The 132,470-nt window shown below is 44.4% G+C and overlaps 3 protein-coding genes and 1 pseudogene across 5 annotated transcripts; 3 read left to right on the top strand and 1 right to left on the bottom strand.

Annotated features, from left to right (window-relative positions):
• The first annotated feature begins 18,053 nt into the window (after window positions 1-18,053).
• Window positions 18,054-38,486, top strand: LOC106568175 (nuclear pore complex protein Nup155-like; annotated as a pseudogene). Its single transcript, XR_014380188.1, has 33 exons — window positions 18,054-19,291; window positions 19,486-19,623; window positions 19,925-20,047; window positions 20,116-20,187; window positions 20,296-20,388; window positions 20,588-20,851; window positions 20,956-21,029; window positions 21,190-21,281; window positions 21,533-21,630; window positions 21,714-21,881; window positions 24,025-24,125; window positions 27,019-27,189; window positions 27,333-27,443; window positions 27,537-27,717; window positions 27,902-27,967; window positions 28,361-28,490; window positions 30,935-30,992; window positions 31,073-31,188; window positions 31,323-31,429; window positions 31,598-31,731; window positions 31,997-32,188; window positions 32,352-32,490; window positions 33,755-33,882; window positions 34,012-34,165; window positions 34,311-34,415; window positions 34,569-34,723; window positions 35,003-35,131; window positions 35,257-35,370; window positions 35,450-35,570; window positions 35,892-36,002; window positions 36,287-36,423; window positions 36,897-37,003; window positions 37,170-38,486. The product of XR_014380188.1 is annotated as a nuclear pore complex protein Nup155-like (transcript).
• A 584-nt stretch (window positions 38,487-39,070) lies between these two features.
• On the bottom strand, window positions 39,071-41,163 carry LOC106568259 (neuropeptide Y receptor type 1-like). The gene has a single exon (XM_045692745.2). The coding sequence runs from the start codon at window positions 40,917-40,919 to the stop codon at window positions 39,720-39,722; it is 1,200 nt and encodes a 399-aa protein (XP_045548701.2). The 5' UTR covers window positions 40,920-41,163; the 3' UTR covers window positions 39,071-39,719.
• Window positions 41,164-41,435: 272 nt separating this feature from the next.
• Window positions 41,436-77,149, top strand: LOC106568176 (palmitoyltransferase ZDHHC8B). Of its 2 annotated transcripts, none has more exons than XM_014138276.3 (10): window positions 41,436-41,796; window positions 65,072-65,193; window positions 70,249-70,406; window positions 71,914-72,086; window positions 72,260-72,362; window positions 72,506-72,597; window positions 72,702-72,834; window positions 72,964-73,078; window positions 73,368-73,486; window positions 73,630-77,149. In XM_014138276.3, the coding sequence occupies exons 1-10, from the start codon at window positions 41,693-41,695 to the stop codon at window positions 74,731-74,733; spliced, it is 2,223 nt and encodes a 740-aa protein (XP_013993751.1). In that variant the 5' UTR covers window positions 41,436-41,692; the 3' UTR covers window positions 74,734-77,149. The 2 variants fall into 2 exon arrangements, with proteins under 2 accessions (XP_013993751.1, XP_013993750.1); XM_014138275.3 differs by having other exon boundaries at window positions 72,260-72,395.
• An 11,452-nt stretch (window positions 77,150-88,601) lies between these two features.
• On the top strand, window positions 88,602-124,274 carry LOC106568245 (splicing regulator ARVCF). Its single transcript, XM_014138417.3, has 17 exons — window positions 88,602-89,184; window positions 94,165-94,341; window positions 102,810-103,420; window positions 104,429-104,907; window positions 105,038-105,221; window positions 105,513-105,630; window positions 105,811-105,979; window positions 111,460-111,477; window positions 113,395-113,466; window positions 120,523-120,650; window positions 120,911-121,061; window positions 121,165-121,357; window positions 121,489-121,600; window positions 121,749-121,836; window positions 122,730-122,782; window positions 123,335-123,453; window positions 123,592-124,274. The coding sequence occupies exons 1-16, from the start codon at window positions 89,164-89,166 to the stop codon at window positions 123,425-123,427; spliced, it is 2,667 nt and encodes an 888-aa protein (XP_013993892.1). The 5' UTR covers window positions 88,602-89,163; the 3' UTR covers window positions 123,428-123,453; window positions 123,592-124,274.
• The last annotated feature ends 8,196 nt before the right edge of the window (window positions 124,275-132,470 follow it).

The raw sequence follows: 132,470 nt of genomic DNA, 5'->3' as shown, positions 1-132,470 counted from the left end.
TTGCCTAAGAACACAGCCATGAATAAAGAATGGTACCAACACAACCTCCGAAAGCAACTTCTCCCAACCATCCAGGAATAGTTTGGTGACGAACAATGCCTTTTCCAGCATGATGGAGCACCTTGCCATAAGGCAAAAGTGATAACTAAGTGGCTCGGGGAACAAAACATTTATATTTTGGGTCCACGGCCAGGAAACTCCCCAGACCTTAATCCCATTGAGAACTTGTGGTCAATCCTCAAGAAGCGGATGGACAAACAAAATCCCACACATTCTGACAAACTCCAGGCATTGATTATGCAAGAATGGGCTGCCATCAGTCAGGATGTGGCCCAGAAGTTAATTGGCAGCATGCCAGGCCGGATTGCAGAGGTCTTGAAAAAGAAGGGTCAACACTGCAAATATTGACTGCATCAACTTCATGTAATTGTCAATAAAAGCCTTTGACACTTATTTACATTTTAGTCATTTAGCAGACGCTCTTATCCAGAGCGACTTACAGTAGTGAATGCATACATTTCATTTCATACATTTTTTTATTTTAGATTTTTTTTTTGTACTGGCCCCCTGTGGGAATCGAACCCACAACCCTGGCGTTGCACACACCATGCTGGCGTTGCAAACATCATGCTCTACCAACTGAGCCACAGTTGGAATGAAATGCTTGTAATTATACTTCAGTATTCCATAGTAACATCTGACAAAAATATCTAAAGAGACTGAAGCAGCAGATTTTGTGAAAATGAATATTTGCGTCATTCTCAAAACTTTTGGCCACGACTGTATAATGATGAGATAGTCTCCGCCTTAACAATGGCAGTCGTCCCAAAGGTGGGAAGGCAGACGAGACGGTCTGCTTATTGCTGTATTCCCACGCGGACCCTCTTGCCACAGAACAATGAGCCAGATGTTTCACCGGATGTATAAATATGAGGCATCTGGTTGGCATTTCCACTCACCACCAAATAAGATGAGAGGAAGCACAGTGGGAGAAGTTGAGTGAGATGGATTTTGGCTGACATTATGTTGTTTTCTCATCAATGAAACATTTGATCTTAATACAATTTTCTGTTCACAAAATTAGAATCTGTACGTACAGAGTGGACTACGTTTTACCAAAGTTTCCAAAAAATCGCATTGTTTAAAATGCGTGCAAGGGTGAATTGCATTATTGAACACGTACACGTCACATAGTAGGCGTTCCCTAACGGAAATATTCAAATACATGCTAGAATGCGCCAATAGGATCTCGCTAGCTTGTGTTTGGCTCTGCCCACTTCCTTGCTTGTTCTGCCCACTATGATTCATTTGCTCCGATTGGAAACGGCTGTGGTCCATCTTGTGTTTGTTAAAAATCTTTGCTCCTCGCTTCGCCTCTTTCACGAGCTGTACATTATTTACCATGTCCAAAAGTATAGCTAAGACTCTGTCCCCACTTAGTGGACAGAAATTGACATTACAGTGTCAGTGATGCGACTGAAAACTAAAATACTATTCGGAGTCGTGTTGGTCTGTGGAAAGAAAGATTAGGCAGATTTTTAAAACATCGGGTAAAGAGCGTGGTGGAAATTCGCCTCTAACGGGTAGACAGTTCGCCAGTTTGTAGTAATAAAAACCGGAAATTAGTTACCTTTGCTTCGTTCAGCCATTTCTATGGGGGGAAATGAATGGGGAAACAACACTGAGGTATAGGAAAACAATCGGGTTTTGGGATAAACGCCGGAAATAAGGTTTGACAGGTTTAGGATCATTTATACGTTGTGTTCTTTGAGATAACATAAGTCAGTTAACATGAACTCTATGAATATCTGTGTGTGTATATATATATATATATATAAAAAGCGAGTATCAATAGTAGGGAACGTTATTCAATACATCTCATTAGTTACCAAGCTAGCTAACATATACAGCAATTAACCCGCGTTTTTAGCTAGCTTACCAACAGGTGCTAGTGTCTTGCAGTTAGGTAGTTAGCTAGTAGGTTAACTGGTCCATTGTTTTCACAAGCTAGCCACCACACGAACTTCTATCACTTCCAACCGACGTATTTTGATAAACAGAAAAGTTGTGTTAGTTAACTAACGTTACTGAATCACAGCAGACAGTCCGTAGAGACGGGTTTGGACCAACCCTAGTGTGTACTTGTAATATGGATATCTTCAAAGTTGAGTAAACATCCCTAGATAACTGGGTCTGGCCACTGTCTGTGTTTGCCATGGAATCAGCCTAGCCAATCAAATCGAACTTTATTTGTCACATAAAGCACTACAGCCCCGTCAATGTTAATGGGGCCTGTTCGCCCCGCCTTTTCCTGAAGTCAAAGATCAGCTCCTTAGTCTTGCTCACATTGAGTGAGAGGTTGTTGTCCTGGCACCACAAGGCCAGTTCTCTGACCACCTCCCGATAGGCCGTCTCATTGTTGTCGGTGATCAGGCCTACCGCTGTTGTGTCATAACCAAACTTAATGATGGTGTTGGAGTCGTGTTTAGCCTCGCAGTCGAGGGTGAATTTTATTTTATTTCACCTTTATTTAACCAGGTAGGCTAGTTGGGAACAAGTTCTCATTTGCAACTGCGACCTGGCCAAGATAAAGCAAAGCAGTTCGACACACACACAACAACAGAGTTACACATGGAATAAACAAACATACAATCAATAATACAGTAGGAAAATCTATATACAGCATGTGCGAATTAGGTAGGATAAGAGAGGTAAGGCAATAAATAGGCCATGGTGGCAAAGTAATTACAATATAGCAATTAAACACTGGAATGGTAGGATGTGCAGAGGATGAATGTGCAAGTTGAGATACTGGGGTGCAAAGGAGCAAGATAAATAAATACAGTATGCGGATGAGGTAGATTGGATGGGCTATTTACAGATGAGCTATGTACAGTGATCTGTGAGCTGCTCTGACAGCTGGTGCTTAAAGCTAGTGAGGGAGGTAAGAGTCTCCAGCTTCAGAGATGAGAGGTGAACAGGGAATGCAGGAGGGGACTAAGTACACACCCCTGAGGGGCCCCAGTGTTAAGGATCAACGTGGCAGATGTGTTATTGCCTACTCTTACCACCTGGGTGCGGCCCGTCAGGAAGTCCAAGATCCAGTTGCGGAGGGAGGTGTTTAGTCCTTAGATTAGTGATGCGCTTCGTGGGCACTATGGTGTTGAACGCTAAGCTGTAGTCAATGAACAGCATTCTCACATAGGTGTGCGTTTTTGTCCAGGTGAGAAAGTGCAGTGTGGAGTGCGATTGAGATTGCGTTATCTGTTGGGGCGGTATGCGAATTGGAGTGGGTCTTGGGTGTCTGGGAGGATGCTGTTGATGTGCGCCATGACCAGCCTTTCAAAGCACTTCATGGCTACCGACTTGAGTGCCACAGGGCGATATTCATTTAGGCAGATTACCTTCGCTTCCTTGGGCACAGGGACTATGGTGGTCTGCTTGAAACGTGGGTATTACATACTCGGTCAGGAGAGGTTGAAAATGTCAGTGAAGACACTTGACAGTTGGTCGGCGCTTGCTTTGAGTACACGTCTTGGTAATCCGTCTGGCCCGGCAGGGTTTGAATGTTGACCTGTTTTAAAGGTTTTGTTCACATCGGATACTGAGAGTGTTATCACACAGTCATCCAGAACAGCTGGTGCTCTCGTGCATGCTTCAGTGTTGCTTGCCTTGCAGCGAGCATAAAAGGCATTTAGCTTGTCTGGTAGGCCTGCGTCTGGGTTTCCCTTTGTAGTCCATAATAGTTTTCAAGCCCTGCCACATCCGACGAACGTCAGAGCCGGTGTAGTAGCATTCAATTTTAATCCTGTATTGACGCATTGCTTTTTTGATTGTTCGTCTAAGGGCATTGCAGGATTACTTATAAGCGTCTGGATTAGTCTCCCGCTCCTTGAAAGCGGCAGCTCTAGCCTTTAGCTCGATGCGGATGTTCCCTGTAATCCCTGGCTTCTGGTTGGGATATGTACGTACAGTCACTGTGGGGACGACGCCATCGATGCACTTATTGATGAAGCTAATGATTGAGGTGGTGTATTCCTCAATGCCATTGGATGAATCCCGGAACATTTTCCAGTCTGTGCTAGCAAAACAGTCCTGTAGTGTAGCATCTGTGTCATCTGACCACTTCCGTATTGTTCGATCACTGGTACTTCCTGCTTTAGTTTTTGCTTGTATGCAGGAATCGGGAGGATAGAATTATGGTCAGATTTGCCAGATGGAGGGCGGTGGAGAGCTTTGTATGCATCTCTGTGTGTGGAGTAAAGGTGGTCTAGGATTTCTTTCCCCCCCCCCCTGGTTGCACATGTGACATGCTGGGAAAAAAATTGGTAAAACTGATTTAAGTTTGCCTGCATTAAAGTCCTTGGCCACTAGGAGCGCCGCTTCTCAGTGAGCATTTTCTTCTTTGCTTATGGCCTTATAGAGTTGGTTGAGAGCGATCTTAGTGCCAGCTTCACTTTGTGGTGGTAAATAGACGGCTACGAGTAATACAGATGAGAACTCTCTTGGTATATAGTGTGGTCTACAGCTTATCATAAGTTACTCTACCTCAGGTGAGCAATACTTCGAGACTTTTTTAATATTAGACATCGCGCACCAGCTGTTATTGACAAAAAGACACACACTCCCACCCCTCGTCTTACCAGAGGTAGTGTCTCTGTTCTGCCGGTGCATGAAAAATCCCGCTAGCTCTATATTGTCCGTATCTTCGTTCAGCCACATCTCGGTAAAACATAAGATGTTAGTTTTTAATGTCCCGTTGGTAGGATAATCTTAATCGTAGGTCATCAATTTTATTTTCCAATGATTGCACATTAGCAAGAAGAATGGGAGGCAATGGGAGTTTACTCGCTCGCCTCCGGATTCTCAGAAGGGTGCCCGATCTGTGGCCTCTTTCCCGGCGTCTTTTCTCCATGCAAAAGGCGTGGATCTGGGCCTGTTCCAGTGAAAGCAGGATATCCTTCTCGTCGGACTCGTTAAAGGAAAAGGTTTCTTCCAGTCCGCAGTGAGTAATCGCTTTTCTGATGTCCAGAAGTTATTTTCGGTCATGAGATGGTAGCAGCAACATTATGTACACAATAAGTAAAAAAATAAGTTACACAAACGCAAAAAAAATAGCACAATTGGTTGGGAGAATGTAAAACGTCAGCCATTTTCTTCTGCAACATTTTTTTCACACCAATGTTCCTTTACATAGAGTTCCCTCAAAGTTCTAGAATGGGGTGAAAATGGCAGCTATTGTAGTCAGGGAGAAATCCAAACCAGTTTAATTGCAATGAATGGCAGTAGAGCCTGATGTGATGCATTTCCTGTTTTACTTTTATTTTCATGCTTAAGTAAAGGTATGAGATGAATCAGAAATTGTGTAATATAATTATTGTCAACCTAAAATACTGTCATAAAATTAGTTTACACAGGTTTTATAAACATTTTCTATATATATAGCCTCTCAAATATGTAAACAGACCATAAATGTTTGTTTTCTTGGAAATTTATGAATATGATACAATATCAGTTCTTCTCAGTCCTATCAACTATTTTCTGCCAGAGTTTATTTATATTTTTTATTTAACCTTTTATTTATCTAGGCAAGTCAGTTAAGAACAAATTCTTATTTACAATGATTGCCAAACCATAACCCGGATGACGCTGGGCCAATTGTGCGCCGCCCTAAGGGACTCCCAATCACAGCTGGTTGTGATACAGCCTGGAATTGAACCAGGGTCTGTAGTAATGCCTCTAGCACTGAGATGTAGTGTCTTAGACCGCTGCCCCACTTGGGAGCAGTGTATGGCTGTGGGTTGACTGCATTGTTTGTATGGAATGTTGGCGTATTGGTAGCTATTAAAAATATCGCCTTGTCAGACCGTTACGTTGTTCCAGTTGGCTGGTACGCGTTATTATACTGAACAAAAATGTAAACCCAACATGCAACAATTTCAAATATTTTACTGAGTTTATATAAGAAAGTTTCAAATAATGAGATCAGTCAATTGAAATCAATTCATTAGGCCCTAATCTATGGATTTCAATTGACTGGGAATACAGATGCGCATCTGTTAGTCACAGGTGAAAAATGTAAAGTAGGGGCGTGGATCAGAAAACCAATCTGGTTTGACCACCATTTGCCTCATGCAGCGCTTCACATCTCCTTTGCAGAGAGTTGATCAGGCTGTTGATTGTGGAATGTTGTCCCACTCTTCTAAAATGCCTGTGCTAAATTGCTGGATATTGGCGGGAACTGGAACATGCTGTTGTACACGGAGATCCCGAGCATCCCAAAAATGCTCAATGGGTGACATGTCCGAGTATGCAGGCCTTGGAAGAAAGGGAAAGGTATTTAACTCAACCCCACTGACTCAGGGGTGCTGCCTTAATCGACAACCGCGTCATCTGCGTCCGGGGAACAGTGGGTTAACCGCCTTGCTCAGGGGAACTGGGACATTTTCAGCTTCCAGGAATTGTGTACAGATCCTTGCGAAATGGGGTCCTGCATTATCATGCTGAAACATGAGGCTTTTATTAAATTTTATTTAACCAGCCATTTGCAAATGTGCCCTGGGAACAAGACAGAAAATACAATTATGCACAATTTAATACACATTAAATAAATAGCAAATATTATATACGCAATAAACCATCAAACAAAACGAACACATTTATAAATATAAAAATCCCTAGCCTTTCTCCTAAACTGACCCAGAGACCACAATGCATCTGAATGAAACATTACTTGGAGATTATTCCACATGAGGTGTCTGGTAGGAAAAGGCAGATTTACCCAACTCTGTGGATACACGTGGAGTCTCCAGCATTAACCAAACCTGTGACCTAGTGTTGTAATCCCAGTTTCTATATTTCAACAGTGATGTTAAGTAAATTGTTAGTTTATTGAGTAAGGCTTTATAAACAGAATAATGAAGTGACCTATGTGTTTTTAGTGAGGTTAAACCAACTTTGTTAAACTATGCAGTGGTGAGTGTCAGATGTTATAAAACGAAGTGCGCTTTGATAAATCGGCCCAAGGTCTTCAAAACTAGGAGCTGAATTCATGTATATAATATCTCCATAATTCAGTCTACATGTATTCCTGTTTATAGATCTGTTTTCTACTATAGAAGAAGCCCAACTGAATTCTTAATTTCTTGACTAACTCGTCAACATGCTTTTCAAAAGACAGCTTTTCATCAATCTAGATGCCCAGATGTTTATAGGCGGAGACACAATCAATGGGGGCACCATCTAATGTACTTATGCACAAATCATCAGTTACATTATTACATGATTTGGAAAATAACATGTACTTGGTGATGGCGGCGGATGAAGGGCACGACAATGGGCTTCAGGATCTCGTCACGGTATTTCTGTGCATTCATTTACCATCAATAAAATACAATTGCGTTAATTGAAACCGGGATTCATCCGTGAAGAGCACACTTCTCCAGCGTGCCAGTGGCCATCGAAGGTGAGCGTTTTCCCACTGAAGTCGGTTACGACACCGAACTGCAGTCAGGTCAAGACCCTGGTGAGGACAACGAGCACGCAGATGAGCTTCCCTGAGACGGTCTCTCATAGTTTGTGCAGAAATTCTTCGATTGTGCAAACCCACAGTTTTATCAGCTGTCCAGGTGGCTTTTCTCAGACAATCTCGCAGGTGAAGAAGCTGGATGTGGAGGTCCTGGGCTGGCATGGTTACACGTGGTCTGCATTTGTGAGGCCGGTTCGACATACTCCCAAGTTCTCTAAAACAAGCTTATCTTAGAGAAATTAACATTACAATTATCTGGCAAAAGCTCTACTTCCAGCGCCGACAAAGATGGCTGCCTCGCTTCGCGTTCCTAGGAAACTATGCAGTATTTTGCTTTGTTTTGTGTTATTTCTTACATTGTTACCCCAGGTAATCTTAGGTTTTACTACATACAGTCGGGAGGAACTATTGGATATAAGAGCAACGTCAACTCACCAACATTACGACCAGGAATACGACTTTCCCGAAGCGGATCCTCTGTTTGGCCCGCCACCCAGGACAATGGATCGGATCCCAGCCGGCGAGCCAAAACAACAGAACCGCAGAAGGAGCGGTCTTCTGGTCAGGCTCCGTAGACGGGCACATCGCGCACCGCTCACGAACATACTACTCGCCAATGTCCAGTCTCTTGACAACAAGGTAGACAAAATCCAAGCAAGGTTAGCATTCCAGAGAGACATCCGAGACTGTAACGTTCTTTGTTTCACAGAAACATGGCTCACTCGAGACACGCTGAGTCGGTACAGCCACCTGGTTTCTTCACGCATCGCGCCGACAGAAACAAGCATCTCTCTGGTAAGGAGGAGGGTGGAGGTGTATGCCTTATAATTAACGAGACGTGGTGTGATCATAACAACATACAGGAACTCAAGTCATTTTGTTCACCTGACTTAGAATTCCTCACTATCAAATGCCGACCACATTATCTACCAAGAGAATTCTCTTCGATTATAATCACAACCGTGTATATCCCCCCCCCCACCCCCCAAGCAGATACATCGACGGCCCTGAAAGAACTTCATTGGACTCTATGTAAACTGGAAACCACATATCCTGAGGCTGCATTTATTGTAGCCGGGGATTTTAACAAGGCTAATCTGAAAACAAGGCTCCCCAAATTCTATCAGCATATCAGTTGTGCTACCAGGGCAGGTAAAACCCTGGATCATTGTTATTCTAACTTCCGCGACGCATATAAGGCCCTCCCCCGCCCTCCCTTTGGAAAAGCTGACCACGACTCCATTTTGTTGCTCCCAGCCTATAGACAGAAGCTAAAACAGGAAGCTCCCGCCCTCAGGTCTGTTCAACGCTGGTCCGACCAATCGGATTCCACGCTTCAAGATTGCTTCGATCACGTGGACTGGGATATGTTCCGCATTGCTGTGAACAACAACATTGACGAATACGCTGACTCAGTGTGCGAGTTCATTAATAAGTGCATCGGTGATGTCGTACCAACAGCGTCTATTAAAACATTCCCCAACCAGAAACCGTGGATTGATGGCAGCATTCGCACAAAACTGAAAGCACGAACCACTGCTTTTAATCAGGGCAAAGTGACCGGAAACATGACCAAATATAAACAGTGTAGCTATTCCCTCCGCAAGGCAATCAAACAAGCTAAGCGTCAGTACAGAGACAAAGTGGAGTCGCAATTCAACGGCTCAGACACGAGAGGTATGTGGCAGGGTCTACAGTCAATCACGGACTACAAAAGAAAAATCAGCCCCGTCGCGGATCACGGTGCCTTGCTCCCAGACAGACTAAACACGTTTTTTTTGCTCGCTTTGAGGACAATACAGTGCCACTAACACGGCCCGCTACCAAAACCTGCGGGCTCTCCTTCACTGCAGCCAACGTGAGTAAAACATTTAAACGTGTTAACCCTCGCAAGGCTGCAGGCCCAGACGGCATCCCCAGCCACATCCTCAGAGCATGCGCAGACCAGCTGGCTGGTGTGTTTACAGACATATTCAATCAATCCTTATCCCAGTCTGCTGTCCCCACATGCTTCAAGAGGGCCACCATTGTTCCTGTTCCCAAGAAAGCTAAGGTAACTGAGCTAAATGACTACCGCCCTGTAGCACTCACTTCCGTCATCATGAAGTGCTTTGAGACTAGTCAAGGACTATATCACCTCCACCCTATCTGACACCCTAGACCCACTCCAATTTGCTTACCGACCCAATAGGTCCACAGACGACGCAATCGCCATCACACTGCACACTGCCCTAACCCATCTGGACAAGAGGAATACCTATGTAAGAATGCTGTTTATCGATTACAGCTCAGCATTTAACACCATAGTACCCTCCAAACTCGTCATTAAGCTCGAGACCCTGGGTCTCGACCCCACCCTGTGCAACTGGGTCCTGGACTTCCTGACGGGCCGCCCCCAGGTGGTGAGGGTAGGTAACATCTCCACCTCGCTGATCCTCAACACTGGGGCACCACAAGGGTGCGTTCTCAGCCCTCTTCTGTACTCCCTGTTCACCCACGACTGCGTGGCCATGCACGCATCCAACTCAATCATCAAGTTTGCAGACAACACTACAGTGGTAGGCTTGATTACCAACAACGACAAGACGGCCTACAGGGAGGAGGTGAGGGCCCTCGGAGTGGGGTGTCAGGAAAATAACCTCGCACTCAATGTCAACAAAACAAAAGATGATCGTGGACTTCAGGAAACAGCAGAGGGAGCAGCCCCCTATCTACATTGACGGGACAGTAGTGGAGAGTTAAGTTCCTCGGCGTACACATCACGGACAAACTGAAATGGTCCACCCACACAGACAGCGTGGTGAAGAAGGCGCAGCAGCGGCACAAACTTTTACAGATGCACAATCGCAAGCATCCTGTCGGGCTGTATCACCGCCTGGTACGGCAACTGCTCCGCCCATAACCGGAAGGCTCTCCAGAGGGTGGTGCGGTCTGCACAACGCATCACCGGGTGCAAACTACCTGCCCTCCAGGACACCTACACCACCCGATGTCACAGGAAGGCCAAAAAGATCAAGGACAGCAACCACCCGAGCCACTGCCTGTTCACCCCGCTAACATCCAGAAGGCGAGGTCAGTACAGGTGCATCAAAGCTGGAACCGAGAGACTGAAAAACAGCTTATATCTCAAGGCCATCAGACTGTTAAACAGCCATCACTAACATTGAGTGGCTGCTGCCAACATACTGGCTCAACTCAAGCCACTTTAATAATGGGAAAATTGATATTATCAATTTATTACTTGCCACTTTATATTATTTATATTAGATAATGTTTCCATAACCTACATTATTCATCTCATATGTATATACTGTACTCCATACCATCTACTACATCTTGCCTATGCCATTCGGCCATCACTCATTTATATATTTTTATGTACATATTCGTATTCATTCCTTTACACTTGTGTGAACAAGGTAGTTGTTGTGGAATTGGTAGATTACTTGTTAGATATTACTGAATGGTCAGAACTAGAAGCACAAGCATTTCGCTACACTTGCATTAACACCTGCTAACCATGTGTATGTGACAAATAAAATTTGATTTGATTTAGTGGACATTCCTGCAGGTATCATGCAAATTGCAAGCTCCTTCAACTTGACATCTCTGGCATTGTGTTGTGACAAAACTATACATTTTATTGTCCCCAGCACACTGCACCTGTGTAATGATCATACTGTTTAATTAGCTTCATGATATGCCACACCTGTCAGGTGGATGGATTATCTTGGCAAAAGAGAAACGCTAACTAAAAGGGATGCAGATATTTAAAAAAAAAAATTGTTGAAAAATCAGCTTTTTGTACATATTGAACATTTCTGGAATTGTGTGTTTATTTTATTTTTGTAGCAAAAGCAATTGCTTTTGCATGTAAAAACACAATTGTACTCATTACTCCAATGCTTAAAGGGACACTTCAGAATTTTGGCAATGAGGCTCTTTATCTAGTTCCCCAGAGTCAGATCAATTTGTGGATAAAATTAGTCTCCGCGTGCAGTTTGAAGGAAGTTGCTAACTAGCATTAGCGCAATGCTAGAAGATACCATAGACTTCCAGTAATTGCACTAACACTAGTTGGCATTGGCTCACAAAACTACCTCTTCCATCATACTGGACACCGAGACATACAAATGATATACTCAAGTTCATCTGACTCATTGCCAAAATGCTGAAGTATCCCTTTAATTATGTCACTTTTGTTTTGAGCCAACTTCACATTGGCCTTTGAACAGGGAAGGCAGCCTGGTTCCAATACGAATGCAATCAACTCTCACCTGGTGCAAAACAAGCATACCCGATTAATCGAATCCCATCATTGATCGGTACCGATGCATCAAGTCTGGAACCAACAGAACTCTGAGCAGCTTCAGTCCCCAAGCCATAAGAGTTAAATAGTTAACCTCTATGGGCTAGCCACCTACTCAACAGCCAGTGTAATCCCGTGGCGCGATATTCAAATACCTTAGAAATGCTATTACTTCAATTTCTCAAACATATGACTATTTTACACCATTTTAAAGACAAGACTCTCGTTAATCTAACCACACTGTCCGATTTCAAAAAGGCTTTACAACGAAAGCAAAACATTAGATTATGTCAGAGTACCCAGCCAGAAATAATCAGACACCCATTTTTCAAGCTAGCATATAATGTCACATAAACCCAAACCACAGCTAAATGCAGCACTAACCTTTGATGATCTTCATCAGATGACAACCCTAGGACATTATGTTATACAATACATGCATGTTTTGTTCAATCAAGTTCGTATTTATATCAAAAACCAGCTTTTTAAATTAGCATGTGACTAGCATTCCCACCGAACACTTCCGGTGAATTTACTAAATTACTCACGATAAACATTCACAAAAAACATAATTATTTTAAGAATTATAGATACAGAACTCCTTTATGCACTCGCTATGTCCGATTTTAAAATAGCTTTTTGGTGAAAGCACATTTTGCAATATTCTGAGTAGATAGCCCGGCCATCACAGGCTAGCTATTTTGACACCCACCAAGTGTGGTACTCACCAAACTCCGATTTACTATTAGAAAAGTTTGATTACCTTTGCTGTTCTTCGTCAGAATGCTCTCCCAGGACTTCTACTTCAATAACAAATGTTGGTTTGGTTCAAAATAATCCATAGTTATATCCAAATAGCGGCGTTTTGTTCGTGCGTTCAAGACACTATCCGAAGGGTAAAGAAGGGTGACACGTTTCGTGACACAAAATTTCTAAATATTCCATTACCGTACTTCGAAGCATGTCAACCGCTGTTTAAAATCAATTTTTATGCTATTTTTCTCGTAAAAAAGCGATAATATTCCGACCGGGAGTCGTTGTTTTCGTTCAATGAGAGAGAAAGTAAACATGGTGTCGGCTCGTGCACGCGCCTCCAGTCTCATTGTCCTCAGATCAACCACTATCCAAATGCGCTAATGTTTTTCAGCCAGGGCCTGCAAAGCCACCATTCATCGTTCTGGCGCCTTCTGAGAGCCTATGGGAGCGTTAGAAAATGTCACGTTATGCCAGAGATCCCCTGTTTTGGTTAGAGATGATCAAGAAGGCCATGAAATGGTCAGAGAGAGCGCTTCCTGTTTGGAATCTTCTCAGGTTTTGGCCTGCCAAATGAGTTCTGTTATACTCACAGACACCATTCAAACAGTTTTAGAAACTTTAGGGTGTTTTCTATCCAAATTATATTTTCTATCCAAATTATATGCATATTCTAGTTACTGGGCAGGAGTAGTAACCAGATTAAATCGGGTACGTTTTTTTATCCGGCCGTGCAAATACTGCCCCCTATCCCCAACAGGTTAACCAATAGTTAACCCAGGCTATTTAGCAATCTGCATTTACCCTTTTTTTTGCACTACTTTTGATTCATCACATACGCTGCTGTTACTGTTTATCTATCCTGTTGCCTAGTCACTTTATCCCTACCTATATGTACGTATCTATCTTAATTATCTTGTATCCCTGCATATAGCCAAGTTATCGCTACTCATTGTGTTCCTTGTGTTATTTTTTTTCTCTAAATTGTTGGGAAGGGCTGTACGTAAGCATTTCACTGTTAGCTTACACCTGTTTTGCGAAGCATGTGACAAATAGGGATGTGAATCTTTTCCCTTTCAAGACAATTCGATACGTGTCTACTAGGTAGAAGGGATGCAATACAGGAACGATATGCTTTAGTTTGAAGCTATTCGGTTTGATTAAATAACTAATTGATACGATTTGATGCATTAACATTTTGTTGCATAAATGAATTCATTTTCCATTCTAAATTATAATCTGCTGCTTATGGAGCTGGGCCTCTGAGGTGACTTGTGTGTAAATGTATGTCTATGATGTACAGTTGAAGTCGGTAGTTTACATACACTTAGGTTGGAGTCATTAAAACTTGTTTTTCTACCACTTCACAAATTTCTTGTTAACAAACTATAATTTTGGCAAATCGGTTAGGACATCTACTTTGTGCATGACAAGTAATTCTTCCAACAATTGTTTACAGACAGATTATTTCACTTATAACTCACTGTATCACAATTCCAGTGGGTCAGAAGTTTACATACATTAAGTTGACTGTGCCTTTTAAACAGCTTGGAAAATTCCAGAAAATGATGTCATGGCTTTAGAAGCTTCTGATAGGCTAATTGACATAAGTCAATTGGAGGTGTACCTGTGGATGTATTTCAAGGCCTACCTTCAAACTCAGTGCCTCTTTGCTTGACATCATGGGAAAATCAAAAGAAATCAGCCAAGGCCTCATAGAAAAAATGTTGACCTCCACAAGTCTCGTTCATCCTTGGGAGAAATTTCCAAATGCCTGAAGGTACCATGTTCATCTGTACAAACAATAGCACACAAGTACAAACACCATGGGACTACGCAGCCATCATACCACTCAGGAAGGAGACTTGTTCTGTCTCCTAGAGATGCACGTACTTTGGTGCGAAAAGTGCAAATCAATCCCAGAACAACAGCAAAGGACCTTGTGAAGATGCTGGAGGAAACGGGTACAAAAGTATCTATATCCACAGTAAAACGAGTCCTATATCGACATAACCTGAAAGACCGCTCTGCAAGGAAGAAGCCACTGCAAAACCGCCATAAAAAAGCGAGACTACGGTTTGCAACTGCACATGGGGACAAAGATCGTACTTTTTGGAGAAATGTCCTCTGCTCTGATGAACTGTTTGGTCATAATGACCATCGTTATGTTTGGAGGAAAAAGGGGTGTATGTAGGCACCTGAGCTGAGCCATAAGGGAGACTAGGCATCTACTGCCATCAAATTTAGGGGTAGGGGCACTTTTGTCCTCCCACTTTGGTTCTGAAATCACCATCGCCCACTAATAAACTTGTCATTTTTGCAGATTTAAGTGTTTGAGCAATATTTATCGTTTATAAATTAGGTATTGGATAGACAATGAATTTAGAACTTTGGATTTCAGCCCATCTCCAAGTCGACTGGCTTTGACTGTTTGGAAGTTTTAATTTTGATCTTCTCCTTTCGTGTCGACCATGGAGTGTGCAAAAGTGATTTACTGTTCACGTTATACATGGTAAAGTTGACAATTTCATATTTAAAAATGACCATTATACACTGATTTGTTTAAAGCATAACTACCTAAACTATTTCCGTTGGTGAACCTCAACAATCAAAATAAAATCTATTGTATTCCCTATTCAGCAGGTATAGCCAGATGAGAATTTAGCATTTTAATTATGCAGACGTGCAAGGTCTACCTCACATTGGTCAGCGCCCGCGAAGCTGTGCCCAGCGTCTGGTTTGACTAGGCTACTCATACAATCATTTCACAGCACTGGCTTACCTACTCCCTTACCAAAATGGCTGACCTTTTTATAATGTCCATTCTAATTCTATGGTCCCTACTGTCTTTCAGCTGTCATATACAGTGCATTCGGAAAGTATAAGACTTCTACATTTTGTTACATTACAGCCTTATTCAAAAATGTATTAAATGTTTTCGCTCATCAATCTACGCACAATACCCCATAATAACAAAGCAAAAACAGGTCTTTAGAAACTTTTGCAAATTTATTTAAAAAAAATGGATGCCTTATTTACGTAAGTATTCAGACCCTTTGCTATGAGTCTTGAAATTGAGCTTAGGGGCATCCTGTTTCCATTAATCATCCTTGATGTTTCTACAACTTGATTGGACTCCACCTGTGGTAATTTCAATTGATTGGACATGATTTGGAAAGGCACACCTGTCTAATATTTGGTCCCACAGTTGACAGTGCATGTCTGAGCAAAAACTAAGCCATGAGGTTGATGGAATTGTCTGTTGAGGCACAGATCTGGGGAAGGGTACCAACAAATTTCTGCAGCATTGAAGGTTCCCAAGAACACAGTGGCTTGCTTATGACTATGCTGTGGATGCCATTTATGAAATAAAAATGTGGTTGGATTTTAGCCACAGGTACCATGGTGTCACAGTATGTATGATGGCGCCAGAGGGGATGGCTTCTGTTTTATTGGCTCTTAACCAACCGTGCTATTTTATTTTTTTAATTCTGTATTGTTTAACTTATTTTGTACATGATGTTGCTGCTACTGTCTCATATGACCGAAAAGAGCTTCTGGACATCAGAACAGTGATTACTCACCTCGAAATGGATGAAGAATCTTTGAGTCGGACGGGAAGGATATACTCCAAACATCTCAACAGACCCTCATCCCCGTCATTCGCTGGAGAAAGAGATTGGGGTTCCTTGTGAGGATCAGGTGACGAGTGGCTAATCTGCCTTTGCCATCAGTACTGTTGGCTAATGTTCAATCACTGGAAAATAAATGGGATGAACTGAAAACACGTATATCCTACCAACAGGACATTAACTGTAATATCTAATGTTTCACAGAGTTGTGGCTGAACGACTACATTAATAACATACAGCTGGTGGGTTATACACTATCGGCAGGATGGAACAGCAGCCTCTGGTAAGACACGGGGCAAGGGCCTATACATATTTGTAAACAATAGCTGGTGCACGATATCTAAGGAAGTCTCGAGGTTCTGCTCGCCTGAGGTAGAGTATCTCATGATAAGCTCTAGACCCCACTGTCTACCTAGAGTTTTCATCTGTATTTTTTTGTAGCTGTCTACATACCACCACACTAAAATCGCACTCAATGAGCTGTATACTGCCATAAGCAAACAGGAAAACACTCATCCAGAGGCGGCGCTCCTAGTGGCCGTGGACTTTAATGCAGGGAAACTTAAATCAGTTACCTAATTGGTTGCACATTTAACATGCTGATAGAGGGGAAAGAAACTAGGCCACCTTTACTCCACACACAGAGACGCATTCAAAGCTCGCCCTCCATTTGGCAAATCTGACCATAATTCTCCTCCTGATTACAATCAAAAATTAAAGCAGGAAGCATCAGTGACTCAGTCTAAAAAAGTGGCCAGATGAAGCAGATGCTAAACTACAGGACTGTTTTGCAACACAGACTGGAATATGTTCTGGGATTCTTCTGGTGGCATTGAGGAGTACACCACATCAGTCACTGGCTTCATCAATAAGTGCATCGATGACGTCGTCCACACAGTGACTGTATGTACATACCCCAACCAGAAGCCATGGATTCCAGGCAACATTTTCACAGAGCTAAAGGGTAGAGCTGTGCTTTCAAGGAGCTGTAACCCGGAAGCTTATAAGAAATCTCGCTATGCCCTGCAACGAACCATCAAACAGGCAAAGCGTCAGTACAGGACTAAGATTGAATCGTACTACACTGGCGCCGACGCTCGTCGGATGTGGCAGGGCTTGCAAACTATTAGACTACAAAGGGAAGCACAGCCGAGAGCTGCCCAGTGACACGAGCCTAAAAGACGAGCAAAATCACTTCTATGCTCGCTTCGAGGCAAGTAACACTGAAACATGCATGAGAGCACCAGCTGTTCCGGAAGACAGTGATCACGCTCGCCACAGCCGATGTGAGTAAGACCTTTAAACAGGTCAACATTCACAAGGCCGCAGGGCCAGACAGATTACCAGGACGTGTACTCTGAGCTTTCGCTGACCAACTGGCAAGTGTCTTCACTGACATTTTCAACCTCTTCCTGTCTGAGTCTGTAATACCAACATAGTCCCTGTGCCTAAACACTAAGGTAACCTGCCTAAATGACTGCTACCTACCCGTAGCACTCACATCTTTAGCCATGAAGTGTTTTGAAAGGCTAGTCATGGCTCACATCAACACCATTATCCCAGAAACCCTAGAGCTACTCCAATTTGCATACCGCACGCACCAACAGATCCACAGATGATGCAATCTCTATTGCACTCCACACTGCCCTTTCACACCTGGACAAAAGGAACACGTATGTGAGAATGCTATTCATTGACTACAGCTCAGCGTTCAACACCATAGTGCCCTCAAATCGAATCACTAAGCTAAGGACCATGGGACTAAATGCCTCCCTCTGCAACTGGATCCTGGACTTCCTGACAGGCTGCCCCCAGGTGGTAAGGGTAGGTAACAACATCTGCCACGCTGATCCTCAACAGGGGTGCGTGCTCAGTCCCCTCCTGTATTCCCTGTTCACTCATGACTGCACGGCCAGGCACGACTCCAACACCGTGGAAGGCCTGATCACCGACAATGACGAGACAGCCTATAGGGAGGCGGTCAGAGACCTGACTGTGTGGTGCCAGGATAACAACCTCTCCCTCAACGTGATCAAAACAAAGATGATTGTGGACTACTGGAAAAGGAGGACCGAGCACGCCCCTCCTTCTCATCGGCGGGGCTGTAGTGGAGCAGGTTGAGAGCTTCAAGTTCCTTGGTGTCCACATCACCAACAAAATGGTCCAAGCACACCAAGACAGTCGTGAAGAGGGCACGACAAAACCTATTCCCCCGCAGGAAACTGAAAAGATTTGGCATGGGTCCTTAGATCCTCAAAAGGTTCTACAGCTGCACCATCGAGCATCCTGTCGGGTTGCATCACTGCCTGGTATGGCAACCTTGCTGCCTCCGACCGCAATGCACTACAGAAAGTAGTGCGTACGGCCCAATACAGGACCTCTATACCAGGCGGTGTCAGAGGAAGACCCTAAAAATTGTCAGACTCCAGTCACCCAAGTCAGACTGTTCTCTCTGCTACCGCACGGCAAGCAGTACCGGAGCGCCAAGTCTAGGTCCAAGAGGCTTCTAAACAGCATCTACCCCCAAACTATAAGACTCCTGAACATCTAATGAAATGGCTACCCAGATTATTTGCGTTGCCCCCCCCCCTCTCCACGCTGCTGCTGCTACTCTGTTATTGTCGATGCATATTCACTTGAATCACTCTACCTGTATGTATGCATTACCTCGACACCGGTGCCCCCACACATTGACTCTGTACCTGTACCCCCTGCATATAGCCCCACAATTATTATTTACTGCTGCTCTTTAATTATTTGTTCTTTCTATTTTTTATATATATATTTTCTTAACTGATTAAGGGCTTGTAAGTATGCATTTCACTAAGGTCTACACCTGTTTGTATTCGGCGTATGTGACATTTGATTTGAAATATTCTTTCCATCTTCTCAGGTGAATCTCATCAGTCGCTCAGTGTCAGATGCCGTCCGCCTTAGGACCCAGCAGTCCTGCTGCTGCCCTTGCCGACGCGCTGGAGAGCTCTGGTCGGATCATAGACCGACACCTTCAGGAAGACCGCTGCTTCCCTGACCTCTCAGAGCTTCTTAAGTGATCAATGGTGATCAATGGTCAAGTGATCAATGGTGCAAGTTTGTATGTTGTCCACGTTTGTCAAATCGATTTCTCACAGGTCATTCTAGCCATAATACTTGGCTGTAGCCTTACTGTGTCTAGGGAGACTCTAGCTACGTTTCGGCGCTTACATCACTTTCCAAATTGTGCTAAGGTGATTTTATTTTTTCTCTCCCCCTTTGTGTTGCAGACATGCCATCTTTGTCTGGGGGGTTAGACATGGACTACCCTCTTCAGGAACCTGGGCTGCTCAGTGTGCCAAACCTCCCTGAGCTCAGTGCAGTCCGCAGGGTTCCCCTACCACCTGAGCTGGTGGAGCAATTCAGCCGTATCCTTTTCAGAGAATACACAGAGGGAGCTGTGTCTAGGGAAAGATCTCAATTGCATACTCCTTGCGTCCTCTCTCCTCCTCAAAACCTATTGGACTAGAAAGCCAGAGGTTCCTATCCTCTGAACTTCTCTAATGGGTTTTGAGAATGGGGCGAGGACGCGATGAGTATGCAATTGAGATTCTCCCTAGGTCTCACCAGTTGAACTCAGAAGTGCCGGTGGAGGGTTATATGAACTGTCTATGTAAAACTACCTACCACTTCAGAAAAGTTGCCTAGCCCTTAACCTCCCCCTAACAGATATGCAGTGCAATTGTATGATGGGAGTTTTTCCTGAAATCTGTCGGGCGTGGCTCACCATTGACAACGATATCTTCATGTGGAATTATGAGGATGGGTGAGTACCAAGCACTCTTAAATAAAGTCACTTTATGCAGTAGCAGAAAACATGGACCCATTTTCACTCTCTCTGTCTCTTGTCTGTGCTACAGGGGGGGATGTTGCATATTTTGACGGCCTCAGTGAAACCATCCTGTCCGTGGGGCTGGTCAAACCTAAAGCAGGTCAAATTGCAGAACTCTTACCTGAGCTGTGTTTCCTGTATTCAAAGTCACAACAGCTTTGTAGGTGTTTGGCTTAACTTAACCCACAGGATAAATATTTTCCTGCAGGGATTTTCCAGCCACACATCCACTTCCTGTTGGTCTTAGCCACTCCTGTGGATGTGGTGATCCTGGGGCTCAGCTTCCCTAAAGCTCAGGCAGGTGAGTAATGATGACCCTTATACCTGAACCACACACACTAGACACAATACAATACCCCTGGTGTCATCAATTCAGCAACAGTTATGAAATTGGTTGATTTGGTTTATATTGACATGGTTGTGTTGTTGGTATTAGTATTGACCCACCATGGGCTACTTCAGAAATGTCTCATCTAATCTCTTTCCTCTCCCTCTGTCAGTGTTGAATGACAGCATGTCTGGAGGGATACAGTTGCTCCCAGACCCGCTGTACTCCATCCCCACAGACAACACCTACCACCTGGCCATCACCTCCACTGATCTGGGACGCATCTTCCTGGCAGGGAAAGATGGCTGCCTATATGAGGTAGCCTACCAGGCCGAGGCAGGCTGGTTCAGCCAACGCTGCAGGAAAATTAACCACTCCAAAAGCAGCCTGTCCTTCCTCGTCCCCTCTCTGCTCCAGTTCTCCTTCTCTGAGGATGGTAAGGATAGTTTTCAGGCTCCTTGTGGAGTTGGAATGTTCTTGTGTTACGCTCTAGTTCTTAAATTAAATTTCACATCACATTTCTATCTTTGTGCTCCACAGACCCGGTAGTGCAGATTGCCATTGACAACTCCCGTAACACTCTCTTCACCCGCTCAGAGAAGGGGGTTCTACAGGTATATAACCCATAAGAGTTTAACAATTTGAATGGTAGCACTGTAGTAAATATCCATATGTGTATTTGCAGAATGACATTGCATTGGTTAGAACTTTGTCAGACATTTGAAAAGGTTCTTCTGAATAGGACCTTGAGTTTAAAGCTGCTGCGTGTTCCAGGTGTATGACCTGGGTGCAGATGGGCAGGGTCTGAGCCGTGTGGCGGCCATGTCACAGAGCTCCATCGCGGCTGCAGCAGGAAACATTGCCAGGTCGGTCTGCAACTCCTCACCTCTGGATAATATCCAGAGGGCTAGTGAATGGTCAATCAATAAAATGTACTTCAAGCCCTTTTTACATCAGCCAATGTCAAAGTGCTATACAGAAACCCAGCCTAAAACCCCAAACGGCAAGCAATGCAGATGTAGAAGGACGGTGGCTAGGCAAAACTCCCATGTCAAACGTTATCACTGCTTAAGAACAGGTCAAATGAATCTATTTGTTATTTTATATCTCTCTATAGGACCATTGATCGCTCTGTGTTTAAACCCATCATATAGATCTCTGTGATAGACAGATTTGAGTCCTCCGACTGCCACCTGCTGGCTGTCACTCACACAGGTAAGGAGACGGACTGACATTGTAGACACTTATCCTGTAATGAAAACAAAGACCTTACTCTAGCTCTCTATCTGTGCTTCTAGGAGTGCGTCTCTACTTCAGCACTACTCCCTTTGCCCCACCGCATGCCAAGCACCCAGCGGCACGCCCTAGTCTGCTAGCTCTGGTCCATGTCCGCCTGACTCCAGGCTTCTCTGCCTCCTCCACCCTGCAGAAACCTGCTAAGGTCCACAAGGCTCTGTACATCAAAGGTAAAGCCACTGAAGTCTGTATGCTATCCTGCAGTGGAGGCTGGTGGGAGGAGCTATAGGAGGACAGGTTCATTGTAATGGCTGGAATGGAATAAATGGAATGGTATCAAACATATGGAAACCACACGTTTCAATCAGTTCTATTAATTCCATTCCAGCCATTTACAATGAGCCCATCCTCCTATAGCTCCTCCCACGAGCCTCCAATGCTATCCGTTTATAATTGGTTCTCGAGCATCGCCCTAGTTAAAGGGTCAATCTGCAGTTGCTATGTAATTTTTTTTAACTTAAATGTATAATATACCCATTTGATTTTTGAAAAATATAACCTACAGTGGATTCGGAATGTATTCAGACACCTTGACTTTTTCCACATTTTGTTAAGTTACAGCCTTATTCTAAAAAATATTATTTTTAATCTCATAAATCTACACAAAATACCCCATAATGACAACACGAAAAGGTTTTATTTTGCCAATGTATTTAAAATAAAAAACATACCTTATTTACAAAAGTATTCAGACCCTTAGCTATGAGACTCGAAATTGAGCTCAGGTGCATCCTGTTTCCATTGATCATCCTTGATGTTTCTACAACTTGATTGGAGTCCACCTGTGGTAAATTCAATTGATTGGACATGATTTGGAAAGGCACCACCTGTCTATATAAGATCCCACAATTGACAATGCATGTCAGAGCAAAAACCAAGCAATGAAGTCGAAGGAATTGTCTGTAGAGCTCCGACACAACAGGATTGTGTCAAAGCACAGGTCTGGGGAAGTGTACCAAAACACGGTAGCCGCCATCATTCTTAAATGGAAGCTGTTTGGAACCACCAATACTCTTCCTTGAGCTGGCTGCCCGGCCAAATTGGGGGTGAAGGGCCTTGGTCATAGAGGTGACCAAGAACCCGATGATCACTCTGACAGAGCTCTGGAGTTCCTCTGTAGAGATGGTTGTGCTTCTGGAAGGTTCTCTCATCTCTGCAGCACTCCACCAATCAGGCCTTTATGGTAGTGGCCAGACGGAAGCCACTTCTCAGTAAAAGGATCGACAGCCCGCTTGGAGTTTGCCAAGAGGCACCTAAAGGACTCAGACCATGAGAAACAAGATTTTCTGGTCTGATGAAACCAAGATTGAACTCTATGGCCTGAATGCCAAGCATTATGTCTGGAGGAAACCTAGCACCATCCCAAGCATGGTGGTGGCAGCATCATGCTGTGGGGGTGTTTTTCAGCGGCAGGGACTGGGAGACTAGTCAGGATCGAGGGAAAGATGAACAGAGAGATCCTTGATGAAAACCTGCTCCAGAGCGCTTAGTACCTCAGACTGGGGCGACGGTTCACCTTCCAACAGGATAATGAGCCCGAGTACACAGCCAAGACAATGCAGGAGTGGCTTCTGGACAAATCTCCCAATGTCCTTGAGTGGCCCAGCCTGAGCCCAGACTTGAATCCAATCGAACATCTCTGGAGTGACCTGAAAATAGCTGTGCAGCGATGCTCCCCATCCAACCTGACAGAGCTCGAGAGGATCCTCAGAGAAGAATGGGAGAAACTCCCCAAATACAGGTGTGCCACAGTTGTAGTGTCATACCCAAGAGGACTCGAGGCTGTAAGCACTGCCAAAGGTGCTTCAACAAAGTACTGAGTAAAGGGTTTGAGTACTTTTTTTAAATTTTTAATATGTTTCCAAGAATGTCTAAACCTGTTTTTGCTTTGTCATTATGGTGTATTGTGTGTAGATTGAGGGGGGGCCATTTTAATCAGTTTTAGAATAAGGCTGTAACATAACAAAATGTGGATAAAGTAAAGGGATCTGAATACTTTCCGAATGCACTGTATAAATGCCCCATGAACTTAGTTCAACTGTTGTACCCCATCAGAACCCAAAATATATAAGGTTGTTTTTCTCCGCTGTTTGTTAACAAACACTGTGTAGCCTCAAAACATGCGTAAAACTATAATTGTAATATTATGGATGGTCAGTCCTTGCATCCTTAGCTCTGTCTATACATTTCTCCAAGCCCATCCCTCAGAATTTTACCAAAACGGAGACAGGGTGGCTGCTTTGTTAGTGATTCAATAGCGGATTGCCCCTTTTTAAAGGTTTACTTGTGTCTCTCTGGTGTTGATCCCTACAGGAGTTCTCCTGATGGCAGCTTCTGAGACTGAGGACAGTGACATCCTGTGGTGTATCAACCACGACTCCTTCCCCTTTAAGAAACCCCTGATGGAGGCACAGGTGGGAACTGACAGTTACACGGAACCCAAACCTACACCAAACGTGATCACGACACGCAGGTTAAAATATCAAAACAAACTCTGAACCAATGACATTAATTTGGGGACAGGTCGAAAAGCTTTAAACATGTATGGCAATTTAGCTAGTTAGCTTGCTAATTAGTCCTATTTAGCTAGCTTGCTGTTGCTAGCTAATTTGTCCTGGGATATAAACATTGAGTTGTTATTTTACCTGAAATGCACAAGGTCCTCTACTCCGACAATTAATCCACACATAAAACGGCCAACCGAATCATTTCTCCTCCTTCCAAGCTTTTTCATCTTTGAACTTATATGTTGATTGGCATCTAAACATTCATAGTATTACCACGACGTCCGGCAAAACAGTTCCGTCTTTCAATCACCCATGTGGGTATAGCCAATGAGGAGATGGCACGTGGGTACCTGCTTCTATAAACCAATGAGGAGATGGGAGAGGCAGGACTTTCAGCGCGATCTGCGTCAGAAATAGAAAGGAGTTCTATTTTAGCCCTTGCAGACGCGCGCGAGCAGTGTGGGTGCAATAATTGAATAACATGGATTTCAAAATGTATTTTGCGACGCTCTCGCACGCGACGTGTTCGGTCTGGTCAGCATGTTAGGGTCATAGTAAGAAGTATTACACCAGATCCACACACACTTTGATGTCCTGTCAAAACCGAGTTTACTTTGCGATTAGGGTTGCAAAGGTTCGTAAACTTTCCGGTAAATTTCCATGGGAAGTTAAGCCCGGGAATTTTACTTAAATTAATCAAAAAAGTCAGCTTATAACAGTGAACCTTTTTTGTGGGATACGCATAAGGCAATTCTAGGTCTTGTGGCATATTTTGGTTAAACTATCCCCAATTCAATGGAATTGCAACCCTCTGCATGCACAGTGCAGTCTTCCATCACATGTACAGCTGATTCTCAAGATCTTGCGCACTAATGAGATGCTATTGAGCCCACACTACTACACTGTCTGAGCCAAGGACTGCATGCTTTCTGGTAAGTTTTGATTACAATACTGGGTGGGGTGAATATATTTTATATGACATGATTTTTGTTAACTAGTAAATAGTAGCCTACAGCAAAGTCTAACTTATCAACAATTTCTGCTAGTTAGGTTTCGCTACCATGTGGGTTTTAGCTTGCTTGAGTCTGCTAACTGAGGGATGTTAGTATGCATGTTTCATTTTAAAACATTTATCTTACCAAGGAGTTGTTTAATCTAACTGCTTAACTATTTATCTGTACATGGAATTGTATTTATTTATCTTTTTACAAAAAAAATTCTAATCTTTACAGGAAAGTGCTACGAGCACTATCTGATGTGTGGAGACATTTCACTGCAGCTAATGTAGGAGGAAAAGCTGTGTACATTTGCAAATACTGTGCCAAATCATATGTGAAGAATGCAACAAAGATGCAGAATGATCTGGCCAAGTGCATAACGTTCCCTCAGCACTCACAACGAGCAACCTGACAAAAGTCCCACTACTTCTATTCGAGGTGAAAATGATGAATCAGACACCTTATTGATAGCAACAGCTCATGGTCCTCCTGGTATCAGAAGTTTGTTGACTCAATGGAGGAACGTAGTCAGAGATGCTGATGAATGTCTTGCTCGAGCTGTGTATGCAACTGGTTCACCTCTGATGCTCACAGGCAATGTGTATTGGAAGAGATTTCTGAACGTTCTTCGCCGAGCATAACCCCTCTTACCAGACATGCTTTATCTACTCATTTGCTGGATGCAAAGTTCAAGTGAAGGTCAAGCAAATCATAGAGAAAGCGGACTGTATTGCAATCAGCTCTGATGGGTGGTCAAATGTTTGTGGGCAAGGAATAATTAACTACATCTCCACCCCTCAACCAGTATTCTACAAGAGCACAGACACAATGGACAACAGACACAACGTCTCTACATTGCAGATGAGCTGAAGGCCGTCATCAATGACCTTTGATCACAGAAGGTATTTGCACTGGTGACAGACAATGCTGTGAACATGAAGGCTGCTTGGTCTAAAGTGGAGGGCTCCTACCCTCACATCACACCCATTGGCTGTGCTGCTCATGCATTGAATCTGCTCCTCAAGGACATCATGGCACTGAAAACAATGGATACACTCTACAAGAGAGCCAAGGAAATGGTTAGGTATGTGAAGGGTCATCAAGTTATAGGAGAAATCTACCTCACTAAGCAAAGTGAAGAATAAGAGCACCACATTGAATCTGCCCAGCAACACCCGTTGGTGTGGTGTTGTCATCATGTTTGACAGTCTCCTGGAGGGGAAGGAGTCTCTCCAAGAAATGGCCATACCACAGTCTGCCGACATGGCTTTTTGAGCCTGCCAACGAGCCATCCTCAACAAGGTTGGAAAGTGACGATGAGGCTTCAGAGTCTGATGTTCAAGAGGTGGACATTGAGAAGACAACCAAAGATTTATTTTCTAGACTATCATTTTACAGATGTATGTTGAAAACATTTTTGGGAGATGCGTGGATCATTCGATATTCCCTTTTGTTGTTCAGTGAAATCATCCCATGTGAAGAGTCAACTCATTTAATTAAAGTTAAATTCATAACTAAATTGTTTATTTCTATTGGAAGAATTGCAAGTGATTAAATCATGTCTACTTATGGTAAGGTAAAAGTTTGTTTCTGTCTCCATATGGTAAATATATCCAATGCAAAAATCTACGTTTTAAATGGTATTAATTTGCATATATTTCCGTTAATTCCCATATATTCCCACGGAAAGTTTCCACCTCTGAACCCTATTTGCAACACATATGCTATGATTTTGATAATTTTTTGCATTTTGACTTAAAAAAAAATATTGTAGCGCATATTGTCGGTGTATTTAATTTCAGATGATGTCCAATGTAGATGGCCACTCCTGGGCGCTATGTGCCATCGAGGAGGAGAAAGCACCTAAAATCTCTACCCCCCTGAATAAGGATCAGGTTCCCCTCACTGACACTCCTGTCGTGGTGCAGCAACACAATGTCCCTCCACAGAAGTTTGTCCTTCTCTCTGCCAAGGTACAGTCAAGATTTTACAGCTTAGTTTGTACCATGTGAATGGCATTGTAAATTCACAGTCGATGAAACTTGTTCAGTCCTGTCTGTAATTTTGTGAACAAAGGCAAAAATCTATAAACTTGTTGTTAATCATGGTCTTCCAGGGAAGTCACATCTTCCACAAGTTGCGGCCGGTGGACCAGCTGCGCCGCCTACTGGTGAGCGGTACTGGTGGAGAGAGTGAAGAAGTCGAACGCTTCTTCAAACTGCACAGGGTATGAATCTCATTACTCAATGTCTTGTTAGTACAAGTACCCCTACACACACTGTCTTTATTTCTCTGTTTATTGATCGAATCCTCTCCTCAGGAGGAGCAGGCGTGTGCCACTGCTCTGATTCTGTCCTGTTCCAGTGCTGCCTGCGACAGAGAGGTGTCACAGTGGGCCACCAGAGCCTTCTTTAGGTATGGAGGAGAGGCTCAGATGAGGTTCCACTCGGCTCATTCTGCTCCTAGCAGTGTTGGAGCGCTGTTCGGCTCTCCTGTACCAGGTGAGGGGCATCTGAGGAAGGATTTCTGCTTGTAGCACTTTAGCATTATATGAATTCCCATTGGCATGTTAAAACAAATGGCAATAATGTCGTAGTGGAAATCCCTTGTGTAAGTTGTACAGATTTGAATGAGAAGTTGTCTGTCTGCATCACTTGTCTGACTCCCTGCCTGTTGTTCTTATAGGATCCCATATGTCTGTTGGTAGCAGCCCCATTCCTAACCCTAGTTTCCTAGCTACACCGGCTCCAGGTACACTACCCTCATTTCCCTCCATATGATTGCCGAGTGCCTTGCAGTCAATGGAATGGTATCAACCACTTGGAAACCACATTTATTGTGTTTGATACCATTCCATTGACTCTATTCCAAGCATTATTCCTCCCCTCAGCAGCCTCCACTGACACATTCACCCACTGAATATTGGCAACATTGAGTGAATTACTTAAACATTTGAGTGTTTTGTGTGTGTGTGTGTGTGTGTGTGTGTGTGTGTGTGTGTGTGTGTGTGTGTGTGTGTGTGTGTGTGTGTGTGTGTGTGTGTGTGTGTGTGTGTGTGTGTGTGTGTGTGTGTGTGTGTGTGTGTGTGTGTGTGTGTGTGTGTGTGTGTGTGTGTGTGTGGGGCCATTGACAACAATATCTCAGGTATGATGCCCCAGAGTGTGTCTACGCCCTATGTACCAGCCATGCCCATCGCTGGCTTGTCCTCTGGGCCAGAGGTGGTCTTCTCAGGGAAGCACAACGGCATCAGTGTCTACTTCACACGCATACTGGGGTGAGTCACCTCACCTGGACAATGTACGGTACTCAGGCCTCACTTCCATACTGGGGTGAGTCACCTCACCTGGACAATGTACTGTACAGTACTCAGGTCTCACCTCCATACTGGGGTGAGTCACCTCACCTGGACAATGTACGGTACTCAGGCCTCACTTCCATACTGGGGTGAGTCACCTCACCTGGACAATGTACGGTACTCAGGCCTCAGTTCCATACTGGGGTGAGTCACCTCACCTGGACAATGTACTGTACAGTACTCAGGTCTCACCTCCATACTGGGGTGAGTCACCTCACCTGGACAATGTACGGTACTCAGGCCTCACTTCCATACTGGGGTGAGTCACCTCAGCTGGACAATACGGTACTCAGGCCTCACTTCCATACTGGGGTGAGTCACCTCACCTGGACAATGTACGGTACTCAGGCCTCACTTCCATACTGCGGTGAGTCACCTCAGCTGGACAACGTACTGTACGGTACTCAGGCCTCACTTCCATCCTGGGGTGAGTCACCTCAGCTGGAAAACGTACTGTACAGTACTCAGGTCTCACCTCCATACTGTGGTGAGTCACCTCAGCTGGACAACGTACTGTACAGTACTCAGGCCTCACTTCCATACTGCGGTGAGTCACCTCAGCTGGACAATGTACGGTACTCAGGCCTCACTTCCATGCTGGGGTGAGTCACCTCACCTGGACAATGTACGGTACTCAGGCCTCACTTCCATACTGGGGTGAGTCACCTCAGCTGGACAATGTACGGTACTCAGGCCTCACTTCCATCCTGGGGTGAGTCACCTCAGCTGGACAACGTACTGTACAGTACTCAGGTCTCACCTCCATACTGTAGTGAGTCACCTCAGCTGGACAACGTACTGTACAGTACTCAGGCCTCACTTCCATACTGCGGTGAGTCACTTCAGCTGGACAATGTACGGTACTCAGGCCTCACTTCCATACTGGGGTGAGTCACCTCACCTGGACAATGTACGGTACTCAGGCCTCACTTCCATACTGCGGTGAGTCACCTCAGCTGGACAACGTACTGTACGGTACTCAGGCCTCACTTCCATCCTGGGGTGAGTCACCTCAGCTGGAAAACGTACTGTACAGTACTCAGGTCTCACCTCCATACTGTGGTGAGTCACCTCAGCTGGACAACGTACTGTACAGTACTCAGGCCTCACTTCCATACTGCGGTGAGTCACCTCAGCTGGACAATGTACGGTACTCAGGCCTCACTTCCATGCTGGGGTGAGTCACCTCACCTGGACAATGTACGGTACTCAGGCCTCACTTCCATACTGGGGTGAGTCACCTCAGCTGGACAATGTACGGTACTCAGGCCTCACTTCCATCCTGGGGTGAGTCACCTCAGCTGGACAACGTACTGTACAGTACTCAGGTCTCACCTCCATACTGTAGTGAGTCACCTCAGCTGGACAACGTACTGTACAGTACTCAGGCCTCACTTCCATACTGCGGTGAGTCACTTCAGCTGGACAATGTACGGTACTCAGGCCTCACTTCCATACTGGGGTGAGTCACCTCACCTGGACAATGTATGGTACTCAGGCCACACTTCCATACTGGGGTGAGTCACCTCACCTGGACAATGTACGGTACTCAGGCCTCACTTCCATACTGGGGTGAGTCACCTCAGCTGGACAACGTACTGTACAGTACTCAGGCCTCACTTCCATACTGCGGTGAGTCACCTCAGCTGGACAATGTACGGTACTCAGGCCTCACTTCCATACTGGGGTGAGTCACCTCACCTGGACAATGTACGGTACTCAGGCCTCACTTCCATACTGGGGTGAGTCACCTCACCTGGACAATGTACGGTACTCAGGCCTCACTTCCATACTGGGGTGAGTCACCTCACCTGGACAATGTACGGTACTCAGGCCTCACTTCCATACTGGGGTGAGTCACCTCACCTGGACAATGTACGGTACTCAGGCCTCACTTCCATACTGGGGTGAGTCACCTCACCTGGACAATGTACGGTACTCAGGCCTCACTTCCATACTGGGGTGAGTCACCTCACCTGGACAATGTACGGTACTCAGGCCTCACCTCCATACTGGGGTGAGTCACCTCACCTGGACAATGTACGGTACTCAGGTCTCACCTCCATACTGGGGAAATACAATTTTCTGGCATGTTTAAAGGGATAGTTCACCCAAATTACAAAATGATATGTTGGTGTCCTTACCCTGTAAGCGGTCTTTGGACAAGGTATGACATCAATCCATGCTTTGGTTTATTAGCATTTGTGGCACAAATCCTATACAAGTCAAGTTACTGATATTATCATTTTTATTTGGGTGAACTATCCCTTTACCTTTTGTACTGGACTCAGAAACATTAATGTGTCACTTATGTCATGGCTTGAGTCACTTGACTAAGTTAACTTATCATTATTGATTAACAGTAATATCTGGGACGGGAGTCTTGCTGTTGAGAAGATCGTCATTAAAGGAAATCAGACTGTGAGTATTACATAAACAGCAAATTAGTCCTCCTTTGCAAGTTAATTTGAGGATGATGAGGGTCAATCTCTCTCTCCCAGTTGGCGAGCACAGCCAGCTCATCTGATCTGGAGTCAGTTCTTCTGGAGCTCCGTGGTCTGAAGGATTTCCTGGATAAGAACTCCCAGTTCAGCCCCTCGTCTCTGGGTGCAGCCAGGTAAGACAGACCCTTGGGCCCTGCGTCTCCCCGTGGCCAAGCCCTGGGCTGGCTACTTTATGGGAAATATAGCTACACTTCTATGGTCATCGGGTGAAATAAATACGGTTTGAATGACATCTTATGCTCTACAGTTTTAGCTCACCAGCCAATCTGCAGCAGCGGCTGCTAGGTTTCATGCGGCCTGATGGAGGAGCCAGTTCTCAGCAAGTTCAGCAGGAACTCCAGAGGAAGTACCACAGTAAGTAATGTGTGGGTGTTAAAGGTAACTGCCATCCACATCAAGGAGCAACCAGAATTACAGCAGGGTCTGAGTATAATCATAACACTATTAAGAACACACTGTTCTTGAATTATTTTGTGGTCTCTGACTGTCTAATCCTTATTTCTATCCTCTCCCCGTCCCCAGCCGAGGCTCAGGTCTATGAGAAGATGTCCCTGCAGGGTATCCAGCAGCTGGTGCATCGCTACTGTCAGACCCTGGCCCTGTGGAAGCTGCTGTGTGACCACCAGTTCAGCCTCATTGTCTCTGAACTACCCAAGGTAAGTTCCAGGTCCATGACTTCACTGGGGACTGGTTTCCCAGACACAGATGAACCCTAGTCCATTCTCCATTGGGATTGATTTTTAATCTAGGACCAGGTTTAATCTGTGCCCGGGGAAACCAGCGCTGGATATTCAGGATGTGCAGGAATACATTGTGCTGTAAATCACTGACTGATTCATCCCATTGTTTAATCATCCAAGTATTTTGTCAAGATGTCTCTCTTGTATCCTGTTTGTAACCCCTCTGTGCCTTGCGTTCTAGGAGTTCCAGGACCAGATGAAGGGGGTGAGTTTTAAGGACGTGGTGATCCGGGGTCTGGAGCTGACTGGAGCCCTGATCACAGCCCTTATCAACATCTTCATCAAAGACTCTGCCTCTGTAGATGCCATAAGCACCCACCTCAGAGACATCTGCCCCCTACTGTACAGCAGTGATGACAGCATCTGCTCAAAGGTAGAGTATACTCACACCCAGTTGTTTTATTTATCTATATGACAGGGATGATGTGCAACAGACATTGCATCAGATTTTAGTCCGTGGGCAGACTTTGGTAGCATCCACTGCCCTCGTTTCTCCCTGTATAACAGTACCTGAGAACTGAATGTCTCCCTCCCAGGCTAATGAGTTGCTGCAGGGCTCCAGACAGATCCAGACTAGGACAGATAAGGAGAGAACACTGAGAGAGTCACTACAGCTCTACCAGCTGATCAGCCATCACACAGACCTGCCACTGGTCTGCTCCCAGTACAGACAGGGTAAGGCTGCCATCACACTGGCCCGGAGCCAGTAAAAACATGTCGGGCCAGTGGATCTCGTCAGTCACTGGCCCGATCAGGCCAGTAAATTCTCAGTGCATTTTTGCGATCCAGTTCAACATTTACCTGCTCTGTTGCAGTCTACTATTGAAGACTACATGCGGAAAAGTCATGCTATTTCTATTTGAGCAATATGATTGGCTGTTCATTCAAGCACCATCACGCTCCCACGAGTCAACTTCTCGAGCCGTACATGAGTTGATGCCATCAATCTACTCGCTCAGCTTATTTATTTTAGTTAAGGAAAGGTATTTACAAAAGTAAACCTTCAATAGTGAACATGCTACTGTTGCTAGTCTTCAAATGAAAGTTTTTCCTAGCCACTGTGCTTCTACACCTGCATTGCTTGCTGTTCGGGGTTTTAGGCTGGGTTTCTGTACAGCACTTTGAGATATCAGCTGATGTAAGAAGGGCTATATAAATACATTTGATTTGATCTAGCATTTGTCTCAGCTAGCCTACTGTAGCTAGGTTTATCTCTTTTGGAACACAGTTGTTTTAAGGGGCAGTGTCCTAATTATTAAAAAAATATTCTCGAAATGACACTTCAGAAACAAATTAATGCAATTCTAAAGAATAGACTAATGACTTGCATTGCAAAATTATATTACACAGCTTTTTATACATATAATAACTAAAAGCCTTTTTTATACATATAATAACTAAATGTAGCCAATAATAGCTGCATATGGAGAGAAAGCATGCCAATATAGAGACCCTGCATGACCCCAATGCATTTAGAAACTACACCATGTCCGGGCCAGTAGAAATGATTTTTGGTCCAGTATGAACGGACCAGTAAGAAAATAAGATGAAGGAAAATTGTAATGATTTTTCATCTCCATAGTCGTAATCTCCAGGACCACCCAAACATGTGAAAACGGCGTGTTTCTATGTTTTGTAGTCAAAAAGATAGAAGATAAGTGTTTCCAATGACATCATCAACCAATTAGTAGACAATGCCTACACACCATTGGATAAAATCACATGATGCACCCTGTCATTGGAAATACTTATCTTCCTCACTTTTTCCCCCCCCACAAACACAGAAATATGCCATTTTCACATATGTTGACATTGTGCTGGGCTGGAGATGAACATAAATTTGGAACTTAGAAATTTCCCTTTAACATTGCACCCTGTAAATATTACTCTTAATGCTTACTGTGTGGATGGATGCTAACAATGTTTCTCTCCCTCTCAGTGCGTTTCTATGAGGGAGTGCTGGAGCTGTGCCTGACTGCAGCGGATAAGAAGGAGCCTGGGACCTCACTTCTATAAGAACGGAGAGCCAGAGGAGGATCAGGCTGGAGCACTGGCCTTCCAGGAGAGGTGACCTACTACCTGTTCACATTGAATATGAAATACTGTGGTAATAGATATCTGCTAAGGGATGTCCGGGCCCTTTATTTTCTCCTTTGTGCTGACATCGACTGACCACCCCCTCCTCTCCTCCTATAGGTTGTCATGTTATAAGTGTATCACAGACACCATGCAGGAGCTGGTGAACCAAAGTAAAGCTGCACCTCAGTCTCCCAGCGTCCCTAAGCAGCCAAGACCTCCTGTCATGACCTCTGACCCTAACATGCTGAGCAACGAGGACGCCACTGCCCACGTGAGTGCTGCTGGGAGGAGACTTGCCCCCAATGGCAATAGCAAGATTTTGTTTACTTTTTATTTTTTTATGTGAATGTGTTAGTTCCAAGATTTTGGCCTCAATTCATGAATAAGCTGATCATGATGTTCTTTCTCCCTGGTAGTTTGAGCAGATTATTGGTCTGGCCCAGAGGTCACAGGATGAACTCTTCCACATAGCCCTCTACAACTGGCTTATACAGGCTGGCCTCACCGACAAGCTTCTGGAGGTAAGAACCTTCTGGCATTGTCCCGCAGTCACAGCCTGAGATGCCTAGTTCTGGAATTTTTCTGTGGATAAGTGTATGCATTTAACTGATCTTTCCTTGTGTGGCCTGGTGGTTTAATATTATCCTCACACTCGGTCTGTGTGGTCTATCCAGGTGAACTCTCCTTACCTGGAGGGACACTTGATGCACATGATCAAACAGGAGCAGAGTAAGGTGCGGAACATGGACCTGCTGTGGAGATATTATGAGAAGAGCCGCAGCTTTGGGAAGGCAGCTCGCGTCCTGACCAGGCTTGCGGACATGCTCAGGTAAAAGGCCTAACAGGCTACGAGTCTTTATACATGATGGGCCATTTGCACACAATGGTCCTGTGTTGCTCAGTTGGTAGAGCACGGTGCTAACAAGGCTACGGATCGATTCCCTCTGGGGACACCCATTAAAAAAAACATGTAGACACTCCTTTGGATAAGTGTCGGCTAAATGGCTTTTATTTTTATCCTCTCCAACAGTCATGAAAATGTCCTCATTCTTGTTGATTCTGAGAAATGTTAAATGTGAGTATAAATGTGTTGGTTCTGTTTGTTCAGTACTGAGATCTCTCTGAAGCAGAGGCTGGAGTACATCTCCAGGGCCATCCTGTCAGCCAAGAGCTCCTCCTGCATCTCTGCCCAGGGAGCTGAAGGGGAGTTCCTGCACCAACTGGAGTTAAGATGGAGGTACGGGGAGCTCTAAACTTCAAATAACTATTCACGAATTTATTAGGTTTTTAGATTTTTCACCCTTTTACCAGCTTAGATTATTTTTTTTAAAACTCAAGCTGATATGGTTTCATCCCTCCCAGGTGGTCCGTATTCAGGTCCAGATCCAGGATACTCTGAGCAGACAGTACTCCCAGCATCCCTCTGTACAGGGAGCTGTGTCACAACTGGATTCAGAGCTTATGGACATCACCAAGGTAACAGTGCATGAATATCTAACATTATCCTTGACTCTAATTGTTTTTTAAAGACTCTATCCTTTGTCCTCCAATCTAGCTGTATGGGGAGTTTGCGGATCACTTCCGGTTGTCTGAATGCAAGCTGGCCATCATCCACTGTGCGGGTCACTCTGACCCCATCCTGGTGCACTCTCTGTGGCAGGAGGTCATGGAGAAAGGTGTGTACAGACAAATACACATGGTAGCACCTGATGTCATCCCACTCGTTTGTCTCTGACGCTTTGGTCTTTTAGAACTTTCTATTGCATTCTGAACTATTTCTTAAAGGGACAATTCAGGATTTTGGCATCGTGGATACCATTTTTATGTCTATGCGTGCCGTTTGAAGGAAGTTGCTAACTAGCATTAGTGCAATTGCAGAATGCTAGCTGTTCCTGTAAACCATAAAAATGGTATCCATGGGATGATCTAACTATGGGGAAGTAGATAAAGGGCTTCCATTTCCAAATACCCAAAATTACTTTTTCTATTTCTTCCAGAGCTGGGTGACAGTGTGGCCATGAGTCCAGCTGACAGAATGAGAGCTCTGAGTCTCAAACTGGTGTCTCTTGGAAAGATCAATGCTGGAACACCCAGATACTTCCCTCTAGGTAAAACCCCAGGTCTACTTTCCATCCATTTACCCCATGATTTCTCTACAGAGTTTCCTGTATGTAAAACATCCCCACTTAGTGTAATTACATTAGCAATTCATGAAGTCAACATGCATAGTATGTCTCTAAGGTGTGTCTCTGTAAGGACTGGAAGTGTAATCTGTGTTTTGCCTAATTGTCCACCAACGCTGTGGCCTGTCGTAGCTTGTCTACCATTGAACTACAGAGATCTGTTGCATGTGCACATTGTTTAATGTCGCTATTCTGTCTTGTGCATCCAGAATTCCTGGTGAAGTTTTTGGAACAGGATGTGTGTCGTCTGAACTGGGACGTGGGCTTCGTCACGTTCACCATGCAGGAGATAGGCTTACAGCTGCCCCGTCTGCTGGAGGTCTACGACCAACTCTTCAAGACACGGGTATATCTCTCAATTCAATTTCATAAACTTTATTCATCCCTGAAGGGCAATTACAGCTGGCAGGCATAGGATAAGAACAGTGGCGTAGCGCAGTTTTGCGGGGTACCCCGCAAGGTCCGAGCACGGCTCCGTCCAATTATTTTATTTATTGGATTATTTTGTTGCCTTGGGGCAGAGATTTCTTTTTTTTGTTGCTATTTCATAGCTAATTTCCTGCTATCCTACACATTTTGCCACGAGGCTGAGGGTAATTTCCTGTAATAAAAAATAAATAAAATCAGGGCTTATGACGTGTTCATGTGCTACCCCCCCCCCCCCCCCCCGTTGATATGAATAGATAAAGATACCCTTAATAATAAAGGGTTATTATGAATTTCAGATTTTGCACCTGTTTAACGTGAGTATTAATTAATAAGGAATGGCGCTGTACACTTAATACTGAATGTCTCCAACTCTGGCTGTGTGTATCCCAGGATCCGTGTTGGCAGCGTCTAAAGAAGCCTCTCCACCTGGTAGAGTGTATCCATGTGCTGCTGTCAGGATACGTGGAAGATCCCAGCAAAGTACCAGCATATGACCGGTAACTAACCCACCACCAAGTGTGTTAACCTTTTCTCCTGTCTCCATTATAAATGCTCCTTATTTGGAAACATATCAACCTGTTTACTTAGTAATGAGAATGTCATTGTTTGTGAAATGTATCTAATATGCACTGTCTTACTCATATTTCTCTCTGTCCCTTTCAGACGGCGGTTCACTAATGTGTGTCTGGATAACATCTGTGGTTACCTGGTGGAGCTGCAGTCCCTGAGTCCCAACTCTGCCCTGCAGCTCGCCATCGGCAACTTCAAGGCCCTGCAGGCCAAGCTGGAGAAAGTTCACTAAGGTCTCCAGGGGTCACGGGAGGATCCTCAATTAAAGGGACAGATTGAGACACTACTACTTTTGGAGTGCTAAATACAGAGACCTCAAGATTGATAGAGGTTTACAGTTGTGAATAACATGATTTGAACGATTCCCTTCCTCTCTTTGTATATCTTCTGTTGTGGCTGATTTCTGATAGTGGAGTGACATTGAGAACAGTTTGGTCTCTGACTGCAGTTACATCTCAAAGGATTAACACCCCCACATTTCTCATGAAGAGGGGGGTATTGACCAGCTCACTACACCCCTATCTTCAGATGTTTTACATCCTGTTTTTAACTTAGTTTATAAGTATAGTATGAATTTTGTTTTGTGAACAATAAACTTAGAAGTTAAGAGGTTAGGACAACCACTTATTGGTGGCTGAGGGAATTGTATTGGTCTCACAAAAATGTATGTTGGGAAAACAACATGAACTGTTGTTCAGACACTGAATGAGAGCACAATACTTTACAGGGATGGGATCTTCATTTAAATCCACATCATGGAGTTACTGTTCTTATGTGGGTAAAATATTGAATGTACGTATGTTGAGGAGAAATGCACTTACATGATTGCTCTCAGATGGCTTGGTCATTTTGTTTGAACTTAAATCCATATGCTGATGTCTTTCCCGCTACATGCCAGGATTAAGTCATAAAAATTTCCGTTTGTTACATGGACATTGTGATTTGGGGACGCTGTCTTAATCACTCCACTCATTTAAGCCCCTTTTTATTTCTCCCCCCCCAGTTTAGATGTCAAGAAGACTTTAAGCTGATTGGTACAGACAAACCCAAATACAATCAACCTCTCTGTAATACAAAGGGGAATATTTGTACTCCAAATATTACGCTCGGAAGGCCTTCTCTTCTGCCAAAGGTTTAACAACAATGACAACTAAACCCTTCTTTTACATGTTTTGTTTGTTTTTTCTAAATGACCAGACACCTTGAACAGTCTGTTTGCTTTTTGCTAACTAGTTAAGTAGCATTTGAGTGTTTGTCTGATTATGTATCTTGAACTCAACTGAGATTTCGTGGTTATGCCAGAAGTCCTTGATCCATGCCTTGTATAAGGGTGCTGTTCAAATAGCTTTAGTCTGACAACTTAGGCATGCAATTTTACATAAATTGAATCATTAAAATGTGTCAAGTTTCTTTGGTTGAAAGTTTTTTGTTATTATTATTATTATTTTTTTTTAAAGTATGATAACCTGTTCAGTATAATAAAAAATACACTTTTTGCACAAGTGAATCTTCAGAGATCCATTTATGGTAACTGTAGTGATTTCACTGCAGGACCAACATCATAGCACTCAACATCATAGTTGTCAATTAACAAAGTTCCCCAGCTTAAAGGTTCATACTTTGTGTCCCTGCTGTTTTTGTTGACATAATTACCCTTAATGGAGGATAATTGTACCTCAGGGCTGGTAGCTGTCACTGCAACGTAGTAATTATTGCTGGATGTTTTTCTCCCAAGTACTCAGGCACGGGCCTTTGATTTTAATTTGCTGGAAACAAAATAATTAAAGTAGCTTCTGCTCCAGAGATGCAGAATTGATTTCCCAACCTCATGAAGCACTTAAATTAAACTCGAAGTTGAAATGCTTGTTAACAAAAACTTTATAGTGTGTAATATCTATAGTGTATTTTATGTAGCTTACATTCTGCAGGGTTGACAACATTAACATCCTTGTGATTCAGTCACCATTGACAAAAATAGGTTTTATTGTCACATCAGATAGGTACAGTGAAATGTTTTATAGGGTTGTGTCTTGCTCAATGGCACACTGACAGATTTTTCACGTTGTCGGTTCAGATATTCAAACCAATGACCTGGGCCAACGCTCTAACTACTAGGCTACCTGCCACCCTAGTTGTATCTTTCAGAGAGTAGTTAGAGTTCGTTGATATTCACCTAGATGTGATAGTATATACATCAAAGATGGTGGATAAATAATATAGTTCACTAAGGCCGTTTACCATTGAAAAGAATGGTCAAGGTTCCTGTCTGCGTAAGTGGGCATTCCCTGTCACGTGAGCATGCTTCCTCGTTCCTTCATGATCACTGGCATGCTCAATCGAGAGAGGGAACAGCCAGCTCTTATCTACTTATAGGGTGTGTTCGTCTACCCAGGCGCTGCCGGCCACCCCTCCGCTGGGCAGGGGCAATAAGTAGACCAGAGCAGCCCCGCCATGACCAGAAAAAAATGGTATATACTGCCTGTTTGTTTACAGTAGTATAATTACACTAATGAAATCATGGTGATAAGCCAATCGAATTTAAATGTATTTTCAGACAACACAGATGTCCTAAAGAGCAGCAGTTCTACGTAGCAGTTGGTCTGGGTTGATGCCAGTAAATTAGCAATGTGTGTATAATCATATCTACCTTCTGCAGGAGCAAGACAGTTTCTTTACTCCATAGAGGAAGATGTAAGGTATGATGCAGGTGTAAGAGGATGCGATGTAGCTGGCCACCTCCACCACTACGGAGGACGTGTGGATGTTGCTGGATATCCTCAGTAAGAGGTGGGTCACCCAGCACACCACAAACACAGTGGCCACAGCCACCACGCTCTTGGCTGCCCTCACCTGAGTGCCTGAGCCTGGGCTGAGCTTAGCTGGAGGCTGGGAGGTCCTCTGGAGATCGGGTGAAGCTCTGACTCTGCAGTCACCAACCTCAGCCTGGTAGAGGGGGGAACTGATTGAGCTGTGTACAACAGAGGGTCCTGCACAAGGTAGGACAGAGCAGGAGACACCAGGCAGGTTGGGGCGGATGTCTGAAATCCTCTGGTTTCTACAACTCTGAGGGAAATCTGGAGAAGCAACTATTGGTAAATCTGCCTCTTTATCAGATGTCTTGATGCCTGTTTCATCATATTTCTCTGAGACATCCATCTTCTCCCGCTTGTTAGGTAGAGCCTTATCTGTCCCCTTGTGATGGTCAGAAGTCAGGCCCTTGATACGCATCTGGTTCCTTAGCAGAGTGATCACAATCTGGATGCTGGAGAACACTATACCAGCGATGGGGAGGGCGTTAGCGAGGGTCAGATACAAAGTCTCATAGGTCCGCCTTGCAGTTTGGGAGGGAAATACTTCTATACAGTCCTTGTGGCTCTCATTCCCACTGTCCACCTGGACAAAGAAGAAGTGTGGAACACTGAAGACCCCAGCCACTGTCCAGCTGCCAGCCAGGAGATAGGCTACGAGACGGAGGCTATCCAGCTGGACCGGAGCTCCTCCACGTTTCAGAGAGCCCACCAGCTTCTGGTACCAGAACACACTAATAAACAAGGTGGAGAAGATACTGCTGGTCTCCGACAGGTCCGAGCAGAACCGGAACACACCGCAGTAGGCTTCCCCCAGGAACCAGCGGCCAGCAAAGTCAGCCATGGTATCGGGGAGGTCCACCAGGTAGTTGGTGATGAGGTTGGAGACGGCCAGGTTGATGAAGAGGAGCTCGTTGGTGCGGAGATGGGACTTAGGTCCAGGGAGAGAGCGGAGACCCAGCCAGTTGTTCCCCAGGATCCCTACTAGGCACATCAGCCCTCGTATTAAGGCTTCGATCCAATCCTTTGCATCCATCACACCTGAGGCATCTATGTCTGAGCCTTATTTGATGGCTCAACATGTATAACGGGATGTTATTGTCATGCTTCTTGTCCAACCCAACAACAAGTCCTTAGAGACTCAACCTCACATTTGCTATACATTTCTTGTCTTCAGTACTTGGAAAACACAATAGGCTCACTGTATCCCAATACAGAAGAGAAAAACGTAACTGAACTTGGATCAGTGTAAAGGAGTAACCTGACCACCATATACTTTACCAGGGTGTGAATAGCCTATGTTTAGGTTGTTAACAGTCAATTATGTACAAATGTGTAATATTCTATCTCTGACTATAGTGCAACATTATTGTCCATTTCTAATGACACCAATGCATTTCCATGGTAAAGCAAATTACATTTTTTAATCAAGAGTATGGCTATGAAATTAAATAATTGTTGTATTTTTTTGGTTAGAATACAGCACAACGTGGTCTAGCCTGCTATAGTGTCGTTTACGTCATTCATTCTTTACCCCCGGCGAAAAGCCCACAAACAGAGCCTTGACCAGCACGAAACGTGGCTTCGCTAAGTTTTTCGGGACCAGTCGGGACGGTGGGATTTCCAAGACGGTCACAGTTCATTGGACTTTTTCACCATGCATTCGTTTGCGTTTGATCCATCAAAAACCAGGACAGAGATCAGGACAGAGAAGAGTGGGAATACGTCGTATCGTGGATCATTATTTTATCTTGGTGCAATCGTTTTGTTAGAATAAACTGCTGATGTTTGTGGAAAGTAGGCTACAGAATGCCCACCAGCGGCGATGAGAGAATTAAAGCCAGCGCGTTTATTCCAGTGTCCACCGCTGCCGTACTCCTCGTTGGGTCCACCACTTTATTCTTCGTATTTACGTAAGTTGACCACTATGCCTCCTTCAGGAAAAGTAGTTAATAACAGACACTAATGTAGGCCTACCCTTTCGAAACTACAGTATACTATTCCATACATGAAGTGGTCTGGAGATTTAAAGAGAATTCAATGGATAAGGCAATGAGCATGCACGTTTACTCCAAACTAGCTTTCTCCAGTGAAATATTGTGATAAAATAGGTTATGTTGCTCACGCACTATGCAAACTAGTATAAACATTTTAAGGCGCGTCCACATTCGGAATTTAGAACATTCCCCAGTGTTTTTGTAGCGTTCAATCGGACAGAAGTGTAACGATGACACAATTTTTGGGGGTGAGAAAAAGCTATTTAGTAAAAAGACCCCCCAAAATGTTCTGGTGTAATTTTATTTGCATATCAATATGCAATATTATTCATAAAACAGTTCAACAATACTGTACCCAAAGCTGGCCATTAGTAGTTACCAGTGGTGGAAAAATTACCCATTTGTCATACTTGAATAAAAGTAAAGATACCTTAATAGAAAATGACTCAAGACTGAAAGTCACCCAGTAAAATACTACTTGAGTAAAAGTCTAAAAGTATTTGGTTTTAAATATACCTAAATATCAAAAGAAAATGTAATTGGTAAAATATACATAAGTATCAAAGTAAAAGTATATATAATTTCTAATTCTTTATATTAAGCAAACCTGACGGCACTATTTTCTTGTTTTTTATTTGTTTAGTATAACCATGGGCACACTCCAACACTCAGACATAATTTACCAAAGAGTCATTTGTGTTTAGTGCGTCAGCCAGATCAAAGGCAGTAGGGATGACCAGGGAGGGATGTTCTCTTGATAAGTGCGTGAATTGGACCATTTTCTTGTACTGCTAACATTCAAAGTGTAACTTTTGGGGGTCAGGGAAAATGTATGGAGTAAAAAGTACATAATTTTTTTAGGAATGTAGTGAAGTAAAGGTACACTACTTGACCAAAAATATGTGGACACCTGCTCGTCGAACATCTCATTCCAAAATCATGGGCATTAATATGGAGTTGGTGTCCTCTTTGCTGCTATAACTGCCTCCACTCTTCTGGGAAGGCTTTCCACTAGATGTGGGAACTTTGCTGCAGCCACAAGCACATTAGTGAGGTCAGGCACTAATTTTAGGCGATTAGGCCTGGCTCGCAGTCGGCGTTCCAATTCGCCCCAAAGATGTTCGATGAGGTTGAGGTCAGGGCTCTGTGCAGGCCAGTCAAGTTCTTCCATGCCGATTTCGATAAACCATTTCTGTATGGACCTCGCTTTGTGCACAGAGCATTGTTATGCTGAAAAAGGAAAGGGCCTTCCACAAACTGTTGCCACAAAGTTGGAAGCACAGAATCGTCTAGAATGCCAGTGTGTCATTTAGCGTTAAGATTTCCCTTCACTGGCAATGTTCTGGCATCCACCAAACCCAGATTCATCGTCGGACTGCCAGATGGTGAAGCGTGATTCGTCACTCCAGAGAACACGTTTCCACTGCTCCAGAGTCCAATGGCAGCGAGCTTTACACCACTCCAGCCGATGCTTGGCATTGCGCATGGTGATCTAAGGTTGTGTTCGGCTGCTCAGCCATGGAAACCCATTTCATGAAGCTCCCGACCGAAACAGTTCTTGTGCTGACGTTGCTTCCAGAGGCAGTTTGGAACTCGGTAGTGAGTGTTGCAACTGAGGACAGACGATTTTTACGCGCTACACACTTCAGCAGTCGGCGGTCCCGTTCTGTGTGCTTGTGTGGCCTACCATTTCGCGGCTGAGCTGTTGTTGCTCCTAGATGTTTCCACTTCACACTTCACAGCACTTACAGTTGACCGGGGCAGCTCAAGCAGGGCAGTAATTTGACGAACTGAATGGTTGGAAAGGTGACATCCTATGACAGTGCCACGTTGAAAGTCACTGCGCTCTTCAGTAAGGCCATTGTACTGCCAATGTTTGTCTAAGGAGATTGCATGGCGGTGTGCTCGATTTTATACACCTGTCAGCAACAGGTGTGGCTGAAGCAGAAACATGCATTTGTATATATAGCGTATAAATTGTCCAAAATATAAATTGTAAAGTACAAGAACCCCCCAAAAAAGACTTAAGTAGTACTTTAAAGTATTTCTACTCAAGTATTTTACGCCAGTGGTAGTTACATTTCATTGCCTAATATCATGTTGATCCTCTTAATCTGAGCTACTGTAGGCTATTTGATGGTATGTTGGTATGGGGACTGTGTTAAGAGTCTATTTAACCGTTAGGCCTGTCTCAAGCCGTTTTCTACTTAGGCTAAACTCAAACGTTCGGATGATGATGTGGCTCAGTGGTTGATTTAATAACTGGGTCCTGATCCGGAAACATAAATATCATGACCCCAAACACACCTCTCAGAGCTGTAGCCTTCACCAGCATGCCCCAAGTGATGTCACAATTTATTCCTAAATCCCTTTATCTTCTTCCAGAGTGCAATGATGCTGAGAACTTAGAGTCAGGTATATTTCCTAGAAGTCAGACTGGGTCAGTTTAGAGCAAAACAGGTTCCCGAATGAAACCCTTGTATTCTCAAAACTACCTTTTAGTAATGTGAGGATCACTGCCAACATTATCCCCTAGATTGCTAGTAGAGCCTTGGTGAGTAGACCTAATACCATAACAGCTGTTAACTAAGTCCACTGACCCCTGACCCCTGTAGCCAGATATGTCTAAGTTTCCTCTGTTGTTTTTCAAGCAAAGTTTCAATTGGGTCTTCTAGCACAGTGGTATTCAAAAATGTTCAGCGGGGACCCCATTTGTTTCACAATAATATCTGTGATTCCTACTCCACCACAAATCTAATGACACAAGCTCAAAATCAATACATTTAGATTTTCACATCAACAAATAACCTTCAATTCATTACACTTTCATCAAAAGAAAAAAGAAAACAAAAGTCTATATACAGTGAGTGCAAATGAGGTAAGTTAAGGCAATAAGGTGAATGCACCAATTTGTAAGTCGCTCTGGATAAGAGCGTCTGCTAAATGACGTAAATGTAAAAATGTAAATCTCTCTTATCAAAATAAAGGGAACCAATAACTACATTTACTCAATAAAAAACATTTGTGTATTGTCCTATAAAATAAACTGTACTCTTAATGTTTGGTTCCCCCCCAAAAGTATTATTAACCCCGCAACCCCAACTTTGAATACCAGTGCTCTAGCATATGTGAAGTTTCGGATTAGGATCACGATTTTCTGGTCGATGCCCTTTGATTCCCCCATCTGTGGAACTAGTGTTGAAACTAAGGGTCCTGAATCTTGGAATCTCGCAAGAGGAGTAGAGACCGTTGTCTTCTTTCTGGTCAAATCAAATCTTATTTGTCACATGCTTTGTAAACTTTGTACACAACAGGTGTTGTTTCACTAACAGTGAAATGCTTATTATGTGTCGTTTTCCAACATTGCAGAGTAGAAATAGTGACACAAGGAATAAATACACAGTGAAAAATGAATAACAATAACGAGTAAAAATAACATGGCTATATACAGGGAGTACCAGTACTGAGGCGATCTGTGTAGGGGTACGAGGTAATTGAGGTACCTACACTCTTAGAAAAAAGTTTCAAAAGGGTTCTTCCGTTGTCCTTCCGTTGTCCTCACACTTTTTGGTTCCATGTACAACCCTTCTGTGTTCCATGTAGATCCCTCTGTGAAAAGGGGTCTACCTGGAACCCAAAGGGTTCTACCTGGAACCAAAAAGGGTTATTCAAAGGGTTATCCTATGGGGACAGACAGCCAATGAACCATTTTAGGTTCTAGATAGCTCGTTTTTTTGTAAGAGTATATGTACATGTAGGTATGGGTAAAGTGACTAGGCAACAGGATCGATAATAAATAGTAGCAGCAGCGGTGAGTGTGAAAGTGTTTGTGTGAGTGGTTGGCATCAGTATGCTGCTGCTGTATATGGGTGGCACTCTTCTGGGCAGAAACTGGTTGAATCAACATTGTTTCTACTTCATAAAAAAATTATTAAAATCAATTTGATGACGTTGAATCAACATGGATAACTGATTGGATTTGCTAAAAGTCATCAACGTAAGGGAATTTCATATTTTTTCCACATAACTTAAATCCAATGACAGGGTGCAATTTTTTTATTTATTTTTTATTTAACCTTTATTTAATCAGGTAGGCTGGTTGAGAACAAGTTCTCATTTGCAACTGCGACCTGGCCAAGATAAAGCATAGCAATTAGACACATACAACAACACAGAGTTACACATGGAATAAACAAACATACAGTCAATAATACAGTAGAACAAAAGAAAACAAAAAGTCTATATACAGTGAGTGCAAATGAGGTAAGTTAAGGCAATAAATAGGCCATGGTGGCGAAGTAATTACAATATAGCAATTAAACACTGGAATGGTAGATGTGCAGAAGATGAATGTGCAAGTAGAGATACTGGGGTGCAAAGGAGCAAGATAAATAAATACAGTATGGGGATGAGGTAGGTAGATAGATGGGCTGTTTACAGATGGGCTATGTACAGGTGCAGTGAACTGTGAGCTGCTTTGACAGCTGGTGCTTAAAGCTAGTGAGGGAGATATGAGTCTCCAGCTTCAGATATTTTTGCAGTTCGTTCCAGTCATTGGCAGCAGAGAACTGGAAAGAAAGACGACCAAAGGAGGAATTGGCTTTGGGGGTGACCAGTGAGATATACCTGCTGGAGCGTGTGCTACGAGTGGGTGCTGCTATGGTGACCAGTGAGCTGAGATAAGGCGGGGCTTTACCTAGCAGAGACTTGTAGATAACCTGTAGCCAGTGGGTTTGGCGACGAGTATGAAGCGAGGGCCAACCAACGAGAGCGTACAGGTCGCAATGGTGGGTAGTGTATGGGGCTTTGGTGACAAAACGGATGGCACTGTGATAGACTGCATCCAATTTGTTGAGTAGAGTGTTGGAGGCTATTTTATAGATGACATCACCGAAGTCGAGGACCGGTAGGATGGTCAGTTTTACGAGGGTATGTTTGGCAGCATGAGTGAAGGATGCTTTGTTGCGATATAGGAAGCCGATTCTAGATTTAATTTTGGATTGGAGATGCTTAATGTGAGTCTGGAAGGAGAGTTTACAGTCTAACCAGACACCCAGGTATTTGTAGTTGTCCACGTATTCTAAGTCAGAGCCGTCCAGAGTAGTGATGCTGGACGGGCGAGCAGGTGCGGGCAGTGATCGATTGAATAGCATGCTTTTAGTTTTACTTGCATTTAAGAGCAGTTGGAGGCCACGGAAGGAGAGTTGTATGGCATTGAAGCTCGTCTGGAGGTTAGTGAACCTCTCTGGGGTATGTGGGACGCTAGCATCCCACCTGCGGGAGACACTGCCAACAGCCAGTGAAATAGCAGGGTGCCAAATAAAAAATAAAAAAAATCTCATAATTCAAATTTTTCAAACATACAACTATTATATCTCATTTTAAAGATACTTCTCGTTAATCCAAACACATTGTCCGATTTCAAAAAGGCTTTACGGCGAAAGCATAACATTAGAATATGTTAGGACAGCGCCGAGACAAGAAAAACCACACAGCCATTTTCCAAGCAAGGAGAGGCGTCACAAAAACCAGAAATACAGCTAAAATGAATCACTAACCTTTGATGATCTTCATCAGATGGCACTCATAAGACTTCATGTTACACAATACATGTATGTTTTGCTCGATAAAGTTCATATTTATGTCCAAAAACCCAATTTTACATTGGCGTGTAATGTTCAGAAATGTTTTGCCTCCCAAAACTTCTGGTGAATGAGCACATCAATTTACAGAAATACTCATCATAAACGTTGATAAAATATTAAACTGTTATTCAAAGAATTATAGATACACTTCTCCTTAATGCAACCGCTGTGTCAGATTTCAAAAAAACTTTACAGCGAAAGCACACTTTGCAATAATCTGAGTACAGCGTTCAGACACGAAACCAAACCCGCCATTTTGTGGAGTCAACAAAACTCAGAAATAATATTAGAAATATTCACTTACCTTTGATGATCTTCATCAGAATGCACTCCCAGGAATCCCAGGTCCACAATAAATGTTTGTTTTGTTCGATAAAGTCCATCATTTATGTCCAAATACCTCCTTTTGTTCGCGCGTTCAGTCCACTACTCCAAATGCAGGAAGTGCGCGCAAATGTCACGACGAAAAGTAAAAAAAAGTTAGATTTACGTTCGTGAAATATGTCAAACGATGTATAGCATCAATCTTTAGGACGTTTTTAACATAAATCTTCAGTAATATTCCAACCGGACAATTCCAATGTCTTCAGAAAAGAAAGGGAACACAGCTAACTCTCACGTGAGCGTGCGCCTCTGAGTTCATGTCATTTTCTTACTCATCAAATTCTAGGCCCTCTTGTTCGCTCCATATTCACAGTAGAAGCATGAAACAACGTTCTAAAGACTGTTGACATCTAGTGGAAGCCTTAGGACGTGCAAAATTAACCCTAAGTCACTGTATACTGAATAGGGAATCACTTGAAAAACTACAACCCTCAGATTTCCACACTTCCTGTTTGGATTTTTCTCAGGTTTTTGCATGCCATATGAGTTCTATTATACTCACAGACATCATTCAAACAGTTTTAGAAACTGCAGAGTGCTTTCTATCCAAATCTACTAATAATATGCATATCCTACCTTCTGAGCCTGAGTAGCAGGCAGTTTAATTTGGGCACGCCTTTCATTCGCACGTCAAAATACTGCCCCCTACCCTAGAGAAGTTAACACAGTGTCCAAAGAGGGGCCAGAAGTGTACAGAATGGTGTTGTCTCCATAGAGGTGGATCAGAGAATCACCAGCAGCAAGAGCAACATCATTGATTTAAACAGAGAAGAGAGTCGGCCGAAGAATTGAAACCTGTGGCACACCCATAGAGACTGCCAGAGGTCCGGACAACAGGCCCTCCGATTTGACACACTGAACTCTATCAGAGAAGTAGTTGGTAAACCAGGCGAGGCAATCATTTGAGAAACGAAGGCTGTCGAGTCTGCCAATAAGAATGTGGTGATTGACAGAGTCGAAAGCCTTGGCCAGGTCGATGAATACGGCTGCACAGTAATGTTTCTTATCGATGGCGGTTATGATGTCGTTTAGGACCTTGAGCGTGGCTGAGGTGCACCCATGACCACCTCTGAAACCAGATTGCATAGCGGAGAAGGTACGGTGGGATTCGAAATGGTCGGTAATCTGTTTGTTAACTTGGCTTTCGAAGACCTTAGAAAGACAGGGTAGGATAGATATAGGTCTGTAGAAGTTTGGGTCTAGAGTGTCACCCCCTTTGAAGAGGGGGATGACCGCGGCAGCTTTCCAATCTTTGGGAATCTCAGACGATACGAAAGAGAGGTTGAACAGGCTAGTAATAGGGGTTGCAAAAATTTTGGCAGATCATTTTAGAAAGATTGTTTTGCCCGGCTGATTTGTATGGGTCCAGATTTTGCAGCTCTTTCAGAACATCAGCTATCTGGATTTGGAGGAGAAATGGTGGGGGCTTTGGCGGGTTGCTGTGGAGGGTGCCGGGCAGTTGACCGGGGTAGGGGTAGCCAGGTGGAAAGCATGGCCAGCCGTAGAGAAATGCTTATTGAAATTCTCAATTATAGAGGATTTATCGGTGGTAGCAGTGTTTCCTAGCTTCAGAGCAGTGGGCAGCTGGGAGGAGGTGCTCTTATTCTCCATGGACTTTACAGTGTCCCAGAACTCTTTTGAGTTAGTACTACAGGATGCACATTTCTGTTTGAAAAAGCTAGCCTTAGCTTTCCTAACTGCCTGTGTATATTTGTTCCTAACTTCCCTGAAAAGTTGCATATCACGGGGGCTATTCGACGCTAATGCAGAACGCCACAGGATGTTTTTGTGCTGGTCAAGGGCAGACAGGTCTGGAGTGAACCAAGGACTATATCTATTCCTAGTTCAACATTTTTGAGTGGGGCATGCTTATTTAACCTGTTAGGGCTAGGGGGCAGTATTGACACGGCTGGATAAAAAACATACCCGATTTAATCTGGTTACCACTCCTACCCAGTAACTAGAATATGCATATACTTATTACATATGGATAGAAAACACCCTACATTTTCTAAAACTGTTTGAATGGTGTCTGTGAGTATAACAGAACTCAAATGGCAGGTCAAAACCTGAGAGATTCCTTTACAGGAAGTGGCCTGTCTGACCATTTCTTGAACTTCTTTTCCATCTCTATCATTTACTAAGGATCTCTGCTCTAACGTGACACTTCCCACGTCGTCCATAGGCGCTCAGAGCCCGGGAAAAAACAGAATGTCGTCATCCCAGCCCCAGGCTGAAACACATTATCGCCTTTCTCAAGTGGCCGATCAAGGGACACTGGGCTTATGCGCATGACCCGACTGCCCCCGCCTTTGGGATTTTTTCCTCTGTTTGCCAAAAAGGAGATTCCCTGTCGGAATATTATCGCTTTTCTACGAGAAAAATGGCGTAAAAATTGATTTTAAACAGCGGTTGACATGCTTCGAAGTACGGTAATGGAATATTTAGAATTTTATTGTCACGAATTGCGCCATGCGCGCGACACTTCTTTACTATTTCGGATAGTGTCTGGAACGCACGAACAAAACGCCGCTATTCGGATATAACGATGGATTATTTTGGACCAAACCAACATTTGTTATTGAAGTAGCAGTCCTGGGTGTGCATTCTGACGAAGACAACAAAAGGTAATCAAACTTTTATAATAGTAAATATGATTATGGTGAGTGCTAAACTTGCCGGGTGTCTAAATAGCGAGCCCGTGATGCCTGGGCTATGTACTTAGAATATTGCAAAATGTGCTTTCACCAAAAAGCTATTTTAAAATCGGACATATCGAGTGCATAGTCTGTATCTATAATTCTTAAAATAATTGTTATGCTTTTTGTGAACGTTTATCGTGAGTAATTTAGTAAAATGTTAGCGAATTCCCCGGAAGTTTGCGGGGGGTATGCTAGTTCTGAACGTCACATGCTAATGTAAAAAGCTGGTTTTTGATATAAATATGAACTTGATTGAACAAAACATGCATGTATTGTATAACATAATGTCCTAGGGTTGTCATCTGATGAAGATCATCAAAGGTGAGTGCTGCATTTAGCTGTCTTCTGGGTTTTGGTGACATTATATGCTGGCTTGAAAAATGGGTGTCTGATTATTTCTGGCTTGGTACTCTGCTGACATAATCTAATGTTTTGCTTTCGTTGTAAAGCCTTTTTGAAATCGGACAGTGTGGTTAGATTAACGAGAGTCTTGTCTTTAAATAGCTGTAAAATAGTCATATGTTTGAGAAATTGAAGTAATAGGATTTTTAAGGTTTTGAAAATCGCGCCACAGGCTGCCAGTGGCTGTTAAGATGGTGAGGAAGGCACTTTTAAAGAATAGCGAGGCATCATCTACTGATGGGATGAGGTCAATGTCATTCCAGGATACCCCGGCCAGGTCGACTAGAAAGGCCTGCTCGCAGAAGTGTTTTAGGGAGCGTTTGACAGTGATGAGGGGTGTTCGTTTGGTCGCAGACCCATTACGGATGCAGGAAATGAGGCAGTGATCGCTGAGATCTTGATTGAAAACAGCAGAGGTGTATTTGGAGGGCGAGTTAGTTAGGATGACATCTATGAGGGTGCCCGTGTTTACGAATTTGGGGTTGTACCTGGTAGGTTCATTGATAATTTGTGTGAGATTGAGGGCATCAAGCTTAGATTGTAGGATGTCTGGGGTGTTAAGCATGTCCCAGTTTAGGTCACCTAGTAGCACAAGCTCAGAAGATAGATGGGAGCAATCAATTCACATATGGTATCGAGGGCACAGCTGGGGGCAGAGGGAGGTCTATAGCAATAGTGAGAGACATGTTTCTGGAAAGGTGCATTTTTAGAAGTAGAAGCTCGAATTGTTTGGGTACAGACTTGGATAGTAATACAGAACTCTGCTGGCTATCTTTGCAGTAGATTGCAACACCGCCCCCTTTGGCAGTTCTGTCTTAGTGGAAAATGTTGTAGTTAGCGATGGAGATTTCAGGGTTTTTGGTGGTTTTCCTAAGCCAGGATTCAGACACGGCTAAGACATCCATGTTGGCAGAGTGTGCTAAAGCAGTGAGTAAAACAATCTTAGGGAGTAGGCTTCTAATGTTAACATGCATGAAACCAAGGCTTTTACAGTTACAGAAGTAAACACATGAGAGCACCTGGGGAGTGGGAGTGGAGCTAGGCACTGCAGGACCTGGATTAACCTCCACATCACCAGAGGAAGAGAGGAGAAGTAGGATAAGGGTACGGCTAAAGGCTATTCGAACTGGCCGTCTAGCACGTTCGGATCAGAGAGTAAAAGGAGCAGGTTTCTGGGCACGATAGCATAGATTCAAGGCATAGTGTGCAGACAAAGGTAAGGTAGGATGTGAGTACATTGGAGGTAAACCTAGGTGTTGAGTAATGATGAGAGAGATATAGTCTCTAGAGATGTTTAAACCAGGTGATGTCATCGCATATGTAGGAGGTGGAACAACATGGTTGGTTAAGACATATTGAGCAGGGCTAGAGGCTCTACAGTGAAATAAGAGTAATCACTAACCAGGACAGTAATGGACGAGGCATGTTGATATTAGAGAGAGGCATGCCTAGCCAAGTGAACATATGGGTCCAGTGAGTGGTTGGGCTGACTGGGGACACGGCGATTCAGACAGTTAGCAGGCCGATGCTAACAAGCTAACAGTTAGTAGGCCGGGGCTAAACAAGCTAGCAGTTAGCAGACCGGGGCTGGCAAGCTAGCAGTTAGCAGACCGGGTTAGCAAGCAAGCAGTTGGCAGACCGGGGCTAGCAGTTAGCAGCCCGGGGCAGGCAAGCTAGCAGTTAGCAGACCGGGGCAAGCAAACTAGCAGTTAACAGACCAGGGCTAGCAAGTTAGCCTTTGGGGGAGGTCGCGATGGGGATAAGTCTGTTTTTACCTCTTCGTGCGGTGACATCGATAGACCAGTCGTGGAATTAGTAGGGTTCCAAGTAGCTCTAGGTAGCTAGTAGGCCGCGGTTAGCAGAATGGGCCTTCAGCGGACTTTGCGCCTGAGGGGCCTGTTGGAATCCTCGGGCAGATTATGTCAATATTCCAGTCGTAGATGATCGGCGGGGTTCCGTGCCTCGTACCGGCAGTAGAAGGGGTCTGGATATTGTTGTCCAGGAGTGGGCTTCGGTGGTAGCACAGGAGCCCTGGCTGGGCTAGCTTCAGGCTAATTGGTGCTTGCTCTGGGATGGAAACGCTAGCCAGGAGTAGTCACCCGGGATTGCGGTTAGCTAGTTGCGAAGATCCAGATGAAAATGTTCAGAGTTTGCAGTAGGAATCCGGGGATATGGGGGGAAAAAATAAAAAAATAATAATAGGTCCGTTATGCTCTTGTTTGAGTCACATTGATGGAACTAGCTTTCCGAGCTAAAGGTTAGCTGATGACCGCTAGCAATGGTTTGCTGACTGATAGCTGGTAGGTAGTTAGCTGGCTAGCTTCAGTTGAGAGATTCCAGATCCGAAGTAAATAGAAATACTTTAGAAAAAAAAAACAGATCCAAGCCACATTGGGTGAGGCGGGTTGCAGGAGAGTATTTAGAAGTTGAGGTTTAGGAAAATATTTTAAAAAGATATGCGAAGAAAAATATGTAAAAGATATATACAAGACACATTGAAATCACCTTAGTTGACAACTCAATTAAATGTAAATGAAAAGCGGTGCGCTGCCTTAATCGACATCTATGTCATTGTCGCCCGGGAGCAGTTGTTTGGGGTTAACTGCCTTGCTCAAGGTTTTTTCCAACTTGCCGGCTTGGGATTCGAACTAGTGACCTTTCGGTTACTGGCCGGCCCAATGCTCTTAAACGCTAGGGCTACTGCACTGTGGTTATTATTGCAGATTTCTCTGAAGATTGAAGATCACCAACAAGAGAGAATATAACTTTCTGAAAACGTTCCCAGTAAGAGATTTCACTATAATAAAGCATAGTGCTACTCACTGCCACAGTCATACTCTGGACCTAGTTTTGTCCCATGGAATAAATGTTGTGGATCTAAATGTTTTTCCTCATAATCCTGGACTATCGGACCACCATTTTATTACGTTTGCAATTGCAACAAATAATCTGCTCAGACCCCAACCAAGGAGCATTAAAAGTCGTGCTATAAATTCTCAGACAACCCAAAGATTCCTTGATGCCCTTCCAGACTGCCTCTGCCTACCCAAGGACGTCAGAGGACAAAAATCAGTTAACCACCTAACCGAGGAACTCAATTTAACCTTGCGCAATACCCTAGATGCAGTTGCACCCCTAAAAACTAAAAACATCTGTCATAAGAAACTAGCTCCCTGGTATACAGAAAATACACGAGCTCTGAAGCAAGCTTCCAGAAAATTGGAACGGAAATGGCGCCACACCAAACTGGAAGTCTTCCGACTAGCTTGGAAAGACAGTACCGTGCAGTATCGAAGAGCCCTTACTGCTGCTCGATCATCCTATTTTCCAACTTAATTGAGGAAAATAAGAACAATCCGAAATTTCTTTTTGATACTGTCGCAAAGCTAACTAAAAAGCAGCCTTCGCAAATGGAGGATGGCTTTCACTTCAGCAGTAATAAATTTATGAACTTCTTTGAGGAAAAGATCATGATCATTAGAAAGCAAATTACAGACTCCTCTTTAAATCTGGGTATTCCTCCAAAGCTCCATTGTCCTGAGTCTGCACAACTCTGCCAGGACCTAGGATCAAGGGAGATACTAAAGTGTTTTAGTACTATATCTCTTGACGCAATGATGAAAATAATCATGGCCTCCAAACCCTCAAGCTGCATACTGGACCCTATTCCAACTAAACTACTGAAAGAGCTGCTTCCTGTGCTTGGCCCTCCTATGTTGAACATAATAAACGGCTCTCTATCCACCGGATGTGTACCAAGCTCACTAAAAGTGGCAGTAATAAAGCCTCTCTTGAAAAAGCCGAATCTTGATCCAGAAATTATAAAAAACTATCGGCCTATATCGAATCTTCCATTCCTCTCCAAAATTTTAGAAAAAGCTGTTGCACAGCAACTGACTGCCTTCCTGAAGACAAACAATGTATACGAAACGCTTCAGTCTGGTTTTAGACCCCATCATAACACTGAGACTGCACTTGTGAAGGTGGTAAATGACCTTTTAATGACGTCAGACCGAGGCTCTGCATCTGTCCTCGTGCTCCTAGATCTTAGTGCCGCTTTTGATACCATCGATCACCACATTCTTTTGGAGAGATTGGAAACCCAAATTGGTCTACATGGACAAGTTCTGGCCTGGTTTAGATCTTATCTGTCGGAAAGATATCAGTTTGTCTCTGTGAATGGTTTGTCCTCTGACAAATCAATTGTAAATTTCGGTGTTCCTCAAGGTTCCGTTTTAGGACCACTATTGTTTTCACTATATATTTTACCTCTTGGGGATGTCATTCGAAAACATAATGTTAAATTTCACTGCTATGCAGACGACACACAGCTGTACATTTCAATGAAACATGGTGAAGCCCCAAAATTGCCCTCGCTAGAAGCCTGTGTTTCAGACATAAAGAAGTGGATGGCTGCAAACTTTCTACTTTTAAACTCGGACAAAACAGAGATGCTTGTTCTAGGTCCCAAGAAACAAAGAGATCTTCTGTTGAATCTGACAATTAATCTGGATGGTTGTACAGTCGTCTCAAATAAAACTGTGAAGGACCTCGGCGTTACTCTGGACCCTGATCTCTCTTTTGAAGAACATATCAAGACTGTTTCAAGGACAGCTTTTTTCCATCTACGTAACATTGCAAAAATCAGAAATTTTCTGTCCAAAAATGACGCAGAAAAATTAATCCATGCTTTTGTTACTTCTAGGCTGGACTACTGCAATGCTCTACTTTCCGGCTACCCGGATAAAGCACTAAATAAACTTCAGTTAGTGCTAAATACGGCTGCTAGAATCCTGACTAGAACCAAAAAATTTGATCATATTACTCCAGTGTTAGCCTCCCTACACTGGCTTCCTGTTAAGGCAAGGGCTGATTTCAAGGGTTTACTGCTAACCTACAAAGCATTACATGGGCTTGCTCCTACCTATCTTTCCGATTTGGTCCTGCCGTACATACCTACACGTACGCTACGGTCACAAGACGCAGGCCTCCTAATTGTCCCTAGAATTTCTAAGCAAACGGCTGGAGGTAGGGCTTTCTCCTATAGAGCTCCATTTTTATGGAATGGTCTGCCTACCAATGTGAGAGACGCAGACTCAGTCTCAACCTTTAAGTCTTTACTGAAGACTTATCTCTTCAGTAGGTCCTATGATTAAGTATAGTCTGGCCCAGGAGTGTGAAGGTGAACGGAAAGGCTGGAGCAACGAACCGCCCTTGCTGTCTCTGCCTTGCCGGTTCCCCTCTTTCCACTGGGATTCTCTGCCTCTAACCCTTTTACAGAGGCTGAGTCACTGGCCTACTGGTGTTCTTCCATGCCGTCCATGGGAGGGGTGCGTCACTTGAGTGGGTTGAGTCACTGACGTGGTCTTCCTGTCTGGGTTGGCGCCCCCCCCCCCCCCTTGGGTTGTGCCATGGCGGAGATCGTTGTGGGCTATACTCGGCCTTGTCTTAGGACGGTAAGTTGGTGGTTGGAGACATCCCTCTAGTGGTGTGGGGGCTGTGCTTTGGCAAAGTGGGTGGGGTTATATCCTGCCTGTTTGGCCCTGTCCGGGGGTATCATCGGATGGGGCCACAGTGTCTTCTGATCCCTCCTGTCTCAGCCTCCAGTATTTATGCTGCAGTAGTTTATGTGTCGGGGGGCTAGGGTCAGTCTGTTACATCTGGAGTATTTCTCTTGTCTTATCCGGTGTCCTGTGTGTATTTAAATATGCTCTCTCTAATTCTCTCTTTCTCTCTTTCTGTCTTTCTCTCGGAGGACCTGAGCCCTAGGACCATGCCTCAGGACTACCTGGTATGATGACTCCTTGCTGTCCCCAGTCCACCTGGCCGTGCTGCTGCTCCAGTTTCAACTGTTCTGCCTGCGGCTATGGAACCCTGACCTGTTCACCGGACGTGCTTGTTGCACCCTCGACAACTACTATGATTATTATTATTTGACCATGCTGGTCATTTATGAACATTTTAACATTTTAACATTTTGACCATGTTCTGTTATAATATCCACCCTGCACAGCCAGAAGAGGACTGGCCACCCCTCATAGCCTGGTTCCTCTCTAGGTTTCTTCCTAGGTTTTTGGCCTTTCTAGGGAGTTTTTCCTAGGGAGTTTTTCCTAGCCACCGTGCTTCTTTCACATGCTTTGCTTGCTGTTTGGGGTTTTAGGCTGGGTTTCTGTACAGCACTTTGAGAATATCAGCTGATGTACGAAGGGCTATATAAAAATAAATTTGATTTGATTTGATTTAGTGTCTACAGAAAGTGTTCAGACCCATTCACTTTTTCCACATTTTGTTACGTTACAGCCTTATTCTGAAATGGATATAAAACAATCCTCAGCAATCTACACACAATACCCCATAATGACAAAGTGAAAACAGGGTTTTAGAAATGTTTGCAAATGTATTAAAAATAAAAAACAAAAATACCTTATTTACATAAGTATTCAGACCCTTTGCAATGAGAGTCCACCTGAGGTAAATTCAATTGATTGGACATGATTTGGAAAGGCACACACCTGTCTATATAAGGTCCCACAGTTGACAGTGCATGTCAGAGCAAAAACCAAGCCATGAGGTTGAAGGAATTGTCCGTAAAGCTCAGAGACAGGCTTGTGTCGATGCACAGATCTGGTGAAGGGTACAAAAAAAAGTCGGTATTGCGGTATTGAAGGTCCCCAAGAATACAGTGGCCTCCATCATTCTTAAATGAATGAAGTTCGGAACCACCAAGACTCTTCCTAGAGCTGGCCGCCCGGCCAAACTGAGCAATCGGGGGAGAAGGGCCTTGGTCATGGAGGTGACCAAGAACCCGATGGTCACTCTGACAGACCTCTGGAGTTCCTCTGTAGAGATGGGAGAACCTTTCAGAAGGACAACCATCTCTGCAGCACTCCATCAATCAGGCCTTTATGGAGGTGTGTCCAGACGGAAGCCACTCATCAGTAAAAGGCATGTGACAGCCCACTTGCTGTTATGTGCCCAAAAGGCACCTAAGGACTCTCAGACTATGAGAAACAAGGTTCTCTGGTTTGATGAAACCAAGATTGAACTCTTTGGCCTGAATGCCAAGTGTCACGTCTGGAGGAAACCTGGCACCATCCCTACGGTGAAGCATGGTGGTGGCAGGGTCATGCTGTGGGGATGTTTTTCAGTGGCAGGGACTGTGAGACTAGTCAGGATTGAGGCAAAGAAGAACAGAGCAAAGTACAGAGAGATCCTTGATGAAAACCTGCTCCAGATTGCATCATACCCAAGAAGACTCAAGGCTATAATCGCTGCCAAAGGTGCTTCAACAAAGTACTGAGAAAAGAGTCTGAATACTTATGTAAATGTGATATACCCGTTTTTATTTTTTATAAATTAGCAAACATTTCTTAAAACCTGTTTCTGCTTTGTCATTATCGGGTATTGTGAGTAGATAGATGATGGAAAAAACGATTTAATAAATTTTAGAAGAAGGCTGTAACCTAACAACATTTGGAAAAAGTCAAGGAGTCTGAATACTTTCCGAAGGCACTGTATGTCTGAATTGTCTATTCCATGAACAGCCATTCCTCATAGATAAGGTCATGACAGAGCGGTCCAGCCCAATCACACAAGCTCTTTGTTTTCCCTTTCACTCAGGAAGCAGTGGAGGCCCGTTTCATCAACACTTTGCAGGAAGCACATTTATTTACTTGGACATGACCCCAGATCTTTGGGAACCACCCTTTGCTGTAAATTATATAATTATTTGGCAGCAGCAGAAGAAATGGAATCTGGAGGGACATCTTTTCCCATGACATCATATGTAGGCCTACATTACTGTTAGACAGGCCTTTACCGAGAGAAGGACTGGTCAATCTGTGTCCATCTGTCTGTCTGCTCTGTCAGCAGGGACAGTGTCTTTGTTCCTTTAAAAGCAGGGATGGACAGATGACAGCTCCTGCCGGTGTCTCGACCAAATACAAGCCCACCTTAGTACCACTGAGGAAAAGGGACCTTGGTTGTCTCCAGTCATAAAATCAACCTTGGTTCAGCCAAGGGGTGGGGAGGTGGAGGTGGGGGTGGGGGTGCATTTGGGCACCTCGGGGTTTGTGGTATTTGGCTAATATACCACGACTAAGGGCTGTATCCAGGCACTCCGCGTTGCGTCGTCATAAGAACAGCCCTTAGCCGTAGTATATTGGCCATATACCACACCCCCCTCTGGCCTTATTGCTTAATTACTCCGCGCGAGATGGACATTTGACTTCTGCTTTTATCCTATTCACAAAAGACATACAAAGGCCAAAGGGCCTTGGATAAAGCTACAGAATGTCATTTTGTATGTTTGATTGTTGGTGCAGTAGAATGAATGTAGTTTTTTTATAAAGATATATTTTTTTATAAAGCTACATTCATTGGGCATTCAAGCATCACTAAACACTTATTGTTTTTGGTACTAAGGGTAGAACCACAAGCAAGCAAAGATTCTTACAAATGGTAACGTCAAGGGTGTTTCCTAGTAACAATTTGTCAGTTCATCTCAACATTTGATGTAGCTGAGATGTTGCAAAGTTCTGTACGTAGAAGCCTTCTTGACCTTTCATTCTGAGTTAATTATGGGACCATGTGCAGAGGGGAGGAGGTCAGATGTGATACACACCCGTAGTGGGTCAGATATTTATAGAATAACACTCCTCTCTATCCCTTTCCCACATACACATCGATCCCTACACATGCAACACTATTATATGTAATAGAAATATATCGTTGATATTCAAGCCGTAGTTTTTATAGTTCAATGAAGTAGTCTCTCCAAACCGTCTTATAACAGTGTTATGTGTTCATTCAGTGTAATCAATTGTGGCTAAAGCCAAGTCATAAAGTACCTTCCATAGGTCTGATGATCATACAGTGGGGGAAAAAAGTATTTGATCCCCTGCTTATTTTGTACGTTTGCCTACTGACAAAGAAAGGATCAGTCTATAATTTTAATGGTAGGTTTATTTGAACAGTGAGAGACAGAATAACAACAAAAATATCAAGAAAAACGCATGTCAAAAATGTTATAGATTGATTTGCATTTTAAATAGGAAATAAGTATTTGAGGGAAATAAGTATTTGACCCCCTCTCAATCAGAAATATTTCTGGCTCCCAGGTGTCTTTTATACAGGTAACGAGCTGAGATTAGGAGCACACTCTTAAAGGGAGTGCTCCTAACCGCAGCTTGTTACCGCAGCTTGGTAACACACTACGCCGTGAAGGACTGAAATCCTGCAGCGCCCGCAAGGTCCCCCTGCTCAAGAGTACATATACATGCCCGTCTGAAGTTTGCCAATGAACATCTGAATGACTTAGAGGACAACCTGTGAAAGTGTTGTGATCAGATGAGACCAAAATGGAGCTCTATGACATCAACTCAACCCGCCGTGTTTGGAGGAGGAGGAATGCTGCCTATGACCCCAAGAACACCATCTCCACCATCAAACATGGAGGTGGAAACATTATGCTTTGGGGGTGTTTTTCTGCTAAGGGGACAGGACAAGTTCACCGCATCAAAGGGACGATGGACCGGGCCATGTACCGTCAAATCTTGGGTGAGAACCTCCTTCCCTCAGTCAGGGCATTGAAAATGGGTCGTGGATGGGTATTCCAGCATGACAATGACCCAAAACACACGGCCAAGGCAACAAAGGAGTGGCTCAAGAAGAAGCACCTTAAGGTCCTGGAGTGGCCTAGCCAGTCTCCAGACCTTAATCCTATAGAAAATCTGTGGCGGGAGCTGAAGGTTCGAGTTGCCAAACGTCAGCCTCGAAACCTTAATGACTTGGAGAAGATCTGCGAAGAGGAGTGGGACAAAATCCCTCCTGAGATGTGCGGAAACCTGGTGGCCAACTACAAGAAACGTCTGACCTCTGTGATTGCCAACAAGGGTTTTGCTACCAAGTACTAAGTCATGTTTTGCAGAGGGGTCAAATACCTATTTCCCTCATTAAAATGCAAATCATTTTATAACATTTTTGACATGCGTTTTTCTGGATTTTTTTGTTGTTATTCTGTCTCTCACTGTTCAAATAAACCTACTATTAAAATTATAGACTAATCATTTCTTTGTAAGTGGGCAAACGTACAAAATCAGCAGGGGATCAAATACTTTTTTCCCTCACTGTATCTAATTCAACATGTCTAACATCCATGAGATGTTCAAGGAGTTGTAGTTGTGAGAATCTCTAATGCTCTCCTCTGCTTGCTGCTTGACCGATGCAACAGTGGTGGTGTTGACTAGCTGACCAACAGCTGGGCTCTTCTCAGGCATGGCAGTGTGCAGATTGGACAGTCTCAGCAGCAGTTTACCCTTCTGGATGATTTAATACAGCTCTGCTGTCTGTTTCATTAGGCGCAGGGCAGGGGCTTGTCTACCCGCCTGGCCACACTGCAGCGTGAGGAACTCTCCATCTGCAGTTGCTCCAGATGGTCACAAACCAATGATGGTCCAGGCAGCAGGGCCACTCATGCAAAGGCTTCCACAGGAATAATCCCTTTGATAAGAAAACAATCAGTCGCAGGCCGACCCTCCGCACTCATCCCAAATGAGTTCGACTGATTTCTACTTATTTGGAACGCAACATCATTATCTTCCATACTGTGCTCATTTAGTATTTTTAGGTCATGTATCCATTATTTGACAGATGGGTGAAGGGGTAGGGGAATCGACCAGATAAATCATTTGTTTTAAAAAGATGAACAGTGCCAGTATACATATTCCTAATTGCCTTTTTGGCTCCTTGTTTTCCCCACTACCCATTGGTCTTACTGGTATAGGAGGACGGTGAAAGTGGTATGCAGGCACATGAACACCACTCTAGACTGACTGGGCTTGATCCCTACTATTTAGTGCTGCACAGCTGGCAGCTACCCCTGAATCTGCCAACTTAATCCACATTTCCTATTTATACTGTAGGGTGGCTAGATTTGCAAGTGCAATATACTGTAGATATACTGGGACAAGTACAGTATACTGTAGATATACTGGGACAAGTACAGTATGGACTCTGTGTAGTACAAGGGTGCAGTATAATGCACATATCCATGTAATCTAGCACTGTTATGACAATTTAAGTACATCTCAAACATGACCACATTTAGTGAAATGTTTCTTCAGCGAAGATATAGATATAAATCCCCTCCTCCAGCTTTGGGAACCTACTGTTCTGTTCCCCTCATTAATCTGGCTTACTCAGTAGTACAATTAGGTGTTAATCTGTTTCAATTGAAGGCCCAGTGCAGTCAAAAACATCTATATTTATTTCCACACTATGAGGTTGGAATAATACTGTTAAATTGTGAAAATTATGATAATGCCTTTTTAGTGTAAGAGCTGTTTGCAAAGACCGACTAAAATGTCAGCCTGTTTTGGTGGAATGGAGTTTTGGCCTGCCTGGTGCCATCAGAGTTCCAAACATCTCTGCCAATAACGTCTAGTTTTCCATTTTCCCCTACCCACTCAGACCACTCCTAGACAGTCCTAGCTAAATTCTTGCTTGAGAAATTTCTCTTTGCTAAAAGGCTCTTTTTTTATTATTTTTTTAACTTTTTAAAATTTTTGACTATTTTAATTGAAAACAATTACAGTAAGGTACTTAGTTGCTACCCAGAGATAATTTGATATTGAGATAAAAACTGCTGCGTTGGGCCTTTAAGTAAATCCTTATAGAGGAGCATTACTCTGACAGAACTTCAGACACAGCTGTTTTTCCAGTACATAACTATACTGTACTTGCATTTGAAGGCTGTTTGTCTTTAAAGGCAGGCTTGTCTGTTGCAGCTGTATAGCTGATGGAGTATGTATGGTTTATTTTATTCTATATGCATGGAATGGGGTCTTTTGGGCTGTGTGGGCTGATGTGTGCTGCTGACCGCTGACAGCAGGTTCTGTGTGTTTGGCGTCTGATGCGAGGATGCCACCATTGTGGGCTGGCAGAGTGGTCTGTAATCCAGAGTCCCTAATCCTGGGATTATTGGGATTGCAGCTGGCATTGAATTACCAGGCATTCCTTCCGGGGTAACCACCCTTCCCCCACACTCTCATCCTAACTGGGGCTGTTCTGTAGGGGTTGGGTTTTTAGAAATGTTTGCAAATATATTTGCTATGAGACTCGAAATTGAGCTCAGGTGCATCCTGTTTCCATTGATCATCCTTGAGATCTTTCTACAACTTGATTGGAGTCCACCTGTGGTAAATTCCATTGATTGGACATGATTTGGAAAGGCACACACCTGTCTATATAAGGTCCCACAGTTGATAGTGCATGTCAGAGCAAAAATCCGGCCAGGAGGTCGAAGAACACAGTGGCCGCCATCGTTCTTAAATGGAAAAAGTTTGGACCCAGCAAGACTCTTCCTAGAGCTGGCTGACCGGCCAAACTGAGCAAGGGCCAAGAACCCGATGATCACTCTGAGAGAGCTCCAGAGTTCCTCTTTGGAGATGGGAGAACCTTCCAGAAGGACAACCATTTCTGCAGCACTCCATCAATCAGGCCTTTATGGTAGAGTGGCCAGACGGAAACCAATCCTCAGAAAAAGGCACATGACAGCCCATTTGGAGTTTGCCAAAAGGCACCTAAAGGACTCTCAGACCATGAGAAACAAGACTCTGCTCTGATGAAACCAAGATTGAACTCTGTAATGTGAATGTCAAGCATCACGTCTGGAGGAAACCAGGCATTACTCATCACCTGGCCAATATCATCCCTATAGTGAAGCATGGTGGTGGCAGCATCATGCTGTGGGGATGTTTTTCAGCAGCAGAGACTGGAAGACTAGTCCGGATTGAGGGAAAGATGAATGGAACAAAGTACAGAGTCATACCCAATAAGACTCGAGGCTGTAATCGCTGTCAAAGTTGCTTCAACAAAGTACTGAGTAAAGGGTCTGAATACTTATGTAATTGTGATATTTATTTTTATAAATTTGCAAAAATGTCTAAAAACCTGTTTTTGCTTTGTCATTATGGAGTATTGTGTGTAGATTGATGAGGGGTGAAAACTATTTAATCAATTTTAGAATAAGGATTTAATGTAACAAAATCTGGAAAAAGGGAAGGGGTCTGAATATTTTCCGAATGCATTGTACATGTTCTGCCCTCGTCACATCCTGACCCTTGACATTTTCAGCTTTGGGTCATGTGGGGTGGAGGAGCTGTCCAGTTTCTGTTTTCACACTGATCACGGTCCTGTCACTGTTACAGTCATGGTCATTAATACACAGTCTGCACTTCAATGGCATACCACACTACTGCTGTTGTTATTGTCCCTAAAAATAAAATACCCACAGGAAGGAGATGATAATACCAGTTGTGATAATGTAAGAGGCCCAACGTTTTTCAAGTGAAGATAAAATCTTTACAGCAGCATGGCTTTGAACTCAATTCCACTGTACAATACATTCAGTCTTAAAATGCAAATAATGCATAGGTTAGTCATGCTGAAATGTAATCATTATACTGTAATTCACTGTGCCTTTTATCTGTGTCTCCTTCAGGAACCCTGATTAATGTACAGAGCCTCTATTTAATCTCACACTATAGATATATAATCATGGAATCCTCTCAGCAAATCTAATTCTCTAGTTTTAAACATATTTGCTTTATGGCAGTGCAAACGCCATGAAGTTCGACATCAGACTGAATTTGGCATTGCCGAGTTCAGAAACTGTTGTATGTTTTGGACAGTAAAACAATACACATTTATTCAATTACATTTTCCTGCTGAGGCAACCAAATATTTATGATAATGACTGTTGATTGATTCTTACACTGAGCCAGAGAGCTATAGATTTATGCCCCTTTGAACACATTCAACCTAGGTATATTACTGGGTGTGTGCTGTGTGTATACTGTGAGTGTAATGTGGGTATACTGTGAGTGTAATGTGGGTATACTGTGAGTGTAATGTGTGTATACTGTGAGTGTACAGTGAGTGTAATGTGTGTGTACTGTGAGTGTAATGTGTGTTTACTGTGAGTGTAATGTGTGTATACTGTGAGTGTAATGTGTGTGTATTGTGAGTCCACTGAACTGCATCTTGTCTCTGTTCCAGGTGCCCGTGGCTGGCAGTGACTGTGTCAATCTACGTACCACCATGCAGTGCCATCCTGTTCTTCCTTGTCTTGGCCAACTTCACCATGGCAACCTTTATGGATGCAGGCGTTCTCCCCATGGGTGAATAACTACTATACTATGCACAAATCTATTCAGTACTGTACATTACAGTTGGTGGGCATGTAGTTGTTCAAATGTATTGAATTATTGTCTACTAGTTATAACATACTAGCTAGTGCATTGGATTTATTCTTGAATAGAATGATAAGCTACGCCAGATGTACACTACCGTTCAAAAGTTTAGGGTCACATAGAAATGTCCTTGTTGTTGAAAGGAAAGCACATTTTCTGTCCGTTAAAATAACATCATATTGATCAGAAATACAGTGTAGACATTATTAATGTTGTAAATGACTATTGTAGCTGGAAACGGAAGATTCTTTATGGAATATCTACATAGGCGTACCGAGGCCCATTATCAGCAACCATCACTCCTGTGTTCCAATGGCATGTTGTGTTAGCTAATCCAAGTTTATCATTTTAAAAGGCTAATTCATCATTAGAAAACCCTTTTGCAATTATGTTAACACAGCCGAAAACTGTTGTTCTGATTAAAGAAGCAATAAAACTGGCCCTCTTTAGACAAGTTGAGTATCTGGAGCATCATGCCTTGAATCTATGCTATCGTGCCCAGAAACCTGCTCCTTTTACTCTCTGTTCCGAACGTGCTAGACGGCCAGTTCGAATAGCCTTTAGCAGTACCCTTATCCTACTTCTCCTCTGTTCCTCTGTGGATGTAGAGGTTAATCCAGGTCCTGCAGTGCCTAGCTCCACTCCCACTCCCCAGGTGCTCTCATTTGTTGACTTCTGTAACTGTAAAAGCCTTGGTTTCATGCATGTTAACATTAGAAGCCTACTCCCTAATATTGTTTTACTCACTGCTTTAGCACACTCTGCCAACCCGGATGTTTTAGCTGTGTCTGAATTCTGGCTTAGGAAAACCACCAAAAACCCTGAAATCTCCATCGCTAACTATAACATTTTCCGCCAAGATAGAACTGCCAAAGGTGTTGCAATCTATTCCAAAGATAGCCAGCAGAGTTCTGTATTACTATCCAAGTCTGTACCCAAACAATTCGATCTTCTACTTCTAAAAATGCACCTTTCCAGAAACATGTCTCTCACTGTTGCCGCTTGCTATAGACCTCCCTCTGCCCCCAGCTGTACTCTCGACACCATATGTGAATTGATTGCCCCCATCTATCTTCTGAGCTCGTGCTACTAGGTGACCTAAACTGGGACATGCTTAACACCCCGGCCATCCTACAATCTAAGCTTGATGCCCTCAATCTCACACAAATTATCAATGAACCTACCAGGTACAACCCCAAATCCATAAACACAGGCACCCTCATAGATATCATCCTAACTAACTCGCCCTCCAAATACACCTCTGCTGTTGTCAATCAAGATCTCAGCGATCACTGCCTCATTTCCTGCATCCGTAATGGGTCTGCGACCAAACGAACACCCCTCATCACTGTCAAACGCTCCCTAAAACACTTATGCGAGCAGGCCTTTCTAATCGACCTTGCCAGGGTATCCTGGAATGACATTGACCTCATCCCATTAGTAGATGATGCCTGGCTATTCTTTAAAAGTGCCTTCCTCACCATCTTAAATAAGCATGCCCCATTAAAAAAAAATTGAACTAGGAATAGATATAGTCCTTGGTTCACTCCAGACCTGTCTGCCCTTGACCAGCACAAAAAATCCTTTGGCGTTCTGCATTAGCATCGAATAGCCCCCGTGATATGCAACTTTTCAGGGAAGTTAGGAACAAATATACACAGGCAGTTAGGAAAGCTAAGGCTAGCTTTTTCAAACAGAAATTTGCATCCTGTAGTACTAACTCAAAAGAGTTCTGGGACACTGTAAAGTCCATGGAGAATAAGAGCACCTCCTCCCAGCTGCCCACTGCTCTGAAGCTAGGAAACACTGCTACCACCGATAAATCCTCTATAATTGAGAATTTCAATAAGCATTTCTCTACGGCTGGCCATGCTTTCCACCTGGCTACCCCTACCCCGGTCAACTGCCCGGCACCCTCCACAGCAACCCGCCAAAGCCCCCACCATTTCTCCTTCACCCAAATCCCGATAGCTGATGTTCTGAAAGAGCTGCAAAATCTGGACCCCTACAAATTAGCCGGGTTAGACAATCTGGACCCTCTCTTTCTAAAATTATCTGCCGAAATCTTTGCAACCCCTATTACTAGCCTGTTCAACCTCTCTTTCGTATCGTCTGAGATTCCCAAAGATTGGAAAGCTGCCGCAGTCATCCCCCTCTTCAAAGGGGGTGACACTCTAGACCCAAATTTCTACAGACCTATATCTATCCTACCCTGTCTTTCTAAGGTCTTCGAAAGCCAAGTTAACAAACAGATTACCGACCATTTCGAATCCCACCGTACCTTCTCCGCTATGCAATCTGGTTTCAGAGCTGGTCATGGGTGCACCTCAGCCACACTCAAGGTCCCAAATGACATCATAACCGCCATCGATAAGAGACATTACTGTGCAGCCGTATTCATCGACCTGGCCAAGGCTTTCAACTCTGTTAATCACCACATTCTTATTGGCAGACTCGACAGCCTTTGTTTCTCAAATGATTGCCTCGCCTGGTTTACCAACTTCTTCTCTGATAGAGTTCAGTGTGTCAAATCGGAGGGCCTGTTGTCCGGACCTCTGGCAGTCTCTATGGGGGTGCCACAGGGTTCAATTCTCGGGCCGACTCTCTTCTCTGTATACATCAATGATGTCGCTCTTGCTGCTGGTGATTCTCTGATCCACCTCTACGCAGATGACACCATTCTGTATACTTCTGGCCCCTCTTTGGACACTGTGTTAACTAACCTCCAGACGAGCTTCAATGCCATACAACTCTCCTTGTTTGGCCTCCAACTGCTCTTAAACGCAAGTAAAACTAAATGCATGCTATTCAATCGATCACTGCCCGCACCTGCTCGCCCGTCCAGCATCACTACTCTGGACGGCTCTGACTTAGAATATGTGGACAACTACAAATACCTAGGTGTCTGGTTCGACTCTAAACTTTCCTTCCAGACTCACATTAAGCATCTCCAATCCAAAATAAAATCTAGAATCGGCTTCCTATTTCGCAACAAAGCATCCTTCGCTCATGCTGCCAAACATACACTCGCAAAACTGACCATCCTACCGATCCTCGACTTCGGTAATGTCATCTATAAAATAGCCTCCAACACTCTACTCAACAAATTGGATGCAGTCTATCACAGTGCCGTCCGTTTTGTCACCAAAGCCCCATTCACTACCCACCACTGCGACCTGTACGCTCTCGTTGGTTGGCCCTCGCTTCATACTCATCGCCAAACCCACTGGCTACAGGTTATCTACAAGTCTCTGCTAGGTAAAGCCCCGCCTTATCTCAGCTCACTGGTCACCATAGCAGCACCCACTCGTAGCACACGCTCCAGCAGGTATATCTCACTGGTCACCCCCAAAGCCAATTCCTCCTTTGGTCGTCTTTCTTTCCAGTTCTCTGCTGCCAATGACTGGAACGAACTGCAAAAATCTATGAAGCTGGAGACTCATATCTCCCTCACTAGCTTTAAGCACCAGCTGTCAAAGCAGCTCACAGATCACTGCACCTGTACATAGCCCATCTGTAAACAGCCCATCTATCTACCTACCTCATCCCCATACTGTATTTATTTATTTATCTTGCTCCTTTGCACCCCAGTATCTCTACTTGCACATTCATCTTCTGCACATCTACCATTCCAGTTTTTAATTGCTATATTGTAATTACTTCGCCACCATGGCCTATTTATTGCCTTAACTCCCTTATATTACCTCATTTGCACTCAATGTATATAGACTTTTTGTTTTCTTTTGTTCTACTGTATTATTGACTGTATGTTTTGTTTATTCCATGTGTAACTCTGTGTTGTTGTATGTGTCGAATTGCTATGCTTTATCTTGGCCAGGTTGCAGTTGCAAATGAGAACTTGTTCTCAACTAGCCTACCTGGTTAAATAAAGGTGAAATAAAAAATAAAATAAGCATTTGTGGGTTCGATTACAGGCTCAAAATGGCCAGAAACAAAGCCCTTTCTTCTGAAACTCGTCAGTCTATTCTTGTTCTGAGAAATTAAGGCTATTCCATTTAAGAAATTGCCAAGGAACAGAAGATCTTGTACAACGCTGTTTACTACTCCCTTCACAGAACAGCGCAAACTGTCTCTAACCAGAATAGAAAGGGGAGTGGGAGGCCCCGTTGCACAACTGAGCAAGAGGACAAATACATTAGAGTGTCTAGTTTGAGAAACAGATGCCTCACAAGGCCTCAACTGGCAGGATTCATTAATTAGTACCTGCAAAACACCAGTCTCAACGTCAACAGTGAAGAGGCGACTCCGGAATGCTGGCCTTGTAGGCAGAGTTCCTCTGTCCAGTGTCTGTGTTCTTTTTCCCATCTTAATCTTTTATTTTAATTGGCAAGTCTGAGATATTGCTTTTTCACTGTTGACCTTGAGACTGGTGTTTTGCGGATACTATTTAATTAATCTGCCAGTTGAGGACATATGAGGCGTCTGTTTCTCAAACTAGACACTCTAATGTACTTCTTCCCCCTCTCTGGCCATTTTGAGTCTGTAATCGAACCCGAGAAATGCTGATGCTCCAGATACTCAACTAGTCTAAAGAGGGACAGTTTTATTGCTTCTTTAATCAGAACAACAGTTTTCAGCTGTGCTAACATAATTGCAAAAGGGTTTTCTAATGATCAATGAGCCTTTTAAAATGATAAACTTGGATTAGCTAACACGACATGCCATTGGAACACAGGATTGATGGTTGCTGATAATGGGCCTCTGTACGCCTATGTAGATATTCCATAAAAAAATGATCAGTTTCCAGCTACAATAGTCATTTACAAAATTAACAATGTCTACACTGTATTTCTGATCAATTTGATGTTATTTTAATGGACAGAAAATGTGCTTTTCTTTGAAAAACAAGAACATTTCTATGTGACCCCAAACTTTTGAATGGTAGTGTATGTCTAGTGTTACCCCACTCCCAGTGTTGTGCCATTGATCTGTAGTTCATGTTGAGCTGTGTTTGTGTTTTAGCTAATGAGGACGAGGACAAGGACGATGACCTCCGCGCTCCGCTCTACAAGAATGTGGACGTGAAGGGTGTCCAGGTCAGGCTGAAGTGGTGTGCCTCTTGCCACTTCTACAGACCTCCACGATGCTCCCACTGCAGTGTCTGTGACCACTGTGTAGAGGTGAGAGGGAGGAGAGAGTGAGGTGAGAGAGGGAGAGGGAAGGAGGAGAAAGGGAGAGAGGGTTAGAAAGCGATAAAGGGAGAGAGGGAGGAAAGGGAGACGGAACAAGCAAGGGGTGGTGGAGAGGGGGAGGACGGGGTGGTAGGGAGAGGGAGGAAGGCGTGGTGGGGAGGGGGAGGAAAGGGTGGTGCAGAGGGGGAAGAAGAGGTGGTGGGGAGGGGATGGAAGGGGTGGTGGGGAGGGGGAGGAAGGGGTGGTGGGGAGGAAGGGAAGGAAGGGGTGGTGGAGAGGGGGAAGAAGGGGTGGAGGAGAGGGGGAAGAAGGGGTGGAGGAGAGGGGGAGGAAGGGGTGGTGGAGAGGGGGAAGAAGGGGTGGAGGAGAGGGGGAGGAAGGGGTGGTAGGGAGAGGGAGGAAGGGGTGGTGGGGAAGGGATGGAAGGGGTGGTGGAGAGGGGGTGGTAGGGAGAGGGAGGAAGGGGTGGTAGGGAGAGGGAGGAAGGGGTGGTAGGGAGGAAAGGGGAGGACGGGGTGGTGGAGAGGGGGAGGAAGAGGTGGTGGGGAGGGGATGGAAGGGGTGGTGGGGAGGGGTAGGAAGGGGTGGTGCAGAGGGGGAAGAAGGGGTGGTGCAGAGGGGGAGGGAGGGGTGGTAGGGAAGGGGTGGTGGGGAGGGGATGGAAGGGGTGGTGGGGAGGAAGGGGAGGAAGGGGTGGAGGAGAGGGGGAAGAAGGGGTGGAGGAGAGGGGGAGGAAGGGGTGGAGGAGAGGGGGAGGAAGAGGTGGTGGAGAGGGGGAAGAAGGGGTGGAGGAGAGGGGGAGGAAGGGGTGGTGGGGAGGAAGGTTGGGGGAGAAGGGTAGGGAGGGGTGGAGGAGAGGGGGAGGAAGAGGTGGTGGAGAGGGGGAAGAAGGGGTGGAGGAGAGGGGGAGGAAGGGGTGGTGGGGAGGAAGGTTGGGGGAGAAGGGTAGGGAGGGGTGGAGGAGAGGGTGATGAGGGAGGGTGGAGGGAGGGGAGGGAGGGAGGGTGTGCTGTAGTTGTTGAGGGGGAGGGTGGGTCTGAGTAGGGTCAATAGTGTGTGTGGCTGTAGGGTAATGGTGGATGGGGGAGAGAGAATGATGGAGGGATAGAGGGGGAGGGGTGAGAGAGAGAGGGATCACATTAATCAGGTTAATCCCTTTCCACCAATCCTTTATTGTCCCTGGAGCGGAGAGAGATATTTAAAAAGGGTTGGGACAATCTGTGTGTGTACACTGAGGTTTATTAAGACAGCTAAGTGCATATCAACATTTGTATGATATTTGACTTCTGATGGTAATGTTTTTTCATTGTCCAATCATTATCAATACCATGTGTAAGTGGCTAGCTAGACCACTCCAGAATACTGTTTGTAGCATGGATACACAATGTTGGACAGAGTCATGTAAAGTAGGCTGCTACAATATGTTGTCATAATTCTCAGAGGGATTGAATGTTTTATCTAATGTTGTATTCCATTGTGTGATAATCGCATGCAGGACTTTGACCACCACTGTCCTTGGGTGAACAACTGTATCGGGAGGCGGAACTACCGCTACTTCTTCCTGTTTCTGCTGTCACTCACGATGCACATGGTGGGCGTGTTCTCCGGTGGCCTGCTCTACATTCTACACCATCAGGAAGACCTGTGGAAGCTGCACTGTACTGTCACGTATCCTTACTTACACACACTCTGTGTGTGTGTGTGTGTGTGTGTGTGTGTGTGTGTGTGTGTGTGTGTGTGTGTGTGTGTGTGTTCATACAGTATGTGCAGTATGATCATGGTCATTCATTTGTAAAGCTTCCTAAAGAGAGCTGTTGAGTCTCCTTTACTGCTGTGTCCAGCTTGGTGGTGATGAGTGTATCAGGCCTGTTCTTCATTCCTGTCCTGGGCCTCACAGGGTTCCACCTCTATCTGGTGTCTAGGGGCAGAACCACCAACGAACAGGTCAAACAAACCTTGGGCTGTACTTCATTCCATGTAACTCATGCTTTTAAATGACTAGATAAAAGGTTTCTGTACTATATAATGGGGTGACTCTAGGTTGAGTCCTCACTTTAATTATGAAATTGTTGGTTACTTTTTCACAGGTTACTGGGAAGTTTCAAGGAGGGCTCAACCCTTTCACTCAAGGTTGCTGTGGCAACTTGGAGTATCTCATATGTAGTCCCATCTCTCCAAAGTAAGAAACATTTCACGTTTAATGTAAACATGTACAGTATAATATATTGTAAAGGCCCCTAAATTGGAGCTCATTAACTCATCTATTTGCTTGGACCATACCAGGTATACAGCGAGGCCCATTAGGAAATCAACAGTTCGCATCATGCCTCCTTTCCTGAGACCAGAGACTGACAGACAGATCCCAATTATTAGGGTCAGGGATAACGGCGTCCAGTGTCATGATCTCCAAAGTAAAGTAAGTCTGTCCACTCCAAATACCCTCAGTAGGGAAGATCCCCTATTCACACACACACACAGCATCGTTATTAGACTTCATCAGCAGATCAGATATAATTAACTATATTTCCTTCTCTTCCGCTCTCAGCGCCCGTCCGCTGACGGTATGGACGAGCCAGATATTAAACGTCTGAACACCCCACCCTCGCTGCACCCCAAACCAGATCCCAACCTGCTGAAGAGCCACCTAGCAACCCTAGAGGGTAGGGTCACGTTACTAATCTAACAACCAAGCATACAGTACCTGTATTATAGATGACTTGAGGAAATGATCATGAAGAAACTTGAAACAGTCCAGAAACCCCTCAAACGGTCATCCACTGCTCTCAACACTCCATCATGGTGGTGACATTATTCCATGTACCATGAAAGGCTTGTGTTAGATTCCACATACATTACTGTCTCTCTCTGAACTAGTTCAGTACCACTAGATATGATGGTCATTTATTTCACATTTTGGTGAATATTAATCCTCCTTCCTCTGTGTTTCAGTTCCAGAGAGTAGTCTTCATCCCAAACCATTGATCTCTCCCCCTGGGCAGATCCTGCAGCAGCTCAGGCCAGCACCGCAGTCCCCCACCAAGCCAACACCCCCCTTATCTGTCCAACAGGTCAGTCATATCATTCGCAATAATGACATCAGATACACTGTGCATTTCTTGGACTGTGTTTGGAGCCGTTTTCACAGATCATGGTTGTGTTTTGTGGTTTGAGAGCTCTCTGACGGTCTGTTATATGTTGTGGTTGTGTCTAGGTGGCACCAGAGCAACAGGGGGGCAGCAGCAGAGGTCATTACTTGTCATCAGAACCCATCCTGGCCAGAGTGGACCAGCAGCTAGCCTTCCAGTCGGGTCCCATGTCCGCTCCGCACCAGCTAAACTCTCTTACCCTTAACTCCCGCTTCCTCACCCATAAACACGCCTATGGACATGGAAACAAGCTGCCGGCCTTGCACTCAGAGGGTCTGATCTCCCACCAGGCGTCTCCAGGCAGGTTCCCCCCTCACAACCCCCTGTCCAGCCACAGCAGCATCTCCTACAGCAACCTGGTGAACCCAGGTGACCCTAACTACCTGCCCCAGCGAGGGGGACCGCCACTTCACTACCACCCCCACTTTTTGACCCTGGGCCCTGATGGCAATGTGCTGCAGGGGTCCCCTTCACATGCCTACAGCCCCGTGTTCATGGGGGTCAGCAGACAATCTCCCCAGACAAGGGACACCTTACCCAGGGACCCCTCTCTACGGGACCTCACCCCTCAGGCCCTGATGCACAGGGACCTCTCCCCACAGACCTTGATCCATCGGGAGGCCTCTCCGGTCCGCTACGATAACCTCTCCAAGACCATTATGGCCTCCATCAAGGAGCGGCGGGAGATGGAGGCGAAGGACAGGATGCTGCGGATGCAGGCCAGGTCCCAGGCCCTGTATGGCTGCCCAGACATGGGGGTCTACGACATCCCCAGCAGACGCAGCCTCCCTGCAGACAGCATGCGCCCCCCAGGTTCCCGCGCCCCCACCCCGCCCTCATACGGCTCTAGGGAGTTCATGATGAGCACTGGTATTTTAGGGTACGGAGGTACGAGGTCGCCCCTCTCCAGCGCCTCATCATCCTCTCTGACCCGAGCCCCCAGGACTTCCAGCTCCCCCCTGCAGAGCAGCAGTAGCCTACAGAGTAAGGGTCGTTCCCCCTCCCCATCTTACCTCCCCCCAGACAGGCAGGCCAAGCCCTCACCCTCCTCCTCCACCCTGCCCCACACCCCCTCCTCTTCCTCTGCCCCATACGTCCCCCCAAAACGCCCCTCACTCATATGCGCCATGGAGGGCAAGGACTCAGCACCCCTGGCTTTCTCCAAATAGGAAACATTAAGTCTTCCTGAGGGTGTATGCAGCCAGTCAGCCACACCACTCTGCAGTGTTAGCCTGTATAGCCACAACTTCCCAGCACGGTGTAAGTGTGTGGGAGGGTGTGGGAGTCGAGAGGACATCAAAATGCAGTTATGGGAATAATTTTGTACAGATATTTATACTTGGTCATCTTGTTAGACAAGGGTGTGTTTTGAATAAAGACTGAGTGTTAACCAACACCATATGCAGATATCTGATTCTCAGGACAGTGGCCAATTGGCAGACAGTTGTGCCTCATGTAGTCAAAGGAACCAATAAGCTCAACTAGAACAGAGGAAATGTACAGAATACTTATCTTTGATTGTTGATATACAGTACCAGTCAAAAGTTTGGACACACCTACTCATTCAAGGGTTTTTCTTTATTTTGACTATTTTCTACATTGTAGAATACTATTGAAGACATCGAAACTATGAAATAACATATATGCAATCATGTAGTAACCAAAAAAGTGTTAAACAAATATATTTTATATTTGAGATTCTTCAAAGTAGCCACCCTTTGCCTTTATGAGAGCTATGCACACTCCTGGCATTCTCTCAACCAGCTTCATGAGGTAGTCACCTGTAATGCATTTCAATTAACAGTTGTGCCTTGTTAAAAGTTAATTTGTGGAATTTCTTTCCTTCATAATGTGTTTGAGCCAATCAGTTGTGTTGTGACAAGGTAGGGGTGGTATACGGAAGATATTTGGTAAAATACCAAGTCCATATTATGGCAAGAACAGCTCAAATAAGCAAAGAGAAATGACAGTCCATCATTACTTTAAGACATGAAGGTCAGTCAATCCGGAACATTTCAAGAACTTTGAAAGTTCAGTCGCAAAAACCATCAAGCGCTATTGTCACGCCCTGACCTGAGAGAGACGTTTTTCTCTGTTTGGTTAGGTCAGGGTGTGATATGGGGTGGGCATTCTATGTCATTGTATTTCTTTGTTTTGGCTGAGTATGGTTTCCAATCAGAGGCAGCTGTCTATCGTTGTCTCTGATTGGGAATCATACTTAGGCAGCCCTTTTTTCCTCCTTCAGTGTGGGATCTTGTTTTTGTACTGCTTAGTATAGCCTGCAGAACGTGACGGTCGTTTTCCGTTGTTTATTGTTTTGATTTAGTGTTCTGTGCTAAAATAAATATTTGAACATGAGCACTCACCACGCTGCACCTGGATCTCCTTCACCTTACGAAAACCATCACAACTGGCTCTCATGAGGACCGCCACAGGAAAGGAAGACCCAGAGTTACCTCTGCTGTAGAGGATAAATTCATTAGAGTTAACTGCACCTCAGATTGCAGCCCAAATTAATGCTTCACAGAGTTCAAGTAACAGACACATCTCAACATCAACTGTTCAGAGGAGACTGCGTGAATTAGGCCTTCATGGTTGAATTGCTGCAAAGAAACCACTACTAAAGGACACCAATAATAAGAAGAGACTTGCTTGGGCCAAGAAACCTGAGCAATGGACATTAGACCGGTAGAAATCCGTCTAATTTGGTCTGATGAGTCAAAATGTGAGCTTTTTGGTTCCAACCGTAGTGTCTTTGTGAGATTCAGAGTAGGTGAACGGAGGATCTCCGCATGTGAGGTTCCCACCGTGAAGCATGGAGGAGGAGTTGTGATGGTGTGGGGGTGCTTTTCTGGTGACTGTGATTTATTTAGAATTCAAGGCACATTTAACCAGCATGGCTACCACAGCATTCTGCAGTGGTACGTCATCCCATCTGGTTTGCGCTTAGTGGGACTATCATTTGTTTTTCAACAGGGCAATGAGTCAGGACTATTTTACCAATAAGGAGAGTGATGGAATGCTGCATCAGATGACCTGGCCTCCACAATCACCCAACCTCAATCCAGTTGAAATGGTTTGGGATGAGTTGGACCACAGAGTGAAGGCAAAGCAGCCAACAAGTGCTCAGCATATGTGGGAACTCCTCAAGACTGCTGGAAAAGCATTCCTCATGATGCTGGTTGAGAGAATGCCAAGAGTGTGCAATGCTGTCATCAAGGCAAAGGGTGGCTACTTTGAAGAATCTCAAATATAAAATATATTCTGATTTGTTTAACACCTTTTTGGTTACTACATGATTCCATATGTGTTAATTCATAATGTTGATGTCTTCACTATTATTCTACAATGTAGAAAATAGTCAAAATAACGAAAAACCCTTGAATGAGTAGGTGTGTCCAAACATTTGACTGGTACTGTATGTGTTTTGGTATATGTGTTTTGGTATATGTGTTTTGATAATGCTTTTGAGAAATAATGTCATGTGATGATGAGACATTCTATTATTTTGCGTCTGTTGAAGTCATGCTTTACTAATATTTTGTAGTTGTTTTGACAAATAAAAAAGTGACTGTTTTGTTCCTTTTTTTGTATTAGTTGTTGTTTTTTCCACCAGCTTCATGTCCACATCCCAGTTAATTCCTAACCCTAACCCAGGCTTCATGTAAACATCCCAGTTCAACCCTAACGCTAGCTTCATGTCCACATCCCAGTTAATTCCTAACCCTAACCCAGGCTTCATGTCCACATCCCAGTTAATTCCTAACCCTAACCCAGGCTTCATGTAAACATCCCAGTTAATTCCTAACCCTAACCCAGGCTTCATGTCCACATCCCAGTTAATTCCTAACCCTAACCCAGGCTTCATGTCCACATCCCAGTTAATTCCTAACCCTAACCCAGGCTTCATGTCCACATCCCAGTTAATTCCTAACCCTAACCCAGGCTTCATGTAAACATCCCAGTTAATTCCTAACCCTAACCCAGGCTTCATGTCCTTATCCCAGTTAATTCCTAACCCTAACCCAGGCTTCATGTAAACATCCCAGTTAATTCCTAACCCTAACCCAGGCTTCATGTCCACATCCCAGTTAATTCCTAACCCTAACCCAGGCTTCATGTACACATCCCAGTTAATTCCTAACCCTAACCCAGGCTTCATGTACACATCCCAGTTAATTCCTAACCCTAACCCAGGCTTCATGTAAACATCCCAGTTAATTCCTAACCCTAACCCAGGCTTCATGTCCACATCCCAGTTAATTCCTAACCCTAACCCAGGCTTCATGTACACATCCCAGTTAATTCCTAACCCTAACCCAGGCTTCATGTCCACATCCCAGTTAATTCCTAACCCTAACCCAGGCTTCATGTCCACATCCCAGTTAATTCCTAACCCTAACCCAGGCTTCATGTAAACATCCCAGTTAATTCCTAACCCTAACCCAGGCTTCATGTCCTTATCCCAGTTAATTCCTAACCCTAACCCAGGCTTCATGTCCACATCCCAGTTCAACCCTAACGCTAGCTTCATGTCCACATCCCAGTTAATTCCTAACCCTAACCCAGGCTTCATGTCCACATCCCAGTTAATTCCTAACCCTAACCCAGGCTTCATGTCCAGATCCCAGTTAATTCCTAACCCTAACCCAGGCTTCATGTACACATCCCAGTTAATTCCTAACCCTAACCCAGGCTTCATGTACACATCCCAGTTAATTCCTAACCCTAACTCAGGCTTCATGTCCACATCCCAGTTAATTCCTAACCCTAACCCAGGCGTCATGTCCACATCCCAGTTAATTCCTAACCCTAACCCAGGCTTCATGTCCACATCCCAGTTAATTCCTAACCCTAACCCAGGCTTCATGTACACATCCCAGTTAATTCCTAACCCTAACCCAGGCTTCATGTCCACATCAAAGTTCAACCCTAACGCTAGCTTCATGTCCACATCCCAGTTAATTCCTAACCCTAACCCAGGCTTCATGTACACATCCCAGTTAATTCCTAACCCTAACCCAGGCTTCATGTCCACATCCCAGTTCAACCCTAACGCTAGCTTCATGTCCACATCCCAGTTAATTCCTAACCCTAACCCAGGCTTCATGTACACATCCCAGTTAATTCCTAACCCTAACCCAGGCTTCATGTCCACATCCCAGTTCAAACCTAACCCTAACTTCATGTCCACATCCCAGTTCAACCCTAACCCAGGCTTCATGTCCACATCCCAGTTAATTCCTAACCCTAACCCAGGCTTCATGTACACATCCCAGTTAATTCCTAACCCTAACCCAGGCTTCATGTACACATCCCAGTTAATTCCTAACCCTAACCCAGGCTTCATGTACACATCCCAGTTAATTCCTAACCCTAACTCAGGCTTCATGTCCACATCCCAGTTAATTCCTAACCCTAACCCAGGCTTCATGTCCACATCCCAGTTAATTCCTAACCCTTACCCAGGCTTCATGTCCACATCCCAGTTAATTCCTAACCCTAACCCAGGCTTCATGTACACATCCCAGTTAATTCCTAACCCTAACCCAGGCTTCATGTCCACATCCCAGTTAATTCCTAACCCTAACCCAGGCTTCATGTACACATCCCAGTTAATTCCTAACCCTAACCCAGGCTTCATGTCCACATCCCAGTTCAACCCTAACGCTAGCTTCATGTCCACATCCCAGTTAATTCCTAACCCTAACCCAGGCTTCATGTACACATCCCAGTAAATTCCTAACCCTAACCCAGGCTTCATGTCCACATCCCAGTTCAACCCTAACGCTAGCTTCATGTCCACATCCCAGTTAATTCCTAACCCTAACCCAGGCTTCATGTACACATCCCAGTTAATTCCTAACCCTAACCCAGGCTTCATGTCCACATCCCAGTTCAAACCTAACCCTAACTTCATGTCCACATCCCAGTTCAACCCTAAACCAGGCTTCATGTCCACATCCCAGTTAATTCCTAACCCTAACCCAGGCTTCATGTCCACATCCCAGTTAATTCCTAACCCTAACCCAGGCTTCATGTCCACATCCCAGTTAATTCCTAACCCTAACCCAGGCTTCATGTCCACATCCCAGTTAATTCCTAACCCTAACCCAGGCTTCATGTCTACATCCCAGTTAATTCCTAACCCCAACCCAGGCTTCATGTCCACATCCCAGTTAATTCCTAACCCTAACCCAGGCTTCATGTACACATCCCAGTTAATTCCTAACCCTAACCCAGGCTTCATGTACACATCCCAGTTCAAACCTAATCCTAGCTTCATGTACACATCCCAGTTAATTCCTAACCCTAACCCAGGCTTCATGTAAACATCCCAGTTCAAACCTAATCCTAGCTTCATGTCCATATCCCAGTTAATTCCTAACCCTAACTTCATGTCCACATCCCAGTTCAACCCTAACCCTAACTTCATGTCCACATCCCAGTTCAACCCTACGCTAGCTTCATGTCCACATCCCAGTTCAACCCTAACCCTAACTTCATGTCCACATCCCAGTTCAACCCTAACCCTAACTTCATGTCCACATCCCAGTTCAACCCTAACTTCATGTCCACATCCCAGTTCAACCCTACGCTAGCTTCATGTCCACATCCCAGTTCAACCCTAACCCTAACTTCATGTCCTCATCCCAGTTCAACCCTACGCTAGCTTCATGTCCACATCCCAGTTCAACCCTAACCCTAACTTCATGTCCACATCCCAGTTCAACCCTACGCTAGCTTCATGTCTACATCCCAGTTCAACCCTAACCCTAGCTTCGTATCCACATCCCAGTTCAACCCTAAACCTAGCTTCATATCCACATCCCAGTTCAACCCTAACCCTAGCTTCATGTCCACATCCCAGTTCAACCCTAAACCTGGCTTCATGTCCACATCCCAATTCAACCCGTATCCTAGCTTCATGTCCACATCCCAGTTCAAGCAGAACACTAACCCTAGCTTTATATCCACATCCCAGTTCAACCCTAAACCTAGCTTCATGTTCACATCCCAGTTCAACCAGAACCCTAATCCTAGCTTCATGTCAACATCCCAGTTCAACCAGAACCCTAACCCTAGATTCATGTCCACATCCCAGTTCAACCCTAAACCTAGCTTCATGTCCACATCCCAGTTCAAACCTAACCCTAACCCTAGCTTCATGTCCACATCCCAGTTCAACCCTAATCCTAGCTTCATGTCCACATCCCAGTTCAAACCTAACCCTAAACCTAGCTTCATGTCCACATCCCAGTTCAACCCTAATCCTAGCTTCATGTCCACATCCCAGTTCAACCAGAACCCTAACCCTAGCTTCATGTCCACATCCCAGTTCAACCAGAACCCTAACCCTAGATTCATGTCCACATCCCAGTTCAAACCTAACCCTAAACCTAGCTTCATGTCCACATCCCAGTTCAACCAGAACCCTAACCCTAGCTTCATGTCCACATCCCAGTTCAACCAGAACCCTAATCCTAGCTTCATGTTCACATCCCAGTTCAACCAGAACCCTAATCCTAGCTTCATGTCCACATCCCAGTTAAAACCTAACCCTAACCCTAGCTTCATGTCCACATCCCAGTTCAACCCTAATCCTAGCTTCATGTCAACATCCCAGTTCAACCCTAATACTAGCTTCATGTCCACATCCCAGTTCAACCCTAATACTAGCTTCATGTCCACATCCCAGTTCAACCCTAACGCTAGCTTCATGTTCACATCCCAGTTCAACCAGAACCCTAACCCTAGCTTCATGTCCACATCCCAGTTCAACCCTAACCCTAGCTTCATGTCCACATCCCAGTTCAACCCTACGCTAGCTTCATGTCCACATCCCAGTTCAACTCTAGCCTCAACCAGAACCCTAACTCTTGCTTTATATCCACATTCCAGTTCAACCCTAACTCTAGCCTCAACCACAACTCCAACCCTAACCCTAACTTTGGTTTATCTTACTTTTTATCCTGCATTTGTCTTTGGACCCGTAAGGTGCTGGAGCTCGGCTCCACCTGGCTCTCCCTTTGACACAAGGTGTATGAATCCAGCTCAAATCAACAAAATGGGGCCCCCTAGTGGACTTATCTGTGAGTAGAATATAGAAAAAATCCACAAGAGGATTTGAGTGGGTATAACCTATAGGTTCTACCCTTTTGATTGTCGACTTGCTGAGCTCAACTAAGGATTTCAGAAAAGTATGTATTGTATATCCTAAACAAATTAAGCCTTCAGTATTGAGGTACTGTAATTCCTCTGAGATTGTGTTTTACACTAGAATTCTGATGCTGTGATATTTCTCTGACTGCCAGTGATGGTTGCCATAGCCACAGAGAGATTGAGGCAGTATTCCAGAACTGTAGGACTGCACTGAGAAGTACTGACAACATCATCAAGCGGTTACACAGGGTCAGGAGCTCATAATACAAAAGAAAGTGGGATGAACAGCCTTTTTTAACAGTAGACTATCCCTGCTGCAATCTTCTGCAGTTCTGCAGTTGGCAGCAGTCTTTTTTCTCATTCCTTTTATCACAGAACCGTGTGGCTTCACAGAACATGCGTTTTGTAGATGCATGTGTCTGGGAGTCCCAACCAATGCACTATTCATGACCATTCATCTCTTCTTAAGGCTAGAACATCACATGACAACAGCTCCTGGTCTCCTCTGTTTTCCCCCCTTCATTTTACCTATCAATTGTTGTATGTAAAATTCTACTGTTCTTCAGACTTTGGTTCATCCTTTCATTTTCTTCTTCTTCTCTTTGTTTCCCTCTGAATCCCCCCTGATTATGAGCTGGTGCTCACTACAACCCTACTGTGTCTAATCACCAGTGTGAATGAGCTGTTTTGATCTTCACCAAGCTTGCAGGAATCATGATTGACACATCAACTGTCTGAAGTCTAGCTTTAAAATCTGTTGATCAAATATTAATCTTAGTTTTCTGTTCACGTGTGTTTTTTGCATTGGCCCAGTTACAGATCTCTGAGCTTCTGGTTTTGATGTAGTTTTGATACTATTAAACCCCCCCCCCCCTCTCTCTCGTCTCTGTTTCTGTAGCCTGGGGTAATATGCTAATGAGGAAGGCTGCTTTGAAAAAGAGGGTTTGTGGTTTGTTGAGTGTGTGAAGTGAAGCAGATTCTGGTGTCAGAGTAGCACACCATCTTACACCATGTTATGGTTATGTTTGGGTGACCAATGGTGATAAAGTTATTTCAGAGGCGCACCACACACACACACCCTCCTCCTAATTGATATGCCCCATCGATCAGGTTCATCAGTGCCTTGCTGATTGCCAGGTTCAGATTACCGTGGCGCTGATGCGTTTAATTTTCTCCCTGGGTTGCTTATGATGAAGGGTTTCCTGTGGTGACACTTGACAGGAAGGATCAGTATAAATCACAACACTCTGGGTAGTTCAGGTCTCTGGGGGGCCCTGGTTTACATCCATTATTTATCACAATTCAAGGAGACTTATATCTCATGTATTAGCTATTATACAGATATAGGATCTTAATTTGATCACCCTGTTGCAGGAGAACGTTCCTGCAATGCAGGAAATGTAAAACTTGTAGTGTCACACCCTGATCTGTTTCAACTGTCCTCGTTATAGTCTCCACCCCCTACAGGTGTCGCATTTTTTCCGCAGAATATTTATCCCTGTGTTTCCTTGTATGTCACCTTGTATGTCCAAGCCTACCAGCAGTTTTTCACGTTTTCCTGCTTTGCCTTTTCTCCTTTTTCTAGTCCTCCTGGTTTTGACCCTTGCCTGTTCTGGGCTCTGTACCCGCCTGCCTGACCATTCTGCCTGCCCTGACCTCAAGCCTGCCTGTCACTCTGTATCTCCTGGATTCTGATCTGGTTATAACCTTTTGCCTGTCCATGACAATTCTCTTGCCTATCCCCTTTGGATTTATTAAACATCTTAAACTCCAATCATCTGCCTCCTGTGTCTGCATTTGGGTCTCGCCTGGTGTCATGATATGTAGTGTATTTGAGTTTTAAAAAGGCTTCTGACATTATCATTTTTTTAATTTGATTTTACCTTATGAAAAATGTATCAACCCCTGCTAAAATGTCCATTATTATCCACATCATACTTAACATTTTATGTTGCTGAAGGATCATTTTCCTGCTGTAGCAAACTGGCTCAAATGAAAATCCTACATCTGTACAGTAGAACTTTAACATCCCATTGGTGCTTTGTTGGCCTTTTTGTGTATTATTCTGATTGGCAGGTACTGCTGTACTTCAAACTGTGTCGGTAGTAACTCGAAGACAGATCATCAGGTGCGGTATCATTAGTAGTCGGAGGGAAGAGGCTCTCAAGATTACTGGCTCCACTCTGGGAAAAGCTCCTTCTTTCAAGTCCTAGATATATTACAATTTGTTATTTTTTAAGAGCCTGGTCCCTCCATACACCAATGACTAAATACAGAACATTATCCTGTGTTATAGCTCGTTGTTGACCTTTGTTGTTATTTCGAAATACGGCTTAATTTCAATGGACTACGCTGCTGCTGAGTCAACAACAAGATCTACCAATTCACTTTAATCTCCTTGGTCACAGCTTATAATTGTGCATTTTAGCCATCCTTAGACGCTAACTGCTCTGCTTATTAAACTAACTGTGCTGTGAAGTCCTCCATGTCAATTCTACTAATAAATTAGCCTCGGTCACATCAAACTTTCACAGAGGTGGGTGGGGAAAGGAGGGGTAGGAGGGTTTAGTAGGGATGAACAGGATGAACGGGAGGCATTGAATGTGTCTGTGTGATAGAGAGAATGTGGGAATGAGTGGATGTGGAGGAATGTAATGCTGAGCATGACAGAATGTGTGTCTATTTGAGCAAATGATTACGCTACTGTACTGTGCAATGTCCATAACATACGTACAGTATTTGTGTGTGGGATCCCGGATGAATGGACATGCTCGTATGGTTAGGTCTATAGGCATGTTGTTTCTTACTAGCTGTGCCCCTTGTTCTCGTGTATTATCATCTTTATATGTAGAGGCTGGCATTCTTAGCCCCCCGATATGCAACTTTTCAGGGAAGTTAGGAACCAATATACACAGGCAGTTAGGAAAGCAAAGGCTAGCTTTTTCAAACAGAAATTTGCATCCTGTAGCACAAACTCCAAAAAGTTCTGGGACACTGTAAAGTCCATGGAGAATAAGAGCACCTCCTCCCAGCTGCCCACTGCACTGAGGCTAGGAAACACTGTCACCACCGATAAATCCACGATAATTGAGAATTTCAATAAGCATTTTTCTACGGATGGCCATGCTTTCCACCTGGCTACCCCTACCCCGATCAACAGCCCTACACCCCGATAGTAACTTGCCCAAGCCTCCCCCATTTCTCCTTCACCCAAACCCAGATAGCTGATGTTCTGAAAGAGCTGCAAAATCTGGACCCATACAAATCAGCTGGGCTAGACAATCTGGACCCTCTCTTTCTAAAATTATCCGCCGCAATTGTTGCAACCCCTATTACTAGCCTGTTCAACCTCTCTTTCGTATCGTCTGAGTTTCCCAAAGCTGCCGCGGTCATCCCTCTCTTCAAAGGGGGAGACACTCTAGACCCAAACTGTTACAAACCTATATCCATCCTACCCTGCCTTTCTAAGGTCTTTGAAAGCCAAGTTAACAAACAGATCACCGACCATTTCGAATCCCACCGTACCTTCTCCGCTATTCAATCTGGTTTCCGAGCTGGTCATGAGTGCACCTCAGCCACACTCAAGGTCCTAAACGATATCATAACCGCCATCGATAAAAGAAAATACTGTGCAGCCGTATTCATCGACCTGGTCAAGGCTTTTGACTCTGTCAATCACCACATTCTTATTGGCAGAATCAACAGCTTTGGTTTCTCAAATGACTGCCTTGCCTGGTTTACCAACTACTTCTCAGATAGAGTTCAGTGTGTCAAATCGGAGGGCCTGTTGTCCAGACCTCTGGCAGTCTCTATCGGGGTGCCACAAGGTTCAATTCTCAGGCCGACTCTTTTCTCTGTATGCATCAATGATGTCGCTCTTGCTGCTGGTGATTCTCTGATCCACCTCTACGCAGACAACACCATTCTGTATACTTCTGGCCCTTCTTTGGACACTGTGTTAACTAACCTCCAGATGAGCTTCAATGCCATACAACTCTCGTTCCGTGGCCTCCAACTGCTCTTAAATGCAAGTAAAACTAAATGCATGTTCTTCAACCGATCGCTGCCCGCACCTGCCCGCCCGTCTAGCATCACTACTCTGGACGGCTCTGACTTAGAATATGTGGACAACTACAAATACCTAGGTGTCTGGTTAGACTGTAAACTCTCCTTCCAGACTCACATTAAGCATCTCCAATCAAAAATTTAATCTAGAATCGGCTTCCTATTTCGCAACAACGCATCCTTCACTCATGCTGCCAAACATACACTCATAGAACTGACTATCCTACCGATCCGTGACTTCGGCAATGTCATTTACAAAATAGCCTCCAACACTCTACTCAGCAAATTGGATGCAGTCTATCACAGTGCCATCCATTTTGTCACCAAAGCCCCATATACTACCCACCACTGCGACCTGTATGCTCTCGTTGGTTGGCCCTCGCTTCATATTCGTCGCCACACCCACTGGCTCCAGGTCATACCTAGTCTTTGCTAGGTAAAGCCCCGCCTTATCTCAGCTCACTGGTCACCATAGCAGCACCCACCAATAGCACGCGCTCCAGCAGGTATATCTCACTGGTCACCCCCAAAGCCAATACTTCCTTTGGCTGCCTTTTCTTCCAGTTCTCTGCTGCCAATGACTGGAACGAATTGCAAAAATCACTGAAGCTGGAGACTCATATCTCCCTCACTAACTTTAAGCATCAACTGTCAGAGCAGTTCACAGATCATTGCACCTGTACATAGCCCATCTGTAAATAGCTCATCCAACAACCTCATCCCCATATTGTTATTTATTTTTTGCTCCTTTGCAACCCAGTATCTCTACTTGCACATTAATCTTCTGCACATCTATAACTCCAGTGTTTAATTGCTAAATTGTAATTACTTCGCCACTACGGCCTATTTATTGCCTTACCTCCCTAATCTTACCTCATTTGCACAACCTGTATAGATTTTTTTCTATTGTGTTTATTTGTTTATTCCATGTGTAACTCTGTGCTGTTTGTGTTGCACTGCTTTGCTTTATCTTGGCACGGTCGCAGTTGTAAATGAGAACTTGTTCTCAACTGGCCTAACTGTGTCACGCCCTGACCTTAGAGAGACGTTTTATTCCTCTATTTGTTAGGTCAGGGTGTGATGTGGGGTGGGCATTCTATGTTGTATATTTCTTTGTTGTGACCGAGTAGGTTTCCCAATCAGTGGCAGCTGTCTATCGTTGTCTCTGATTGGGAATCATACTTAGGCAGCATTTTCCCACCTGTGTTTTGTGTGTAGTTATTTTCTGTTTAGCTTATGTGCCTGATGGAACTGTGTGTTTTCGGTTTTGTTATTTTGTTTGAGTGTTTCTTGAAAATAATTATCATGAACACTTACCATGCTGCGTTTTGGTCCAATGCTCCTTCAACTACAAACGACAAGCGTTACAACCTGGTTAAATAAAGGTGAAATAAAAACAATTCTTAAAGGCCCAGTGCAGTCAAAAATGTGATTTTTCCTCTGTTTTATTTGTATTTCCACACTATGAGGTTGGAATATTATTGTGAAAATGATAGTGCAAGGGCTGTTTGAAAAGACGGCAGGAAATATTCAGCCTGTTTTGGTTGGATGGAGTTTTGGCCTACTTGGTGACATCACCAGGCGATAAATTAGTTAATAGACCAATAAGAAAGAGAGCTCCAAACCTCTCTGCCAAAAACAACTACTTGTCACTTTTCCCCTCCCCACTCAGACCACTCCTAGACAGTTCTGGCAAAATTCTAGGTTGAGAAATTGCTCTTTGCTAAGAAGCTATTATTTGTTATTTTTGACCATTTTAATTTAAAGTAATCACAGTGAGGTGCTTTAAAAATTATATTTTTTGTTGTACTTTTTCATGATATCCAATTGGTAGTTACAATCTTGTCCCATCGCTGCAACTCCTGTACAGACTCAGGAGAGGCAAAGGTTGAGAGCCATGTGTCCTCTGAAATCGTACCAGCCAAGCCACACTGCTCGCTCTCCTCTCCTCATCCCTCCAACCGCACCAATGTGTTAGAGGAAACACTACACCTGGCAACTGTGTATGTATCCAGCCCGCCACAGGAGTCACTAGAGCGCGATGGGACAAGGACACCCCAGCCAGCCAAACCCTCCCCTAACCCGGACGACACTGGGCCAATTGTGCGCTGCCTCATGCCTGGTATCGAACCCAAATCTGCAGTGACGCCGCTAGCACTGCGATGCAGTGCCTTAGAACGCTGCGCCACTCGGGAGGCCCAAGGTGCTTAATAGATATCCAGAAGTTATTTGATATTGAGATAGAAATGGCTGCATTGGACCTTTAAGCCATCCTATTACTGCCTAGTTAAATAAAGGTTAAATTTAAAAAATCCTATTACTGTAATATTCAAGTCAATGAAAAACATATTTTGTTCACTATGTGTAGCTTTCTGTTTTGCATTTGCATTTCACTGACCATGAGTTGGAGCTTACATCACTCTATGGTGCAAGGTATGTTTTCACAGAGCACTATAGGGGGAGGATTTTAGTGTCTCTTTAGATGAGTGGGTTTAATATTCAAATGTAATGTTGTATCATTTAATTACATGCAAATGTCTAGTTTTACTGGAGGCTGTTATCTCAGTATGCGGGGCTCTCTTTTCCTGCTGTACCCAGAGTGTCCTTCCTCTCCTCCTCTCCTCATCCCTCCATCCTTCTCTCCCTCCATCCCCTTTTTCCCTATATCCCTCCCTCGGTCTGTCCTGCACGTGGGTGACAGGGCTGGGCTAGTGCAGCCTTCTCCTTGCTCCAGCTGCATCTGTTTGTCAGCCCAGAGGGAAATGTGTGTGTGTGTGTGTGTGTTTCACTGTTTCTCTCTGCTTGGGCGAGAGAGTATACAGAGCATACAGATTACTGGTCTTTACAACTATGTAATCAGCGTTTATATAGCAGTATTTAGCAGTATTTATTTTGGTGTGATTTAACCACCATCTTGCTACTAACCCAGAACTTGGATACAGCTGTTTGTTTCTATGACAGCAGAGAGGGTTGTGTAGTGATGAGGTTGCCTTTTTGTTGTTGATTCAGCATCTCTTTCACGAGGGAAAGTGCAGCATTCATCTGAGCCCACTGTGTGAATGTGTGAGAGAGTGTGTGCCAGTGTGTCCATATGTGTGTGTCTCTGTGTGTGTGTGTGTGTGTGTGTGTGTGTGTGTGTGTGTGTGTGTGTGAGAGAGAGAGAGAGAGCGTGTGCATGTGCCTGCGCGCGTATGTGCGTTATTGAGAGCCCGGGAGGAAGGATGGTTGCTCATGTCTGAACTGCCTCCACGCTCGCAGGGAAAGTCAAGGCAGAAAATAGCAGAAGGGGGAAACAGACGCAGTGATCTCATCTAACAGAGGACTGATTCTGTCCATCATTTGTTGGGGAAGCTAATCAAAGGGATTTGGCAATGCCTGCACAGGTGAAAGGGGTAAGTGTTTTGATTTAGTATTTGTTTTCTCTTCTCTATCCTCCCTATTTTCCCTCTGATGCTTTCCCTACAGGAGCCCCATCCACAGCTGTGCTGTATTCTGTATGCTATGCTTGTTTCATGAAGGGGAAAGCATTATTTTCTCCTCTCAGATCAGTGTGTTGCAGTTTCCCATTCCTCGTGTGTGCTCAGTGACATGCTGTTAACACCTCTGCTCAGTGTGTATACTGCAGGCCATATGGAGAAGCTGTTAATCATGGTAACATTATGAGAGGAGGCTGAGTGATAACCACCCACAGGGGAATGTGCTGCTGCTGCTTCATACGCTTTTACACCCAGCACACCGCCAGCCAGCCAGCCAGCCAGCCAACCACCCAGCACACCGCCAGCCCAACCTGGTCTCAGAGCATTTTGCATTATTTTGAATGTAAATTCGAGACACTCCATTTAATACGATATGTTACGTTTCGTATGGTATGTATTAATTTGTGAATGTCCATCACCTATTTTGTATGATATGTTGTAAATTACAATCGGTATTATATGTTATGAATTTGCGAAACGTACAATATGTTACGAATTTGCAAAATGTATGATATGTTATGAATTCTAGCTAGCTCGTTAACGTTAGGGTTAAGGTTAGGGTTAAGTTTAGTAGTTAGGTTAAGGGGTTAAAGTTATGGTTAGGTAAAAGGGTTGGGTTAGCTAACATGCTATGTAGTTGCAAAGTTGGTAATTAGCTAAAGTTGCCCGTGATGAGATTTGAACTTGTAACCTTTGGGTTGCTAGACATTTGTGTTGCTAGACATTTGTTTTGCTAGACATTTGTGTTATACACCCACCCATCCACCCCGGGTTGTTAGATGTTCAGGTTATATGCCCACCCATCCATCCCGACCAACCAACCAACCAACCAACCTACTTTCGGTATTGCCTTAAGTAAAAGGTCCAATGCAGCCGTTTTTATCTGTCTTATGTAACCATACCAAATGTAACAGTGTCTTGGATTAACATACAGAATAATACAAAATGCTCTGAGACCAGGTTGGCCAGCCAGCCACTGCAAGTTAGAATGACATTAAATATGACCATGCAGTATTTCATTGTTTGTGCACCAGGGGGCTTCCTGCCACCTGCTTCCTGTTTCCTGCATCCTGCACAGATAAACACAAGGGATGAGAGGTGTCCTGTCCTCATTCTCAATGGAAATTAGTCTTGGCACCGCAGTGAATAAGATGGGAAATCCTAATGGCGGCAGATCACCTAGCGATTAAGTGTGTTGGGCTAGTAACCAAAAGATTGCTTGTTTGAATCTCCAATAATCTGTCGTTGTACCCTTGAGCAAGGCACTTAACCCTAATTGCTCTGGATAAGAGCACTTCATAAATGGCTTACGCATCGCTGTGCTGGGAGATTGGACAATGCTGTGTTTGTGTAATGTGGACAGAGAATGTTTTCCTCCCACATCTTGGCTGCGTTACAGCACAAAAACAAGTAATCTTCTTGCTCTGATCCTGTCTAATTATGAACCCTGGGAGTAGATCTTTTATGACAGATGGTTACTGTATTTACATACATTTTGTGCACACGTTCATTTGACATCAAGTACTGGAGCAATACACATTTCTCTCTCCTCTATCTGATGAACACAAATTGACTGCATTGTCAGTGTTAATTCCAACAGGATCACAGCTTCTCCTCTGATCTGCATTAATACCGGGATAGAGGGCAGCATGATTCATCTATCAGAATGAGCTTGTGACAAGTATTAAATGTGGCTTGCGTCTGAAGTGCCCTTGACCCGGCGACTAAATCTGAACTCACTCAGCAGAAGATCAGACGGTGGGCCTTTCCGCTATACTGTCGTGCAGTCAGCCCCCATTGGACAGTTGAATGTAACAAGACACTAATCCTGTCACTTTGTCCCCTGCTTCAGTGCCTCTAACATCTATCTAATTCATCTCATTGGTAAACAGCAAATACAGGCTGTAGATGAAGGAATATGAGGATATTTATTTGATGTGATGGAGGAAAAGATATGAGGGTAGTTGAACAGTGTTCTATGGATGGATGAGTGCTTTGAGTGTTTGATGATAAGTGATTGCTGGTCAAATGGAGGTATGGCTGCACAGTGTCTGAAAGATTTGTTGGAAGTCTAATCTAAAAACAGGGCCAGGTGTGATTTCTTTTCACAAGTCCCTAACCTCACTATCTATCCCTCTATCCCGCTTTCAACCCCTATTACAATCGCTCAATCCCTCCATCAAGCCTTCCTTTAGAGAACAGAGATACCCTGCCTATTCCTAGCCACCTAGCTATTCATTTACCTCTGCTTTGCAATACCTCCAGTCATTCATCCCTCCAAGGCTGTTTAAGCCTGCATCATCTCCTGTCCTTTCCTCTCTTTCGCTCTCTCTCTCTTTCGCTCTCTCTCTCTTTCGCTCTCTCTCTCTTTCGCTCTCTCTTTCTCTAGCTCTCTCTTTCTCTCTCTCTCTCTGCTGTGTGACAACCATTGGGCTTTCATCTCTCCTTCTCTCTCTCTACTCTGACAAACGTATTTGCATGAAGATGAGGGCTCTCATGTTTGACATTGTATGTTTGGGAAATGGAGGCTGCGAGTGAATCGAGCTCTCCCATTGCATTAATGAGTTATCCATTATTATTATACCTCCTGCTCCACATTCTGTGGACTATTTTACATTCAGGCCCCTACTATTAAACCTTTGGATTTTATGTGGACTATTTTACATATTGCTCAATGAAGTTAGAATACTGTTGAATTCAGTTCTACTATGTTTCAATAAGACAAGCAACCTGGTATTCTCATTTGTGTCTGCACAGTAGGATTGAGAGCACTTTCATTTAGTATGGTGAGATATGATGCAGTGAATTTTATGTTGACAGATTATCTGCTGGCTTGCAAGAGATATTGGCACATAAATCTAAATTCTCCCTCGTGGTGAATGTGGTTCTAATCATGATCCTATTGACTAAGATCTCAGATTCAGACACTCTTGGGCTTTAGTATGTGATCAAAACCGAATTGTCCTTGTCTAAAGAGTATTATGCAAAAACATGTAAACATTTATTATGGGTCATTATGTTCTTATTTTATGCCTCTTTAGTCTATTTATAGACCCATTCTAAATTGTTTATGCTGTATATTTAATAAATCCTTGTTTTGGGGAAAACTACAATCCCACTGGGCACAGATATCAATTCAACATCTATTCCACGTTGGTTCAACATTATTTAGTTGAAATGACGTGAAAACAACGCTGATTAAACCAGTGTGTTAGTTTCTTCTTGAAGTAAATAAGCATACATAACTAAATTACCCTGTATGCCTGAGGCTAGCTGCTGGATGGAAAGGGCTGATTAAAGGCAGGACATTGTTATATCTCAGTAATTATGCCAAAACATTTCTCCTCATTAATCTTTTAACACATCAACTCTATCAGCATCTGAACCTCCACAATTACTACCCGGGCCGGCCCTAGGCACAAGTGACATAGGTGGTTGGTTAGGGCCCCCGACTGCTAGGGGGCCCCCGACCAGTTTAGGAACTCAGTCGGGGACTCAACTTACTGTTGAGCATTAGAATAGTAGAATACGGCCTACCGAGTGGCGCAGCGGTCTAAGGCACTGCATTACAGTGCTATAGGTGTCACTACAGATCTGGGTTCGATCCCGGAGTGTGTCACAGCCGGCCGCAACCGGGAGACCCATGAAGCTGTGTGCAATTGGCACAGAGTCGTCTGGGTTAGGGGAGGGTTTGGCCAGCCAGGATGTCCTTGTCCCATCGCGCTCTAGCAACTCCTTCTGGCAGGCCGGGTGCATGCACACTGATTCGTATCACCAGTTGTATGGTGTTTCCTCCGACACATTGGTGGGGCTGGCTTCCGGGTTAAGCGAGCTGTGTGTCAAGGAGCAGTGTGGCTTGGCAGGGTCATGTTTCGGAGGACGCATGGCAGTGAGTGGCGGGACAAGACTGTAACAACCAAATGGGGAGAAATAGGGGTAAAAAAGTAATAGAATACACAAGGTGCAATAAAAAAATGGTTGTGCATCAGCAGTTCCTCTTGTTATGTCAGTCACTCAATTAGCTCATGTCAGCTATTTTTTGATTGGTAAGGTAGTCTACCCGACTATCTAAACTTGTAGCAATCATGGCTGAATTACCGACCAGGCACGAAGGGCATGTGCCCAGGGGCCCTGACCTTCAGGGGACCCCATTGATTTTCTTAGTTACTCTCACTCAGATATCATATTAACATGGCATAAGTCATGGAAAAATTTGTAGAATTACAGGAAATTAGCTTTAAAATGGCAAAAATGTCTCTCCACTCCATGGCAAAATGTGTAGAATTGCAGGAAATTAACTTGAAAACGTAACATTTTTCTCTCTGCCATCAAGAGGGGGGCCACTAAAATGTTTTGCCCGCGAGGTGGTGGGCTAGTGCCAACCCTGATTACTACAGCCTTCTCTACTCTTTTCCATTCCCCATACATGGCCACACATCAGTGTGGAAGTTCTGAATAGTTTTATGGCCTTGCTCTATAGCCTATACAGTGAGGTGGGTGTTTGAAAGCGAGGGCTTAAAAATGAACAATTGCGAGCAGTCAGCAGGGGAAGTGAAAGGTCAGCAGAATGGCAGTAGCAGATTGGTCCATGGGGCGAGAGGGTCTCAGGAGAAATCAAACCACCGCACTTTAATTAAACAGGTGGAGCTCATTCTCACATTTAGATAATACCCTCTCCTGCTCTCACCGGGCCTGTCACCTTTAGTTCATGTCTTTATTTCTCCCTCTCTTTACAAACGGTACTGGGCACTCTCTCTCTCTGTGTGAAACTTTCTCTTCTGCACTTGGTCTGTAGGAGTAGGATGTCTCTAACTAAATCTCTTCCCTTTGCTGTGCGTGCCATGTCTGTTGTGTAGGAGTCTGAGTGTGTAGCTAACTCTTTCTCCTGTTGTGTAGGAGCAGATCCCAGAGGGGCCCTCCTCTCTGGGGGCCATGATCCTGGAGCCCAAGGAGCCCCCAGTGGAGCATCCATTGCATGCAGACGATGACCTGGACACACCCACCTCCAACACCTCCGTGGTCACCTCCACCAACGGCAGTTCCACTACAGAGACACAATACTCAGAGGCTGAGGTCTTTATCCCCTGTACAATGCTTACTTTAATTACTTAATATATCACCCATATCCTTTATACACTGCTCAAAAAAATAAAGGGAACACTAAAATAACACATCCTAGATCTGAATGAATGAAATAATCTGATTAAATACATTTTTCTTTACATAGTTGAATGTGCTGACAACAAAATCACACAAAAATAATCAATGGAAATCCAATTTATCAACCCATGGAGGTCTGGATTTACATTTACATTTACATTTACATTTTAGTCATTTAGCAGACGCTCTTATCCAGAGCGACTTACAAATTGGTGCATTCACCTTATAATATCCAGTGGAACAACCACTTTACAATAGTGCATCTAAATCTTTTAAGGGGGGGGTTAGAAGGATTACTTTACCCTATCCCAGGTATTCCTTGAAGAGGTGGGGTTTCAGGTGTCTCCGGAAGGTGGTGATTGACTCCGCTGTCCTGGCGTCGTGAGGGAGCTTGTTCCACCATTGGGGTGCCAGAGCAGCGAACAGTTTTGACTGGGCTGAGCGGGAACTGAGAGGTAGGGAGGCGAGCAGGCCAGAGGTGGATGAACGGAGTGCCCTTGTTTGGGTGTAGGGCCTGATCAGAGCCTGAAGGTACGGAGGTGCCGTTCCCCTCACAGCTCCGTAGGCAAGCACCATGGTCTTGTAGCGGATGCGAGCTTCGACTGGAAGCCAGTGGAGAGAGCGGAGGAGCGGGGTGACGTGAGAGAACTTGGGAAGGTTGAACACCAGACGGGCTGCGGCGTTCTGGATGAGTTGTAGGGGTTTAATGGCACAGGCAGGGAGCCCAGCCAACAGCGAGTTGCAATAATCCAGACGGGAGATGACAAGTGCCTGGATTAGGACCTGCGCCGCTTCCTGTGTGAGGCAGGGTCGTACTCTGCGAATGTTGTAGAGCATGAACCTACAGGATCGGGTCACCGCCTTGATGTTGGTGGAGAACGACAGGGTGTTGTCCAGGGTCACGCCAAGGCTCTTAGCACTCTGGGAGGAGGACACAAGGGAGTTGTCAACCGTGATGGCGAGATCATGGAACGGGCAGTCCTTCCCCGGGAGGAAGAGCAGCTCCGTCTTGCCGAGGTTCAGCTTGAGGTGGTGATCCGTCATCCACACTGATATGTCTGCCAGACATGCAGAGATGCGATTCGCCACCTGGTTGTCAGAAGGGGGAAAGGAGAAGATTAATTGTGTGTCATCTGCATAGCAATGATATGAGAGACCATGTGAGGATATGACAGAGCCAAGTGACTTGGTGTATAGCGAGAATAGGAGTGGGCCAAGAACAGAGCCCTGGGGGACACCAGTGGTGAGAGCACGTGGTGCGGAGACAGATTCTCGCCACGCCACCTGGTAGGAGCGACCTGTCAGGTAGGACGCAATCCAAGCATGCGCGGTGCCAGAGATGCCCAGCTCGGAGAGGGTGGAGAGGAGGATCTGATGGTTCACGGTATCAAAGGCAGCAGATAGGTCTAGAAGGATGAGAGCAGAGGAGAGAGAGTTAGCTTTAGCAGTGCGGAGAGCCTCCGTGACACAGAGAAGAGCAGTCTCAGTTGAATGCCCAGTCTTGAAACCTGACTGATTAGGATCAAGAAGGTCATTCTGAGAGAGATAGCAAGAGAGCTGGCCAAGGACGGCGCGTTCAAGAGTTTTGGAGAGAAAGGAAAGAAGGGATACTGGTCTGTAGTTGTTGACATCGGAGGGATCGAGTGTAGGTTTTTTCAGAAGGGGTGCAACTCTCGCTCTCTTGAAGACGGAAGGGACGTAGCCAGCGGTCAAGGATGAGTTGATGAGCGAGGTGAGGTAGGGGAGAAGGTCTCCGGAAATGGTCTGGAGAAGAGAGGAGGGGATAGGGTCAAGTGGGCAGGTTGTTGGGCAGCCGGCCGTCACAAGATGCGAGATTTCATCTGGAGAGAGAGGGGAGAAAGAGGTCAAAGCACAGGGTAGGGCAGTGTGAGCAGGACCAGCAGTGTCGTTTGACTTAGCAAACGAGGATCGGATGTCGTCAACCTTCTTTTCAAAATGGTTGACGAAGTCATCCGCAGAGAGGGAGGAGGGGGGGGGGGGAGGGGGAGGAGGATTCAGGAGGGAGGAGAAGGTAGCAAAGAGCTTCCTAGGGTTAGAGGCAGATGCTTGGAGTTTAGAGTGGTAGAAAGTGGCTTTAGCAGCAGAGACAGAAGAGGAAAATGTAGAGAGGAGGGAGTGAAAGGATGCCAGGTCCGCAGGGAGGCGAGTTTTCCTCCATTTCCGCTCGGCTGCCCGGAGCCCTGTTCTGTGAGCGCGCAGTGAGTCGTCGAGCCACGGAGCAGGAGGGGAGGACCGAGCCGGCCTGGAGGATAGGGGACAGAGGAAATCAAAGGATGCAGAGAGGGAGGAGAGGAGGGTTGAGGAGGCAGAATCAGGAGATAGGTTGGAGAAGGTTTGAGCAGAGGGAAGAGATGATAGGATGGAAGAGGAGAGAGTAGCGGGAGAGAGAGAGCGAAGGTTGGGACGGCGCAATACCATCCGAGTAGGGGGAGAGTGAGAAGTGTTGGATGAGAGCGAGAGGGAAAAGGATACAAGGTAGTGGTCGGAGACTTGGAGGGGAGTTGCAATGAGATTAGTGGAAGAACAGCATCTAGTAAAGATGAGGTCAAGCGTATTGCCTGCCTTGTGAGTAGGGGGGGAAGGTGAGAGGGTGAGGTCGAAAGAGGAGAGGAGTGGAAAGAAGGAGGCAGAGAGGAATGAGTCGAAGGTAGACGTGGGGAGGTTAAAGTCACCCAGAACTGTGAGAGGTGAGCCATCCTCAGGAAAGGAACTTATCAAGGCGTCAAGCTCATTGATGAACTCTCCAAGGGAACCTGGAGGGCGATAAATGATAAGGATGTTAAGCTTGAAAGGGCTGGTAACTGTGACAGCATGGAATTCAAATGAGGAGATAGACAGATGGGTCAGGGGAGAAAGAGAGAATGTCCACTTGGGAGAGATGAGGATTCCAGTGCCACCACCCCGCTGGCTCGATGCTCGGGGTATGCGAGAACACGTAGTCAGACGAGGAGAGAGCAGTAGGAGTAGCAGTGTTATCTGTGGTAATCCATGTTTCCGTCAGCGCCAGGAAGTCTAGGGACTGGAGGGTAGCATAGGCTGAGATGAACTCAGCCTTGTTGGCCGCAGACCGGCAGTTCCAGAGGCTGCCGGAGACCTGGAACTCCACGTGGGTCGTGCGCGCTGGGACCACCAGGTTAGAGTGGCAGCGGCCACGCGGTGTGGAGCGTTTGTATGGCCTGTGCAGAGGAGAGAGAACAGGGATAGGCAGACACATAGTAGACAAGCTACAGAAGAGGCTACGCTAATGCAAATGAGTTTGGAATGACAAGTGGACTACACGTCTCGAATGTTCAGGAAGTTAAGCTTACGTTGCAAAAATGTTATTGACTAAAATGATACAGTACTGCTGGCTGGTGGAGTAGGCTAGCTAGCACAGGAAAAAAAAAAAAATGTATGAAATGAAATGTATGCATTCACTACTGTAAGTCGCTCTGGATAAGAGCGTCTGCTAAATGACTAAAATGTAAATGTAAAATGTAGCAGTGGCTGCGTTGTTGACTTTGAATGTGTAGCTGGCTAGGTAACCTCGGTAGTTTCAGTACTACACCTTGTCATGATACAAAGCAACTTTGTAGCTAGCTAGCTAACATAACACTAATCAAGACGTTCCTTGTAGTGTATTTAGTTTCAACAATGCTGCTCGTCGGTAATAGTTGGCTGGGTTAGGAAAAATGGCGTCGCGGGGGACGGAAATAGCTGGCTAGCTAACCTCGATGGCTGGCTAGCTAACAATTATCAAGCTATGACAAAGACAACTAAGTAGCTAGCTAGGTAACACTGCACTAGTCAAATCGTTCCGTTGTAACGTATTAGTATCTACAGCGCTGCTAGTCGGTAACGGTTGGCTAGCTGGCAGTGGGTTAATGATGACTAGGTGTGTTGAGTAAGTCTGGCGCCGCGTCGCGGCTAGCTAGCTCACCTCGATAATACTCAAACTCAAACTACACAATTATCTTAGATACAGAGACAGCAAAGACAACTATGTAGCTGGCTAACTAACACTAACACCACACTAATCAAGTCGTTACGTTGTAATGTAATAGTTTCTGCGGTGCTGCTAGTCGGTAGAAGTTGGCTAGCTAACAGTGATGACTAGCTAGCTAGCAGCTAGCAGTGTTGACTACGTTAGGAGGACGAAGATAGCTAGCCTCGATAATTACTCAGTTACTCTAAACTACACAATTATCTTTGATACAAAGACGGCTATGTAGCTAGCTAAGAAGAATTGCTCAGATCAAACAAATCAAGCCGTTGTAATGTAGCGAAGTGTAATATTACCTGTGGAGCGAAGCGTGGTGCGACTGCTCGCTCCAAACCGGAAGTTGATTACGGTTTGGAGTCACACTCAAAATTAAAGTGGAAAACCACACTACAGGCTGATCCAACTTTGATGTAATGTCCTTAAAACAAGTCAAAATGAGTCTCAGTAGTGTGTGTGGCCTCCACGTGCCTGTATGACCTCCCTACAACGCCTGGGCATGCTCCTGATGAGGTGGCGGATGGTCTCCTGAGGGATCTCCTCCCAGACCTGGACTAAAGCATCCGCCAACTCCTGGACAGTCTGTGGTGCAACGTGGCGTTGGTGGATGGAGCGAGACATGATGTCCCAGATGTGCTCAATTGGATTCAGGTCTGGGGAACGGGCGGACCAGTGCATAGCATCAATGCCTTCCTCTTGCAGGAACTGCTGACACACTCCAGCCACATGAGGTCTAGCGTTGTCTTGCATCTCCTAACCCAGGGCCAACCGCACCAGCATATGGTCTCACAAGGGGTCTGAGGATCTCATCTCGGTACCTAATGGCAGTCAGGCTACCTCTGGCGAGCACATGGAGGGCTGTGCGGCCCCCCAAAGAAATGCCACCCCACACCATGACTGACCCACCGCCAAACCGGTCATGCTGGAGGATGTTGCAGGCAGCAGAACGTTCTCCACGGCGTCTCCAGACTCTGTCACGTCTGTCACATGTGCTCAGTGTGAACCTGCTTTCATCTGTGAAGAGCACAGGGCGCCAGTGGCGAATTTGCCAATCTTGGTATTCTCTGGCAAATGCCAAACGTCCTGCACAGTGTTGGGCTGTAAGCACAACCCCCACCTGTGGACGTCGGGCCCTCATACCACCCTCATGGAGTCTGTTTCTGACCGTTTGAGCAGACACATGCACATTTGTGGCCTGCTGAAGGTCATTTTGCAGGGCTCTGGCAGTGCTCCTCCTTGCACAAAGGCGGAGGTAGCGGTCCTGCTGCTGGGTTGTTGCCCTCCTACGGCCTCCTCCACGTCTTCTGATGTACTGGCCTGTCTCCTGGTAGCGCCTCCATGCTCTGGACACTACGCTGACAGACACAGCAGACCTTCTTGCCACAGCTCGCATTGTCCTGGATGAGCTGCACTACCTGAGCCACTTGTGTGGGTTGTAGACTCCGTCTCATGCTACCACTAGAGTGAAAGCACCGCCAGCATTCAAAAGTGACCAAAACATCAGCCAGGAAGCATAGGAACTGAGAAGTGGTCTGTGGTCCACCTGCAGAACCACTCCTTTATAGGGGGTGTCTTGCTAATTGCCTATAATTTCCACCTGTTGTCTATTCCATTTGCACAACAGCATGTGAAATTTATTGTCAATCAGTGTTGCTTCCTAAGTGGACAGTTTGATTTCACAGAAGTGTGATTGACTTGGAGTTACATTGTGTTGTTTAAGTGTTCCCTTTATTTTTTTGAGCAGTGTATAATGCTTACTTTAATTACTTAATTTATCACCCATATCCCCTATATAATGCTTACTTTAATGACTTCATTTATCACCCATATCCTTTATATAATGCTTACTTTAATTACTTCATTTATCACCCATATCCCCTATATAATGCTTACTTTAATTACTTAATTTATCACCCATATCCCCTATATAATGCTTACTTTAATTACTTAATTTATCACCCATATCCCCAGATAATGCTTACTTTAATTACTTCATTTATCACCCATATCCCTTATATAATGCTTACTTTAATTACTTCATTTATCACCCATATCCCTTATATAATGCTTACTTTAATTACTTCATTTATCACCCATATCCCTTATATAATGCTTACTTTAATTACTTCATTTATCACCCATATCCCCTATGTAATGCTTGCTTTAATTACTTCATTTAGCAATCAGCTGTCATCTCCCCCAGGATCATACTGGTATCATTCTCTGCTCCACTGTAATCTGAAGCATGGATTACTCCTTCATTATATCTCCTATAAAACTCCCTATCTCTGTGCATTAAGATTTATCACAGAACAATGGGAAACAATAATAAACAATTTCCTGTTGGACTGTGTTTTTCATCTGCAGCCCTGGTGAGCCATGATTTTAATCTGAGCCATCCGCCAGAGACGAATTGCAATTCAACAGAATGTACATTTAATGGCCTTAGCTTTTTGAACTGAAGGCTGGTGCGTGCCAGGCTGACAGAATTTTTCTTGGGGAAGTAGCATCTAACAGAGAAGGCCCCAAAGCTTATCCTAGTGTAGAGAATGGCTAGTGGATACTATTTCCACATTCATACACTACATGACCAAAAGTATGTGGACACCTTCTTGTCGAACATCTCATTCCAAAATCATGGGCATTAATATGGAGTTGGTCACCCCTTCGCCGCTATAACAGCCTCAACTCTTCCGGGAAGGCTTTCCACTAGATGTTGGAACATTGCTGCAGGGACTTGCTACCATTCAGCCACAAGAACATGAGTGAGGTCAGGCCACTGATGTTGGGCGATTAGGCCTGACTCGCAGTCGGCATTCCAACTCCTCCCAAAGGTGTTTGATGGGGTTCAGGTCATGGCTCTATGCAGGCCAGTCAAGTTCTTCCACACCGATCCCGACGAAATATTTCTGTATGGACCTCGCTTTGTGCATGGGGGCATTGTCATGCTGAAACAGGAAAGGGCCTTCCCCAAACTGTTGCCACAAAGTTGGAAGCATAGAATCGTCTTGAATGCCATTGAATGCTGTAGTATTAAGATTTCCCTTCACTGGAACTAAGGGGCCTAGCCCGAACCATGAAAAACAGCCTCAGACCATTATTCCTCCTACATCAAACTTTACAGTTGGCACTATACAATGGGGCAGGTAGTGTTCTCCTGGTGTCTGCCAAACCCAGATTTGTCCGTTGGACTGCCAGATGGTGAAGCGTGATTCATCACTCCAGAGAACGCGTTTCCACTGCTCCAGAGTCTAATGGCGGCGAGCTTTACACCCCTCTAGCCGACACTTGGCATTGCGCATGGTGATCTTAGGCTTGTGTGCGGCTGCTCAGCCATGGAAACCCATTTCATGAAGCTCCCGATGAACAGTTATTGTGCTGACGTTGCTTCCAGAGGTAGTTTGGTACTCGGTAGTGAGTGTTGCAACCAAGCTACGCGCTTCAGCACTCGGCGGTCCAGTTCTGTGAGCTTGTGTGGCCTACCATTTGCGGCTGAGCCGTTGTTGCTCCTAGATGTTTACACTTCACAATGACAATACTTACAGTTGACCGGGGAAGCTCTAGCAGGGCAGAAATTTTAAGAACTGACTTGTTGGAAAGGTGGCATCCTATGACAGTGCTATGTTGAAAGTCACTGAGCTCTTCAGTAAGGCCATTCTACTGCCAGTGTTTGTCTAAGGAGATTGCATGGCTGTGTGCTCGATTTTATACACCTGTCAGCAACGGGTGTGGCTGAAATAGCCAAATCCACTAATTTGAAGCAGTGTCCATATACTTTTGGCCATGTGGTGTACTATACATCTGAGTCACACTATTTGAGTCATCTGACTTCATACATATTTACATCATATTTGTAGTGGTGCAAGATAAAAACACTGATTATATGTTGACCTTGTTCTATCAAACAGACCATTTACATTTTCTGCAGTTTACTGTAGTACTCAACACTACTAGCAGGACCTCAGCTTGTTTCATCACAGTCCAATCTAAACTCTAGGGAAATACAATTTCACTGGCAGTCAAACAGAATTCTTTATTTACTGGCCCACCTCAAAGCCAGAAATCTGCTGGAATAAAAATGATGGATCATTCCTGTGAGACAAGAGCTGGTGGGGGATTTTTGTTTTGTTTAATGGAGAGTTAAATGTTTATCAAACTGTGCCATTTTGTGTTCTCTGCTGGTGGGAAAAGAGTTATAGTAGTAGTTTTGGTGGTAGATATACTAGTGGTATTGTAATAGTGATAAACATAGTTTGAGGCGCTGAGCGCAGGTTGAGAATGTAGTCTCATTGGTTGGACTGGAGATGGGATTATTAGATCCTATAGTGAGACTGAGTCTGACAGATGTACTGAGATTAACTGTGTGACTTCCTCTCTACAGGACCCCAAGGCTGTTGAACTGGGGAGTGACCAGGCAGACACTCCAGGCACTCCAGACACCCCCGCCCCCCAGCTTCCCCCAGCCCCGCAGCTTCCCCCCGCCCCCCAGCTTCTCCCAGCCCCGCAGCCTCCCCTGGTTCCCCAGATCCCCTTGGTTTCAGACGACCCATCTCTGAAGCCCAGTCCTCTAACCAACGGCCAACACTCCCTCACAACCCCTATCACAACCACTGTTACCACCAACACGCTCCCTCCTCCCTACAACAACACCAACAGTGAGCCCCAGACAGAGAAGCCTGAAGGGCAGAACAGCGCCTACACCCTCCCTGACCCTCCCTTTCCTGGCCTGGGGGGTGGCATGTGTGCTGGGTATGGCAGCCTGTCTCGCGGTGGTGTCCACCAGAGCTCCCTCCACACCTACTGGCCCTCCAGGAACTACCAGCCCCAGCCTGGGGGTCACTACACCCTGCCCCTCCCCAGGGACATCTATGGCCAGGTGGGCCTGACCAACCAAACCGGGAGGGAAGGACCAGGCGACGACACCCTGGGTGGAATCCACCAGCTCAGACCCATCACTACCATGGAGCTCCTGAGGGAACCTTCCAGAACCAGGTTAGGATATGGGCTAGCTAGTTAGGCACAAGCATGACAGCAGATCTCCATAGCAGCAGATCCAAGCTAATAAGACTGGTGAGTTATTTAAACTCAGAGGATGGACAATAGTAAAAGGACATTCCATTTTTACCACACAAATATCAATACCCTCTCTGTAAATGAGTTTACCCTTAACAAAAGCTAATGCTTTCTTCAAGACAGGGCATTGATTTTTGCTGTGTGTAGGTAGTCATTTGAAAAATGAGGGCATATTCTGTGTAATGTTTGCTACAGACAAATAGAAGAGGAGTCATATACTCTGTCATTATCTGCATAAATGCTGTTTTCAGTGAAGAGAGAACTCTTCATCATACATACTGACCCTCAAAATCTAACTCAATTTCTTGTATGTAGTTTATGAACACATTTCCAAAAGAGGAGACTAGAGACTCATACCATACAACTCAACACATTATTTCAGCTCAATATGGATTACAACCTGTCAATGTCCATATTGCATTCCATAGCAGTGTGCCCCAGTAGGAGCTGCTAGCTGCAGTAGTCCCTGTGGTGTCAACATGGTGAGGAGGGCGAGACAGATGACCAGCAGTTTAGGAGCATGTGGTATCAATCAGGGGAAGCTGCCTGCCACCAGTCGATAAATAAGGTTTCACCTGTATTACTGACTGACAGCAGCACTTTCCTCAGCTCATAAGCTGTGAATGAGCTGTTTACAGAGGCTACTGGACACCTTCTCTCCTCCCTCTACCTCTGTCTCTCTTTCCCTATCTTTTGCTCTCTCTCTTTCTCTCCATATACCAGGAACTCAGGTTGTGAAGATAAAATGTCTGTTTGCACAACTGTTCAGAGAAAATACCCGAGCAAATAACAGTGATTGTTCAACAAATAAAATCTAATTGTTTTCTGTGCTTTCTGTCTGTCTCTCTCTACATATAGGCCTATCTCTTTCCCTTGTCTCAGCCCCCCCTCCCCACTTAACCCCTCCATCCCTTTATATTTTTTCAGAGGTGGATACGAGGAAGCTCTCATGTCCCAGGTGGATGGGGATCCCATCTCCTTCTTCCAGGCCATGTCCAGGGCCCAGATGCTACAGTTCCCCCACAAGCGCAGTAGCATGATCAGCCTGGACAGCATCCGTAAGGACCCCCGCTGGAGGGACCCCAACCTGAGTGAGGTCATCACCATGCTCAGCCACCCCATGGACCCGGTCAAGTCCAACGCCGCAGCCTACTTGCAGCACCTGTGCTACGAGAACGACCACATAAAGCAGGACGTCAGGCAGTTGAAGGGGGTTCCAGTACTGGTGGGCCTCCTGGACCACCCTAAAGCCGAGGTCCACCGCAAGGCCTGTGGAGCCCTGAGGAACATCTCCTACGGGAAAGACCACCACAACAAGGTGGCCATCAAGAACTGTGACGGCATCCCGGCCCTTGTCAGACTGCTGAGGAAGTCCAGTAACATGGAGGTCACAGAGTTGGTCACAGGTATAATAGTGAGCCTATGACAGAAGTCCTGTACAAACATCTCTGCAATGGTCATGAGTCACTCTGATTATTACCCAACCACCTCACTTTACTAACAGTAACTTACATATCCATATTATTTTACGTATAGGAACCCTGTGGAATCTGTCCTCCCATGAGCCTCTGAAGATGATGGTCATCAATCACGGGCTCCAGACGCTGACTGATGAGGTCATCATCCCCCACTCTGGCTGGAGGAGAGACCTCACTGAGCACTCAAGACCCCAGGAGACAGAGTGGACAACCGTGTTCAAGAACACCTCAGGGTGTCTCAGGTACAATATAGCAGCTACATAGACGACAAGGTCATGGAACCTTACACAAGAGTAATTGAGGGTTTATTGCTCCATTAATAGGACATTTCTAAATTGGACGTAATGGTAAATGAGTTACTGACAGCTTGCTAATAGTGACGCTATGCTAACTAATAATGACGCTATGATAACTAATAGTGACGCTATGCTAACTAATAATGACGCTATGATAACTAATAGTGACGCTATGCTAACTAATAGTGACGCTATGCTAACTTAATCCACTCCACTAATAGACCTGTGTTGTCCCAGGAATGTGAGCTCAGATGGGGCAGAGGCTCGTCAGAGGCTGAGGGAGTGTGATGGGCTGGTGGACGCTCTCCTCCATGCCCTACAGTCAGCGGTTGCCAACAAGGAGACAGACAATAAGGTGACCGCAGACATGGTTGAGCACATGTAAATTCCAACTAAAACATTATGGCGGGAGTGCGAATCAGTACATTAACCAAAAGTATTCTGGAACACATATGTGAATCAGATCCTCCCTATATTCTATGCATCTTCAGTCTTTGTTAAGCATCTTTGTGTTGTTTATGCTCCTCTCTCTCAGTCAGTAGAGAACTGCATCTGCATCCTGAGAAACCTCTCCTACCACGTCCACAAAGAGGTGCCAGGAGCGGAGCGATTTCAGGAACCCGTGGCCAATCAGGTGCCACGGTCAGGATCAGGAGGGAAGAAGAAGAATGAGGCAGACTGTTTTGGAGGGAAAAAGCCCAAGGGTCAGTTACTGTTTTTTTCACTGACTTTGGCAAATTTTTCAGATGTAAGTGGTATATTAAAAAAACTCTTGAGTACAAAACTCTTAACTGATAACACTTAATTCCCCCTATCTTATGTTCAGAACCTTTGATTGTGCTTTCATTGGGGTTTAGTCATTCATGCAATATCAAAGTTTTCTGTGAAATACCATGAGCACATTTTGTTTAGTTACCAATACATCAGATAATGTTTGGCTCAACAGTCAGTCATTTTAACTACCTTTTAATCCAAAAGCAAAAGATACAAGATACACATTTCAAAACTGTGCTTTTTGAAGTGCTAAATAGAAAGAATAGTAGATGGTGAATACTATTTTCCATACAGTATTTGACTATATAAATTGACATGCATAAAAAAATATTAAACAATAATATATACCCAATGGCAGGTTGTGAGCATGTTCAGAAATGTTTCAGTCTTACAGTTTCATTATCCTTATACAGTACATATGCAGGACAAATAAATCAGAAATAGGGGTATTGTAAAGCAGTTGGCTACTGTAAAAACGTACCATGGTGTTGTATGCTATTTCTGCCCCATGCAACATTGTACAAGCGCAGTGGCAATTTTAGCATGTAAATCTTGGTGGAGTAAACTCAACCATTTTTTGGGGGGATGCATGCCAGTAAAGCCACTACACAACACTAAACAATACATTAATTGCATTATAACGGTGACAAACGGTGCCCACAAACTGTTAGGGCCTACATAAAGCTATCCCAACAGCAGTCCCAACACCTTACCACTGCTACACCTGGCTATCAGCAGAGCCTTGTCTGGCAGCGAAACAGTTCATTCAGTCTAATTTACTGCCTTTAAAAAAAACAGCAGAGACAATGAAAGCTCTTACAGCGGGACACCTGTCGACACCTGTCGACAACTTCCGGTGAAATTGGAGGGCGCGCAATTCAAATAAATAATCATAAAAATTATGGATATTAAACATCTAGGTACATACAAGTGTCTTATATCGGTTAAAAGCTTACATTTTTGTTAATCTAACTGCATTGTCCGATTTACAATAGGCTTTACAGCGAAAGCATGCCATGCGATTGTTTGAGGACGGGCCCCATGTCAAAATATTTTTCAACCAGCACAGGCTTCATAAAATCACAAATAGCGATTAAATATTCACTTACTTTTTGAAAATCTTCCTCTGATTTGCAATCCAAAGGGTCCCAGCTACAACATGCATGGTCGTTTTGTTAGATAAAATCCTTCTTTACATCCCAAAAAGTCTGTTTAGTTGGTGCCATCGATTTGTGTAATCCACTCGTTCAACGTGGAGAGAAAGGAATCATAAAAGCTACCGCTAAACTTTGTTAAAAGAAGTCAAAATACATTTCTATCCAATCCTCAGGTACCCTAAAATGTAATTGAACTATAATATTTCATACGGAAAGATGTATGTTCAATAGGAAAGTAAAATTAGTAGGTGCGTGTCCTCTTCGTCGCGCGTACGCACAGACTGATGTCGAACTCTGTCTCCCATTACCAAAACTCAAAACTCTTCCTCGTTTGGGAAGAAACAAGCCTGAAACCTTGAACAAAGACTGTTGACATCTAGTGGAAGCCATAGGCATTGTAATCTGGGAGCTGGAATTGCAAATGACCTATAGTATTCCATTGTAGGAGCATGGACTCTCAAACAAAAAAATTTGGGTTGGTTTTTCTTTGGATTATCTCCTACCATATCAATGGTGTTATAGTCTCATACATTATTTTAACATTTATAAAAACTTCAAAGTGTTTTATATCCAATGGTACCAGTTATATGCATATCTTGGCATCTGGGCCTGAGTAACAGGCAGTTTACTTTGGGCATGTCAGTCAGACAGGAAGTGGAGAAAAATAGACCCTAGCCTGAAATTATGAGTGGGAAAGGGACCAAATTATTAGGGTGAGGCACATGGGCTACTAACGTCTTACTACACAACATACACATAGTATTACTTTCTTAGCTATACTATACATATCTCGCTGGCAAATTACCTAATTTACGCAGCAGCATACATGATATTTTTGGACTCACCTTGTTGTGCTGTGCTCACTTGAACAGGAATGTGGCGTGGCGGTCCTGCTTCTGGCATTCTCTGGATTTATGGTGCTTTCAAGACAACTGGAAACAATAACAAAAAACAAGGTCGAATCATGATGTCAGTGATCTTCAGGTTGGAGCTCTAGAAAGAGGCCAGAGTTCCAGACTTACAATTCTGAGTTGGATGACAGTTCAAAACGTATTTTCCCAGTCGGAGCTTGTTTTTCTTCTGACTTCCCAGTAGTCTTGAACTCATTGAAGTCTGAGATTTCCCAGTTCCGAGTTTCCAGTTGTTTTGAATGCGGCAGAAGTCATGTTGGATTGACAGCATGGCCAATGTATCCAACCTCATCTGGCCCATTGTGTTGCATGTGAATGTTTATGCTTTTAAGCATGGAAAAGAGACCCTTAAACCCAGACTTGGACTACACACCTTCTCCACTGAATAGCAGGCTAGTGATTGCTTTGCAACGGTTGCAGTTAGCCACTGATTCCTTCCAAAACACTCATTGTTGAATTTGTGATTTCCAACTTGTTGTGTAATGTTTATGTCCAATGGCCGATGAGCACCGATACAGTTGAAGTCGGAAGTTTACATACACTTAGGTTGGAGTCATTAAAACTCGTTTTTCAACCACTCCACAAATTTCTTGTTGACAAACTATAGTTTAGGCAAGTCTGTTAGGACATCTACTTTGTGCATAACACAAGTCATTTTTCCAACAATTGCTAACAGACAGATTATTTCACTGTATCACAATTCCAGTGGGTCAGAAGTTTACATACACTAAGTTGACCGTGCCTTTAAACAGCTTGGAAAATTCCAGAAAATGATGTCATGGCTTTAGAAGCTTCTGATAGGCTAATTGACATCATTTGAGACCATTGGAGGTGTACCTGTGGATGTATTTCAAGGCCTACCTTCAAACTCAGTGCCTCTTTGCTTGACATCATGGGAAAATCAAAAGAAATCAGCCAAGACCTCAGAAACAAAATTGTAGACCACAAGTCTGGTTCATCCTTGGGAGCAATTTCCAAACGCCTGAAGGTACCACGTTCATCTGTCCAAACAATAGTACGCAAGTTTAAACACCATGGGACCACGCAGCCGTCATACCGCTCAGGAAGGAGACGCGTTCTGTCTCCTAGAGATGAACGTACTTTGTTGTGAAAAGTGCAGATCAATCCCAGAACAACAGCAAAGGACTTTGTGAAGATGCTGGAGGAAACAGGTACAAAAGTATCTATATCCACAGTAAAACAAGTCTATATCGACATAACCTGAAAGGCCGCTCAGCAAGGAAGAAGCCACTGCTCCAAAACCGCCATAAAAAATCCAGACTATGGTTTGCAATTGCACATGGGGACAAACATGGTACTTTTTGGAAAAATGTCCTCTGGTCTGATCAAACAAAAATAGAACTGTTTGGCCATAATGACCATTGTTATGTTTGGAGGAAAAAGGGGGAGGCTTGCAAGCCGAAGAACACCATCCCAACCATGAAGCACGGGGAATGGCAGCGTCATGTTGTGGGGGTGCTTTGCTGCAGGAGGGACTGGTGCAATTCACAAAATAGATGGCATCATGAGGCAGGAAAATTATGTGAATATATTGAAGCAACATCTCAAGACATCAGCCAGGAAGTTAAAGCTTGGTCGCAAATGGGTCTTCCAAATGGACAATGACCGCAAGCATACTTCCAAAGTCGTGGCAAAATGGCTTAAGGACAACAAAGTCAAGGTATTGGAATGGCCATCACAAAGCCCTGACCTCAATCCCATAGAAAATTTGTGGGCAGAACTGAAAAAGTGTGTGTGAGCAAGGAGGCATACAAACCTGACTCTACACCAGCTCTGTCCGGAGGAATGGGGCAAAATTCACCCAACTTATTGTGGGAAGCTTGTGGAAGGCTACCGAAACGTTTGACCCAAGTTAAACAATTTAAAGGCAACGCTACCAAATACTAATTGAGTGTATGTAAACTTTTGACCCACTGGGAATGTGATGAAATAAATAAAAGCTGAAATAAATAATTCTCTCTACTATTATTCTGACATTTCACAATCTTAAAAAAAGTGGTGATCCTAACTGACTTTAGACAGGGAATTTTTACTAGGATTAAATGTCAGGAAGTGTGAAAAACTGAGTTTAAATGTATTTGGCTAAGGTGTATGTAAACTTCCGACTTCATCTGTACGTTTTATCTATACTTTATTTTCATATGACAAGGATTAAAAAGGATTTGCCAGTAGATTGTTGACTTGATTCATGATGATGACTGATAGCTTGCTAGCTAAGATTTTGAAAGTATGATGTTGACATGATCAGTCCAATCAAAGCTACGGTAAATATAACGTGATTTGATGTCATTTTATCTGTGACCAATGACCTTGAGCCTTCTTGGATGGGCACTTCTAATGTAACTCTGTGGCAGCACCCAAGGGGCTTGAATTTTCGAGCTCTCCTTGTAGATTTTACAGTGACGTAGTGTCCTCATGAGTGACAGAACACTGAGCCAATCACCTCACAACTAGAGAACATTACCAACAGCGACGCTCTGTATTTTCCGCTGGCTGCCCCACCACCACAGAAAGCACTGAGCTAGGCTGAAACACCTGCTTGTGGCTTTATTAACTCGAAGATATTTTTTTACATTGTTTGCAAACGGATATGTGACACATTAATGTGTGTCACATATCATAAAAAACAGGTGGGGATGAACAGGTAGGGCTCAGAGCCTCACCTGCCTTGAATGACGGTTCACCACTGTTCAAGATCACCTTTTCTATGTGACTTGTCAACTGATAAAGTATTTACTGTCTCTCTGCTTACAGTGTATCAATGAAATCAGATAATGAATGGAAAACGGTATATTGTTATACATACAACCCAGGTATTTCAGCAGTGCATTGTACACTACAATATAATTCCAAATGATAGCACATGAGTGACTCTTTCCATTTTGTCCTATTGAAGCACACTGGCTGATTGAGAATGATCATGTAGTAATTAAGGCCACATCCAGTTCATTGTATTGTTAACAAATTACAAGAAAATCATATAAAAAGTTAAGTGAATATTGCATTTTGAAAAGCAGATAGATTAAATATGTATCCAAATGAAAAGGTGCAGCGAACAAGTGCCTTTGTCAATTTGTTTGTTGTACTCGGTCAATCGAAAATGTGCTTAGAGTTCCTAAGAATGAGCCATTTTGATGATCTGTTAAGATTTTTGTGCATAGAGTTGTGAAATGTACCACATACTTTGGCAAGCATGTATATAGGGGTAGAATTGGGTGATTTCTGGTGTGTAGTTTGTATTGCTGTAATGCTATATTTGCCATTTGAAAATGTCTTCCTTATTTGTCTTTTGATTTGTTTCCTTCCATCACCATTCACAAGAGGAGTGGTTCAATCAAAGTAAGTCTGCCTAAATAAATGAATTATATTTGACAATCAAAAATGTTTGTTTCATTCAAAAAAGCTATATATACATTTTCAAAAATGTTGGTAAAATATCCTTTATTGTTTAAAGAAATTATGAAAGAGATTGGTGTGTTTTCTCACTATCTAATTATGGCATGGTGTTGTTCAATGACAGACATGTATTTGTTTAAAATCTATTACTTGGTTTAATTTCAGAGAGACAAATAATACTATATATCTGCCTCACTCTCAGAGAAATAAGTTATATTGCTAGGTTTTACACAGTTAAATGTAATAAATAACTACATTTTTTATGAAGAAATTTACAAATTATACATTTATCAAATCAAATCAAATTAAATTGTATTTGACACATGCGCCGGATACAGCAGGTGTAGGCCTTTTTGACAACAGGACTTCCATGTCCTAGTAGCTCGGGGGCGGTGGCAAACTACTCAGTCGGTATAGAAAATGAGTAGCAGAGGTCAGGGGGCCAGTTCCCAAACTGTTTCACTCAGGCCCCCCTTCCACCATTGGGGAACATCCCTTGCCCACCCTGCACGCCACATCTATTTCTATGGGCACAAGCACTGTTCATGACATGAACTGTTTACACCACTCTTTTTTGGCGGAGAGAAAATGGATCAGGTTTGATGCACATTTGAAGCAATTTTACACTTTTTCACGGAGTGCAGAGGATATTTTGCCGTTTTAAAGCTAATGTTCTTGCAATTCTATGCAGTTTGCCAATTCTAATGTGTGTTCATGTGATGCTTGAGTGACTGAAAAATTACGACAGGATTCAGGGATTCGGGATTCAGGATTCCCACAGATTGAGAACCACTGTTCTAGTCCATTATTGATGCTTTGCCTGTTTGATGGTTAGTCAGAAAGCATAGCAGGATTTTGTATAAGTGTCCGGATTAGTGTCCCACTCCTTGAAAGCGGCAGCTCTAGCCTTTAGCTCAGTGCGGATGTTGCCTGTAATCCATGGCCTCTTGTTGGGATATGTATGTGCGGTCACTGTGGGGCCGACGTTGTCGATGCACTTATTAATGAAGCTGGTGACAGATGTGGGAAACTCCTCAATGCCATTGGATGAATCCCGGAACATATTCCATATTCCATAGAGCAGGGTTCCCCAACTGGCAGCGATTTTATTTGTCCACCCAAGTTTTCAGAGCAAAAAAATCTATATTTGTTTTAATTGTTGGACCTAAAAGATTGTAAAAACACTAGCATATCAGCTCCGAGTGATTTTCATTTAGGAAATCTGTTCCAAAGTATTCCCACATATGTGCAACTATGGGGCTTCTTGTGGTTAATTTGCAGTCTACAAATGATTTGTAATTATATTCTGGCCCCCTGACCTTCCGTTCAAGAAAAAAATCAGTCCGCAGCTGAATTTAGTTGATGATCCCAGCCATAGAGTTATGGTCAGATTTGTCGACTGGTAAAACGGATTTCAGTTTTCAAAAACAAAATGTTCATTCACATCTAAAATCAATGAATAAAAAATCAGAGAACAGTAATATTTTACACACGCATGAAGGTACTCATAAGCAATCAATTCTGATGAAAAAAACACAAATGTATAAAATTGGTGCATATAACGTTTTGGAAATAAACTCTTCAAATACATAATAATGTTCGGTCAACTATGAGACTCCAGGACCTCTTCTCTGTGGTTGCTTGCCCTGTTGTCTACCTCAAGTCTTGAGCTTCAATGGAAGACCTTGGTATTTCTGACTCATTATCATCGTCATGTCTTTATACACTTCTCATGTTTTGATATTTCCTATTTACTGTGTGTGTCATACCGTGAGATTTCAATTGTGCTTTTTGCTAACCACGGTGTGTGTGTGTGTCTGGGTGTGTGTGTGCGTGCCTGCGTGTGTGTATTTTGTCTAGGCTGGAGAAATGGACCAGGTGACAAAAAATATGGTACACTGGATTTACCCAAACGCACACAACCAACGAAAGGTATGGAGCATCTTTAGTGATCTGTGGATTGATCAAGACATGCAATTATATCACTTAATGAAGCATTCCAAAGACCTACAGTGTGGAAAACCTTGGCATGAGGCATCTATAAAATGTATTGTGCATGATGTAGAATAGTTCCCAATGTGTTATAATGTCAAGAAGTGACTGGACTGTATTGGAACCAATCAGACACAAAAGTAGACCGTCTGAATGCTTTGATAGAACAACATGGTGCATACAAATGCTGTATGTCAGTTACTGTATGAGGACAATACAATATGGAATAGCTTGATGTGGTTTCTGTGGTTGCAGTACCTTCAGAAAGTATTCATACCCAAATCAAATCAAATTGTATTTGTCACACAAACATGGTTAGCAGATGTTAATGCGGGTGTAGCGAAATGCTTGTGCTTCTAGTTCCAACCATGCAGTAATATCTAACAAGTAATCTAATCTAACAATTTCACAACAACTACCTTATACACACAAGTGTAAAGGAATGAATAAGAATATGTACATAAAAATATATAAATGAGTGATGGCCGAACGGCATAGGCAAGATACAGTAGATGGTATAGAGTACAGTATATACATGTGAGATGAGTAATGTAGGGTATGTAAACATTATATAAAGGGGCATTGTTTAAAGTGGCCAGTGATACGTTTATTACGTCAAGATGGCAAGATGCAGTAGATGGTATAGAGTACAGTATATACATATGAGATGAGTAATGTAGGGTATGTAAACATGATATAAAGTGGCATTGTTTAAAGTGGCTAGTGATACATTTATAGGGATTCATCAATTTTTACGTTATTAAAGTGGCTAGAGTTGAGTCAGTATGTTGGCAGCAGCCACTCAATGTTAGTGATGGCTGTTTAACAGTCTGATGGCCTTCAGATAGAAGCTGTTTTTCAGTCTCTTGGTCCCCGCTTTGATGCACCTGTACTGACCTCGCCTTCTGGATGATAGCAGGGTGAACAGGCAGTGGCTCGGGTGGTTGTTATCCTTGATGATCTTTTTGGCCTTCCTGTGACATCGGGTGGTGTAGGTGTCCTGGAGGGCAGGTAGTTTGCCCCCGGTGCAGACCTCACTACCCTCTGGAGAGCCTTCCGGTTATGAGCAGAGCAGTTGCCGTATCAGGCGGTGATACAACCCGACAGGATGCTCTCGATTGTGCATCTGTAAAAGTTTGTGAGTGTTTTTGGTGACAAGCCAAATTTCTTCAGCCTCCTGAGGTTGAAGAGGCGCTGCTGTGCCTTCTTCACCATGCTGTCTGTGTGGGTGGACCATTTCAGTTTGTTCGTGATGTGTACGCCGAGGAACTTAAAACTTCACACCCTCTCCACTACTGTCCTGTCGATGTGGATAGGGGGCTGCTCCCTCTGCTGTTTCCTGAAGTCCACGATCATCTCCTTTGTTTTGTTGACATTGAGTGTGAGGTTATTTTCCTGACACCACACTCCGAGGGCCCTCACCTCCTCCCTGTAGGCCATCTCGTCGTTGTTGGTAATCAAGCCTACTACTGTAGTGTCGTCTGCAAACTTGATGATTGAGTTGGAGGCGTGCATGGCCACACAGTCGTGGATGAACAGGGAGTACAGGAGAGGGCTGAGAATGCACCCTTGTGGGGCCCCAGTGTTGAGGATCAGCGGGGTGGAGATGTTGTTACCTACCCTCACTACCTGGGGGCGGCCTGTCAGGAAGTCCAGGACCCAGTTGCACAGGGCGGGGTCGAGAACCAGGGTCTCGAGCTTAATGACGAGTTTGGAGGGTACTATGGTGTTAAATGCTGAGCTGGAGTCAATGAACAGCAGTCTTACATAGGTATTCCTCTTGTCCAGATGGGTTTAGGGCAGTGTGCAGTGTGATTGCGTCGTCTGTGGACCTATTGGGGCAGTAAGCAAATTGGAGTGGGTCTAGGGTGTCAGGTAGGGTGGAGGTGATATGGTCCTTGACTAGTCTCTCAAAGCACTTCATGATGACGGATGTGAGTGCTACAGGGCGGTAGTCATTTAGCTCAGTTATCTTAGCTTTCTTGGGCACAGGAACAATGGTGGCCCTCTTGAAGCATGTGGGAACAGCAGACTGGGATAAGGATTGATTGAGTATGTCCGTAAACAGCTGGTCTGCGCATGCTCTGAGGACGCGGCTAGGGATGCCATCTGGGCCTCCAGCCTTGCGAAGGTTAACACGTTTAAATGTTTTACTCACGTTGGCTGCAGTGAAGGAGAGCCCGTAAGGTTTCGGTAGCAGGCCGTGTCAGTGGCACTGTATTGTCCTCAAAGCGAGCAAAGAAGTTGTTTAGTCTGTCTGGGAGCAAGACATTGTGGTCCGCAACGGGGCTGGTTTTTCTTTTGTAGTCCGTGATTGACTGTAGACCCTGCCACATACCTCTCGTGTCTGAGCCGCTGAATTGCGACTCTACTTTGTCTCTATACTGTCGCTTAGCTTGTTCGATTGCCTTGCGGAGGGAATAGCTACACTGTTGGTATTCGGTCATGTTTCCGGACACCTTGCCCTGATTAAAAGCAGTGGTTCGCACTTTCAGTTTTGCGCGAATGCTGCCATCAATCCACGGTTTCTGGTTGGGGAATGTTTTAATAGACGCTGTGGGTACAACATCACCGATGCACTTGCTAATAAACTTGCTCACCGAATCAGCAATGTTGTTGTTCGACGCTATGCGGAACATATCCCAGTCCACGTGATCAAAGCAATCTTGAAGCGAGGAATCCGATTGATCGGGCCAGCGTTGAACAGACCTGAGCGCGGGTGCTTCCTGTTTTAGTTTCTGTCTATAGGCTGGGAGCAACAAAATGGAGTCGTGGTCAGCTGTTGTGTTACAGCCTGAATTCAAAATGGATTAAAATGTTGTTGTTTTTTTCCTCATCCATCGACACACAGTACTCCATAATGACAAAGTGAAAACGTGTTTTTAGAAATGTTTGCAAATGTATTCATTTACATAAGTATTCACACCCCTGAGTCAATATATGTTGGAATCTCCTTTGGCAGAGATTACCAATGTGAGTCTTTCTGGGTAAATCTAAGAGCTTTGCACACCTGGATTAAACAATATTTGCACATTATTCTATTTAAAGTTCTTCAAGCTCTGTCAAGTTGGTTATTGATCATTGCTAGACAGCCATTTCCAAGTCTTTCCATAGATTTTCAAGCTGATTTTAAGTCAAAACTGTAACTACGCCACGCGGGAACATTCAATGTAATCTTGGTAAGCAACTCCAGTGGCCTTGTGTTTTAGGTTATTGTCCTGCTGAAAGGTGAATTTGTCTCCCAGTGTCTGTTGGAAAGCAGACTGAACCAGCTTTTCCTCTAGAATTTTGCCTGTGCATAGCCCTATTCCGTTTATTTTTATCCTAAAAAAACTCCTTAGTCCTTGCCGATGACAAGCATACCCATAACATGATGCAGCCACCACTTGAAAATATGAAGAGTGGTACTGTAATGTATTGTGTTGTGTTTGCCACATTTTTTGCATTTTTACAGTTTTGTAGTGTCTTATTGCAAACAGGATTCATTTTGGGAATATTTTTATTATGTACAGGCTTCCTTCATTTCACTGAGCCATTTGGGTTAGTACTGTGGAGTAACTACAATGTTGTTGATCCATTGACAGTTTTCTCCTATCACAGTCATTAAACTCTGTGACTGTTTTAAAAGTGACCATTGGCCTCATGGTGAAATCCCTGAGCGGTTTCTTTCCTCTCAGACAATTGAGTTAGGAAGGACGCCTGTATCTTTGTAGTGACTGGGTGTATTGATACACCATCCAAAGTGTAATTAATAACTTTGTAATGTGCAAAGGGATATTCAATGTCTGCTTTTTTTTACCCATCTACCAATAGGTGCCCTTCTTTGCGAGGCATTGGAAAACCTCCCTGGTCTTTGTGGTTGAATCTGATTTAGAAATTCACAGATAATTGTATGTGTGGGGTACAGAAATGAGTTAGTTCTTCAAAAATCATGTTAAACACTATTGTTGCACACAGAGAGAGTCCATGCAACTTATTATGTGACTTGCTAAGCACATTTTTACTCCTCCATTTTTACACATTTTTACACATTTTTATTACAAAGGGATTGAATACTTATTGACTCAAGACATTTTAGCTTTTCATTTTTATTAATTTGTAAAAATGTCTTAAAACAGAATTCCACATTGACATTGTAGGGAATTGTGTGAAAGCCAGTAACACAAATCTCAATTTAATCAATTTTAAATTCAGGCTGTAACACAAAGTCAAGGGGTGTGAATACTTTCTGAATGCCTTATATAGTGTTTGTATGTGCTTTTGTGTTTGAGGTGGGGGGAGGGAGTGGTGTGAACAGCTATTATGGGTTATATTCAGCATCAAATGAAGTGAGGATTTTAAGTATTTTGTGTCATGATGTGATTATAAGGCACTATGGCTTTTTTTGTGTATGAAATATAATGTGTGATTTATGCAGGCATTGTGTGATATCCCAGACTGTTGAGAAGATTCTATACTAGTCATTGACATTCAGAAGATCAGACAGAAGATGACACCTTAGGAAAGAAGAGCGTTAGAACTGAATCGATTATACAACTCTCTTCTTTATGACGTTGACATCATCGCAGCAGCTCTGCCGCTGTGGTTGGAATATGTTCAGATACATACATATTTATAAGTGAAACACAATGTAAGGCAAGATATTTAAAAAAATCCCTGAGCATTGTAGATGTCTTTTGATGTAGAAGTCCAGACAGGTTCAAATGGAAAGTTTGGTCATGGCCCAACAGAGCCCATCTGAGTGTGTATGAGAGGATTACTGATGACACTGGGTAGCCATCCAGGTAGCACAAGTCTTATACCCTCAACAGAACGTGTGCGTCCGGATGTAGAGCCTTCCCGCGCTCCTGCCAGAGGATGCAATCCTTGTGATAATCAGGTTACAAGCCCATGTCAGGATTAGACAGCATGTAAGCCTCGCAGCCAGCAGCAGCCTCCCAGCAGCTTCAGCTTCAGCTGGCTGAATATGGATGGAAAGCCTCTGGAAGACAGCCTGTAACAGAGTTCCTGTGTATTTTTACTCCTTATGTACTCTAGCCAGGCTGCTGGGGATGTGGGTATAGCTAGAAGCCTCTCACTCCAGTAAAATAGTACAGTCTGTGAAGGAATATGGCTGAAGTTAGTGGGGGATACCGTATGTACACAGATGGATTTGTTAGCGGAGAAGAGCTCTGTGAGAGCTGATAAGATGTGGAGCCTGCAGCATTCAGTTGTTAATAATAGAATAGACATCCATGTTTACATGCTGTGTGGGTGTTTGCATGTGTTTGTACAAAATGAAAGTTGGGAAAACATTTTGTAATTTCAAGCACAGTCCAAATTCCCTAGCCAGGCAGAACATTCCTTCAACATAAAACCAGTGTGAATATTGAATTTGCACACACACAAGCATGGCTGAGCTTTAATTGGGGTTATTATTTATTTTGTGTACATTATATACTGCTCAAAAAAATAAAGGGAACACTTAAACAACACATCCTAGATCTGAATGAAAGAAATAATCTTATTAAATACTTTTTTCTTTACATAGTTGAATGTGCTGACAACAAAATCACACAAAAATAATCAATGGAAATCCAATTTATCAACCCATGGAGGTCTGGATTTGGAGTCACACTCAAAATTAATGTGGAAAACCACACTACAGGCTGATCCAACTTTGATGTAATGTCCTTAAAACAAGTCAAAATGAGGCTCAGTAGTGTGTGTGGCCTCCACGTGCCTGTATGACCTCCCTACAATGCCTGGGCATGCTCCCAGACCTGGACTAAAGCATCCGCCAACTCCTGGACAGTCTGTGGTGCAACGTGGCGTTGGTGGATGGAGCGAGACATGATGTCCCAGATGTGCACAATTGGATTCAGGTCTGGGGAACGGGCGGGCCAGTCCATAGCATCAATGCCTTCCTCTTGCAGGAACTGCTGACACACTCCAGCCACATGAGGTCTAGCATTGTCTTGCATTAGGAGGAAACCAGGGCCAACCGCACCAGCATATGGTCTCACAAGGGGTCTGAGGATCTCATCTCGGTACCAAATGGCAGTCAGGCTACCTCTGGCGAGCACATGGAGGGCTGTGCGGCCCCCCAAAGAAATGCCACCCCACACCATGACTGACCCACCGCCAAACCGGTCATGCTGGAGGATGTTGCAGGCAGCAGAACGTTCTCCACGGCGTCTCCAGACTCTGTCACGTTCTCTACGGCGTCTCCAGACTCTGTCACGTTCAAAAGTGACCAAAACATCAGCCAGGAAGCATAGGAACTGAGAAGTGGTCTGTGGTTCCCACCTGCAGAACCACTCCTTTATTGGGTGTGTCTTACTAATTGCCTATAATTTCCACCTGTTGTCTATTCCATTTGCACAACAGCATGTGAAATGTATTGTCAATCAGTGTTGCTTCCTAAGTGGACAGTGTGATTGACTTGGAGTTACATTGTGTTGTTTAAGTGTTCCCTTTATTTTTTTGAGCAGTGTATATTCTTTCTGAAATACTAATCCAATGATAATTTTGTGCTTCATAGGCTATGAAGCTCAAAGTCAGACTATCTATATTCTCTAGAGGAGGCATCTGATTGATGATAAATATTTGCTCCTTGTCTTGCAGTGATCTGTTCATGGTTCTGGACCATAAAACTATGACAATGAAAGAAGAGGTGTTTTGAGATTTTGTCTTTGATGTCATAGGAAACAACTATTGCATTTGTATATCATCCTGCGCTAAATCATCACACTTTGGCCTAAAAACTCCAAGCTGTCAGAAAAAGTAGACTCTACCACTTCATAAAAGAAACATTTTGGTGCAAGTCCTCAGTTCTATCACATCGGTTTTTCACTATGAAGTCTGAACTGTGCTAGCTTTATAAGCGCTATATGTGCTGTTTAGTTGCTGATTGGTGGCTTGAGAATCCACTGTGTCTCATCATATCAGTTCCAATGTGTATGAGAGTTCTCTACTGGTGGCAGATGTTCTGTTTCTCTCTCTCTTTCTCTGTAGGTCTGGAGCTGCTGTACCAGCCAGAGGTGGTGAGGCTGTACCTGTCTCTCCTCACTCGCAGTCAAAACCACAACACCCTGGAGGCAGCAGCCGGAGCTCTGCAGAACCTTGCTGCAGGACACTGGGCTGTGAGTGAAGGGCAATGGGGGAGAAGTTTATCTGATGCTGTGGGAGAACAGAATGTTTGTTTCTCATCCTCTCTCTACCCCCCCCCCCTACCCCCCCCCCCCCCCCCCCCCCCCTCTGTGTGAAGGGTGTATTGAAGTGTGGTTGAAAAGCTATCATGTATATAAAAGTATGATGTGTGAATCCTCACAAGTAGCACAATAGGAGTGTACAATTTATACATGACATCCTTCTATTATTCTCTCTCTGTGCCTTTTCTCAGTGGTCCAGTTACATCCGGGCCACAGTTAGGAAGGAGAAAGGTCTGCCTGTCCTGGTGGAGCTACTGCGTTCAGATGGTGATAAAGTGGTCCGGGCTGTAGCTATTGCTCTACGCAACCTGGCCATAGATCGACGGAACAAAGACCTCATAGGTACATGCACATAAACACGTATGCACACATAAATGCATGCATGCACGCGAGTGCACGCACACGCACGCACACACGATACATAATTTTACCCTTTGCCCCATAGGAAGCTATGCCATGAGGGACCTGGTCAGTAACCTGACCAGTGGTCAGCAGCGACCAGCCAAGAACCTGGAAGGGGACACAGTGGTGGCCATTCTGAACACTATCCATGAGATCATCTCAGACAGCCCGGAGAACGTCCGTGGTCTCATACAGGGTCACGGCATCCAGAAACTGGTGGCCATCAACAAGACAAGGTAGATTATCATAGCATAGTATCTTTGGTGTTGGTTATGGGAGATGGTTTCAATTGGCTAGATGCTCAGTTCACCGTGTTGTACTCTCTCCTTTATGCTGGCTCTGGTTTATTCTGTTGTTTCTTTACTAGCCAATCTGTGCGGGAGACCAAAGCAGCATCTCATGTCCTGCAGACAGTGTGGGCCTACAAGGACCTGAGAAATAGCCTCTACAAGGGAGGCTGGAACAAGAGCCACTTTAAGGTTTCGCATGGCATGCTGTAGAAGGCTGTATTCCCCATTCACTACACAGTCCAAATGGGTGGCACAAACACAGTCTGCTATTGAGCACTGTATGGGACACAATTAGTTCATAATGGCATACTGAGTCTTCTTTATTTTTTACCTTCAGTCAACAACTAGTGGAATGCCCAAAAAAACTAAGAGCGGAAAGTCAGCCTATGATGACATCACACTTCCTCTGATGGAGAAAAACCAAGGTCAGCATGAGACTGTAGCTTCAGCATAAGTGTGTGTGTGTGTGTGTGTGTGTGTGTGTGTGTGTGTGTGTGTGTGTGTGTGTGTGTGTGTGTGTGTGTGTGTGTGTGTAGGGAGATTGACATCGAAATTGGAAGTCTATCCATTCCTCAGGACATCGGGAAATGTCTTCAAAATCGGCCACTAGGGGCAACAGTGAGCGCTATTACTATCAAGTAGACTTGAGTAATCCCATGACTCTGGATCAGGTTAGATGTTAGATGTTTGATGTTTGATCCCAGTCGTGGACACTGTTTTTTATTTTTTTTATCATATTCCAAACCATAACCTTTACCTTAACCATTCGGAATGAGTGCCTAAACTTAACCCTTAACTTCGGTTTGGAGAAATGGAACATATAGGGCAGCAGGAGTCAACCCAGGGATTCAAAAACACTTCAATATTTGATCTTTGGAGCAAATTCAAAATTTTCCTCGTTTAGAGAACGTGGATGAAGGTCTAATTCTGCAGTGAGACTGTGAGAACTTGTTGAAAGTGTGTGTGTTCGTGCAGCTGTAGGATCTTCATTTGAGCCAGTTTGCTACAGTAGGAAAATAATCCTGCAGCCAGAGGACATTTGAATTATTATGTGGATTGCAATTAATGGACATTTTTGTCAGGGTTTCTTTAGGGAAAATCAATTCTGAAATTTCAAAGTGGAAATTACAAACTCAAACTTTAGAAGCCTTTTTAAAACTCAAATACACTACAAGTTTACATTTCCTGCTGTGCAGGAAAATTCTCAGAAACAAAAGAGTGATTAAATGAAGATCCTACATCTGTGTGTGAGCCTGTTTCTTGTCATTTCAACACAAAATGACCTTTGTTTATTGTATCCTGTCTGTTTTTCCCACAGATGGATACTCCACCGTGGAGCAGAGTGACAGAGTGGGTGATGGGTTACTCCAGGTCAGTAACACGGTACATATGAGCTCCTTACTATCCCTAAGGTCAGGAGTTTTTCAATGGTGACTCACAAGATTTTAAGGGCCAGTGCAGTAAAAAATGTGATTTTCTTGGGTTTTATATATATTTCCACACTTTGAGGTTGGAATAATTCTGTTTTAGTGCCGTTTTAATGCCATTTTAGTGTAAGAGCTGTTTGAAAAGACCGACTGAAATTTCTACCAGTTTTGGTGGGATGGAGGTTTGGCTTGCCTGGTGACATTACCAGGCGGTAAATTAGTTAATAGACCAAGAGAGTTCTAAACCTCTCTGCTAATAACAGCTATTTTTCAGTTTTCCCCTCCCCACTCAGACCACTCCCAGACAATCCTAGCAAAATTGTTCTTTGAGAAATGGCTCTTTACTAAGAAGCTATTTTTGTGTATTTTTTTTAAACAATTTTAATTGAAAACAATCACAGTACGGTACTTACTTGTTACTCAGAAATGATTTGATATTGAGATAAAAACAGCCGCATTGGACCTTTAACTAAATAATTGTTCTATTTTGTTGCAGAGTATCCCAGAGAGGAAGCACTTCATCCGGGCTGGAAGGCCTGCAGTGGGCCTGGTGGAGCGCAAACCTCCACCCCTCGACTCCTGGGTCTGAGCTTGGCAGAAGGGATTATAGAGCAGGTAAATTACATTTCACTTAACCATTTTAGGATTGATGTTTTACTCACTGGTGTGATACACATGTTCATTGCTTTTGCTATTGGGGGAGTCATAGATTATGAAAAAATGTATCATTGTTCTTTTTTGTTTTGTTTACAGGAGATGTGGCAGTAAAAGAAGGAAGTGGAACATCAACATTTGTGGAGGTCATTGTGGTGTTTATTCTTTAGACGGACATTCTGTAGGTCAATTCACCATTCAGGACAACATGGTTATTCTCCCGCCAGAAAATCAGAATGGAGTGAATATTGGATCTTACATTTACATGTTCAAAGTGTTATTCAAACTCTGGCTGTAGTTGAGCATAACCTCTACTATATTTTATACATACTGGACAGTGGGATGAGTGGAGTGACACAGCTGAATGTAGTGCAGGACGAAAAACACAATACTAACACTTTCCATGAAATTAGGATTTGTCAAAACAATTCTTTTTCTTGACCTGCCTTTTCCTCCAGTATTTCCATACTGTGTTGTTTCACTCCTGCAAATTGTGCATTACTTTATGTAAGAGACTAGTTGGAAATGGGATTGTAAATGTGTAATAAAAGATTCATATTCTAAATGAAGGCATTTATATTGTAATATTCATGTTATTTATTAACAGTTGTGAACGTTATCTTGTAACCAAAAATGGAATGGAAACGTTAACATTATACACTACCAAGTAATAGTGCCATTTTATCAGGAGCTGACATGATGAATTTGCTATATGCCGTGTTTGTTCTTGCATCGCGATGTTGAACAGAAAATGAACGCAAATAAAATCCATAATTTCTCAACGTTGTATGGACTTAATTTATCATTATTGTTCTCATCTCGTTCTATTAGGACAAGGGTTAGGGGTGTATTCCACATAGAGTTTAATAGGGAATGTATCATTGACGCAGCACGTTGCTTAGCAGTTGTCCTGTGGTTATTTTACTTTCAGCATTGGACAGCTCAATATGATCGCTGTTTTGCTAAACTATAGTGCTGGAACAGAGAAGAGAAACACGAATGAAATGAAGGGTGTGTTCGTAAATTCCCTCTGGAGTGCCAGAGTATACTCGGAATGCGCTCTGTCCGTTCGTAAATTCAGAGCATTGTCAGATTGTCCGTTCATAAATTCGGAGCGTTCTGGCCGAGGAGTAGGGTTGATCAGAGCGTTCTGACTTCACAACGGCAGTCACGCACCCAAGCTAACTGGCTAAAGTTGGCTAGCTTACTAGCTACTTCCAGTCAAGTGAGAGAACACCTTACTCTGACCATTTTATGCCCTAGCAGAGATGGTTAAACTGTTTTCATGTTATCTAGAGCGTTAATGACTAACTGTGCTGCTGGCAACAATTGATTACGTTTTTTTTGTCGACGTTTACTGACACCGGTCATATTCAATGGGTGTTTCGCGTTCATAAATTCATCAGTTATTCTGCGCTCTGGTACAGTCAGGCGAGAGTGCTCTGAAATTGGAGTAGATAGCCAGAGTGAATTTACGAACGCACCATGAGTTTGCAGCAAGTTTGAAGGGTAATGCATTTTTTTGTTTATTATATCACTTCTTAGTTTACTTTAGCCAGTGAATGACACATTTGTTACAAGATGAAACCAAAATATACTCAGCCAAAGGTGAAAAAAGTAGCTACGTTTGAATACACGACTCTAGTTCAGCACATCGGGTTTGCTAACAGCTTGCTAGCAACACATTGCTGTCCACCAAATTGGATTGTAGTTATCAATCAATCTCGTGTGGCTAGCTAAATTCTTCATGTTATCTGAAATGCGCTAGCTAGCAGGCAAGAGCTAACTATGTTAGCTAAAGTTTGAATCTTGAATGCAGTCTTTCAATCATAAATGTAAAAAAGAAAAGATTAGCTAACTAATAATGCTGGAAAAAGTTTAAGAAAAACACTGCTTTTTTCTTAGGTCCCAGAAGGAGGGAGGAGTGAATGCGAGGGAATGTTCACATTTATCTGGCGAGGACATTAAATAATCTATTAGCTAGCTACAGTAGCTAGACAATCTAACTTAATAGATGTCTATTTTTACATCTAGCTCTTCTGACATTTAAACCTCTTTATTCAGCATTCCCTGCTCCCAATCATGCAGGAGAAGGGCCATCTACAGCCCCCCCCCCCCCTCAGACCACTGCCCTACCCCCACCGGGCCTCAGTAGCAAGTACCCCCTGCCTCAACCTGCTCTCTAAGCTAAGACAAAGATGTGGATGCCAGTACAAGAAACCTGTAAAGGAGAACCTTATGATAAGCCTTTGTTCAAATACACCACAGCCCTCCCTATTGGTAAGCGCCACTGTAGACTTTGTCCAATAAAACGACCCATCCTCAACCCGACTGATAAAAGAGTGGTTCAAACATCCTGAGGCCACACTCCATTTCATCTCAGTGAGGCCAGACTTGGAGAAGCTCAGCAGGCAGAGAACCCTCCCTGGTGGTCAGCTGGTTAGGCCAGTGACTCAGACCAAGCAACCCCCCCTGGAGACCAGAGCCCCTGGACGTTTTCCTCTCACACAGATCCCTTGTTAAGGTGCATGCTGCTGGAGGTGAGGACAGGGGAGGGAGAGGAGATGGTGGCTCCCTATCCCGTCCTGTCAGGGATCTTTGAGCCTCTGTTCTGATGCACCACCCCTGCTTACCTCATCCGCCGCTATCAGAATAGTTTGAAATGGTACCAGGCCGTGCGCAATGAGAAGACCAAACATCATAAGAAGAAGCTTGAGCAGCTTTGTGATAAAGAAATCCCTATGCTCAGTATTTGTTCAATCCATCCATTTTAAAGGCCTTTTTAAAAAGGTTAACAGGATATATGAGAGGAAGTGGGTTTGTCAACAAAATCTGAATATTCGCTCTCATAATCAATATTACTGTTTTCTCTCACTGCTGAAAGGAAGGGACTTCATTCTACAACATTTGAGACATAAAAAAGAATCATAGTCATTCTAATGCAATGTCAATGGTTACTGAATTTATTCCCTTCTATGAATGTGATTATCTCTTTTGCAAGATACCCTCTACTAATGATTGTAATTAGGGTTACAAAATACTGGGAACTTTCAATAAATTCCCTGGTTTTCCAGAAATCCTGGTTGGAGGATTCCCATAGTCAGGAGGGAATAAGCATGAAATGCAGAATCCTCCAACCAAGATTTCTGGAAAACCAGGGAATTTATTGAAAGTTCCCATAATTTTGCAACCCTAATTGTAATTACCTATTCCCTGTCCTACCATTTGTTAGCAGGACCCTTTGGTATCCAGCTAAGACCTACCGCCACTCTGGATGCTGGGGAGGGGATGTCTGTCTTTAAACCCTGCCCAGGAGTGAAGTTAAAATGGCGCCGGAAGAAATGGCAGCGCCCAACCAAGTGTGCTATTATGTGGGGTTTTTTCGCGTTATTTGTAACTTATTTTGTACATAATGTTTCTGCAACTGTATCTTATGGCAAAAAAGAGCTTCTGGATATCAGGACAGCGATCACTCACCTCAGATTAGACAAAGATTTTTTCTACAACAAAGACGATACACAAGACATTCTCCAAACACCCCACAGGACCGACATCCCCGTTATTTGCAAGAGGAAGCGACGCAGGTACAGAGGACAAAGAGCCGGATGCCTGGTCAGGACCCAGCGAAGGCGTCTGGGAATGCTGCCGTTACTGTCATTACTACTCGCCAACGTGCAATCATTGGACAATAAATTAGACGAGGTACGATCACGAATATCCTACCAACGGGACATCAAAAACTAATATCCTATGTTTCAAGGAATCGTGGCTGAATGACAACATGGATTTTCAGCTGGCGGGATATACGCTGCACCGGCAAGATAGAACAGCACACTCCGGTAAGACGAGGGGGGCGGTCTGTGCATATTTGTAAACAACAGCTGGTGCACGAAATCTAAGGAAGTCTCTAGATTTTGCTCGCCTGAAGTAGAATATATTGTGATAAATTGCAGGCAACACTACTTGCCTAGAGAGTTTTCAGCTTTTTGTGGCTGTTTACCACCACAGACAGATGCTGGCACTAAGACCACACTCAGGAGGTTCCGGACTGGGGACCGTCGCTGCAGGCTCCATGCCATGGATCATCACTGCAGGCTCCGCGCCATGGATCAACACTGGAGGCTTTGTGCCATGGATCATCCCTACAGGCTTCTTGCCATGGATTATCCCTACAGGCTCCGGGCCATGGATCATCCCTACAGGCTTCGTGCCATGGATCATCACTGGAGGCTTCGGACCATGGATCATTACTGGAGGCTTCTTACGTGGAGCCAGAACAGGTCTCACCGGACTGGGGAACGTCACTGGAGGCTCCAGACTGGGGGACGTCGCCGGAAGCTCTGGACTGGGAACTGTTGCCGGAAGCTCTGGACTGGGAAGACACACTGGAGGCCTGATGCGTGGGGCTGGCACAGGTGGCGCCAGACTGGTAACACGCACCTCAGGGCGCGTGCGAGGAGCAGGAACAGGACACACCGGACTAGGCAGGCGCACTAGAGACCTGCACAGTCTGGCACAGGTGGTGCCAGACTGGTGACACGCACCTCACGGTAAGCACGAGGAGTTAGCTCAGGTCTCCAACCCCCCAAAAAATGTTTGGGGCTGCCTCTCGTGCTTCCCTTGTTGCCGTGCTCTCGCTGCCTCCACCTGTTCCCATGGGAAGCGCTTTTCTCCTGCCCCTAAATCCTCCAAAGCCCTGGATATACTCCTCTTTATCTCCTCAATAGTCCACTGGTCCATACCATGCTGCTTGGTCCTTTGGTGGTGGGAGATTCTGTCACGGTTGTTGTAAGGAGGAGCGGACCAAAGTGCAGCGTGTGTGTCGTTCCACATTTTATTTACACTGTGAAACTATGCAATACATATAAATAAACTTGAAATAACAAAAACAACAAACCGTGACGCAGAGGTGAAACATACACTGACTCAAAGATAATCTCCCACAAACCCAGGTGGAAAAAAACCCTACTTGAGTATGATCTCCAATTAGAGACAACGAGGACCAGCTGCCTCTAATTGGAGATCATCCCAAACAAAACTCCAACATAGAAATACAAAACGAGAACCTGACAACATAGAAATAGAAAACATAGGAAAAAAACCTGTCACGCCCTGACCTACTCTACCATAGAAAATAACCTCTTTCTATGGTCAGGACGGGACACAGAGACACGTACAAAGCGCTCCCTCGCTCTCCATTTGGTAAATCCGACCACAACTCTATCCTCCTGATTCCTGCTTACAAGCAAAAATTAAAGCAGTAAGCACCAGTGACTCGGTCTATAAAAAAGTGGTCAGATGAAGCAGATGCTAAACTACAGGACTGTTTTGCTTTCAAAGACTGGAACATGTTCCGGGATTCTTCCGATGGCATTGAGGAGTACACCACATCAGTCACTGGCTTTATCAGTAAGTGCATCCAGGACGTCGTCCCCACAGTGACTGTACGTACATACCCCAACCATAAGCCATGGATTACAGGCAACATTCGCACTGAGCTAAAGGGTAGAGCTGCCGCTTTCAAGGTCGGAAGCTTACAAGAAATCCTGCTATTCCCTGCGACGAACCATCAAACAGGCAAAGCGTCAATACAGGGCTAAGATTGAATCATACTACACCGGCTCCGACGCTCGTCTTATGTGGCAGGGCTTGCAAACTATTACAGACTACAAAGGGAAGCACAGCTGCGAGCTGCACAGTGACACGAGCCTACCAGACACTTCTATGCTCGCTTCGAGGCAAGCAACACTGAGGCATGCATGAGAGCATCAGCTGTTCCGGACGACTGTGTGATCACGCTCTCCGCAGCCGACGTGAGTAAGACCTTAAAACAGGTCAACATACACAAGGCTGTGGGGCCAGACGGATTACCAGGATGTGTGCTCTGGGCATGTGCTGACCAACTGGCAGGTGTCTTCACTGACATTTTCAACATGTCCCTGATTGAGTCTGTAATAACAACATGTTTCAAGCAGACCACCATAGTCCCTGCGCCCAAGAACACAAAGGCAAAAGGCCTTAATGACTACAGACCCGTAGCACTCATGTCCGTAGCCATGAAGTGCTTTGAAAGGTTGGTAATGGCTCACATCAACACCATTATCCCAGAAACCCTAGACCCACTCCAATTTGCATACCGCTCAAACAGATCCATGATGCAATCTCTATTGCACTCCACACTGCCCTTTCCCACCTGGACAAAAGGAACACTTATGCGAGAATGCTATTCATTGACTACAGCTCAGCTTTCAACACCATCAAAGCTCATCACAAAGCTAAGGATCCTGGGACTAAACACCTCCCTCTGCAACTTGATCCTGGACTTCCTGACGGGCTGCCCCCAGGTGGTGAGGGTAGGCAGCAACACATCTGCCACGCTGATCCTCAACACTGGAGCTCCACAGGGGTGTGTGCTCAGTCCCCTCCTGTACTCCCTGTTTACCCACGACTGCATGGCCAGGCACGATTCCAACACCATCATTAAGTTTGCAGACGACACAACAGTGGTAGGCCTGATCACAGACAACGACGAGACAGCCTATAGGGTGGAGGCCAGAGACCTGGCCGTGTGGTGCCAGAATAACAAGCTATCCCTCAACGTAGCCAAGACTAAGGAGATGATTGTGGACTACAGGAAAAGAAGGACCGAGCATACCCCCATTCTCATCGACGGGGCTGTAGTGGAGCAGGTTGAGAGCTTCAAGTTCCTCGGTGTATACATCAACAGCAAACTAGAATGGTCCAAACACACCAAGACAGTCGTGAAGAGGGCACGACAAAGCCTATTCCCCATCAGGAAACTGAAAAGATTTGCCGTGGGTCCTGAGATCCTCAAAAGGTTCTACAGCTGCAACATCGAGAGCATCCTGACTGGTTGCATCACTGCCTGGTACGGCAATTGCTCGGCCTCTGACCGCAAGGCACTACAGAGGGTTGTGCGTACGGCCCAGTACATCACAGGGACTAAGCTGCCTGCCATCCAGGACATCTACACTAGGCGGTGTCAGAGGAAGGCCCTAAAAATTGTCAAAGACCCCAGCCACCCCAGTCATGGACTGATCTCTCTACTACCACATGGCAAGCGGTACCGGAGTGCCAAGTTTAGGACAAAAAGGCTTCTCAATAGTTTTTACCCCTAAGCCATAAGACTCCTGAACAGGTAATCAAATGACTACCCGGACTATTTGCATTGTGTGCCCCCCGCAACCCCCCCAACCCCCCCAAACCTTCTTTTTACGCTGCTGCTACTCTCTGTTTATCATATATGCATAGTCACTTTAACTATACATTCATGTACATACTACCTCAATTGGGCCGACCAACTAGTGCTCCCGCACATTGGCTAATGGGGCTATCTACATTGTGTCCTGCCACCCACTACCCGCCAACCCCTCTTTTATGCTACTGCTACTCTCTGTTCATCATATATGCATAGTCACTTTAACCATATCTACATGTACACACTACTCAATCAGCCTGACTAACCGGTGTCTGTATGTAGCCTCGCTACTTTTATAGCCTCGTTACTATATTTAGCCTGTCTTTTTACTGTTGTTTTATTTCTTTACTTACCTATTGTTCACCTAACACCTTCTTTTCACTATTGGTTAGAGCCTGTAAGTAAGCATTTCACATTAAGGTTGTTGTATTCGGCACACGTGACAAATAAACTTGATTTGATTTGAAGAGGAAAAGGAGCCCATTGTCAGAGAGATCCCCTGCCACCCAGCTGGGTGAGGAGATGGGACCGCCAGTCATGTCACCGGTGGCTAGACAGCAGTGCCTCAGACTCCCCAGCATCTAATGCGAGTGTCATGCTCAGCCTACCCTACACCCACTCCCGCCTCCTCTCCCCCGCAGATACCAGCGTTCCTCCTCACCCTGCTCCTCTTTCTAGCACATCTCCCAACACCCCAATACTTTCCCCTTCCTTCTCTCTCAGTATGTCTTTCAGTGCCCTTAACACCCCAGTGCGCACACTGTTATTCACTTCCAAAGCCCCTTGTACCCTGACAACATGGGACTTTTCGCAGGGAGTCAATGCTCCACACCAGGAGCGACATCTCAGGAAATAGGACTACATGTTGTGGGCTGGAGAGCTGTCTACCAGCAGCTAAAGGGACAGTAACTGTGCCAACCCCAAAGACTCAGTAACCATCCCTAAAGCTAGATGTCAAGCAGCTAGATGTCACACTCCATGCCCAGACATGTTCAATATTATAGAGGATACAGCGAAGCTGATTCTGATATGATAAGGAGCAGTGAAATGAAGAAGACTTCAACACCAAAGAAAATTACTGAGAAATGTTCTCCTGCCATAGCTAAGACTTCTGTATCATCACATGCCAGTCCCACTCTGAAAGAATCATAAGATTCCACCAGCTGACCCATGACTACAGAAACCAATGAAACCACCAGCCTCACCTGATGTTTCTTCAACTGAGCTAGACCGTGGGACCCCCATCCGAGGCAGTAAGCTAACACTCACCTCCATCTTTTTCTACACTAATGATATACCACAGACCAAGAGAAGTCCAGGTAAAAGCCTTAAGTTGCCATGTAAGTCATCTCCTCAGTCAACTACAGAACATCAGAAACACAAGTCTCCTCAAGATAAGAAAAGTCCTAAAACCAAGACCTCTGATTCACCTAAATCAACACCTGCACAATCTTCATCAGAGAAGCAGACAGACAAAACTGAGTGTCATTTCAATACATCACCAACACCTCAGAGTGTTGTCAGTAGGAAGGCAGGCTCTGTAGCATCACAACATCCTCTATCCACCAAAAATACCAAATCCCGAGTGCTGGAGGGAGACGGTCAACCAACAAGAGTTCTCCTCCCAGTGACATTCGTCTTAATACTTAAGGTTCTGCAAACACAGCTTGTGAGCCAAAGCCAAAGGAGGACAGTGGGAGGAAAGAGAGACCTTCCCTTCCTAGCCTTAGAGACATGAAGGAGGCATTTATAGCCCTTT

The sequence above is a fragment of the Salmo salar genome, chromosome 13, assembly GCF_965601325.2.
Source record: "Salmo salar chromosome 13, fSalSal1, whole genome shotgun sequence".
In the NCBI taxonomy this organism is placed as follows: Eukaryota; Metazoa; Chordata; class Actinopteri; order Salmoniformes; family Salmonidae; genus Salmo; species Salmo salar.
The sequence above is the reverse complement of the archived record's forward strand: the minus strand, read 5'-3'. Positions and strand labels throughout refer to the sequence as shown.

What these genes read in the sequence shown, in the direction of transcription:
- LOC106568259 (XM_045692745.2), bottom strand. Translation starts at nt 40,919, where the DNA reads ATGGATGCAAAGGATTGGATCGAAGCCTTAATACGAGGGCTGATGTGC.
- LOC106568176 (XM_014138275.3), top strand. Translation starts at nt 41,693, where the DNA reads ATGCCCACCAGCGGCGATGAGAGAATTAAAGCCAGCGCGTTTATTCCA. An exon ending in ACTTTATTCTTCGTATTTAC is followed by an intron (nt 41,797 to 65,071) that starts GTAAGTTGACCA and finishes TCTCTGTTCCAG; the next exon opens with GTGCCCGTGGCTGGCAGTGA. An exon ending in TCTGTGACCACTGTGTAGAG is followed by an intron (nt 70,407 to 71,913) that starts GTGAGAGGGAGG and finishes AATCGCATGCAG; the next exon opens with GACTTTGACCACCACTGTCC.
- LOC106568245 (XM_014138417.3), top strand. Translation starts at nt 89,164, where the DNA reads ATGCCTGCACAGGTGAAAGGG. An exon ending in GTGGCCATCAACAAGACAAG is followed by an intron (nt 121,358 to 121,488) that starts GTAGATTATCAT and finishes TTTCTTTACTAG; the next exon opens with CCAATCTGTGCGGGAGACCA. An exon ending in TGGGTGATGGGTTACTCCAG is followed by an intron (nt 122,783 to 123,334) that starts GTCAGTAACACG and finishes ATTTTGTTGCAG; the next exon opens with AGTATCCCAGAGAGGAAGCA.